The following is a 105,991-nucleotide window of genomic DNA, read 5'->3' as shown; positions in this document are numbered from 1 at the left end:
GTTACAGTCTGCTATCTTTCGAGTTTTACCGTATTCAGATCGCCAGATTTGAGTGCTAGGCCCTAAGGGAAGTTTCGCAATTGGTATAACCAAATAGCTATCAAGCAAAGGCTCTCCATGCAGCGATTGTAATGCCCTCTCTACGCTGACTTCAGTCGGGAGCAAACAGCTGCGTTCGGAAAGCTTCACCCACGAAACGACACTGAATGATTGGGTGGCGCAGGAACTCTGGAAATCGTCGATCAAAAGCGAAATGGTGATAAATTACGGCCCTTAGTCACGTGAGGGAAGCCGCGTGAATCTTGGCCCATATCCACAAAAACTTCTTTTACGTAAGAATGCCAGTCAAACCCGCCAAGGGCCTTCAAAGCGGGAGCAGCCAAAAATGATTACCTCATCAGACACCTGCGATAATAAAATCCCTAGACTCTCTGGTGCCACCAGGTTGGCTTGACTGTAAAGAATAAACCAACCCCACTCGGGCGGTTTAACTTTCATAAACAATAAAAATGGATTAACCTTTCAAAAATTAACCCTTCCGTATTGCCCCTCGAAAAGAAGCTATAGTCAAGGCTTTATTATTTCAAGAGTGCTTCTTCCTAGACCTGAAGTGCAGTCTCATAAAGGCTAGTTATCAGCGAAATAAATGGCAGCGGCACAATTAAGTAAAAGACAAATATAATCAGGCTTATTTTCAATGGAAAATACGGAGACTCAGCGGAGTTTGAGGCAAATAATGACGAACAAATGCACACGTGACATGAACAATACAGAGAGTAGGCTATAACTATCACCTATCCAGGATCACAGAAGTAAACAGTCGTTCACTGGTACAGTGAATACGAAGGAGTCATGTGTTCGATAGTTGCGAAATAACGAGCAAGCACAGGCGAAGTGGGGAGTTTGCATGCTTCCGGCACGAGCGAAAAAACACAAACGTCACAACTGTGTTACCCTGGGCGGAGCTGTTATCGAGCTCCATCACACGCTCTTGTGTTGAGTCTCTAGCAGTGGACGAACCTGTGTATTCACACGCGCGCCAAGACAGATATATGCACGTATGCATTCGTTTCACATAAGATAGCCTGTCGTGTCGCACACTTAAAGTGTCGTAAAATGATCTTACTGCGTATCATTTGGATCCTCATTGCGCGTCATAGTACATTTTTTGTCACGTCGCACAGAATAAATATTTTAAGCAAATTGTGCAGCTTTTAGTTATCGTAGTGACTACAGTGAGGGGGCGCGTCACTTTAAAATCTAGGCTACAGTGAGGGGGCCCGTCACTTTTAAATCTAGGCTACAGTGAGGGGGAAATAACAAATTGTTGTAAACATGACGTTTAAGTTTTCTTGAAGTTACACGTAATTATATATTTTTATAATTTTGTTTGCCTCCGCCGTCACCTGGAGCCGTTAGGTTAGGTTAGGTTAGGTTAGGTTAGGTTAGGTTAGGTTAGGTTAGGTTAGGTTAGGTTAGGTTAGGTTAGGTTAGGTTAGGTTAGGTTAGGTTAGGCGTTGAGCCGTTGACAACGTACAGTGCAAGCAGCGTCTCGCGTCACTACAGTCGTTGTGTCCCGTCACTGTAGCGCAGATTTTAAAGTGAAGGGCCCCCTCACTGTAGCGTAGATGTTAAAGTGACGGGCCTCATCACTGTAGCGTAGGTGCTACACTGACGGGCCCCCTCACTGTAGCCTAGATTTTAAAGTGACTGGCCCCCTCACTGTAGTCACTGCCTTTAGTTATTCATTTCAGAGAGGTGTAGTGATTTGAAAAGTTGTAGACCGCGCAGAAGCCTGACAGCTTTTGGCAGTTCGAGCTGCTTCAGATTTTTCTCCTCAAATGGGATACCGTCAAAAGGGCGAAATTCCTCATGTTGCGGTTGGTGCGCACTGCCTAGAGAGGTTTCTACTGGGCTAAAGATAAAGTCACGAGGTGTACTACTTAAACGCACGAACATTCCACCCATGGAATGTTCGCCGCGTTAGGGCCATACACTTAAAGCTCATAATTAGGCGTGACAAACGTACATGTGGTAGTTTTTTTTCCTTGATTTTCTCATCGGTACCATGCCTGTTAGGTATTGAAAAATCAGCATCCACTGTGTTTTATATAGCTCCAACATGTTCAGTCTGAGCTTGATGTGCTCGCACTGCCTTTGACTCGCATGAGGGAACACTGGGGCGAAGCTATGTTCAAGGTGATCTACCACGTCCAGCATTCACGGATAAAAAAATTTGAATTACGAAACATTGTAAGGTACTGTTATGGAAGTATTGAAGTTAATGGTCCACTCTTCCTATGCGTTGCAAAATATTTCTTTTAAGGTTTTTCCATCATTCACATCCAGCAGTTAAGACTGCGATATAAAACCATTGGGGAACGTTTTTGACATCGGCAAAAACGTTAATAGCAAAAAAATGCATGCCTGACGGCGGGAGATCTGTGGATATATCACATGTTGCAGTGAAACCTTATAATGTATTAAAAAATTGTGTTCATAAACTTTTTCCTGTTGAAAGATGCTTTTGTCCAGAGCGGTTGGGCATGCGTCAGCGCAACAAGACAGCAATGAAGTTGCCACCTAGATGTTTGGCTTAAAGGACTCGGCGGAAAAAAATAATACTGGCCGGGAATTTCGGAAGCCAATAACAAGAATAGCGCACCTTTGGATGGGACATGCTCATAGCGGGCAGAAGCGCATTGAGGAGTGACGTGTCGTTGGGTGGGAAGATGTAGACGCTGCAGTACTGTCCGCGGACCCACTCATTGCCGTTGTCGTCAAGAGCGATGGTCTCTAGGCATTCATCAAAGGCTCCAAGATCAGCTTGAGTGCCTTGCAGCAGACCAGTCGGGTATTTCGCCGTCGCATCCAGCACTACGTGAAATGAAGACAGGGGCCAGGCGATGATCAGCTTGGCATTAATGCATATTTTGGCAAATCAGTCCTCTTTGAACGCGGCGTAAAGTATTAAAAGATTCTAACTCTTTTACCATCCCGACCAGGTCTTACTTGATACAAGTTTCTCTTCGCCTTTAACCCAGCGTGGCATGCAGTGGGAACAGCGGCAGGCACTGGAACACTCGGTACATGCGATTTACTACAAACCTGGCGAGTACAGAAAGTACTGTATTATCAAAGCATGCAAATAATGTGGCTGGTTTAACAGCTATAGAGTGCGTTCTTCTCCAGAACGGCTGTGCATGACTGCAACAAGCTCGTCACTGTGTTTTGCCCACCGTACCTTGAGCACTTGCCCGCAATACGCAATTCCAACACGCAAGTCTACATTTCAAGCTGAGGGCGCAAGCAGTCAGTAGATCGCAAAAATGGATCGGTAAAACGTCCCCGCTTCGAGCAGTGGATCAATTCGGTCTCGGCTTACCGGTGTTAGCCGTCCCTGCTAGCTTAGTTGTTAATATGACTGCCCCTGACAGGCGATGGGCCGGGGTTCGGACTCCTCACACGGACTTCTTTTTCTACTCCAAAGTTGTTGGGAAAGCTGCATAGGCTTCATTGGCTGCGCTTGGGTGGATGCTAATGAATAATTACTCGCTTATTACTGTTTGAGTTTTAATAATAGAGGTGGGATACTTAACTACGTTAAAATCATGTGCTGTAGTTCCTCCGTGGTTACAACGCTCTACTACTGGGCACAATTCGACTCGAATCCGGCTAACAATTGGAGTGTGCAAAATGCGAAATGCAGTGTGCTAAATGCGGAATGCGGTCCACTAGTGGTATTTCTGTGCCAGCTGAAGAGATTTATTTGGTTGAAATTTATAAACAGCTGTTCGTTCTTGCGCGATTTTTATTTGCTCTCTCGGCCTTCACGAGGGTACTCATTAGTACTTATTAGTTCTATTTTTCCTGGCATTGTGTGTGCTGCCGTAATTTCTTTCGCAATAAATATGGCAGTGGTTGACCCTCGGGGCAGCAGAGGAGTTTAGCTAGCGACCGCGGCACTGTCTCAAAAGCAGTGGACACTGCCTTTAGTGGCATTTGTTATAGATAATAGGGATAACATCTTACAGCTCTGTCTCAGACTGCAAGTGGTCATTATGCAGCTGTGAATGAGAGCTTATGTTCCGGGATTGAGTTTGGTGTGGAAGAACAGCGCCTTTTGTCTTCGCACTTTTCCATCGCCCTGGCACCTTTGCCGCTAGCAGTACAGATTTTAAGCAAAAGTGAGATATATAACTAACTAGCCGGGTTCCCGCTCTTTCGGTTCACCTAGGCTTTTCGACACGACGCCGAAGAGGCGAGCACGCCAAAATCACCATGTCGCACGTCAACTATCTTTTGCTCGCATGATATGGCGATTATCAGCGATTTTGAACACACGACAATTCCCGCTCTCAGGACAAGGCCGGCCAGCTCGCTAGATTCTCCTGCCAGTACAAAACGGCTTGCGCTCTCGCTTGTCCAGCCATAATGCTCTTGGCGGGCGCTCTGAATGTCCTGGATGAAGCTCTTCCGTCAGCTGGTTCGCCATTAACGGTTCGTGCAGCCTCGGAATGAGTATGATCACATGCGTGCGACTCGGAGAAGATCACTGTTACTTTGTTCTTTACGCTAATTATGCGATAAGTAGAGTGAGCGTCACGTCCTCCCGCTTATAATGATGAGACGAAAGTGCTGCGGTCTGAAATCACACACGCACGAACACAGCTAGCTGCGAGGAGCAAGCGGCACCGGTGGCTTGGCATACAAGCCAGCAAAGAACCGGGTATCGCCTACTGCTCACTAGCCAGTGGGACGAGGAGGAACGAGTTTATCTTTTTTATTTTTTGTCAAGTCAGTAGAATGACTGTTATTCACAAAAGTTGCTAAATATAACTCCTGACATGTCTCCTTCGGAAAGACATAGATTTTTTTCTGCCGATTTCCACTCTTCTTGGCTACAGTCTCTTGCTCTGCTCTAGCAACCCCTGTGGCCCTCTTGCACGGTTTTCTAATTTCTGCAGTTTGACCCGCCTTCGCTGTTTTGGAAGGCCGAAGCATTACGGACCTATATGGTCTCTAGCGGCCTCATGTTCTGGGGTCTGTGAGCCTGACAGAAGAATAATCAAGCTTATGGTCTACCGTTTTCTTGTGGCAATGTTTTCGGAGTGCGATCAGCGCTGTCTAAAAGCCTTTCCCTTGAAGACTGCCACCTCATGGAAAAGACAGCCGACAGCTTATCAATACTATAAACAGCACGTCTATTGCGCTCAAAATCAGCTGCAACACAGTAGCGGTGGCTGCAGATCACTTCATGAAGCATTGACAGCTTAGCGCTGCTGGAAATTTGCGCACTCACCCCTTGATCCAAAGAACGATGTATGCTCACTGTTGCGCAACTTTGGTCCTCTATATAAGGGAATATTATTTTACTATCCAGAGGATTACTCAGCAGGTTCATTCCGAAAGTCTGAAAGTCATATTGAGCGGGATTACCTCTTGGGCACTTTTAAAGCGCAGCTCTTAGGCGCCCGTTCTTGGCTTGTTCGTCCTCGTCGTTGTCGGCGTTATCGGCAAAGCGACCGCAAAGCGAAGAGCACTGCGATCCAGCAGAGTTATAACAAAGCGAAGATCATGGTAAGAATGAAAGTAAGGGGACAAAATTGGTCTTGTGGAAATGAAAGGCGCAGTAACTGTCTCAGTGCTCTGTGGACAGCTGAACCATGCCGGTAGGGGGGGAAGGAAGAAAAAAAAGGAAGAGGTGCCGTAGGGAAGGAATGGGGAATAATTTCGACCACCTGGGGATCTTTAAGGTGCACAGACATCGCACTGCACACGGACACCTTGTGTGTTTGTGCCTCCGAACCCGCCTACTCCGGCTCAGTAGCAGAGCGCCCAAACAACTCAGCCTATGCTGAGGGTACGTAAGGCGACAAAGAAGGGAGGGTGAGAGTGAAAAGGTGGAGGAGGGGGTAGCGGTGGAAGAGAGAACTGCGGGAGGGAAAACGTGGAAAGCGGAGGAGCAGGTACGGCGGTGGCAGACGAGAGGGGTCACGCTAAGCTTGCGCCACATTTTGTGTAATGACTTCCTACACGCGTTTGCAAATGGTTTGGTTTGGTTTATGGAGTTTAACGTCACAAAGCGACTCAGGCTATGAGAGACACTGTAGTGAAGGGCTCCGGAAATTTCGACCACCTGCGGTTCTTTAGCGTGCACTGACATCGCACATTACACGGGCCTCTAGAATTTCGCCTCCATCGAAATTCGACCGCCGCGGCAGGGATCGAGCCCACGTCTTTCGGGTCAGCAGCCAAGCACCATAACCACTGAGCCACCGCGACGGCTCGTTTGCAGATGGCCGTCATACTTCAAACGTGCACCGCAACCACCACCGTATAAGGCACAGGGGTCGATGCGCGACAGCAGCCAGACACTCCCTCAAACTCTCCGTTACAGGTGGCACATGTTGGAGTATTTATGAAAAACGACGCGCTGTCCTCCCCAACAGATGCAATTCCTTGCGTAAAAATTCTGATTCACCCACTTGCGTGGTTGACTATGTTCGAATCAGTGTAAGACCTGCGACAAAACTGCAAGTCGCAACTCGAGTCGCCGTGAATCGGCAGTCGCACCGCCAATCAGAGCCTATAATGGCGTCTATTAGGGGGGGGGCGTTTCTGCCTTTTACCAGGTGACGAGCACGCGCTACTCTGAGTGTCCGGGCCAAGCGCCTAGTGGCCCACTCCAAACCAAGACGCGTCCTTTGTGGCTTCAGAGCTCCTCCTTGAAGCAGTCAGACAAACACGTTGCAACGCGTTCTCACAGGGAGCAGCAAACGCGGGAGAGGACGCCGAAACCAGCAAAGGGTTGCACGGCGCCCCTCTACACCAGTGAGGAGCGCTCGTTCAGTGCTATCGTTAGGGGGTCTTACACGTTAAAGCGGCAATGCTTCGCATTTTACTCTTAAGGGTAGATGTACCTTAAACGTCGTCCATGTTTTCGGCCTCAATACATCGCAAAATCAAGCTCCACTCAAATTTCGCATTAGGAAATGACCTAAACATAGGGCAGTTTTTATGTCTGCAGCCAAAAGAAATTGTAAATAACCTACTTGCTAATCACATACCACAGCCTGGCTAGCGCGTCTTCACTTCGAGTTTATCAACGTGGGTTTGCTGCGTGTACAGGGTCTGTTGTGAAAGTAGTAGGACTCATTTTTTTTAACAAAATTTATTCATGTGAATAGTACAAATGATTCGAATTTTTCCAAGTAGCACCCTTCCGCATCTACACACTGCTGCCAACGAGTTTTCCAGTTTTCGTACACCTCCAGGAACGCCTGGACGGACGGGAATGCTGTTTAGCTCCCTCGTCACGGCCTGTTGAACCGCCTCTACCGATCCGTGATGCTTCCCTTGAGCGTCGATTTTATTCTTGAGAATAGAAAAAGTCTGACGGGGCCAAGTCGAGGCTGTAGGGGGCTAAGGAAGCGTTGCCACCTTGTGCTGGGCAAGATACTCCAATACGCGGAACGCTGTGTGGCTCGGCGCGTTGTCATGGTGCAGCCGTCAGTTGTGCGCGATGGCTGGGCGGACGCGAACAATGCGTTTTCGCAGTCTTTTGAGGACTTTCACATAAAAAAACCGCATTAATTGTTTTTCCGGGTAGTACGAACTATTTTTGGATGACTCCATGTCGATCAAAAAAGCAAACGAGCATCGACTTTTGCTTGGATTTGCTCATTCGCGCTTTCTTAAGGCGTGGGGAAGAAGCGGTGTGCCATTCTGAGTTCTGCCGCTTGCTCTCAGGGTCGTATTCAAACACCCACGTCTCGTCACATGTCAGTACATTGTCCAAAAAATCGGGGTCCCCAGTTACATGATGAAGAAGGTCCTGGCAGATCGCTTTCCGGTTGGCCTTTTGCTCCTCCAACAACACTCCCGGCACCAACTTCGCGCACACTTTGCTCACGGCTAAGTTTTCTTTCACAATCTCAAAAACTTGAGTCTGAGGAATGCTCAAAAGTCATCCACAATCATTCTGATACTCATCCTACGATCACTGTTCAGTAAAGTTTTCACTCGCGACACATTTTCGTTGGTCTTGCTGGTCGAAGGGCGTCCGGAGCGGTCGTCGTCTTCCAGTCTTTCCCTACCTTCTCAGAGCAACTTGTGCCACTCAAAAACACCTCATTTACCCATGGAAGCATCACCGTAGGTCGGCTTGATGATGTCGTGAGTCCTTTTGCCCGTTTTACCAAGCTTTACACAAAATTTTATCGTGTATCGCTGATCCAGTAAACGCTCCATGATTCTCCGTGACGAGGCGCTTCGATAGGGCTTCACAGTACAAGCGACCTGCTCTTTTCAACGGCCGAGAGCCGACTGCCGATTTTCCCCAGCGTTCCCAGTATTCTCCTTCACCGATCCAGTGCGCGCAGACCGCCTAAGGTCCACTCGTTCGCCCAGGAAAAAACCAGTCCTACTACTTTCAGAACAGACCCTGTATGTAAGTGCGTGTGTGCGTGTCATACATACCACGCAGAGGCAGATTAATCTTCACTCACACGATGACAAACTGCGGACTCGTGGCTCGTGCGGCAGCTCGTTGTTCATTTTTCTGGTTCGCGTGGAGCTGCCGCGATGCCTCGCCAGCTTTGCGCTTCAGCTTCAGTTCCCCTTCAAGTGAGGGAACACGCTTCGCCTGAGGCATCCTGTGTACTGATTTTCTTCCACACGGGCAGCAAATTTTAATGCCATTTCTTTTCCCGTGCGCTGACGCACTGTAATTCTATTCTTGTCCTTGTTGCTGCAGCTTTATAGTTCGTACTAGCCTGTGTTCGTGCCAACGGCTGTGCCCGTGAGTGCCGTTACACATTTAAGCTGCAGTTACCTCTCATTATTTCCCCTATCCTACCGCTTTCATCCCATAGAGTGGTTGGCTGTGCTCGCAGTCGTGAAATGGCCAGCGGGCCTTAACGGAGCAAGCGCTCTCTTTCACTGTGGTTTAGTACTGGTCTTGAATAAAGTTTTTTCCTCCTCACATTCTTTGAACGACGGCCTCAGACCTTTCCGCAGCAACGGAGGTACCTACAACTGCCTGTCGCCAGAAAAAAAGACGCCAGGTATGAAAGATGTGCAAAATAATCGCAGTCGAAGCCATTTAAGGGTATGATAGTTTTGCATGCACTTTGTTAAGAGTGGACAACGTGGTCCTGGAGCCGGGTGTGACTCATCGCAAAGCAAGGGATATGACGAGGCCTGGCGCCGGCGGCAGAAGCATAGACGACGACAGCCGGGGCTGTTGCACTCCAAATCACCGAACCTCCGAACCGATCGAAGGAGGCTGTCTCCCACCGGCCTGGGAGAAATTACTGTCAGACGAGTGTCGTCGTTAGGCAAAGCTGCGGCGAGGAGCTTGCGACGGCAGCAGCACGGCAGAAGCACCGGTATATGTTGGCCGAGTCGACCTTCGGGTCACCGAACGGGATGATGCTACGCAGGGTCACGCGGAGCGAGGCTGCTAATTGAAAGACGCTGTGTCGAAGGGGTCTCGTGCTTCGGGCATCCGGCGGGGGAGTTCGAGAAGGTTCAACCACCTGCGAGGAGTCTGCGGGATTCTGCTTTCCCACGGAGGCAACGCACAGAACACTTGCGGCAGTGGTCAAGGTGACGCATCTGTGTTTGATGACTGTCTTCCCCTTCTCATCCCCCGAGCTGTGAGAGAGCGAGAGAGCTTCAGCACCGCCCCGTGCCGTGGGTGGTACCGCCAGCGTCATCAATGGCCCATCCGATTGGACAACGTTATTCGAACCAAGTTCCCCAGTCAGGGATCTAGGGAACGCGAACCGTATTTAACGGGATGTTGTTGTGTGATCGGAGGATTCGCATTACATTGCATTCGATTCTCATCTGTAAATATGTAGAATAAACCCTCTTGTACAGTTTCCTCGATAACGCAGTCCGACATCGTCATTCGGAGCCGGTACCTGCGAGGCTAAACGAGTTAGTCATCTCCAGGACCCCTCCGTCTTCAACTCTGGATCCAGCGGTGGGATAGAAGCCCCATCTTTAACACTGGTTCCAGTGGTGGGCGTGTGGCCCCGTTCCCAACACTGGTGGCAGCGGTGGGATGGACCGTGCGACATCGTGCTTTCTCCACGGGTGAGCGTTTTGGTTTTGCTATGGGATTCGCCAGGCTTTAAGATTCAGAGAATAATCTTGACTGGGAATCAGGGCTTTGTCGTTTGAGAGGGGTTATTCTCAAGGCATTGTTGTGTTAGCAGAGCCAAAGCGGAGAAAGCGTTGTCATGGACCTAATGAGGTTGTACAAGTCGGACTTGCTGTTGATATGCGAGGAACTGTCGGTTGAAGTGCCTAGCAAATTAACCAAACTTGAATTGGGCGAATTCATTCTTAAACAAGTCAAGCATAACGATCAGTTGCTGGTAGATACGTGGAATTTGGTACGAGGTGAGAAAGCTGATCAGGAGGCTAAAGAAAAAGCCGACCAGGAGGCTAAAGAGAAAGCCGACCAGGAGGCTAAAGAGAAAGCCGATCGGGAGAAAAAAGCACGTAAGGAGCAAGCTGATCGAGAGTGGGAAAAAGAGAAGGAACGGCAACGGCAACAGTGGAAGGTTGAAGATGAAATAAGGAAACTAAAGCGTATACAGCTTGAAAACGAACTGCGAAAAAAAGGCGGTATTGTGAGAGCCGGAACTCCTGAAAGAGCAAGCGATGCTTATGAAATAGGTCCGCAGATAAGACCCGAAAAGTCTGTGACCGTAGCCGCGTTGGTAAATCGCGACACCACGAGGGAAGTGGCAGAGAACGCGTTCAACCGGTGCGGTAGTCCAAGGAATGCCGCAGAATCCGAGACCCTGTCCAGTGTAGTTGGACGTAATGCTAAGAAAGAGCATTCCGAGATAGCGTCTCAACGACACGAGTGCGAGGATTCTCCTCCAGGTGAGGTAGGAGTGGCAACGGACAACTTTGTCGGGACAGTTGCGAGCGCGACACTTTCAGTAGAGTCGATACAGGCGTCAAACCGGCAGAACCGCGAAAAGGGAGATTTTCCTAGCGAGAAAGGTTTCGAAGTTGAAACAGCGGAAACCCCTTTTGAGAGTAACAACCGCAGTAAGGGCGAGTTGGGATGTCACAGTGGCTTCAGTGACAAAGGCTCCGGAGAGGCTACCTTGGTAATACTGGCACAAGAAGAGTGCGAGGCTGCCGAGGAAAAGGATAGCCATAAGAGCCAGGCGGGCTCAGTTGTAGCTGAGCACTGCAGTAGAGAGAATGGCGCGCAGAGCGACAGCCAAGCGGGCTCAGTTGTAGCTGAGCACTGCAGTAGAGAGAATGGCGCGCAGAGCGACAGCCAAGCAGCGGGCTCAGTTGTAGCTGAGCACTGCAGTACAGAGAATGGCGCGCAGAGCGACAGCCAGGCGGGCTCAGTTGTAGCTGGGCACTGCAATGTAGAGAATGGCGCGCAGAGCGACAGCCAGGCGGGCTCAGTTGTGGCTGAGCACTGCAATGCAGAGAATAGAGCGCAAAACGACAGGCACGCGGTAGAGGACAACTCCCTAAGGAATGAGCCAGGGATCTCAGGGGCAGTTTTCTGTCCGTCTGTCAGCTGCGTGGAGCTGGCACTCTGCTGCGAAGGCACAGAGGCCAGTTTGGAATTTCATGAAAATTTCCGAGGTGCGACGGAAAAACTAGAGATAGCTAGTTGTCATCAGGAGACGCACGCGACACAGTCTAGGCGCAGAAAAAGAACAAGGGCAAGAACCAAGAAAAAACGAATCAAATTCAAAGCCCTAAATTCGGTTGCGCGGACAGGTGCGAAAAAAAAGAAATGCGGTGGAAGGAAAGGCGAAGCCTTCCCGCGTTGCGCCTCGTAAACTTGCAGCTGCAGTTGATGATCTCGCGACGCGTGCAGCTCGTTCGAAGGCTGACGGCAGTAATGAAAAGGGAAGAGCGCGTCTTCCAGGCAAAACTGGCGCGAAGTGCATAAAGGGGCATCGGCCTGCAAGAAAGACTAGACCGCGCCGTCCGGACAAAAAGCCAGTTAGGAAAAAGGCAAAGCGGCCCAAGAGATCAGAAACCGCAAGGTTGCGCGGCACTCAGCGCATGCGAACGCAGGCGTCGAACAACCGAGACGACACATGCAGGCGTGTTCGGCGGGCGCACTTGAAAAGGAATCGTCCTTCACATTTGGCACCGCATTCTAGGAAGCGCGCATTGCGAATGGGTAGCCGAGCTTCCTGCTTGGGGCGAGAGAAAGAGGTACCTTCTCGCGCTGGTCACTGCTCGTCGTCCAGAGCCAGAGTCGGTTATCGACATTGTAGACAAGCGTTTGCGGGACGGCAGGCTGGAAACGCTGATTGGTCAAAAAAATATGACGTCATACGCGTGACGTCATAGGTCACGTGATATTTAATGACGTCATGTCCGGTTGGGGACAGGCATGTTTTCCCTAGATTTTTCCCCGCCACCGCTCGTCAGCGGACGGGGCTGCTCGCGAGGAGCCGAGAGGCGAGGAGGCAGCGTGCACTGCAGCGTTGCCTCCTCGGCGTGTCCCCGTCATGTCTTTCGACCCGCCGCGGTGGCTCAGTGGCTATGGCGCTCGGCCGCTGATCCGAAAGACGCGGGTTCGATCCCGGTCGGGGTGGTCGAATTTCGATGGAGGCTAAATTCTAGAGGCCCGTGTACTGTGCGATGTCAGTGCACGTTAAAGAACCCCAGGTGGTCGAAATTTCCGAACCCCTTTCACTACGGCGTCCCTCATAGCCTGACTCGTTTTGCGACGTTAAAACCCCAATAAACCATAAACACATGTTCTTCAGTGCGCGCGCGAGATTAAAAAGCGCACCTGTCGCGCTGCGCTGTCACACTGCATGCCTGCTTCCGTGCATTTCTTGCGGACTCCTTTCAGTCATACTTAGCTATACTTTGACCAAAAGGCTTCTTAAACAGTTATTTCAAGTTTTATTGCTATGTATAAAGAATATGTTTGTAGCAGGTGCGTGAGCCCGAACAAAAGAAAACTGTTTTTATTCCCCTTCAGTATTCCTGCTTATCGAGACTTAAGTATTTATATGTTGCAGTACATCTTTTTTCAGGCATCACAACTGATGTTTCGATGTGTTTGGTAATTGACTTCATTGTAGCTTCATACTTGCACCATTTAAACTCTGCACATAGCTATTTTTCACAAAAGGAAATGTGATTAGGTTTCTGAATAGAGCTGTGCACGGGCCGCAATTTCGAACCCGCGCCCGGCCCGGGACTTAACCTACCGACAGGAAGCCCGGCCCGACACTGAAGGACCCTGAGCACGCTCGTGCTCGGCCCGACCTGCAAAGCGGCGACGACACAAAAAGAGAATTTCAGGAAAATGAGTTTATTTCAATGACATTCAAATTTTGACCTCGCATTCCAGATCACAGTTTGGGATTATACACAAGACACAACGCATAAAGGTATAGATTTATCACTCTAAATATGCAAGTTGTTCATTGATGATGGCTTGATCGAAACAAGAGCGGCGCTCTTTCATTACGAATCCTGCGGCGCTGAAATTTTTCTCGCTGCTTGAATTGGTGGCCGCAACGGCTAATACTTCCATAGCAAGAGAAACGCTTGAAGTATGAAGGGGAATGACAGACGTGGTGTCGTAAGCCATGGATGGCGTGCCACAACAGGAAGACTTTTTGACTTGTTAGAGGATAAGCGAGCAAATAAGCGACAGGGCGGCGCTATACTGCGAATGCCGATGTGGCCGCGACGTCCCTGCTTGTACTATTCACGGGAAGGCACGGTGCTGTGTTCACTTTGCTGACAAGCGATTACGGCGAAACGCAGCACTGCGCCAGAATAGTACAAGCTGAGCCGTAGTGGAGGCGCCAGTGACATTCTTCTAATGCCTTTCATGTGGTGGCCCCCCCCCCCCCCCCCTCCCCCCCTCCTTCGCTCTCGCCCGCGACTATTGTCCGTCTCCCCGGCCGGAACCTGCCGGGTAGGCGGACAAGAGAGAAGGCTGCCGGCTCTGCGGTGCGCTGCGAGTGGCGAGTGGAAGAATTTAACCTTTTCCCGATGTGCTGCTGCAGCGCTACTCCGTGACCCCGCGACCTCGAGTGCGCCGTACGCAGCCCTGCCTCCGCTTCCCAGAACCATCCTTTCTTCTTACAAGGCGCCCAAAACTGGTTGCTTTGCCCCAACGTTGGTACTTGCTAGAACGAAAAATGCGTTTCTAGCCCCAGCTAGCTTTTTTTTTTTTTAGCGTTTGTACTATCCTCCCGTCCTTGTACATGCCCTCCTGGATGGTCTAGACACAAATCACTTCCTGCTGTGCATGCAAGACGCCCAGCGCACCACAGCCATATTCGCACTTCCACATATATGATACATGCTTTGCCCAACTTAGAGCCTTGGGCGTTTGGTTGTGAGTAACACCGTATGGCGCGTAATGCATTCCCATCAGGCAGAATTAAAATATGAGAAAATTCATCGCAAGATATATTTCCTTGTATTCTCCAAGTAAATTACTTCTATACTAACTCCTCCCTTCTGAAGTGACCAAAAGATAAAACAACTCAGCGTGTAAAAAAGGTGAATGCAAAAATACACTACTTTTGTGCAAAATTCACAGGAAGTGCACTTAAATTGCCACAAGTGCATGGCCAATTAAGGAAAAAAAAAAAACAAGGGCAAAGGACGGAGACGCACAACAGGAACACAGGACGACGCTGTGTTCTGTGTTCCTGTATTCTGTGTTCCGAGTTCTGTGTCCCCGTCTTTTGCGCTGGTTTTCTTTCTACAATCGTGAACCAATTAACTCGCCCAGCTCTCCACTCTACTGGACCAATAAGGCATCAAGCTTCACAGTGCATTAGTGTTATATCTTACGCTACATATTTTCGAATTGTTTTTGCTCGGCATACACGTCTTTCATTTGCTTAGGAAGAAAGCAGCGCAGTCAAGAAAGTTACTCCCTCCTGCCAGCGAAAATTAAAAAAATGCGGGTTTTTCAGCGCCAGTATAAAATCTTTGCATGCTGACGGCATGTTGAAATTTTCGTTAATGCACCGTAATAATTATCTCATGAAGCCCCAGCTCTTGTGGCCCAGGACGAAGAGTACGATGATTTATGGCAATATTTGAGGTGCATTTATGAGCCAAGTTCTTATTGCTGTAACGTTCTCCTAAGCAAATAAAACTGAAAATTGTGATAATTTTGATAATGCTTTATGGAGCTAACACTACCAGGACGTGGTAAATAAACAAAAAATAAATTCTTTGATAAAGGCCTGTACGCTGCACTTGTGCTGCTCATTTATTTCATGCTGTCCATTTTCTCAGTGCAGTGTCTTCTTTGATATGCATATTTCTGGCTCATTACATACTTTGCTTCGGTTCACAATTCTTATTTTAGCTATATTTCATCCACTTTCCTGCCATAATCTCTATTCAAACGTAATTTGTGTAATTTTGCTTTGTCCGGGCTCCTGCAATGTTCTAGCATATATGAATGATGTGAAGACCTGTTTCAAGCTGTTGCACTATAATTCAGTCTAACCTCCTCGATCACGATCACCTAAGCCTTTCCTTATCTGTTGCCATACTTTTTTATGGAAACACTTAAAAACAAAGCACCATGATCTATTTCAGTATTGTTTTATTTGCCGATCTAATTTTTTCGAAGATAACATGGGATACCAACTCCCCTTTAATGTCCCCGTTCTCGTCTCGAAGTCGCGAATTTTTAGATGTGCGCTCAGTATTCTTGTTAGTGCATTTGTGCTCACAAGGGACTATAACAGCCAACGCGGCTAATACGCTAGATTTAATCCTGACAAATCGATCTGACATAGTCTCACCTATTACATACCTGCCAGGCATCAGCGACCACTTGCTAATGCACTATGACATTAATCTAGCCACTCCGAACACTAACAAAAAGAAAAAAAATAATAATACGAGACTACAATGGAGCAAATTTTTAGGCGATAAAAAATGAACTATTTTTTTTTATCGATGCTTTCCCATAGCTTTGGTGTCCGCAGCATTCAAACCAACTGGAGCATGTTCACAGCTATAATCACCCAACTCACAGAACAATACACTCCTGAACGCACTGCTACCACCCACTCAATAGCTCCCTAGTGTAATAATCACATTAAACGTTTATCTAACAAAAAGAAAGCCTCTACCGCATCGCAAAGTTCTCGCCAACTAGTGAGCGATCGGACTTCGTATTCAGCGGCTTCCAACATGTATGTTCAGGCGCTCAAAAGCGCTAAAAGCACTTCCACTCACATGTAACCACCAATGTCAAAAATTCTGGCGGGTCATTAATCCTTCCACCGACGATAGTTTTGCGTTATCTGACCCGTTAGGCGACCTCATCCCTTCCGACGTTCGCGTCACGATTCTTAACCGCGTAATCACTGACAACTTTACACCCATATCTGATGTATACATATGCCTACAACTCACCACTTCAACTATGTTTTCATGCCACCTATAACTGTTGCTCCTACTGGTGTGAATAAGCTTATTGATGGACTCAGTGTTCATTCCGCTCCGGGTTATGACTGCGTTACTTAAAAAGCACTGCAGCTTATTCGCCCATTATACTAACCAAACTTTTCCAGCATTGACCAGTCAACGCTGCTACTGAGTGGAAGATCGGAAAGGTGGTTACAGTCTACAAATCCGGCAGCAAAGCATCCCCTATTAATTATCGTCCCATATCCCTTACCAATACTTGACCCAAAATGTTCAAACATATAATATTCACCAACCTTGTTAACTTCCTTTCATTGAACAACTTTTTATGTCAGCGCAACATTGTTTTCGAAAACTTTACTCTTGCGAAACACAGTTAATATAGTTTACACATGCATTGCACTGTATTCTAGACCTATCATCACTAACTGGCTGTATATTTCTGAATTTTTCAAAGGCTTTCGACGATGCATGTCACAACCTTTTGGCTCACAAACTAAAACATCTTAATATTGACTGTAACTTATTGAAATGGATTGAATGTCTACTTAATCGCTCACAATTAGTTATTGCTTACGGTTATAACACCTGTTTTACAGAGGTGTCTTCCGGAGTTCCACAAGGTTCAGTTCTTGGACCCTAGCTACTGTTCCTGATCTAACATTAATGATCCCCGCTCTCTTATGGATTCTCATATTCACCTATTCGCTGATGTTTGCGTCATTTTTAGAGAAATAACCAACACTAACAACCTTACATTACTTCAGTCAGTGGCGGTCACAGAGAGTGGTTTTAGGGGGAGCGGACAGACTGCTGTATATAAAAAAAGAAAAAATAGAAACAACGATTTTTCATTTTATTTGCACAAAATTTTTTTTGCGCTTTGTTATTGAAAAATAAATGGCGAAAGGTATAGACGTTATACCATTACTCAATCTTTGAATGTTAACGTTTACGCGAGCAATATTCATTTCGATACCAGGGGAAACGAGTCGACGTCTGAGATAATTGCCACGACATGTCCACTAAGGTCAAAGCACCTGCCCGGACATTTCACCAGTGGGGTTAGCGGCCTTCATTTATCAGTTCTGGGAAGTGGCTTAATTTGTTCTGCCCTCAGTCCCCAAGGCGGCTGGTCGGCGCTCCTTGTCAAGCCAGAAAGGGATGGTCCCCTCGCTTGCGTCGCTGTGTCCCTGGTGGGATAAAGACATGAATGGGTGGCTCCCCCCCCCCCCCCCCCCTCCCGCCGACGAGGTTGTTGGCCACCGCAACCGCAGGTAAATGGCACCGCCGTCGCCGCCGCGCCGGCGGCATGGCAAGACAACGGTGGCGGGAACTTGATTACTTTTGTATTTTGTAAATAGTGTACAAAGCTCTCCCCTGTCCTTTCTTGCTGTCGCTCCCCTCTATACTTCTCCTTACTATCCTCTCCCTTTCCCTGTCGTTTCCGCCGGCTGCAGCTCGGGTGCTTAAGATATTAGATAGCAATTGCCGCAGCCGGCAACACTCTTTTGCTTCCTTTTTTTTTTAAATAAACCACTACCACCAAGGCAGGAACACGATACCTATCAACGTGTAGAACATGGAATTGTGTGAAATAAGACAGCCGCTAACAAGGTGAACGTACAAAGCAGGGGACTACTTGACGAGACCGCCACTGACTTCAGTGCGAAGAATGGTGAATGCAGCTATATATGAACAAATGCAAAGTCATGCGTGTATCTAGAAAAACTTCCGTCCCACCTCACTACTACATCGATAACATTTCGTTGGAATCAGCCTCATCATATAAGTGCATCGGCGTCCACATTACTTATTATCTTAACTGGTCTCTTCATACCGAGAACATAATTGAAAATGCTAATCGCATGCTTTGCTACTTACGTCGCAACTTCTTTAACGTTCCTTCCAATTTGAAACTACTGCTTTATCAAACACTAATACGATAAAAACTCGAGCATGCAACACGTGTATGGCACCCTGCTCATGACTTCATTAATGATCTTGAGCTGGTGCAAAATAACTCTGTGCGTTTAATCCTTGTTAACTACAACCGCACAGCTATGAAGTCTAATATCTGCCTCCCATAACTGACATCGCGTAGAAAAGTGTTTCGTATCACCCTGTTCCACAAGCTGTACCATCATCCCGCTCTTCGTGATCACCTCATCCCCCGTACAATTTCTGTATCCCGCCGCATTGATCATGATCACAAAGTTGGAAGTATGTCATGCAACAGAAAATGCTGCTCGCAGTCATTCCTGCCGCGAACCTCATGCGACTGGAACCACCTTACCGCAGAAGTTGCCGGCACTGAAAATTACGAGCAGTTCCGCGTAGCACTAGCTAACATTCAGGCGCTGTTTAATGTTCATGTAATCAACTGTATTTTTCTCTCAGTTTTAGTATATTTACCATTCCCCCTGTGTAATGCCACTAGCCCGTTGTGCTCTAAGCGGTGCGGGCCGGGCTCTATTATTTTACTTTCCTTTAGACTAGCCCACCCTAACATCTGTGTAATGCCACTGGCCTTGAGGGGTAAATAAATAAATAAACAAACAGAGTAATATGCAAGCCTCTCACACAACATTCACTAATATTTCTTTCTTTCTGTAATAACAATTTGTAGACAGCCTAAAGGCTCATATTTCACTGACGTGAAGGTTCATTTTTCAGTCACAGTTCCATACTGTAGAGCGCAGGATAGCGCTTGTGCTGCATAGTTATTCTTCTGTGTGTGTCATTGTAGGCGCTATTGTTTGTTTTCTCAAGTACTATGCACCGTGTATCCCAAACTGAAGTTCTTCTAAATCTTCTTTGATATTAGCAGTTGCAAATTCAAGCCTTCTGCAGGATTTGAAGGAGGCCCAAGGAGACGAGGACTAATTTTATGCATATGCAAATGTAAACAGCTAATCTATCTGTACTATTGTAACTTGCATTCTCTTTTTTGCTTTATGTGCTGTTCTTATATTTCGTGCCATTATGCTGAATGTCGTGATTTTTGTATGTATTATAGTGTAAATTGATACTGTATGTCTGCTGTCAAAGTGTTTTCTTTTTCTTTACTGTAATGCGCGATTGTAATGTTTATCTCTTATATTGTTTGGTGTACTTTCCATGTTCTTTTAAAGTACCAACTTGTTTTTCCTACGTTCAAAACTGTCATCTAATGGTCCCCTGGGCCTTGTCAAGCTGTGTGCACAGCTTTTAGCCCAGGGTGACCAGCCAGATTTTTCTGGTAAATAAAGTGCATTGACTGATTTATTAATTCATTGATATGCAACTTACAAATGATTGGAAATGAGGGGAACATGTGCACAGGGCGGAAAGCGCGTGGTCTGCCAGGAAACACTGAGGTGGCCCCGAGAAGGGCCTTTAGTAAGGACGACATCCGTTTTGTGCCTCTTCACTAAGCAGCGACGACACGGCGTGCGCAGTCCTCGTTTTGCACGAGCTGTCGAAGCAATCCTTGGTAAAAAAAAACACGAGGGAACAAAGTCGTGCTGTGTATGCACATGCGATCGCCTCGTGGTTCCATTCACGGCGAACAACCATCCGGCAAGCCTGACTCTTTCGACGGATTCAGGAAACGACTGAAAAGAACAAAAGTAAGGAGCGAAGAAAGGTGCACTGCTTACAGGTTAGAACACAAAAACAAAGCTAGGCGCTGCACTCGGTTAACCCATTCAACGAGGCGTGGCGTGAGCTTTAAATCCGATTTCGACAAGGCGTGAGAAGTCGCTAAAGAAGCAAAGGCACACTGCACTGAATGAATGATATAGATAGACTAAGCGCAAGTCATAACTTCTCTAAAGCCACACTGCACTCGTTTAACCCTGCAACGAGGCCTAGCGCGGGTTCTGATGTCTGGCGCCGATTTCGACAGAGAGGGAACACGGCCGCGAGATTGATGCCCGCAATCTTCCAGGAAGTAATGAAGCGGCCCTGAAAAGGGCCGTTTGGAGCAGCTCTTCAACGTCAACCTACAGCGGCGTGGCGGCGAGCAGTAGGCCCAGCGTCCGCGGCGAACAATGACATCGGCTTCCGAGAAGCATATCCAGGGAACGACGCTGCAAAAAAAAAAAAAGTTTCGTTACAAGCACCGCAATTTGGTGAGTCCTCAATGCACGAGAAAACTTGCGACAATGTAGTTCAGTCCTTACCTCAGGGTTGAGAATGCGCACCCCCGACAAGCGCGTCAGCGTAGCTGTCAAACGGCGGTCCTCAAAGCGCGCCTGATGCGGATCCTTGTAGTGCCGCGGCAAAAACTTTAAATACGAGCGCGACACTAGCCACGTGCTCCTGGGGAAACGGCGAAAGCCGCAAGCAAAAACTGCACAGAAATTTCAGCTGGCTGTCGCCGCCGAGCGCACCACGCACGAACGCCATAGCTGCACACGCCTCGAAACGAGCGCGCCGAGGATCACGAAACGAATGCGGCATGCCCGCTCACCACGCACGCGCGGCGCGGCGGGTGCACCTAGCGATTCCCCAGGCGCTCTAGGGAGAGGTCGAGAAAGGCGCGCTGACGCCACGTCCGGTTGAGAACGAGGGCGAAGTCAAAAAACGTCACGGAGAAGCGCATCCCATCGACCAATCAGCGTTTCCAGCCTGCCGTCCCGCAAACGCTTCTCATTGTAGGCACGACCAAGGTTTCCGGGGAGCCTCGAGGGGGCGCGGAAACGACAGTGAGAGTCGGGGATCGTTTTTTTCTGCAGCCTTTTGTCACGAGTTGACCACAGTACAATCAGTCAAAGCGCGACCCCGGCGGGCGCGTCTGAAAGACTAATCCTTTCAACTCGGCGGCGGGGAGTCAGCTTTCCCCCCCGCGTGGCGATTTGAAGTAGCTGTTTTTTTTTTATTCCTCTTTTTTTGTGTGTGTTTGTGAAATCAGGCAGGGAAAGGCTACTCTGGAGTTTAAACGAGTTGATCGGAGGTTACTGTTTTTTTTTCCCTTACCTTAGACAAGGGCTATGGCGTCACTGAGTTAGAAAGGCTATGGTGTCACTGAGTTAGAAATCACAGGTGTCGATTTCCCATGCTACCAAGAGATAAGGGCACTCACAGGAGTGCAGCTCGAGTAGAACTACGCTTAACGTCGCGTAGACGGAGCGTGGATCCCTTGATAGACTGACACCTTACGAAAAGGGAGCCTCACTGACATACACTGAAACGACCGAAGAGAAAACTCGTCTGAAGGAAGCGCTCGTGTCCCACCCTTTGCTTCAGGCCACTTATTTCAGTAAAGAAGTTCAGTGTGACGCCAGTGATAGAGGACTGGGTGCTATTTTAGGTCAAGTTGGCGACGGCCACGAAGAGCACCATGTTCAGTACATCAGCCGCAGGCTGACATGTAGAAAAGCGTTAATCGCTTTAGACAAAGAGCGCGCGTTTGGTTTAGGCGGCACAGATGTTGTCGGGTTACCAGAGTTACTTGAACGGCGCAAAGTTCATGTTTGAGACTGACCATCGTCTCAAACATGATTATGACAGTTTTGTCCCCCCAAAAATGGTCGCTTGCTTAGACGGAGTCCTGCTCTCTAAAAACAGAATTTCTCGATGCGTTTCAGGAACGGAAAACCGCACGGAAATGCTGATGGATTCAGCCGATTGTTGTAGACAGGAGTACTTGGTAGGACCACCTACTGTGTGTGGGTTTTTGTTTTAACCTTGGTACAAGCAGTCCGTCTTTGGCGATTTCAAAGGGGATATTTTGCGCTTTCTCGGCACCAAAATTGCGCCAAAATTCTGTCATGATTTAGTAAACATTTGTTGTCATTGTGGGAAGCCTGGTGGGTCTTTGGCAAATTCCGAGCGCTTGCTTGTGGGTCAGTGCCCTGTCTCGTGGAACAGTCCACTGATGCCATTCTTTGTTGAATGTTCGAGCTTGGATGCCATTTCTGGAAACCGGCCCTTCCACCCGACTCCGGCCTCATCTCTTCCTGCCCAGCGGTCGTGAACGCTGGCCATTCGAGATTTTTCGGGCCGCGGACGAGCTGTTAAGAGTGGACAACGTGGTCCTGGAGCCGGGTGTGACTCATCGCAAAGCAAGGGATATGACGAGGCCTGGCGCCGGCGGCAGAAGCATAGACGACGACAGCCGGGGCTGTTGCACTCCAAATCACCGAACCTCCGAACCGATCGAAGGAGGCTGTCTCCCACCGGCCTGGGAGAAATTACTGTCAGACGAGTGTCGTCGTTAGGCAAAGCTGCGGCGAGGAGCTTGCGACGGCAGCAGCACGGCAGAAGCACCGGTATATGTTGGCCGAGTCGACCTTCGGGTCACCGAACGGGATGATGCTACGCAGGGTCACGCGGAGCGAGGCTGCTAATTGAAAGACGCTGTGTCGAAGGGGTCTCGTGCTTCGGGCATCCGGCGGGGGAGTTCGAGAAGGTTCAACCACCTGCGAGGAGTCTGCGGGATTCTGCTTTCCCACGGAGGCAACGCACAGAACACTTGCGGCAGTGGTCAAGGTGACGCATCTGTGTTTGATGACTGTCTTCCCCTTCTCATCCCCCGAGCTGTGAGAGAGCGAGAGAGCTTCAGCACCGCCCCGTGCCGTGGGTGGTACCGCCAGCGTCATCAATGGCCCATCCGATTGGACAACGTTATTCGAACCAAGTTCCCCAGTCAGGGATCTAGGGAACGCGAACCGTATTTAACGGGATGTTGTTGTGTGATCGGAGGATTCGCATTACATTGCATTCGATTCTCATCTGTAAATATGTAGAATAAACCCTCTTGTACAGTTTCCTCGATAACGCAGTCCGACATCGTCATTCGGAGCCGGTACCTGCGAGGCTAAACGAGTTAGTCATCTCCAGGACCCCTCCGTCTTCAACTCTGGATCCAGCGGTGGGATAGAAGCCCCATCTTTAACACTGGTTCCAGTGGTGGGCGTGTGGCCCCGTTCCCAACAACTTAGGGGGCGTTATGCAGTGGAGCTATACATTTGGCAAGCTTGCGAAAAGAAAAACTGTTGTCATCTGAACCCGGCCGATATTGGTGGTCATATTTATTCGCTCTAGTTACTTCACTGCCCTTCCTTTTTCTCAGCGTTTATTCCTGCGTATAATGAGTTCCCTTGTTGTACATATCATATTATATCTTACCGTGTCTTCTGTAGGGCATATCCCGTTAGTTTGCACTACTTAGCAACAGCCGTTAAACGTTCAAGCTTTTTTCTTTCATATTCACTATTTTCGGGCAAATATTTTGCCATTCGAAAAATTGTAAGATACCGTTATGGGAATATTGAATCTAATGGTCTATTCTTCTTACATGCAGTAAAATCTTTCTTTTAAAGTGTTTCCATCGATCACATCGAACAGTTAAGATTGCCATACGATACCAATGGGGAACGTTTTAACGACAGCAAAAACGTTAATCGAAAAAACAATGCAAGACTACCGCCGAGTGAGCTGCGCATATAATTAATGCTACAGTAAAACCGTTCACAATATGAAAAAAATGAGTTCATCAACAGTTTCCTGCTCAAAAATTGTTTTTGTCCAGAATAGTAGGGCAAGCGGAGGCACGCTACTGATACTGTAAGCCTAGAACGTGTAAGCCACGTGTGGTGCCTGGTGGAAATTTTTCCTCGTGGGTCGTGAAGGGTAAATAGCTGCGAAGAGATAAGGTGTATGCATGCTTGGAGTGCGTTTAATATTTTTCCGCCCGCTGGACGTTTCCATGTTTTGGAATAAAGCCTGGCGTTGTCTTTCTGCTTTTTTTTACTAAATAAGAACTCTGCGGGTTCGGAGGAGGCGGATTTCGCTGCCGCATGTGTTTTTATTGTGCCGTCTGTAGTTCAGATTGGCACGCGTGAACAGGTGTATTCTATATTAATTAAGAGCGATGAAGTTGGTTAGGCGAAAATATGGCGAGTGCAGTGGAAAGCTGCATGTAGCTCGAATACCCATGTCGGTAATAAGCGGCGAAAGGAAAGCTGTCACCAATGATAGGCCAGCAGGCAACGCTATTTGAATACATTGGACCTGCTGATTGAGAAGCTGAGGGCAAGACGGACCAAAGGCCTTCAAGAGAACACAGGCTAAATACAATTGAACAAAACCTGGCCAGCTAGTGTCGCTATATTGATTAAAAGCAGCGGAGGCGCCACGGGTGACGCTGCGACAAGGTCTCCCGATGTGGTAGAAGGGGAGGAAGACTGGGGCACTCCTCTGCAAGTTAAACAACAGTGTTGAACAACAACAACAAGTTAAACAACAGTAAGGCGAACCAGGTGACGATTACATGATGGAGAAGGGGGTGGGATAAAACCAAGTGATGCCTAAGGAAGCAGACGCGGAAGTTCTGATATAAGGAGGATGTCCTGCCTTTCCCGTGTTCAGAAAGCAGTGTCAGCTGCAAGCGGTGAAATCAGGAGTCTGAGGCACCAAAAGGAAGTTCGTGGTAGTGGGTGGGCACAGAAAATTGCCAGCAGCAGGGCGCCAGGACCGGTTCCACCGATGCGGCATTCATTTCAACCGTGAGATGGGAGGAGCAATAGGATAATCAGTGCTATGTTGGGAAGCACATTTTTTAAAACATTTTTTAGGGGTGTGGCAAAGTGCCCAGAAAAGCCGAGAAGTTGGCTCCCGGCAGCCGGCGGCCTCCACGGACCCAGTGAAGCTTCCCGTTCTGAGCATACAAGGTTACCGGAGGCCCTATGCAGAAGCACTGGGACAAACAGAGCAAGAAAGTTAGGCGCAAAAGACAAGGAAGAAACAGAATAAGAAGCGTAAAATCAGTAATATAGCGTATATCAGCATACATGGGCATAGAAAGTCATTAAAATGGCTTGAAATATACTAACACTAAGAAGGAAAGCTTACAGCAATATATTCTTTCACGGGAAAGCATGTCATAAAGCTTGATAATAGTAACACATATAAGAAGGCGTGGAACAGGCAAACAGATGACCACAACAGCGGAGGTGTGGCAATGGTGACTAGGAATGGGGTCAAAAGAGCGGTTAGAAAACAGGCTGAGGTGCATCTGTGGATAAGATAAAATACTATAGGCAGGAAAGATCTAATACGTGTAATGTGCCTGCGGCCCGGTCACCGGAAAAAGCGAAAAGTAATAGATGGATGCCATGCACAAATATGCGCTGTGTATGTGTGTGTGTGTGTGCGCCACCGCTACAAGAGAAGACGCCCCTCTCCCGAAAGCGGGGCGGGTCTCGAAAGAAAAACTGGGAAGGAACAGATAACGAACACAAGAATGAGTCCGGAGGAACCTCAAAAATGGCCTGGCTTAGCTTATGGTTAAGCCTAGGATGCGAAGCATACCGCCGGCGGAGGCTGTGCGTCCGCAAGCGAGCGCACGAGTTGAGCCCCAGCTTTCACAGCTGTTGTGACGTCAGCGCCCCTAGCGGAAGGAGCGGGAGTTAGGCCACCGGTGGAGGCTGCGCGTCCGCAAGCGAGCGCACGAGTTGAGCCCCAGCTTTCACAGCTGTTGTGACGTCATATCACGTGGTGCGCTGATGTAGGTCAAGTGGTAGCTACGCGGCCGCGCGCGGCGCAGCAAGGAAGAGCTCGGTTGTGCGGCTAGTATGCTTCGCATAAAAAGGGGAGATAAGGAAAGCGCCCCGGCAGAGGACCAGCGGAGGGGGCGCGGCGAAGTAGTGGATGCCTCGATGTAGCGGCATAAAGGCACCCTAGTGGCTGGTGCTTTGAGCGAGGAGAGAAGCATCCCTCGAGGTTCGGCAACGACGCGATGAAGGCCACTCCTTCAGTTATCCGCCTTTCTTTTAAATAAATAACATTAGGTTTAACCGACAAAAAACGGAGTTCGTATTTTCTTTTGATTGATCATCTCACTCACCCGATCCGGTCTTTAACAATTCGGTATAAGCCAATACTGTGTTTACAAACAAAGCGGCGATTTCGTGGAAAGCGGACATGACTGAGAGTTAAAAGTAGGCTTAACGCCCATAGGAACACACGGAGGCAAAAGTTCTAAAAGCAGTTTTCTTATTTCACAGTGCACCTATGGTGTCGTCCTTTCGTAAAGAACAACGAAATTCATCCTAGCTAGAACAGGTTCTGAAAGTATGAAGCGTCATTTTTAAGGGCATGTATTTTTAAAACACCTACGCATGGGAGTAACTTCCGGCTGAGGGTACGGGAACAAGAGTGCAGCCCATAGAAACAGATTTACGCAAAACTTTCAGAAATATATTTCTCCTTTCACAGCGTACAAATGAAGGAGGCCTTTGGCACGGTATTTCGAAGCTCTGTTTGTAAAACGCTATGATAAATGTGTGTTGTGGAGCCAGACGTAGCCTTAAAATGCGTTCTGTCTGCTGGGAAAAAATGACAATTGGTATTGAGAGAACGAAATGACGCAGTAACTGTCTCACATATCTCGGTGGACACCTGAACCGCATCGTAAGGGAAGGGATAAAGGAGAGAGTGAAAGGTGAAATGAAGTAAGAGGTGCCTTAGCAGAGGTCTCCGGGATAATTTCTACCACTTGAGGATCTTTAACCTGCTCTGACGTTGCACAGCACACGGGCGCCTTTTTGGGTTTCGCCTCCATCGAAACGCGGCCGCCGCGGTCGGGTTCGCACCCGGGTACTTCGGTTCAGTAGACGAGCACTTCAACCACTGAACCACCGCGGCGGGTCTGTCTGCTCGGTGTTCCTCGAAATCGCTCAAGCTTCTCGTGTAGTCTGACATCTCTGCCGCGCACGCTTCATTTCCTCGCAGGTAAACATTGAAGACAGCCCTCAAAAAGCGCGATAAACAAAGCGCGCACTGTACCGTGATTGCACACATAGGGGGCAGCCGGCGTGTCATCTGCAGCATCGTCTGCTGCAGATCGAGGATGTCTTTCGTGCGCTTGCCGCGGCATTTGACAACTGCCTTGTCAGGCAATGCTGTCTAGGATATCTAGTTTGAGCGACTGTATTAGCGAGCAAATGTAGCGAACGCGGCAGTATGTCGGACTACAAGAGAAGCTTGCGCAACTCGGGGAAACACCCAGCGGATGGAGAGCTTTTTGAGGGCAAGTCCGGCTTCGGAAAACACATTTATCGTGGGGTTTTACGAAGAGAGCTTCGAAATGGCGTGCCATACTTTGTCACACTTTTCTTCAAAGCACTCACCGACTGTTAACGAACAGCCGCTTTCATGGGTACTCTGTGAAACGAGAAAAATATTTGTGAACGTTTTGTTACATGCGTTTCAACGGGCCGCGCTTCCGTTCCGTACTACCATCCGGGAGTCAATCCCATACGTTGCTGGTAACGGAGTTGGTTCCAAGAGAAAGCAAGTGCAGCAGGGGGCGGCAGGAAGTTAGGTAGGCGGATGAGATTAAGGAGTTTGAGGGGATACGGTGGCCGCAACTGGCAAAGGACAGGGTTAATTGCACAGACATGGGAAAGGCCTTCGCCCTGCAGTGGGCGGAGTCAGGCTGATGATAATGATCATGATGATGTCTTCGAAATAACGCTTCGCACTTTCATAATCTGTTCTAGGATGAACGTGGTTACTCTCCACGAAGGGACGACATTGTAGTTGCGCTGTGAAATCAGAAAACTGCTTTCAAATCTTTTTCTTCCATATATTGCTATGGGTGCTAAGCCTACTTTTCACCCCTAAGCTTTACCCGTGTCGTCCCAGCCGGCGACAGCAGGGCCACCGCATCAGGCTTACGTTACAGACCGGTGTTGGCTTATAGAGAAAGCTCACGCGCAATTAGGTGATCGTATAGAGAATACGGCAGAAAGGGTGCTGGGTACAAGCGTGCGCCCCAACCTAATTATAGTAAAGAGATGATTGAAATGCCAGGCACTCACTTCTTGCAAATTTGGCAATTACCGCTCTATAATAGCATACCCTACGGGTTATTGTCGGAAACTATGCAAAAGGATGATTGTCATGAAAAGGCGCGAAGCAGGGATGAATATTACAGGACGTCCCCGTAAGACACAACTTGAAACATTCAAGTTGCACAAGAGAAATGAATTCAGAACACATGGGCCAAGCAGGAAATGCAGTATCGAAGGACACTTATATATTAGCTAAATTGTTTAAAAATCGATGAATGAAAAGCCTCAAATAAATCACAGAAATGTAAAAAAGTGTAATCGAAAACAGCGGGGTACATCGCTTACTGGCTAGAACTCAGAGATGGGCTAAAGATAATTCGCTAAACTGCCGACTCCTGAAGGCAATTAACCATTTATGTAGCCACCAAGCAGCTTTGGGAGATACTGAAAAAAAAATATTAGATACTGTTTAAAAAACAGGTGTGGTATATAATATATAACCCGTCGTGAGCTGGCAGATATCCAAAGAGATATTAAACGTGCCGCTCGGGAGCTACGAAATCATAGCAATACACATGATGCACAGTCCATTGCATGCTGTATGACGAGAATAACTTATTTAGAGAACGAAGCAGCCATGCAGTTTATTTGAGAACAATTGGAGAAGCCTTCAGTGTGTTCAGAGACGCAACTAAGAGAGAGATATTAACTTAATTTATTCGCAATATTAAGCCCTGACAAAGTCTGTTACATGTCGTATTAGCGCCATCTGGTCGTTCCGTTGTGTTGACGCCAGCCATGCACTCCAGAAGGCTGAGGAGTGAGAGAAATGGAAGGTAGGTTCTAATAGGGAGGGAGCAAGAGAGGAGATGGTGTTCTAAGTTCGCTTATATATGAGGACAGGGTATCGGTGCACGAAGGTTCTAAGCGGGGATCCGATGGTAAAAGTAGAGACGGGAACAGGTGGTCAGGCTGTTAGTTCATATTTTACGAAGGGTATGTGAGGTCACATACAGTGAGGTTAGGGTGGGGCTCAGAGAGGTTGGTGAGGCACAGCTGAAATTGCTTGTAATTGTTACGGACAGTGCGTTTGTACACTGATGCCTCCGCCCTGTAGATGGGTTGCTGATACGCGGTTCGCCGGAGGTAGTGAACAGGTGGAAAAACTGAAACGTAAACATAGATCAGATAAGTAAAAAGATTCCTGTCCAAGCCGAGGGACGTTTTGATAAAAAAAAAGCAATCAAGTTATTTACAATTCTCGAACAAGAAACCAGGAAGGCGTTGTTTGCGGTTTTTAATTATATAATTAAATCTGGGGAAATTATACTAAGGTGTAGCTAAAACAGTGGGCCTGATCCAAAACCAGAATGTAAAGATAATAGCATCAAATACTGTAGGAATCTCACTGTAACGTTAGTATAGCGTAGAATAACAAATTTGTATGTCCTTCGGCGATTACACTAATCCTTCGGCGATTACACTAATGCAAGCTGCAAAGAACCAACTACAGGGTTGAGCCGAAGAAACCGCGTTTTAAAGAAAATTTGGAAGGGATTAACATAGTGCTGTGCCCTAGAAATGTTTTCTGTAGCCCAATGTGTTGCAACTGCCAACACTCAGAAACTACCCTTATGATTATCAATGACATTTTAAAGGGGCTCTGAAACACCTGCTGAGGAGAGCACATCAACTCGCTCAATCACTACACTGTGTTGTCATAAACATCTGGCCAAATAATACACTTTTACTCGCAGCAGATAAACCACAATCGCCTGCGGAAGTTGGCGAGCCCTTTACGGCGACTTTTTCATACTCGCACCCGCCTCCGTCACACGCTCCTGAGTATGCCGTTCAAGAGATGGCTATTGCTTAGGCTCTTTCAGACGTCAAGCAGCTACCATGGCCACGGCCAGTCAGCCTCGTTGCTCCGGTGGAGCAGGAAGCTTCGGTCTCGAGGAATTTCCTTGCGCGTCGGTGGTGGGGCCGGCGGAGGAGCGCCGGAAGTTCAGCTTGCGAAAAGCGAAGAGATGTGAGGGAAGGTGACAGACGATATAATTCAAATTTTGACTGCAGATAACTTCACTTCTACAAAGCGCTTTAAAAAAACTTCTTCCTGGAGGTTATTCGTGAATTAACGTTCTCTCACATCCCAGGCGTACCGCAATTTTTGTAGCGAAAGCTACATTGGCCACGAACTTGCGATTTCGCTGTGGCGGTGCTCCGAGGAGGCGCAGAAACCGACCTTGAGCCGTTGCCTAGCAACCACAGCAGCTGGCGGACGCCGCGCGCTCGCCGCGCCATCAGGCATTATGTCATACCGCGCGCCTCGTCGCGGAGCCATAGAGTTTCTCACTATTACCTAGAGGGAAAGCTGGCGGCGCTGCACTTCAGCCACCATGGACGCTCAAAGCATCATGGGGCGGTGAGCTACTTGTTGCGGCACAGTCGTAGTTTTTCGGGAATACGGAGTGGCACTACTGACATGTGTCATTCCGAAAACGCTGTTCGTGTGTGTGCAGACGACTTTCGCGCGAATGCAGTGTGTAAAAACCATAGTAGTGAAACCGCAACGACACACAACGCCAATAAAAGGTTTCACTTTTCCAAAATGCCTTTAAAAACCTTTTGAAGTATTTAAGCAACTAAATATTTTTAAACATATTTCCTTTTAAAAGCGCGCTTGTTGAGCACGAAATATTTGTGTTTATAATGTTCAATACTTGGCCAATAGGAGAGCGAGTCGTCTCTTATTTTGGCAAACTTTGCACTTAAATGCTTTTCTGCTCGTTTGTTGCAATTTACAGACATGACATTGAATGTTAAGACATTCGTATTTATCGAAAAGCTTTAATTTTGCATTATTTTTTGGCCAAAAGTTGTAGTTCTGCAGTCGGTAGCTCACCGCCCCATGATGCTTTGAGCGCCCATGGTGGCTGAAGTGGTCTCGAGGGGCTTTCATGGAAACTCCCATAGACGGCTTGCCAGCTTTCCCTCTAGGTAATAGTAAGAAAATCTATGCGCGGAGACGCCGGCGCCGTTTGGTATGACGTCACACCGCTTGCCTCGTCGTTGCGCTCGCCTCCGCTCGCTTCGCCAGCCGAAATGCGACGTCGCTACCGAAATGTCATTAGACGAAACTGCTTTCGCTAAGTATATCCTCGTCTAGCTGAGCTAAGCCACTGCCATATTTTCAGAGCGCCTTTATGATATCAGGGTGGCGTACGACGACATAAGCCAACCAACCTGATCACAAAGTATTAAATTTTTTTTTCCTTGTTATGTCACATGTTTTTCAAATTAAATAATTTCTGACAAGAGCTTATTGCTGCCTTGCGAAGTAATTGAAGGCACGGAGATTTAGACAGAAATGTCGTGTATATTGCCGCTACTATTTTTATTGTGCATGTAAAGGCAATAGAGAAAAAAAACGAGCAGTCTCTGGGTCAGGCTTTAACCTGCCATATCAGTGCATAAGTCAACTGGGAACAAGTCATTCGTCTAGGCTATGCAGCGAAAATGTGGCTCTTCTAGGAAAAAAAGAGTTGGGGGAATGTGTAAGAAGGATTATACGGTTCTGGCATTGAAATTTTACCAAAAAAAACGTGGTATACTAGCTTACCATTACATGTTCAACGCGATTACATTGCAGAGTTTTTGATAGCTATACTTAAGGACTCTGAATAATTATGGGAATGACTACGGGCATGATCACCAGGAAGAAGGAACGAAGAAAAATAGGGTGAATGCGGCTATCTTGAACCATCGCTCACTTTCATGGCACAACTAACATAAACTAATGCGTGAAACCAAGGAATACTGAGTGGTGCCAAGCCTGATGTTTGCATATGCTTTTGTAGGCCTGTATACTGGTGACAGTTCAACTGCTAGTGCAGCATGAAACGCAAACATGACTACAGCAAAGTGAAAAGCAAGACGACAAGACCTTAACTGAGGAAGACAGAATACTAGCGCACGTGACTATCGCTGGATAACATCAGGTTATACAGTTACTGTGGTGTCATGCGAAGCACGTGTGACGTGGCATTGATAGCGTGTCGCTCAGCGCTAAAAAGCGCTGGGCTCCGCTGGCGTTCGGCATTCTCGGCTCGACATGGGCGTGCCAATAAAGCGTCTACGTTGCTCGTCACTCTGACTTTGCCTCATCGCTTCGGCCACAACAGTTACAACAAATGAAAACAATAAAAGTGCAAATAATCCTTATGTGCAAAAGCAAAAACTATTCAAGAAGAGCAAAATTACATTTTGTTCAGTAAAGAGAAAAAACATCTGCTTCTAGCGGCCGCCACAGGCGCTGGAAGCGCGTTCGATACAGTGATTGTTTTCGGTTGAAAGGACAATGTCATGTAATTAGTCTTGTACTTACATTCACGAATCTTGTTTTCGGGGTTCCTTCTGGTCGACACGTAGTGAGGGGGTTGAATATATTTATGCCTCTCGATATTTAAGAGCTTCAGCTCTTATTACTTGCGCTTGTCAAGGACGCGTCTGTCTGCAGTGAAGGTCAAATTGACCAAAACAGTAACCACGTGACCACACGTCACATCGCAGAACTATATCAATTGATCCCTACACTTGCGATCCGTTATGTACGCGTATGTGCCAGTATACCGGCCATTGAGGTGGGACACCCCCCCCCCCCCCCCCGAGACCACCATTTGCATAAAATTTGGGGGACACCCGTTTGGCACGGAATGTTCCAAGTGGCGTCAAATGACTCTACATGTTCCTAAGGATAAAATTACTAATTGAGATCAAGCCCAAAATATGTGTGGGATTCGCAGCAATGCCCCCCCCCAAACCGTGCATCCGAGAACCTTCAGAAGGCCATTACGGCCGGACCGTTAGTCGCAGGGGGTTCCGGATGGTGTCAAGCGATTCGTCCTATTGTGATGCACGTTGATTAAATTTATTGAGTGATATAACGAGGAAGTTACCGGATATAGCGAAGGTGGCTGTAAATCGCAATAGTAGTGCAAAATCCATGGGGTAGGTGGCAATGCTTGTGTCTTAGGAGAGATGTTTCTGGAAAGGAAACATCCGCGGATGTTTGTATTTGGCCTTCTGCCCGTGTGCTGAGCACATCGATGTAAACAGTTCAAGCTCCCATAGCTAACGCTCTTAAGTCGAACACTGAGGCAGTGCTGGCGGAGAATGTTTCGTCAAATTATAATATATGCAGTGCATCAGCTTCAGACAACTTTTTCAGCCACGAAACTGGACTGTCATCTTCAGATTCTTATCGTTTGTGTGGTGTTCGTGGTCACCCACTTGGCTATATTATGTGTTATCTTGAACACGACGCAAGGTAAGGTGGTATTATTCGCATCACTTAAAATGTCATTGGTGCCAGACTACTGTACAGAATTAATACTTCTTCCTGCAAAGGTAAGGAATAGTTACTGAAAAAGGCTTCCTGGCTTTTCAGATGTCCTCGCGGTGGCAAACTGGGCCACATACGGCGACAGTTCGCACCAGGGTGTAAGAATATATCCTTACACCATGGTGTGCCCTAAATACTTGCTACTCCTCGAGAAACAACAGGGAAAACTTGGTAGCTGTTTATACGACTCGTTCTGGCACGCCCCTTGGGCACATACAATTGTCACGTATTTCGACGCAATCCGTGAGCTTGTAGTCTCAACTGTAGCTCATGTGAAGAACTAATTAGCAGTCCAGAGAGGAAGGCTGGCCCTGCCGCTGGCCGACCTCAGCCTCAGCCTCCTATCAAAATGAAGGCGGCCGGCATTTCAGTCAGTCTCTTTTAGTGTTCTGCACTTTTTAAAAGTTATGGTGACATTGCAGCTATAGCCTTCACTATCTGCTTCAGTTTACAGCCAAATTCGAAAAACGTGGAGAACAAACTTTTTCTCTGTTTTTGTCAGCTTTTGCCATCTAAATACCAAACAAAAACTGCACCTCCACCGAGGGTGCCGCTTTACCTGAGTAAGGAGAATGTTCACTAGTTCATTTTCCTTCCAGTGGTCTAAAATTATATATTGCCACGTTTCCACAAGCAGCCACTAGGCGGCTGCTCTTCGCAAGTCGCGTGCACCGCCGAGTGAAAGAAGAAGAAGATCGGTTCCGGCTTCCTCTGGGTGCTCTTGGCTTGTTCTCCGGTTCCGTCCACGTCAACCATTAAAGCCTTTCGGTTACGAGCCCCAACGGCTACGTAACACTGGTGGAGGTGCATTCAAGATCCCATGTCCCGGACCTCTTCTCGCAGCGGTTCAGCGAGTCCCGACCGACTCCCGCTGGTGTCTACACCCGTTCATCGCAGCAGCCGCCGCGTTCACGGCCTCTCCCCAGAGTTCGGTCTCCTTCCCGACCGCCGACCCGTTCAGCTTCATCCCATGGCGCAGGCGAGTTCCCCTCATCTAACCCTCCAGCAGCCCCGTGTACCGGCGAGTTTCCATGGCGCTCCTACTGAAGACGTCGACGACTGGCTTGAACAGTTTGAACGTGTGGCCAACTTTAATCAGTGGAGTTCTGCCATGAAGCTGCGCAACGTATACTTCGCGCTGGAAGACGGCGCCAAAACCTGGTACGAGAACCGGGAGACCGGTCTTCAAAGCTGGGATGCCTGCCGCCAGCAGCTGCGCGATACGTTTTCCAGCCCCGACCGCCGCGACCGAGCGCGCCGCCTCCTGGAAGCCCGTATCCAAAAGCCCAACGAGAGCGTCGCCATGTTTGCCGAAGACGTGACCCGTCTTTGTCGGCGGGCTGATCCCGACATGACGGAGGCCGCGAAGTTGCGCCACCTGATGCAGGGCGTAAAAGAACATCTTTTCGCTGGTTTGGTGCGGAATCCCCCCCAGACCGTTGCCGACTTCATCAGTGAAGCAACCCTCATTGAGCGAGCCCTCCAGCAGCGTTCCCGACGAAACGAGTCTGCGTACGTTCAGCCCTTCAGCTCAGTGGCCGCTTCGTGCAGCGCCAGTGAACATTCCTCTTTGCGAGAGTTGATCCGAGACGTAGTTCGCGAGGAGCTCCGGAAACTCCACATCATCTCGCCTGATCCCACACCCGCTGCCCTCACTGAAGTCGTGCGCGAGGAGATCCGGCAAGCGTTTGCACCGCCTCAGTTGCTGCCCGAGCCACGCCCTCTGAGTTATGCAGCAGCTGTCCGTCAGCCCGCGGTGCCTCCCGCGCAGCCTATCCCGTTCGACTCGCAGCCGCCGTCCGTACTGCCGCCACCCTCCTACCAGCGGCCACCGCAGCAGGGACTCGCCATGCAACCACCGGTCCGGAAGGCCGACATCTGGCGCACTCCTCGTCAGCGGCCGCTCTGCTTCCACTGCGGGGAAGCCGGCCACCTGTATCGGCGCTGCCCCTACCGTGAACTCGGGCTTCAGGGATTTTCACGTCACGCCCCGCGCCCACGGTTCGGTGAGCGACCTCGGGAAATCGAGGAATACCTTGCTGCCTAGCAGACTTCACCGAACGGTCGCCAACGGTCACCTTCTCCCGTCCGCTACTCGTCACCTAGCCGTCGTACTTTCAGCGATACGCTGAGGGGGCGGTCGCCAAGCCCACGCCGGGGAAACTGAAGGCGGCGACCTCAGGGGGGCAGGTTGCTGAAAAACGAAACCGACGTCCCGAAGACCCCCCCGTGACGACGCAGCGTGATTCCGTGACAGCGACGCCGCCGCAGCGTGATTCCGTGACTCCGAGCTTCCCTCATACCGATGACACAGCTAGCGCCGACCTTCCCGTGCTTGTTGACGGGCACCCAGTGACTGCTTTAGTAGATACAGGAGCAGACTTCTCAATAATCAGCAAGAATTTCGCGGATCGGCTCGCAAAAGTTCGGACTCAATGGCCTGGACCCCAAATTCGTACTGCTGGTGGCCACCTTATGACACCTTTAGGGCGTTGCACTGCACGAGTCACCATTGCCGACTCCGTGTTTGTTGCGGTTTTCGTTATTCTTCCCAACTGTTGCAAGCACCTCATCCTCGGCCTTGACTTCTTACGACAGCATGGTGCCGTCATTAACGTTCCTCGCCGTTTGGTCACGTTTTCACCGCCTGCACCGACTTCCGCAGACGCCGAACGACGCCACGCACCTTTGCGCATCCTTGACGCGGATGTAACCGTGCCGCCACGCTCATGTACTCTCGTTACCGTCAGGTGCGACGACCAGTCCAGTGCTGCAGGGGTGGCCGAACAGAACACTGAGCTGCTGCTCCATCACGGCGTCTGTGTTGCCCGCGGTATCGTCCATCCGACCAACGGCCTCGCGGATGTACTCCTTACCAACTTCGGCAATGAGCGACAACGCATCGCTAAAGGGACCACGGTCGCCTACTTGGAAGATTTCGCCGAAACTTCTGATTGCATCGCGCTCCAGACCGGGACATCTGCCAGCCGACCGGCCCAATTCGCCCTCGATGTGAACCCCGCTCTATCACCTACCGAGAAGGACCGACTTGTCTGGCTGCTCTCTCAGTTTCAAGACTGTTTCTCGTCTGCCTCAGCGGTCAAGCAGACGCCCCTCACCAAGCACCGCATAATAACCGACGAACGTATCCGACCAGTCCGACAGAACCCATACCGAGTGTCACCGCGGGAACGCGAAGTCATCGCTCAGCAGGTAGACGAAATGCTGAATGACGGTGTCATACAGCCATCGAGGAGTCCCTGGGCTTCACCTGTCGTCTTGGTTAAGAAGAAAGACGGCAGTCTGAGATTCTGTGTTGACTACCGCAAACTCAACCAGGTCACAAAAAAAGACGTCTACCCGCTACCACGCATTGATGACTCCTTGGACCGGCTGCGCCATGCGCGCTACTTCTCCTCGCTCGATCTCAAAAGCGGTTATTGGCAGATCGAAGTAGACGAACGGGACCGTGAGAAGACTGCGTTTGTCACGCCGGATGGACTATACGAGTTCAAGGTCCTACCGTTTGGATTGTGCTCCGCTCCAGCGACATTCCAGCGAATGATGGACGCAGTCTTATCCGGCCTTAAATGGCAAACTTGTTTAGTATATCTGGACGACGTTATTGTGTTTTCCCCAACGTTCGAGGAACACCTCCAACGCCTTTCCACCGTGCTACGGGCTATAAGATCTGCCGGCCTCACGTTAAAACCTGAAAAGTGCCACTTCGGTTACGAAGAGCTCCTGTTCCTGGGCCACGTCGTCAGCCGTCGAGGTGTTCAGCCCGATCCCGCCAAAACTGCAGCCGTCGCCAACTTCCCTACTCCATCCGACAAGAAGACAGTCCGGCGTTTTTTGGGACTCTGCGCCTATTACCGCCGATTCATTGCAAACTTTTCACGAATTGCTGCCCCGTTGACGCGTCTCACCCGAGATGATGTCACCTTCGCCTGGACAGACGAACAGCAAAAGGCATTCGATGAATTACGGCACCGCTTGCAAACAACGCCTGTGCTTGCCCACTTCGATGCCCATGCCGAGACCCTGGTTCACACGGATGCAAGCAACGTAGGCCTCGGCGCTGTGCTCGTACAGTGGCAGGATGGCGCTGAGCGAGTCATCGCGTACGCTAGCCGGACTTTGTCTCGTGCTGAAACCAATTATTCCACCACCGAGAAAGAGTGCCTCGCTGTTGTCTGGGCAGTGATGAAATTTCGCCCGTATCTTTATGGCCGCCGCTTCCAGGTCGTCAGCGACCATCATTCTCTTTGCTGGTTGACGAACTTGCGCGATCCCTCCGGACGCCTTGCACGTTGGAGTTTACGTCTACAAGAGTTCGACATGACCATCGTGTATAAGTCCGGACGCCAGCACAACGACGCCGACTGCTTGTCCCGTTCTCCTATCCAGTCGACGAACGAAGACGAAGAGCCCGACTTCCCTCTTATCGCAACTGTCGACGCAGTCACTGTTTCGCAGCGCCAACGTGAGGACCCGGGACTCGCTCCACTCATCGACTTCCTGAAAGCGCGTACTACGGAAGTACCCCGTCCCTTCGCCAGAACGCACTCCTCGTTTTGTCTCCTAAACGACGTGCTCTACAAGATCAACTTTTCTCCCACGGGAAGGGATTATCTCCTCGTCGTGCCAGACACTCTCCGCGACGAAGTCTTGCAGGCATGTCATGATGAGCTCACCGCCGGTCATCTCGGCTATGCTCGAACTTTGGCTCGCATTCAAAAGAGTTTTTACTGGCCCAAACTTGCGGCGGCAGTGCGCCACTATGTACGAACGTGCCACGATTGCCAGCGACGGAAAATACCGTCTGTAAGGCCAGCTGGTTTACTGCAGCCTGTCCAAGTGCCCAGACTTCCATTCGAGCAGGTTGGCATGGACTTGTTGGGCCCTTTTCCAACTTCCTCCTCGGGCAACCGGTGGATAATAGTCGCTACCGATTACCTCACGCGCTATGCTGAAACAAAGGCCCTCGCACGAGGCACGGCAGCCGAAGCAGCGAAATTTTTCATCGAGCGCATCGTCCTCAGGCACGGCGCCCCGTCAGTTGTCATAACGGACCGAGGCACAGCTTTCACGGCCAAGCTGCTGGAATCCGTCATGCAGCTGAGTGGCACTACCCACCGTAAATCCACCGCCTACCATCCACAGACCAATGGCCTGACCGAACGTCTCAACAAAACTCTCGCCGACATGCTGTCTATGTACGTGGACGTTGAACATCGGTCTTGGGATGACATCCTACCGTACGTCACATTCGCGTACAATACGGCACAACAAGAGACAACGCGCATGACGCCCTTCTCTCTGTTGTATGGCCGCGAGGTGTCCACCATGCTAGAGGCCATGTTGCCCCATGACGGTCGTGACTCCGAAGCTGGTACCGAGGAGTTTACTCAGCGCGCCGAAGAAGCACGGCAGCTTGCGCGACTGCGCATCCGGAACCAGCAAGGCCGAGACGCTCGGCGTTACAATCACCGCCACCGAGTAGTGACCTTCGAACCGGACGACATGGTGTGGGTGTGGACTCCGATTCGACGCCGAGGGCTTTCCGAGAAACTGCTAAAGCAGTACTTTGGTCCGTACAGAGTGGTCCGTCAGCTCAGTGACGTCACATACGAACTTCTTCCAGACGGCTCTTCTACTTCTCATCGCCGCCAGCAGAAGCCCGAAGTCGTCCACGTCGTGCGAATGAAGCCGTACTTTTCGCGCGAGCACCGCTAGCAGCCTACCGCCACGCCATAACCACATGCTTCTTGTGACCGTTCATTTTCTCACCATCCTTGCTTACGAACTGCTTATTTTCTGCCATGTTCTTGTGAACTGCTTTTCTTACCTTCTTTTCTTGCGCATGCATCGGGCCGATGTTTTTTTTTTAGGGAGGGGGGTAATGCCACGTTTCCACAAGCAGCCACTAGGCGGCTGCTCTTCGCAAGTCGCGTGCACCGCCGAGTGAAAGAAGAAGAAGATCGGTTCCGGCTTCCTCTGGGTGCTCTTGGCTTGTTCTCCGGTGCCGTCCACGTCAACCATTAAAGCCTTTCGGTTACGAGCCCCAACGGCTACGTAACAATATCATTTTACATCACGACCGACTAAATTGTGACTCTGTCTAAACCTTCTTAAGATTTTTGTTTTCAAAAATCTATAAAAACAAACAGTATTGCGCTAAAGCTTTACTCGAGAGATGAAATAAACTAACCTTGAGGAATCATTCCTTCTCCTTCTTACGTTCGTTTTTGCTGTCCCGTGGCGGTGCGCCGCAGTTCAGTTTCTCTTGTCTCTATTTAAATGACCGAAGGTTAAATCATTACCCAGCACGTAGGCTGCTGAAGCCTAAATATTTAGCATCGAGGACAAAACAATTGCCAAACACAGCGCCTTCTCGACTGAAAACGGCTATGAGCGTAATTAGGTGGAAACATTGCTCAAGAAGAATGTCCTTACAGTAACTGTAACAGAGCTTGTGTCTCGAAGCGAACTGAATGCTATCTTGATCCCAGCTCTTATGTTTGCTTTGAGAATGACTGCACTTAACATAAGTAGTGGGCGTGATGAAACTTTGTGATCGCTACTCTCAAATCTGCCGCTTTATTTTACCTTGAAATGTGGTAAAGTCACCTCAAGACAGTTTTTGATATGCTTTGTGGAAGAAGCAACAGGGGCAACCCGGTCGTCTTTTTAAACAAAACAGCGCTCTCACAGCATAGTTACGCACCTAGGCAGCAATAGACACAGCAAGCATTTTACATTGCGCCTTTGAAACATACTGCAATGACTACTTCAGTGTGACGCCGTTGGAAGCTCCACTAAGTCGACTGGTCACTGTTTCTAGAAAAGGGCAGTCCGGATGAAATGTTTTCCGATTATTTTTTCCTCTACGAACTCAAAGAAATATTTACGACCAGCATCATAGCTGCTACGGACCTAGCTATTCCTCATTGCTTGGATTGATACGACGAAACTACAAAGTTTGGTACACGCAGGAGCGTAGAAAAGCAAAAACGAAAGAAAATGAAGCCTAGGGAAGTTTTCGAAAACACGTAACAAAGAAAATTGTTATGAATTTTAAAAGGCGAAAGCTGAAGCAACGCATACCGGTCGCGACGCTGGGAAAACAGCAAAATTAATCAAACTGCTTAATCACATAGAGAAATTGCGACACCAAGTTCGTATACATGATGGCGGCTCCTTTCACAATTCCTTTTCTGACTCACCCTGGTACAGCCGCTGTGGTAGCTCAGTGGTTATGGTGCTCTGCTGCTGACCCGAAGGACGCGGATTCGATCGCGGCCGTGAGGGTCGCTTTTCGATGGAAGCGAAATGCTAGAGACCCGTGTACTGTGCGATGTCAGTGCACGAATTTCCATCCAGGTGGTCGAAATTTTCTGAGCCCTCTACTACGGTGTCCCTCACAGCCTCAGTCGCTTTGGGACAAAAACCCCGTAAACCAAACCTACACCATCACCCTCGTACCCAAACAAGTATTGATGAACAAGAACATTTCTATAGCCTGTCTTGTTCCTTGCATTGCACACATCTATTTTTAAAGCACAAAAATACACTGGAAATACTAAGCCTTCCAAAAAGCAGAAATCCAAGCACTACGGTCCACTGGAAAAAATACTGCACCCGGCCGTGATGAAATACATCATCAAATACTAGCCCATCTCTCACAACGTGCTATAGACGCACTCTTAAGATTTCTTAACAAAAAAGGGGCATCAGGAAAAACACCTGACGGCGGAAAAAAAGCCGCGATTACACTATTCTTGAAACCTGGCCAGCTGCCAACCTCCGCTCGTAATTATAGGCCAATAGCACTGACTAGTTCCCTCGCGAAATCTTCCGAAACTGCTCTGAATATTAACTTAATGTTTATCCTAGAATCCCGTCCACTTATTCGCGTGCACCAGTTTGCATTTAAATATTTAGTAGGGCGCTTAAGCTTCGCCTTTACAGTAGGTGCGATGGCGCCTTCTACTCCTTTTTTTTTCATTTATTCCCCTTCATTCTCATTTGCCACCAACTACCGGCCACAATTCAATTACATTATCAATCACGCTCATCGATTTCAATCACAATTATCGATCACATTACCGATTGCCAATCGCCATTCACAATTACCGGTTACCAGTCACTATCTAGGTCACACTGCGCGAATACTACGCCAGAACATACTCATACACGCCATTTGTTTCAGTGAAACGAAGCACCGTAACACCGCCTTTTAATTCCGCGCAATTTTTGACGCCTAAGTAGCACATTTATACTTGTTTTTCATTCATTACTCTAATATCAGTGTACATCCCAAGCATACGTTAATAAGACATACACACCACAGCGCGTTCACTGGGTGCCCCTCTAACATGCCTTGGCTACAAAGGTCCTCGGCTACGAGAAAGGGGTGTGTTTCTGCCATGGGGGACTAATTGCCTCCTATGTAGAAACCCAGGGAGGGTCGAACATCTATTTCGCGATTGCTGGGACACTGTATTGTTTTGGAACGTCCTGCAACGTACCCTTAAAAACAGGCCTCCAGTTCACATCCATAGGTATTCGGTTTCTCGCTGTTAACAAGAAGCTGATTCTATATGATGTGCTGTTTCTGCTTGGCTTGCATGCGATATGGCGGTTTTGAATGGCAGTCAGAAACTGTAATCCTGGCAGCGTCCTGTGTGCAGTTATTTTGTTGAAATGTATGTAAGCCGCGTGACATCCTCAGGAACCAAGAGTTCTGTCATGAAGTCATTGAAGTGGTGGATGTTATCGAGAAAATTAAAATAAATTTTGACGCCATACCTAACGGCACGGTTGGGGTGCTTCTGTACCTGTCGCAACAGGCAAAAATAAAAAAAATCCTTCGTCGCCATTGCGTTTCGTGCCCGCCTGGCACGCAGAGGGCATCGCTTCGAACCCCGAAGCCGGCTAATTTCTTTTTATGTTTCCATTTAAAATTTTTGAGATTTTTCCGACTTACGCCCGCCTTGAGAACACAGTCCGAGAAGCGTTCATGCATAAACAACACTAGCAGTTTTCTTTGGCATGGAGAAGGTTTACGACACCACATGCATGTTTAGGATACTCCGCGACCTCTCAGACCTAGGTATCCGCCGTAGGATACCGAACTGCTTGAAAGATTTCCTGTTTGGCCGATCATTTCAGGTACGTATGGGTTCAACCCTGTCAAGAAAATTCGTTCCGGAGAATTGGGTAACAAAGGGCGCATTTTAAGTAATACACTGTGTATCGTAAAAACGATTTCCTAGCTAAAGTAATTCCCCAGTCCCTAATTTATTCCCTCGATGTTCTTAACTTTCAAATTTCAAGCACATTTTCCCGCCTATCAACATTTAAGAGAAACTGCACAACGCACAGATATATCTTACATTAAACCAACTAGCGAATTGGGCTGACAGAAGTTAATTTAAATTTAAATTTCTCCTTGAAAAAAAAACAGTTGCTGTTCTTTTCTCGCTCAAACAAGCTTGGAGATCGGTGCCATCCTGCACATAAATAAACCTTATTTCCAGTAAAACATGAACACAAATTTTTAGGCATAACATTTTATAAAAAAAACTCACGCTCCTGATGCACATATTCAACTTGAAAGTCTAGACTTCCCGAGCTGTGAACATCTTTAATATGTCCTTAAGGAAATGATGGGGGTCCAATAAAGTATGCCTTCTACACATTTATTGTTATCTCGTACGCCCTTTCTAGACTACGAGAGCACAGAGATCCCGTTAATTATCTAGGTCCGCGCCTATCGTGGGACCATATTGAACGTCCCCTGTAGTCAGCCTTCATGTGGTTGAAAATGAGCCGTGATTGAAAATTAGAGGAACAGCACTCACATCTAGATATATTTTTTTGAAATTGGTAGCGAACAAAAACCGTTATGTTATCCGGTCGTCGCAAGTTGTCTTCCTGGAATAATATTCCCCAACCAACACCAAGCAACGAGACCATTGCTTATGCGGTTGGAAGAGATGTGCGGTGAACTTTGTATATTGGACACCACCGGATATTGCACAGAGCCACGACCGATTGGCCGCTTGGTGCGGTTTGCTGACAGCCTGTGATCTCACTCTACGCAGTTCAACAAAACACCAACAGAGCATTGCATACAAGAAAACCCCACACTAAAAGAAAAATATGATATATCTACCCAGTTTTACACGGTGGTTCGAAAACTGCAGTTTACGTAGGAAGTACAGTAGTGGAGAGACACTGAGAAAAAACAGTTTTTCTTCCGTTCACGCAAATATATTAAGCCGAGTGTTATGCAGAGTTAGTAACTTTGAAGAAAATAATTACCGACAACATCGAGAACAGTATTATCCACACTGATTTCCTTAGTGTACTAACATTACTACACTCCATAAATGCAGACATATCTTCACAGGGGAATGCAGTGCTCAATATACCGAGAATCATAACGAAAGGATATAACTAAAAATTATCCGGGGTTACGAGCCACGCAGAAAGTGATGACAATGAGAGAGCGAACGTATGCGCTGCACAAACTCGCAACAAGGTAATCGAAAAAAATAAGCATGCCTAGTAAAATTGGATGAAGCTACTACCCAGAAAACTGAGGTATAAATGGTAGTCAACATGTAGTAATCAAGCATATGACAAGCTACACCTGATAAAACCAGTCTTAGAGGAACCAGTCTCGTGCCCTTCTATCACATAGACTCCGTTCCCGTGCTGCCAGTAGAATCATACAAATATTTAGGCGTAACTTTGTGCGCTGACCTCTCCTGGAAAACGCATATAACTAACATCATTTCTTCAGCTAACAAATCCCTTGGTTTTCTAAAACGTCATCTACACGATGCGCCCATGCATGTTAGGTTATTAGCTTACGAAACACTTGTGAAATCGAAATTAGAATACGCATCACCCATTTGGCATCCACATCAAGCTTATCTAACCAACGCATTAGAAATTTTGCAAAACCGCGCAGTCAGATTTATTCATTCTTCATATCATTACAGCACGAGTGTTACATATCTGAAATCGCTTTCAGGCATACAGCCACTCGAGCTGCGCCGCCGCACAGCCAGTCTTTTATTATTTCACAAGTTCTTTTACAGCCATCTACGAACTGCACCCTACATGGTCCCTCCGGCACGCATATCTCACCGCACTCTCCATCAACTCCAGATCAGCCGTCCACGTGCACGCACAGTCACCTTCGCAGCTTCATTTTTTTCACGCACCGCCGCGGACTGGAATGGCCTTCCCGCTGACATTGCAACAATAACCTGTCCCGCGAACTTCGCACGCAGAGCTAACACCTTTTTGTCATCATCATAACGCATGATTACTTTGTCGCACCAAACGTTGTACCCACCCCTTATGTAATGCCCCTGAAAAGGGGTCTTTAAGGAAATAAAATTGATTGATTGATTGAATGCAAGCAGTGAACACACCTAGTAACGCCTTGTTCAAGTGACTATGGCGTCGGCCTTCCGGACGCACACACTTTACACAACTTAATTGTGACAAAACAGGGCAAGCTGACTTGTGAACTATGCGGAGATATGGCGGTCGCAATCCATATCTTATGCTCGTGCAGTTAACTCGAGAGACTACATAAAAAGTGTTTTCCCACATTCTTACGATGTACATATTCTGTTTCGTCCTAGGCGATTCAAGGGAGAAAAAACTCTAGCTGAAATTTCCAGTGTTTGCGCGTTTTTAAAGCAAGCAGAGCTTCTGCAAAATTTTTAAGATCCTAAATCATTCTACTTCTGTCACTCAACGCAAATACGCTAACCTTGCGTTTGGCACATGATAACCTCGGATGCCTATGTGGCGTAAAACCCAACCTAACACAACTACTTTAGTGTGACCGCTCTGTTATCGTACGTATACATGTGAACATAGAAATAAACACAAGTAGTACAGAGCTACTAGTGACCGCCGTCAAATGGCACTGAAAGAATTTTTTTGTGTTCCCTCAATGGTTTTTCGGACACAGCCTGCTTTTCTTTGTCCTTCGTGCGTTTGAGAGGCTCCTGAACTGATGCGACTACTTTGCTCCGTTCATGGAGAAGGAGGTAAATTCTTGGTGTACGTATACAATGCTGCAGACGAGATCGGAGAAGCGTCTTCCTCACCCCCACCGCCAATAAGAGAGCGGCTGCTGATGAATCTGAGGTTCTGTGCTGTAGCTAGATTGCACAATATATTGTTGAGAACTTATACACTTTAAAGATAATATCCCCAGAGTCATATCTGACACGCGTTTACCTACGCTGGTGAACGCCACTGCAATGAAATACCTAGGTTGGTTCTCTCCGTTGGCCACCTAGGTTGGTCCTCTCGGAATTTTTTGCTCGCGCCGCCGCCACCAACGACGACGACGCTGAGTTTTGCGCTGAACGGGGTTCTTAACGCTATAGCGTTAAAAAAACATGTTTGCGCAGATGTGATGGCAAAGGCTTCCCAACGCTTCAGAAAACTGCATTTCAGAAGAAGAAATGTGGTTTAGTAGAAGTATTTACAGCGTACAGCAACGAGCATTGTTGTAAACAGCAACGGTGCATTTGATACCTTTCGATACCTTCAAGCGATTCGTACAACAGGTTAACAGCGCGAGAAGGAGCATCACTTGGATTGCAAATCGCGTGCGCTTTATCGACAAGAGAACTCATAAATCGTGTTATCGAAAAATACGGGCCATTGTAAATTCAGTTTTAAGGGTGTTTTTTTTTTTTGACAACGGAAGATGAGCAGTGCTTGAGCGCGTTTCTGCACGTAGGTTATGCGATCAGACGCACATAATTGTCGCCACTCCTTCCTTGATTAAATAGAGTTACTTAATAAGCTTCCGTCCCTGCCATTAGCAGGCAGGTTCATATTAGAGGCGGTCGTATTTTTCGACTATTACACTTGATATAAATTTTGCAACACGCCCATGTTACGAGATATTAGGTGAACAATTAAGAAATTGACACTCATAATTACGCATGAAAGATGATGATCCCTGCTAAAATACCGTACAGGCGTGACACCACTGTAGCATATTGTGTTTTTTATGGTCACGCTAGCCGCAAGAGAAAGGGGAACAGTTGTCAGCTTCGCCCAATGCTCTTTATCGCTGGCAGAAGAAACGCCGTAAGTAACAGCTGCGTCACACGGGAAGCTGTTCAACGATAATAATCTCTGCTTAGCATGCGTAATTACGCTAATCGAGTTAGAAATTTCAAGGGAATATTTCGTAAGACAGGCATGCTACAGGAATTCGAAAAAAAACGAATAATCTAGGCATTTGACGCCTTCTAAGTTTTCAATACAAACGTGCTCGCTCACAGGAATGGCTTATATTTTTCTTAACGATTTCACTTTACTGGCAGATTGATGTCGTCCGTTATCCTTTCACTTAGTGCCTGTCTGGTAGCATAACCTCGCATAGGATATCATGAATTATTTAAACGTACTCCTCATCGTGTGCTTTGAAAAGATCAGCAGTGTAGCAGCACCGGCAGCTATAAACACCACAGCTGTGAAACATATCTCAAATCACGTGGAGCAATGGCTTATTACTGCATAACGAGCAAATAAAGTAAAAAGCCAAAAGCAATGGCTTACATCCTGCGGCTTGAAAAATTGTTTTCTTTATCAGGTATTTACCGCATATCGAAGAAACACACAGACAGGAACAAGCGCAACATTTCAGGTATTGCGTTTTCTGTCTTCATGTTTGTTCTGTTTACGGTAAAACCCGTCCCGCTCCAGCCGTAAATATCAAGACGGGCAGCAGCGAGTTACTTTCAAACACCCACAGTTTGGTGCAGATACCGCCGCGACAAGGAAGGAATTCATCGCCATCAAAATATGTGTGTTTACTTACAGCGCAAGGCCCATGGGTCGAGGTTGCGTATGCCTTTCATGAGCTTGAAAAGCCCCAAGCTGCAATTGCTTGACAAATCGGCGTACAGGAGCTTCTTCATCATTTCGGGAGAGCCGTTGTCCATAGCCTTGCCCAAAGCCATTTTAATCGTGTCCAGCAAGGTTGGACCTCTGTTTGATGCCTCTGCTGTATTTGCCTGGCAGCAAGTAATGAGAGAGCAAAACGCAAAACTGACACATACTAGGCTCGATATCTCCATCTTGCCACTGGTGTGGAACTTCAGGTCAGGCGCCATTCCAACTACACAGTCCAAGATGGCAATTTCTAAAGGCAGCGACTCACACGACTTTGCATCACATATGATCTGGCCTGCGGGTAGTGGCGCTCCAGCAAATGCAGTGCTTCTTCTAAATATTCCTTTAAGCGCGAGTTTCTCTGAAGCCCTCTCACAACGCCGCTACCGCCAAGCCGGTTTCCGGTGACGTCAAGCAATGCTATGCAAGTAAGGCTTGTAGATAACTATGAAGCTCTCGGCGCTTACAGGCCCAGTTGCTCCTTAGTGTGCCATTGAACTTGTAGTCGCTGTAGATTACTATTTCTTTTATTTAGTTTTTTGGGCAGGCATTTTAGCGAACTCGCGGCTCTTATGTAGAGCCATCGCGATTACTATCTCTTTTCGCAGGCCATGTGGGGTTAAAACATCCGCATGTATTAAAAACACGTTTTACAGCACTTTCACAGCGGCCAGGGGTCACTCAAAGAAGATCGAGTACCACGCTCAAGACATCAGGTATGCAACCTGTCGGAAAGTATATCTATTTGTCTTGTTTTGAAAAACGTTGTGCATGATCCAGCTGCCGCTCGACGAGCTTCGTGCTATGCATATTTTGAAGCTAACAAGTAGGAAGTCCTACCTTCAAAAGGCAGCCCATACAAGTTTCAGTTTCGAGACCAGAGTAGAGTAGACTGCCTAGATGCATTTTTAGAGCGCCTTTGCCACTACTGATCTTGATCTTCTGGTGCTCAGTTTCAACGAATGAGCAAAACAAAAGCACTGGGGAATTTACAGATATTTTCAAGTTCGATTAAACTCGAAAGAAAATGGAGCCAAGAAGGAGAGTGGTAAGCTGCACATCGTTCACTTTTTCTTTAAGCGGCCTTGAAAAAAAATTGTCGAAGTTTGTAATGCGTACAGACTAGCAGGCAAACCAGTTATTTTATTTATTTATTTCAAAATACTGCAGGCCAATAGATTGGCCCATGCAAGAGGGGCTATACAAGGCAATGAAAATGACAAATACTAAGAAAATACATGGGGTTACAAACAATCAGCAGAATAACGAAATACAACGCTCATTCACTCGAGGAAATGCTTTGAAGCATGAAGCAATGCTTTGAAGAAAAGCTTTGAAGGAAACCGCAGCTGGCCATTTGTTTGCTAGGTTTTCGTTTAGCTGTCCCTGTGGTCAGGAAAAATAATGTTTAGGCACAACCACAACGATGTCGAGAAGCAGAAAAATTCAGGCCACAAGAAATCATAGCCTTGCCGACAAGATGTGACTGAACTTTTCGGTGGGCCCTATCATACAATGCTTACAATGCGGCCCAGAGAGAGTAACTTCTCGAAGGCAAAGGTAGCATTCGTCCGGCTTCATGCTTACCCCTGACTGCTTCATTCTTGGAGGGTGAATTGGAGAGAAATGAGAAAAGCTTTTGCCCTGCAGTGGGCGTAGTCAGGCTGATAGTTATGAGGACTTCCTTGGCTACCCACTGCCCCCCTCCACCATTCTGTTCAGGAGGTCGTCGAAGTTCGAAGCAAAGACGACAGTGTCATCTGAGTAGATTAGACAAATTCGGCTCTAGGTGCCTGCCAACACTGTGCACCTTGCGCGGTGAATGTTGCGTAGACCGAACGAAGTCTCAATGGCATTACACTGAACTATGATGAGGGCGTTTTTTTCTTTTTTTCTCCTCCTGTTTCATAGACTTCAGTTTACTAACAGTAGCTTCCGACATTAATCGACGAGAAGTACATCGCGTGGCACAGCCAGTCCAAGATGTATTTAATTCATGCTATGGGGTGTTACGTTATTCAACCTACAGTCACAGTACCAACAGAACATCGTAACATGCGGTCTTTCTTTTTTTTTACATGAACTGGCAGTTATCCCAGGCTGTATGGCGGCTGTATGATGTCGTCGGCATCTGGTCAACCTTGTCCCAGCTGGTCCCGTGTTCTTGCGTCGAGACACGGTAGTGGCTCGGAGGACAGGTCGTGCGCATTCGTTGATTATAATCCAGTGCTTGGCGATTCTTCTTTACTAGACTTCTGACGAGTAAAAAGCAACTTTAAAAAATCGCTTTAAAAAATACATTCTATACAACACCTAAAAATCTTTACAGCTCGTGTTTTCTGCGCTTTGGCAGTGATGGGCTGAAGTCGAAAGTTGATGTCTGTGCTTGGATCAGTGAAGTAGTTGATAATGTAGCTGGAGAACAGAATGCGTTGCTCACTACTGCAATTTCATTCAGGAAGGGGACGGGGTAGCTTTTGCTCAAGCGTCAGTATTTGCGGCTGAAGTTCTTCACTAAAACGTTTGCTCTTATATTCCGGAAGCACGCTAAGCCTCTAGCTATTCCGATACCATGGTGGAGTTGTAATTGCGCGTTTCCTTTGACAATACTTTCGGTGCCATCGGTAGCGTCGACGACAGCGGAGACCATGAAGTTTCATGTACGACATTCTTCGACAAAGATTTAGTATATTGGAAAGCTGCAAGGTACAGATATGGAAATATTGAAGATAATCTTCCATTCTTCCGATATGTAAAAACATCTTTCTTTTGTAGTGTTTCAATCGCTAGCATCAAGCACTTAAGAGTGCCTTAGAAAACCAATGGGGAACGCTTTTGACGATAGCAAAAACGCTAATGGCAAAAAAAATTCAAGCCTGGCGACGGTAGATATGCGGATATATTGATTGTTATATTGAAATCTAACAATATATGAGAAAAGTGCGTTCATAAACTCGTTTCCGTTCAAAAATATTTTGTGCAGAATTCCTGGGTATAAACGGAGTGGGACGCTGACGCCTTCAACAAATATTCTGAGGTCCGCATGAATTTCGAGGATCGTGTTCGAGGGCATGTCTTCGTCTGTCAACAATGTGATGGTCTTAGATTTAAGGTCAGCGGGCGCATCGTAGTGAGTGATCAATTATTTTGCTTAGAATCACGTCGTGTTAGCACTAGTCTAGTACAACGAGCGCCATGCATCAAGAAGTTTACTGTCTTCTCTTCAGTCATGTCGAGATCTGCTTGTCAGAGAAAGCGCATTATCTTTTCAGTGTCTAGAATGACTGTCTCTTCAACGTGTTGGACACGCGACTGAAGCAACAATTTTTCTCTTTTCTTACTCACGATGCTAGCAAACGACTCCAGAAATTCCTTCTTAAGTTTTGCAGGTAACTAGCGAAAGCTCATGGCTCCCAAACGACGCCTTGATTAGTCCTTCTAATGCGAACAAGTCATTCCATAGCACCATGCCGTTGCGCTATGCGTTCATGCAGACACAGTCATATTTCAGAGCCTTGAAGTTAAGCCATAGAAGGCCGGCAACTTACGGGGCTGGCAAAACGCAGCAGGGTTGGCTTTGCATCAGGCTTCACCTTCGGACGCATAGCAGATTTAAAGTCCCGCAAATTAATATGCAGGAAACCAAAGTGACGTTCAACAGTCTTGGAAGGAAACAGCAGTTTACGATTGGCAGCAACACGCTAGAAGTGGTAAGGGAAAAAGTCTACTTAAGGCAGGTAGTGACCGCAGATCGGGTTCGCGAGAATGTAATAACTAAAAGAATAAAAATGGGGTGGAGCTAATTTGGCAGATTCTCTCAGATCATGAATGGCAGTGTCTAACCGCTACTCAACTGTTGGGTAGAAACGTGGAGGCTAACAAAAATGGGTCAACTTAAATTGAGAACAACATAGTGTGCAATGGAAAGGAAAATGATAGGTGCAAGGTCAAGGGACACGAAAAGGCCAGATTGGGTTCGGGAACAAACATGGGTTAATTACATACTAGTAGAAAGCAAGAAAAAGAAATTAGTTCGGATAGGACAAGTAATCCGAAGGCAAGATAACCGATGGTAGTTAAGGGTAATGGACTGGAAACTAAGAAAAGGCAAGCGTAGCGGGGGACGGCAGAAAGTTAGGTAGGCGGATCAGATTAAGTAGTTTGCTGGGATAAGGGGGCCGCTGGACAAGGTTAATTGGAGAGATATGGAAGAGGCCTTTGTCCTGCAGTGCGCGTAGTCAGGCTAACGATGATGATAATGAGTAATTCTCCAGATAGCGCGCCTACAACTCAGTGAGCAGTACCGAAGGTCGTAGACGCTGTCGCACGTGAGCACAGCATTACCAGGGCGATCCGGTTGCGTCTATCGAGTTCATAGTATTATATAGTAAAGTATAGTATCGAGTATATAGTAGCAACAACTCGCCTTACAGAAAAAAGAAAAAAAATTGATGTGGTCGCGTACCGACGGCAGCAAGAAGGAGAGTGCAAATATAAACATGATAAATCTTCGCGGCTCTACTGTTCCAGTTTATTAGCTCCATGTTCAACTGTTCAGCAATTTCAATCTGCGCTACTGCCAAGACTTTCTTTACTGGCCGATGGAAGTAACGGGTGGTGTTTTAACGAGAGTATCAAGGTTGCCGCCTACCTCTGCCACTACTCTGCCTTCGTCATTTTCTGTTACTCTGAAAGAAACTAGCAGTTCCTCTACTTTAAAAAAAAGAGCTCGACTGCTGGGGGCCTATGCAGTTTCTCTAATATCTGAGAGCTGTTTAGCCAAGCAGCCATTCAGACTTTCACAACCTGTCGTTATTGGTCGTCCCGCAGGAGATTTGCACTGGACTGGCACGTCCTGGATCCGCGTTTAGCTGCAGCAATTTTTACGAAAGCTTCTGATCAAACCAATGAGCAACTTACATCTCGGCGATAGCTCGCATTGCACGGCGAATATAGCAGGTATTGCCTATCAAGGAGCGGGAAATCTACGTCCCAACCATCAGACATTGTAGGGCTGTCGGCGGCTAGATAATGGATACGGAAAGAGTACAACAGGCGGCAGTCGTACGCACGTGTTCATAGCTCCACAAGTATTCAATCCATGTGAGCGGTTTGTCGCGGACTACCATGGCGCTTGACAAAGGCAGTCTTTAAGTAGTTCCTCGTGAAAAGAAGTTTGCTGAAAAATTCGTTGAGAGGAGTAGGCAGTAGGCGAGTTTTAGCTTAGGACCTTTGGAAAACTTGCTCAACGGATGCGGCTCCGTTCAGCCGCCGCTCTAACCTCATATTTGAAAGGCTGTGCGCTAAAAAGACGTTCACAGGAAAAAGAATAGAGACGACAGGAAAGAAGCGCTTTCCTGTCGTCTCTGTCCTTTTTCCTGTGAAAGTCTTTTTAGGGCACAGCATTTCAAATATGAATATGTACCGACTAGCCCGTCAAAAAGCCTTACGTTAACCTCAGAGACGCGATCCCCATTTCTAGAGTGGTGACAGTAGCGCTTTAGTTTTCTCAGCGCTGGTCTCGATGGGGGCGCGCGCTCTTCTCCTCGTTGTTTTTCTCTTCGCCACTGCGCCACCCATTTGCTGGGCATGGTCACGCGGCCAATTGGGCGCATAAATGGTCTACGCTGACTCGAGAGTCGCACTGTCTGCGCCGTACCCGGCTGCTTCTAGCCGCGTGTCGCTATTGATGTTCACTGCTTGGATTTCGCCTGTGTATTGCAAAGTTCGCGTGCGCTCTACGCCTTGGGTGCGACAGGGCAGGATGCTCGGCGTTTTGAGCTTTTGAGTGTAGACCTTGAGTGAAACTGAAAGCATTTCTTTCCGTGCATCCACTCATTAAAATGGAAGAAACACGGCGTGCACCTTACCCCCTCATAATTTTGCTTGATAAAATTCTTCACGTGAGTAATATCCGGCTGTGCAAAGTATTTTGCAGGTCCGCTTCGTCAGCCGTGTGGAGACCGCATCTCAGCTGACCGTTAATGCTTATCTTCTTTGTCTTACTGGCGATATGAAGCGCAACAACTCTTACACGTCTCTTAGAACCCCTCTAAAACTGCGGCTGAAGTCGCAGCAACAGCACTCAATTTCGCGAAGTGCTGGATCATTAGTGCCCACCCTGCAGCACCGATTGCAGTAGAAAGACACCATTTAAGTGATCTTCCCTTCAGATCTTTCACCAGTTGTTTTAAGGAATAAAAGATTGACTCATTGACATTCTCAGAAGTAACAGAACCACCTACCTAATTTCGCCGCTTCGGCCTGGGTGCAAATCCCACTTACTTCGTAGAATCACCTCGTTAAATACGAAACCTCACCGGCTTCTAGGAGGCTAAAGAAAGTAACTTGCCCTGGCATGCATGCAGATACGATAAAAGAAGCCCGAACAATGAGCTTTTCAGCTTCCATGACTCAGCACAGCATTCCCTCACTATATCGGCTCACTGAAAGTTTGCCGAGCTAGGAAGCCACAACGAGATGAGCAGCCGTTTGCCAACGCGTCTTTATCGTGCCCGCCTAAAGTTATGGTTATAAATGCTACTAAGCGGTCTTGTTTCATTAATTCAAAAGAGATTCAGGCGACAACTACGTTTGTATCACTCAAATACGTTTTTCTTCGCACGCTAGCAGCCGTCTGCTGGGCCGGCGCGGTGGCTCGGTGGTTATGGCGCTCGGCTGCTGACCCGAAAGACGCGGGTTCGATCCCGGCCGCACCGGTCGAATTTCGATGGAGGCGAAATTCTAGAGGCCCGTTTACTGTGCGATGTCAGTGCACGTCAAAGAACCCCAGGAGGTCGAAATTTCCGGAGCCCTTCACTACGGCGTCCCTAATAGCCTGAGTCGCTTTGGGACGTTAAACCCCCTTAAACCGCAAACCGAAAAGCCCCTGCTGACGCTCCTCAAGCAGGGAGTAGCAGACGACGCGTCCATCCTAAAGCGACCGCAGCGCCACCACCTAGGAGGCGATCTCGTGGGTGCGCGCCGCTCCCTAGTGCTCCGGCGCTGTTTTCCAACTGCTCCTATCTAAAAACGTTGGCAGTAGGCTAAGAATGCGCCGACAGAGAAAAAAAAACACACAGGAAAGAAAAAAGGAGCACCGCGCAGCCGCCGAGGTACACGGAGCAGGGGTTCTTGTAATCTCATCCTTGCTACGTTCCTTGTGCACATACAGCCCTCATCGCCAGATGTTCTCGGCAGATTCAAGCTGCACGCTAGTGGGGAAGTTTTTGAAGCCCTTTAAGCAGGTCGAAGGACTAAACTGCCTGAGCACTGTCACCGTCGCACCTTTATCCGTACAGATGCATTAAACCACAACCTGACACTGAAAAAGCAATAGTGCTAAAGGGAGACACACGCAAGAAAGACTGACGCATAACAGCGCATATCCTGCGTCAGTATTTCTTGTATGCGTCTCCCTTTAGCGCTATTGCTTTTTGAGTCTCAAATAATATGCACCATCCAGTCCATATGACGTTCTTTTAAACACAGCCTGACAGCTACGCCTCAGAGCTCTTTTCGGCTGAACTCCTGTGTGTTAATTTCCTTGTGTTACAAAGGAAGTTATTAGTCATTTAAACCGAAAAAAGAGAGGTTCTTTATTTTTTAGCGCTGATTAGAGAAAGAAAATTGCGTTATTCCGCTCCCTTCCGTTCGCCCACGTTCCACGTGGCTCCAGTCTAAGAAGGCCGCATGCTTCATCCGGCCACAACCATATCCCTCGCTACAATCATGTGTTGCGCTGCCGGACACTCGGAAGGTTCGGCGACACACAACACGAATACATCCGAAAGCAGGAAGAGGAGTAGTAGTAGAGCCCTGCAAACGGTATGCAATGTATGGGGGTTCGGATGCGACGGATGGATTCTGGTTGTCTTTCCTGCCAAATTTCAGCAAAAATCTCATATCCGAACTGCTTATGCAATTTTTTTTTCAATTATGCAGCACTTCAAAAAAATAAACCAGTACTGTCACCTGTTGCTTATTTTGGTTTGTATCTAAACGGGCCCGTTATCTTCCTTCCTTGTGTGCGTTTTCCCGCTTTTTGGTATTGTTTCTTCAATTAGCTACCATTAGTACCCTTACGTGGGCGAAATATGTCCGTTTGGTGTTGTGCGATGCCGCGGCCACCCTTCATGAAGCGCCGCCGCGGTGGCTCAGTGGCTATGGTGCTCGGCTGCTGACCCAAAAGACGCGGGTTCGATCCCGGCCGCGGCGGCTAGAATTTCTTTGGAGGAGAAATTCTAGAGGCCCGTGTACTGTGCGATGTCAGTGCACGTTAAAGAACCCCAGGTGGTCGAAATTTCCGGAGCCCTTCACTACGGCGTCTCTCATAGCCTTAGTCGCTTTGGAACGTTAAACCCCACAAAAACAAAAAACTTCATGAAGCCACCACCCACTACCCAACCACCTTTGCTCTCCACCCATCTTTGCTCCAGGATCCTGGACCCACCACCAAACAACCTACCTTCACCCTACAGAAGCTTCACCCAAAACCCATCCAATCACTTCGACCCTCCACACGCCTCCACGCACGAAAAGTCCCCGCAGCACTGCAACAAAATGCGGCGGCGAAATACAATTCAAAGGCGAAACAGCAGACGATCATTGTAGCAGCGAAATGTACAGTCAGGCAGGAATGAAACGCGAACACGCATTGCCGCACTATTCTATTTGCAGAGAGATATTCCTTTACATCCGGTTTATCAATGCGCACTCCGGTATACCTTTTACAGGGGAACCTGGGTCTGGATGGTTGTACGTCGAGGCTGAAAGTACACAAGTAAGCTATCTTGTTCTGTTTACATGTGCTGTTGGCGTTTCCTTCCGGCCTGACTGTACAAGCAACATTGATAACGCCGATTTGTCGCATGACATCGTATAATCACCTGTGTATTCTTTCGTTTGCAACGCTTCCCTTGTTTCCTTTCTTGACTTGGTTCTGCTGTGTCGCTGCAGTTTTGGCGCATGCGCAAAAAAAAAAAACAGGACATAAAAACGGGGCCTAAAAGTTCAAGCATGATTGCGTTCATTTCTGGTGTTTTTTTTTTGTTGTTATTGTTGCTTCATTGCGGCGTTCTTATGCTTCCTCTTAGAATATATGCGCTCTTTTTCAGTTCCCTCATTTGTAAACGTCCGGTGAAAATAGTCGCGGCGCGAGGGATTAAATTACACGGCCACTGAATTGACCATCATCTAAAGTATAGCGCCCATCCTGTGTGTCTGTGTTCCGGCAGTGTTCTGTGTGCGTGATCTTATTTTAACACTCTCAAGCATTTTCACACCCAAGATGAAGGGCGCTCAATTTGCGACAATTGTTTTTTCCTTCAAAGGACGGAGTGGAGGCTAGTTGAGAACCGTCAGGTGGAACATGCCTATGCACTTAGGATGTTTGGCATACAGTGACCGGTACTGTGCGTTTTTCGTTTTGCTTTCTTCTACGCTTTTTGCGTGCGCGTAATGAGCAGAGATGTGTTTCCTTTGGAGGAAAATTTGAACGTTAAGTACGGCGATAGCATATGTCGAAGAAAAATACGCTATAGCGGCACGTGGAAGAGCGGCGGCAGTCTGAGCCTTTCCTTAGTACGGCGATAGCATATGTCGAAGAAAAATACGCTATAGCGGCACGTGGCAGAGCGGCGGCAGTCTGAGGCTTTCCTTAGAATGCAGACAAGCAGGGAGGAAAACATCGGCCGAATCCTGTAACCCTCTCCTCTGGGCGGACAGCGTTCCGCTACGCTGCGGTCTCTAATACCAACCACATTCGAAATTTAAACTTATATATAGCACCAGCCTCGGCGACAAGGCCGTTGCTAGCTAGTGCTTATGTGAGGATGAGTGGATACGAGTGTGAGTGAACGTGAGTGTTAGTGGACGTGATTGTGGAGTGGGTACAGGAGTAAAATATTTAATAGAGACAGTGAGCCACCTCTCACGGTGCCGAAGTTTCATCAGGCCATGCGAAGAGAAACTCGCAAAAGACATCTGCTTTCATCTTGTCACCCTAAAGCCGCACGCCTACACAGGTGCCAAAGACGATGATAAGGGAAAATAATTGGTCTTTTAGTTCTAAGGAATTACCTAGAGAACGTTATGTGCCCTGTCAGCGCAATATACCTGACACGGGCAGCTGACCGTGCAGGGGTCTTCGCCCTCTTCTGTTCCTCAAACTAGTCAGCGCGCATAGTTCCATGGCTGCTTTCGCTCTTTGAGCAGCCTCCGCCACCAGCAAACTTTTCTTAACTGGAGGGCCTGCCCTTCTTGCGTCGTTGCATTCGGTTCCTTGTGTGCCGCCGCGTTCAGCCACTTGTAGTAATGGGTAGCGCACTCAGAGTTCGAACTATTTTCACTGCTCACATGCCCACTCTTTATGTGCTCAGTGACACGTTGTGACGCCGTCTCACGTTGTATCCAGCTGCATAAAGCTGCCACTGACAACACAGTCCGGCCTTTTCATCTCTTGACTCTACCGGCTCAATTGCAAAAGCCACGGAGCCGCAGCTCCGAACACAGATGGGCGCTGCCCGCACTGTGGAGAGATCTGCGATATCTTTCACATGGTGTGGGCATGTACTCAGAATCCTCACCTTCCCCCTTCCCCCCCCCCCCCCCCCCCCCCCCCCCCGAGAGGCATGGGAGACTGCCCTCCTCAACTGCTCCACACTGGAGTCTCAAAGGGCTCTAGTAAAGCGGGCGCGAGACGGGGCCTCGTCGTGCCGTGTCCCGGACTAAGGATACCGACCATGCAGCAGGGTTTTTTGACCCTGAAACTCTCTTTGAATATTGAAGTTTTTCACCACCACCACAGCACTATTGGCTCCAAGTGTTTGAAAGCTAAAAAAAAAGCGGATGAAAAATAAGAAAGACGACTAACCAACACACGTAGCGCGAGACGCCGCTAGTTGTAACACACCGCGCGAAAGGCTGCGGTGATGACTCAGTGGCATGAGGAATGAGGAAACGATCATACGTTGGCGACGACGCTGACTCATTTGACTCTGCACTGAATGGTTTGCTTCGCTGGAATGTAATCGTTATCCGGCGCGGTGACTGCTTAGCGCATTCGGCCGCTCAACCAGAGGGCATGGGTCCAATCCTGGCCGCGGCGACCGCGTTCCGATGGAGGCGAAACACAAAAGACACGCATGCTGTGCCATGTCAGCAACGTTAAAGGACACCAGGTGGTTGAAATTAACTAAAAGCCCCCCCCCCCCCCCCCCTGCAGCGCCTCTTCTTTCCTTCTCAATTCTTGCACTGCTTTCTTCATCCCTTCCACCAGGGCGTGCTTCAGGTGCCCACCGGGAGTGAGACATATAGAGCGCCTTTCCTTTCTCGATAAGAAATCATATTTCCTCAAGAGAGTACAACGAACAGAGAGTTTATAAGCAAAACTATCGGTTGGGCCAATTGGTTCATGCTTGAATAATTAGTGAAAACGGCGCGACGAACGAGGAAAACGACAAGACCAGCGCCTGGTCCTGTTCCTGGTTGTTCCTGGTGCTGGTTGTTCAGTTTGTAAGATTCCTTCCGAAACAGAGTCTGGATATTTTGAGGACCTAGTCTTTGAATTTATCAGTCTTCCTGACTACAACCATTATCATGCCATAAAATATAGGGGTTCCCCTAGGTTCACTACATTCAGTGCCATAGTGTGATTGCTAGTGCATACCCTTTAACAAGCAACATGGCGTTCGTAAGCGGATACCTTGCGAAACTCGGCATCATTCACATATCGACTTCGTCGTTCTTTATCACTTCTCATTAGCTGACGGCATCCTTTCTCGATTTCTTGAAGGAATTTGAAGGAGTATGCTATAAACTCATTGTCACCTAAGCAAACCGAACCTTGATTCCAGTCTTTTTTTCTTACCTCGAATATTTTTACTGTTACCGTTCTCAGTTCGTAACTGCTAACAATGCCACTTCTCCACTACGCGTCCTACACTCTAGTGTGCCCCAGGCACCCATACAAAGCCTTCTTTTGATTCTTATTTATATTATCGACCTACCTAGTTTCGTACCTTCTAACGTACGATTATTCGCGTAGTGGAGAAGTGGCATTGTTAGCAGTTACGAACTGAGTACGGTAACAGTAAAAATATTCGAGCCAGGAAAAAAAGACTGGAATCAAGGTTCGGTTTGCTTAGGTGACAATGAGTTTACAGCATATGTGCTGTACAAAATGATCTCGCTTCTATATCTGAATGGTGTAACTTATGGCTAATGCAACATAATTTTTCTAGATACAAAACTTTTTATGTTTTCCGTAGATTACTTTTCCTAAATACATAAAGAACACTATAGTCTACGCTGTCACGTATTATCGTTACCTCACTGTTCAAATATCTTCTTTTCTCACTGGTTCTTTCCTGTCAGTAGTATTGATAAAAATGCTAACCTCTTGCAAGGCTGCCTTCGCTGCAACTACTCTACTATCTTTATTTCTCTAAAACTCATGTCACACAAAACGCTCGTACGCAGCAAGCTGTTATGCGGGCAAAAAAATATATGGTCGCAGTCACGCAAGCCAATCGCATGAAACGACTCATGCTGTAGGGGACGTCCTACATGCTCGATCCGCTGGCAATAATAACAACCTACTGGGTTGCGACGTAGAACTTCAATAAAATAATTTCTGAAAACACGCATCCCGTAATTTTTTTTGGTAATAGTACACGAAGGCAACACTCACATTAAATTATTTAAATGATGTTATGTTGAGAACTGGTTTTTTTGGGTTCTTCAATATTTTTGTTGTTATTAATCATTGTTTATGGAAGAGCGCGAAATCAATACCAACAACAAAAGAGAGCATACACAGACATCACTTATCTGTGTGCATCTTCTGGCTCTGTCGTTCGCCTTGTCTTCGCGCTGTTCCATCCACAGTGAACTGTTACCAACTTGTCTGGTTTTCTACCTTTCTCTTCCATTTTTTGAGACATAATAAGTAGCTCGTCGGCTAAAAAAAAGCGCCGTGGAATGTCACACTCGGCCGAAGTGGGAAATACCGCAAACAGAGCGAGCGGGTTTCGAAAACATGACAACGCGAGGAGGTAAGCTTCGATGGATGCTGCATTAGACCAATAATCCATTAAAGCTTTTCTTTGTTTTGTCGGACTTTCACCTATCATGACAAAACACCAAATGACAGTTTGCGCGAAAATAAAAAGTCATTTCGATAACGTAAACCGACATACACGATATTTGTCGCATATGCAAGAAAGACTCGCGAGAAATTGAAAAAAATGCAACACATTCACTGAAACCAAGGAAGACGTCAACGCAGTTCAGTAGCTCTAGGCGAGCAACTCAAAGCATGCAGCCGCTTTGACAAGTCCCCATGACGATGCTGAAGACAGGGCGCGCCGACAAAATTTGGTGTTTTTTCGGCTGACCGAAGCCGACAGTGAGACGTTGGCACAATCTGAAAATAAAGACATCGAATTTTCCTCCTCACAGTTGAAAATTACTTTCCAGCCACGTGGCATCGGAGTTGCGCACAGGCTTGGACAGTATGAAGAAGAAAAGAAAAGGCCCGTAATTGTCTTGCATATCAACATAAAACAGCTATTCCTGGAGCCGGCAATAGCTGCAAAGTGTCTGGCGTTAGCATCGCCAAAGATTTCTTCCTTCGAACTCGTTCTGCCCACACCCACCGCGGTAGCTCAGTGGTCACGGTGCTCGGCTGCTGACCCGAAAGACGCGGGTTCGATCCCAGCCGCGGCGGCCGAACTTCGATGGAGGCGAAATTCTAGAGGCTCGTGGGCTGTGCGATGTCAGTGCACGTTGAAGAACCCCCAGTGGTCGAAATTTCCGTAGCCCTTCACTACGGCGTCCCTCATAGCCTGAGTTTCTTCGGGACGTTAAACACCAATAAACCAAAATCGTTCTCCCCAAAACACCTTTACAATTTGCCAAATCTGAAAATATTACTTATAAACTTGGGCGCGATGGCCTAAATCTTGTTCGCAAAACCCGCAAGTATCATGAAGAAAACCAGAAACTGATACAGCATAAGCCATAGCAACACGAGCCGCCACCGTGGCTCAGTCGATAAAGAAAAAAAAAAGACGCGGTGACTCAGTGATGGCGCTCGGCTGCTGACGCGAATGACGTGGGTTCGACGCCTAGAGGCCCGTGTACTGCGGCACGTTAAAGAATTGCAGGTGGTCGAAATTTCCGGAGCCCTTCACTACGGCGTCACTCATAGCCTGAGTCGTTTTACAACGCTAAAACCCATAAACCAAACCAAACCATAGCAAGCAGTGTCAGTTCATCCGCAAGAGTCAAGAAATACGAGTATGTCGTTCCTTTCCACTAACATTAGAAACCTACTGCCAAGGGGTGTCGCACACTAAGCAGCTTTATCAACAAGTCCGGCGCTAACTTTATAGTAGTTACCGAAATCTAGTTGGGCTCATCCATTAGCGACTCTAAGTTCAATAATATTTTCTTCATTTTAATATTTTTGGACACGACCGCGTCACCAGGCGAGATGGTGGCGTCTTCATGGGTGCTCATCCCAATCTGCTTTTCCCTAGCGTCAGAATCAATTCCCCGCTAAAAAACCCATTTGTTAGATGTAATGCCGCTAATCAACATTTAATCATTGGAGTTTGCTACCGCCCTCCCTAGGCACTAACAATACTTTTGTTTTTGAGTTTCATGATACCCTGTAAGCTGTGTCGTTTCAATTTTCCACCGCCTCCATCCTCATGTTTGGAGACTTATTCAACGTGGTGTGACCGTGCTTCTATATCATCAAAGCAAACCATCAAAACTAAGTTTTTGACACGTTCGTAACATTCGAATTTTCACAAATGTTAAATTCGCCAACGGAACAGACCACGCATGTTTCTAACGTACTCGATCTTGTGCTACCATCCCATCCTAATAATCTGTCTCCCCAAAGCTATTCAGACGCCGTCAGCGGCCACACAATAATTCAAGGAATATTTCGGTTCGTGCGCAAAATCAAGATACCAACATTAAATTGATGTTGTTATATGAAAAAGGTGATTACACATCTATGAACGCTGTACTAAGCGATTTCTACCGTTCTTTTTTTTTTGCATGGTTTGAAGTACGCGCAGTTGAATTCAAGTGGTCCATTTTCCCAAATAAAGTGCAAAACCTAACAGGTACATCCCTGTCGAGAAGATTGGTGACCACCCTTCATCACCGTGGTCTGCACCAGCTGTTAAGCGGCTAAAAAAAAGAAAACACAGCGATGCTTCAGAACGGCGAAATTCACAAGCTCACACTCTAGGCAAAGGTATCGTCCCACATTAAAAGCTTTTCGCATGTTAGTAATAATTTCAAACCGTTTATTTTTTTTTCATCGACACTGCCATCATTATTCCGTAACAACCAGAAACAGTTCTGGGGGATTATTAAGCCGAAACGCTCAAGAGCACCAGTATCTCTAACTCACCCTTCAAGTATTCCTTAATCTGACTACGAAGTAGCTGGGGTCCTAAAGGCTGGTTCGCATGCAAGTGAATGAGCGATTGACCGGCGCGTCTCAGCGAAAACTTCCAACTTGTTGGAACCTCGCCGGTCACCGCCCCGACGAATGAAAAACAGGTTTTTCCGCCGCGGCGGCAGGATTCGCTAACGTATTCGCTTGCATATAAAACAGGCTTCAACCATATTTTGAACGCAGAGAGCTTACTTATGAAACCGATACCAGCTTCCCATATCATCTCATTTTAGATCATCCATTGTGGCTGACCCCATGTTTGTACCTCATGTCATCACAAAAATTACTGATTCATTGAAACTCACGTCACCTAAAAGAATTTACGGCATCAACTCAAAGGTTCTAAAAAATGTGAGACTTGCAACTAGTAAAATTTTAGCACACATCTTTCAGCAGTCTCTATCAATCGGCACGGTCCCTCATGACTCTAAAGTGGTCCGGATCGTTCCAGCCCCAAGAAAGGCTAAGGTAACACATATCGTCCCATCTCTCTCACCAGAGTATTATTGCTCTCAAGTCATAAACTTGCTAACACCCATAATGTTTGTTCGAACCTAATAAGCACGATTTTCAGCAAGGACTGTCCTGCGACACCCAACTGGCGTTGTTTCTGAGCGGTATTACTTCTAACGTAGACTTAATGGTTCACATTGATGCACTCTTCTTAGACTCTGAAAAACCATTTGACAAGGTTACCCACAAGCAACTTCTACTAAAACTTTCGGAAATAAACTTAAAAACTTCTTTTTTTCATTGGATCAAACATTTTCTCAGTAACCGCTCGCAGTTTGTTTATGCTCACGATCGCACTTCCAGCTTCGCCCCTGCATTCTCCATTGTGCCACAAGATACCGTACTTGGCCCACTTCTTCTTCTACCCTGACCAAATTATTGACCTGATCCAATTAATGACCTACCCAAATACGTTTCCTCTTAAGTGCGTCTTTTTGCAGACGATTACGTTATTTACCGTCGCACATATAACCTTACTGACAATTCTGCTCTTCAGAACAATCTGGCAAAAGTCGAGGAATGGTGTTGATATTGCCTAATGACTCGCAATGTTAACAAAACAGCGCAGATTACATTCTAGACACATCAGTATTGGCCTTCGCACGACAACTCACTGAACGGGTACGCGAATTTTTCAGTCTCCTGCTTGAAATATTCAAGGCATTCACATTTACTGCGATCTGAAATGGTTTTCTAACAATATAAATGTTACTAACGATGCTAACCGCACTCTTGGCTTCCTTCGAGGTACATTAGCTCACGTGGCTTCTCACATAAAGCAACTAGCATACGTAACCCTTGTGAGGACCAAACTATTGCACGCATGCGCTTTATGGTACCCGCATCACCATACGCTAACCACTACCATCGAATAAACTCAAAAACGCACCTAGATTTATCTTCTCTGCTTACTCCCGCGAAAAGTGGCACTAATTTAAAAGCTAAGCCTACGAGCGCACCGAAAAATATCTAAACTGCTTGTTTCATAAATTATGGCATGCCTTATCACCTGCACTGTAATCACTGTAGTCATGCCGATTCACCGGACCTCCAGCCGCATCCCCTATATGATGGCCATCCATCAGCCACATTCCCAAAGAACGACCCATCTCGAATCCTTTTTTGTACGGACTACCGTCGACTGGCAGGATCTTAAAGCGTCATCCTTCACCCTAGCCCCAGCTACTTCAAAAGTGCCGTCAAACGAGTTTTCTGCATACCATGTCTACCGACCCCTGCTGTAAAACCCCGCTTCCCTGGTGTCTTTGAAGTATTGGAAATCAGTAATGAATAAATAAAAATAAATAAGTGGCCAACAAGGTTGGCTTCTGGATATTAAACTTCCTTTAGCACAAACAAAGGCCCTTCAATTGAGTACCAGCCAGGGACATGATCAGCAACTTTTGTGAACTTAACAAATCAGTGCATGTTTTCCCGAAAATACATGTGAGCATCCGTGCATACGGCCCGCGCTACACTAACGAAACATTCAACGGCGCCAAATACTGCAGAGGCCCGTTATCATTATTAAGTCAAAAGGGACACCATCCCAATTTTATGCATGCGTACCGGATTCCATCGTATCTAGGGTAAGTTTTTCCTTCACTGTTCTTAGCAAAACATCCCAGAAATAATCACCTTCCCAGCAATACAAAAAAAAAACATGAGCTATCGTCTGTGGTTACTTGCAAAAACGGAGTGATATCGCCATGGTAGAAATAAGCCTTTTATTTCTAAAAAATTCTTAGCTTCTAATGCTTCAGTGTGCAATTTAAATAAGTTTTGGTTACTGGTGGAACCTTCATGATGGTGGAACTCATCACTGTTTGGATCTCCATGGTACAACGCCCTGTCCAAAGGTTCTGGGAGAACGACATGACACAAATCACTGTGTCCCGTTTTCCTTTTAGCAGTAGATAGGTATTTTTTGGAACACGTTCTCTTAAAAACCAAAGACTTGCTACAACATCTCTGAATTACATTGTAATACCTACTGGAAATGTTTCAGCTCCGACAACCCAAACTGGTAACGTATGCCCCAGCCTTACTTGGAAATAGCTAGGAACTAAGTAACTAGAGGGAAATAACTAGAACAATCAGAATGGGGTGCAGCGCATATGGCAGGTTCTCTCAGCTTACGGGACCGTTAAAGGTGCCTTGGATTACTACAACGCCATCGACGCAGCCTACCATTGCGCGTGTTAAACTGCCAGCCTCTTGCGCTGAGCTTTACATGTCATGTTCCATCCGTGCGCAAGTTAGTGCAAATCAGTACGCGGCTACTAGCACATGAAAGGTAAAATTTCAACGCGTGGATGCTTCCGTGACAAAACAGACAAGCTTGGAAGCGCCATCTCGCAGGCATGCAGCAAATCACACAACCCAACGGGAGATTTGAAAGAGTGCTTGGAAGCGCCACCTCGCAGGCAGGCAGCAAATCACACAACACGGCGGGATATTTAAAAGAGCACTTGGAAGCGCCACCTCGCAAGCTGGCTGCTAGGGCTCAACTAATAATTGTGGGAGACTTCTACGCTCAACACCCAGCATGGGGATATACCAAAGCAACTCCGAAAGGGAACCTGCTCTGGCAAATCATACAGTCACTAGGGCTCACAACGCTAAACAACCCGAGCGACCACACACGCATGGGTAACAGTGTATGTGTAGACACATCTCCAGACTTATCCCTCTCTAAAAACGTCAAGGACGCAAAGTGGGTCAACACCGGGCAAAACCTTGGTAGTGATCACTTCATCCTTAGCATCACCTTCCCCACGACAAAACTTAAAAACAAAGCAAAAGAAATACGAACCACGGATTGGGACAAGTTCAGGCAACTTCGCGACAAAACAGCTCCAAAGGAGATTTCTAACCTTAGCGACTGGGTTATCTCCCTGAATGAGGATGTCAGCTCCACTAGCGTTGTGGTGCCAGTTGAGAAGGAGGAGCAGATTGCAGACTCAAAACTGTTACACCTGTGGCAGGCACAAAAAGGCCTCCAAAAACGCTGGAAGAAGCAAAAACACAACAAGCGACTACGCAAAAAGATCGCTGAAATCGAGAGGCGAATCGAGGAACATACACTTACTCTCCAAAATCAACAATGGAACCAAATATGTGAAAGCGTCAATGGGCAGCTCGGAAATAAGAAGACATGGCATCTTCTAAGACACCTGCTCGACCCAGAACAAACACGTCCCGTGCAACAAAGTCAACTGTACAGACTCATACATAAATATGAGGGTACAACTGAAGACCTAATCAAAGAGCTAGCAGAACGTTATCTAAACACGGATGATGATACCACTCAACCAGACTACCGGGGGACTCCAAATCCAAATTTAGACGCAGACATCACAGACGCAGAGGTCTGGTACGCAATTGGAAAACTGCGGACAACATCTGCGGCGGGACCAGACAAAGTAACAAATAAGACTCTCAGGAACTTAGACGCAACGTCGATCGCGGCGGTTACAGACCTTATGAACAAATACTGGCATGCAGGCAACATACCACCAGAGTGGAAACACGCGAAAATCACTTTTATTCCTAAAGCGGGTAAGAAACTCAGCACTGAGAATCTACGCCCAATTTCATTAACATCATGCCTAGGCAAACTCATGGAGCATGTCATCCTCAATAGGCTCCAAAACTATGCGGAGGACATGAACCTCCTACCTGAAACAATGTTAGGATTCAGGGCCCAACTATCTACCCAGGACATACTCTTGCAGCTTAACAAGGACATAATTGAAGATGACGAGGGAACAGGAACGAAAGCAATATTGGGTTTAGACCTTGTTAAAGCTTTCGACAACGTCACCCACAAAGCCATTTTGACAAACTTGTCAGAAATCAACCCCGGAGAAAGGACGTACAACTACATCCGATCCTTCCTCACTAACAGAACAGCAGTGATAACGGTCGGAACAATAGAGTCGGCCCCAATCACACTAGGAAGTAAAGGAACGCCACAGGGCTCCGTCCTGTCCCCTTTCCTTTTTAACCTCTCCCTCATCAAAATTCCCCTCAAACTGGCACAAATACCAGACCTACATCACACGTTCTATGCAGATGACATCACACTTTGGGTAACCAAAGGATGCGAAGGCTACATAGAAGACACACTCCAAGCAGCAGTGGACATCATTGAGGCATGCGCATGGGAATCCGGCCTCACTTGTTCTGAGCAAAAATCTGAACTCTTCGTGATCCGTCGTAAACAAAGAGGTAGGCGTACCACGACATCCCCCCCGCAAATAAACGTCTATGTTAATGGGCGATCTGTCAAAGAGGTACAGACCATGAGAATACTGGGGTTGTATTTACAAACGAATGGAAAGAATACTGACACACTCACTAAGCTAAAACGCACGGTAGAAGCGACGGCGCGATTAATCCGCCGCATAGCTAACCGCAGACAAGGGGTGAGGGAAAGAGATTTATGCCGACTAGTGCAGGCCTTTGCGCTAAGCAGGATACTCTATGCCACCCCTTATCTCAAATTTTCGAAAGCAGAAAAGGACAAATTGGATAGTATGATACGGCAGGCCTATAAGGCTGCGTTAGGACTCCCACTAAATGCCTCAACCGAAAGGCTTATGAGGTTAGGAATACATAACACCTACAACGAACTGAAAGAAGCCCATTTAATGGCTCAAACAGCGCGATTAGCCAATTCCAGAACTGGCAGGAGTATTCTTACCAGGCTCGGAATTAACTTTCAACCTACGAATAACGATGCTAAAGTAGACTTACCCCGCGACTATAGGACGGCCCTACTAATCAAACCACTCCCCAAAAACATGCACCCCGTACACCATGAGGGTAGAAGACAAGCAAGAGCCAAAGCCTTACATAACAAATACAGACAGTGCGCTGGAACACTTTATGTAGATGCGGCAGAATACAAAAATACCAATGCCTTTGCAATTGTGGTTGTGAACGAGAATGGTGACCACATCGTCTCGGCGACAATCAAAACGAAATCCTCTGAAACGGCAGGAGAGGCGGCTATAGCCCTCGCCCTAGCGCATACCCAAGGGAGCATCATCTTCAGCGATTCCAAAATGGGTATCCATAATTTCGCTAAAGGGCGAATTACAAACACCTCCCTTAGAATCCTTAACGCAACCAAATTCTCACCAAATTATTCCCAATTGATATGGGTCCCAGCCCATTCGGGGAATCCGGGGAACGAGGCAGCCCACAATAAAGCCCGAGGTTTCGTCGACCGGGCAGTGGATGAGTCTGGCTCCCTGAATTTCACGAAGGACTCCATGATCACATATCATGATCTCACCAATCATTTTAAACTAGAGAGGAGAATTTTCCCCCCTCCAGACAAAAGACTTACTAAAGAACAAGAGGTTACGTGGCGTCGTCTACAGACGAGATCGATACGCACCCCATCACTCCTCGCGCACATTTATCCAGATCTTTACAACCCAAACTGAAACACTGTGGCCAACGTGCTACCTACGATCACATCCTGTGGGACTGCAAAATAGAGCCACCTCCGGGTGATCTAGTTACAGCTCCTTCTCTCGAGCGGTGGGAGACCGTGCTGGCTAGCTCTGACCCCAGAACGCAAGTTTTGGCGGTGGAGTGGGCTGACAAAGTCGTCGAGGGCTATGTACTCTCGACCACTTAACGCGACCTCTTACCAAGCTCTTCCCGGCGAATAAAATGTTTTACAATCAAATCGCAAGCATGCCGCAAATCAAACAAAAGAGTGGGAGATTTGAACTCACAAATGACCTCATTTTTGCGCACAAAAGTGTGACTAAGGAAAAAGAGGTTACGTACCGTCGTGTACAGATGAGATCGATAGGCACTCCATCACTCCTTGCGCACATTTATCCCGATCAATACCACCCGAATTGTGAACACTGCGGCCAACCCGCGAACTACGATCACATCCTATCGGATTGCAAAATACATAGAGCCACCCTCGGGTGACCTAGTTACCGATACTTCTCTTGAGCGGTGTGAGACCGTGCTGGCTAGCTCTGACTTCAAAACCCAAGCTCTGGCAGTGGAGCGGGCTGACAAAGTCGTCGAGGGCTATGTCACACTGAGCGTGAACACGGCTCTGCGTGGCTGCGCGCATGCGGAGCACCACTGCGACTGAGCCAGTAGCAAACTTGTGCAAAGGGGAGATGACACGAAGCGGCATCTAGAGGTCTCTCTTTTCGTGCGCGACACTGCATCGATTCATGACAGCGTTAGATGCAATGGAATTCTGCACGTGCGTGGCCATGCAGAGCCGTGTTCCCGCTGAGTGTGATTGACCCTATACTATCCACCACTCAACGCGATCTCTTAGCACCAAGCTATTTCTGAGGAATAAAATGTTTTACAATCATTCCAATGGTGTGCATTAACTTCATGCTATTGCCTAGTGTGGTGGATCAGGTGTTCAGCATCTCGGACGTTTTTATGCTTTAGCAATGCTCGTTGTTTGTTGCTTTATGTCGTGTTATTATTAGCTTTTTCTGGCACGCTTTTGTGCCTCGAGGCATCTTTATCTCAGGTCTTTTCTTCTCTTCCTTTCTATAAGAGCATAGACATCCTCTAATGGCTTTGTAAAGAACATGAATTCGCTTCGCATTCTTTTTGTCGTTGTTCTTGTTGTCGCATGTTACTTTTGAAGTCTTCCTTTCGAAATTTATTTTTCGGAAATGGATGTTTCTCACTCAGGCTTGTTGACTGGATGCCATTTTAAGTTTAGGGCTGTACTCCGCGTGTGGCGATCGGAAACAGAGTTTTTGCGCATTCATGGTGGTGCTTGTGTGCAGAGTCAATGTTATCTCTCTATCGCACCTGGCTTCCAGGTGTTTCCGTTCTTTTTTTGTCAGGTTTTTCGTCAGTTCTGCCCGATTTAAATTCTTTTGACTTGGAAGTCTTGTAATAAAGTTAGAAGTTGGTCCTTGTGTATTGTCATGCCGGGAAACCCGCCCGGATTCCAATTCTGCAGGCCGCTAACTTTCTCCTACGAGCGTCCCTTTTGACAAGCCCTGGTGCTGCGCCGCAAGGCACGCGCCCTAACGCACCCTTGACAAGCCACGATGCTGCGCCGTACGGCAGCGGAGTCCTAAGGAGAAGCATCTGCAAGCAACACTCCTGGACCTGTCGCAAGAGGCCACACGCGCCGGATTCCTTCTCCCCCGGACGCCACCGCGCGCGGCAAAATTTGAAGCGGTTGGCCCGCGCGGTCGCTGGTTGGTCCTTTCGGACTGCCGTCGAGTGCTGCCTTTGGATTGGCCAGTTCTGAGGGGCCACCGTTCCTCAGGCTATATAAGCCCCACCGCTGCAGCTTTGGAAGGGAGTGACCGAGTGACCGACCCACCGTGAGTCGAGTGCTGCTCACGAGTGGAGTCGGATGGTGTGACGTGTTGGTGTCTCGCTGATCGTCGCTGTGCGAGAACAGTCGCGTTGTGTAGCTCTCGGCCCCCGTGCCGATGTTGAACTATATTATGCCCTGTACACAATGTATAAACCATTTTCTTAGTCTCACCGACGCCTGACTCGGAGTCTTCGCTACCGCTAAGAGAGCTGGCAACGCTCAGTCACGAAACGGGTGGCGAACGCAACGGGACCAACTCTATGGCACAACAGTATGTAACCTTTTACGTGTCGTTTCCCGCAAAGTCGGTTGTCGCTGGCCCAAACGTTGAAGCAAAGACATAAAGTGCTACATACTTAAGCACATGCGGAAAAATCTAGCAACGGCAGAAGCACATTTAGGAGGGTACTTTCAGCAAGAAACAATGTGTGTCAAGCCAAATATATTTCGCTTTTTCTCAGCGCGTGCGACGAACACGTTAACATTTTTAAACCATGCACCCGCTCCGATTACTCAGTGGCTATTGTGTTCGCGTGCTGAGGACAAGGTCGCAGAATCGGAGCCAGGGCACGGCAGTCGAATTTCTATGGAGGTTAAATGCAAAACCGATTGTGAGCAGTGCGCCCAGAACTGGCGTGGCCTCGTGTCCCGCTCTGATTACTTTTACAGCGCTATATGTTAAAGCAAGAGTTCCCTTTCTTCGCGTGGTAGTATCAAGAGCAGCAGTCGTCGTCTTCACCAACCAGCGTTTGCAATCCCTGGTTAACCTTTGATATTATAGGGCTTCGCTCTAACTCCGTCGTTATCAGGTTCAGCGGCGGTGGCAACAAGACGGCGCCAGACGACTTGAAATGCCCCTCAAGACAGCATTCTGAAATGATCCCTCGCACGGCATCCTGCACGCCTGCGCGGAAGCAGCCGTACCGCATAAGATAAAGCCGCCAGTGGCGACGTCACGGATCAGTCGCGTTGCGGAAGGGCCATGGATGCAGTCAAGGAGCGCCGTGCTCTGAATACTGCTCGAATGCGGGCCTCAACCGTATAACAGTTCTCAACCATATAACGGAGCCTTTACGGCAACTGTAAAAACTAAAATCTGCCAGAAAGTGAAGAGAAGGATTCACCTTACTTTACACAGATTCAGAGCTCAAGGGCTGCCCTTGGGGCTTCGATGCACGCCTAGGACACAAACCACTGTTGCGCGGTTACCTTTGCAAAGACGGTACATTGAGACGAACCAAACATCCAGTAAGCGCCAAATAGAATCTACACAAATATCGTCCAGTTTATAAGTGCATGACACTCTCGAACAAAGCAGTCACACATCTATACTTAACAAAAGTGCTCAAGACAAAAGGTCAATTAATGCACACATCGCAGTTCCTCAGTTACACGCCAGCCCCAGCTCTCAATAAAAACATAGGCACACGCACCCCTTACCTTTTAAACCGTGGGTCCAAAGAGTGACGGCCCACAAAGGCACGGCCCAGTCCGGCACTGTGAATTTCGGCCTCTCTGCGGTCTCGGATGCTTGCAATACCAGCTGCACAGCATTCAACTGCCATTTTTGCTCCTTCTTAAAAATTCTACTTCCCAATATGCAACTCTTCCTTGCCCGAAATCATGAAGGCAGGTGCTGCAGCAATTTAAAAATGTGGAAATATTGGGGGACAGCCTTCCGCCCCGCACTTCCACTCCACGGATGCAGCGTTCCCGCTCGCTAACCGCGGAGGGGTTCGTGCTCGAGGGAACAAAGGCGGGGGGGGGGGGGGGGGGGGGGGGCGACAAAGCGTGTAAACTCATAGACTATTCATTACACTTGCAAACAACACAGAGTGGGCCGGCTAGCTGCAAAAACATCAACGAGGCATTCCTCGGAAATAGAAGGGTATGTGAGAAGGGCTTCCGACTTATCGGCTGGGGCAAGGGTGCGACTTTGGGCGTATCGGCGGCGAACGTTTGTACGCGCCGACAATGGTTGTAGGGTTTTTCCGTGCGCGCCGCATTCTTGGGGCAAAGCCATCCCCGAGCATTTGCTGGGGGAGAGCGCGCGTTTGCTGCGCTCGCTTCGCTGCCTGAAACCCGGCGGCAAGGTACGGCGGATCTCTGCCGCGGAAGGTGACCAGAGAGTGCAGCTGCAACCGCTCGTGGCGCTGGCCGGGTCCCGAAGAGACCCTCAGCTGCTCCGCGGAGCGCCGCGTAGCATTCGAGGTGGTGCTCGCGTCGCTGCTTCCGCTTACCCCATGAGAGAGACTTCCCTCCTCGCCCAGCCGGAGCTGTCTTGACGCACGATGATGAATATGGTTGGCCACGTCGAAACAAAGAGGGGAAACACGTTTTCCACAAATTTTAAAGAAGGATTATGATCGCTTCATGCATATTTAAAAAATATAAACGATGACACAAACAGGAGTCGAAGAGCAGACGCTGTAATGACGAAGCGGCAACACAGGGAATTGAGGGCCGATTTTAAGGGAGGGACTGATTTGAGCTTATGGACAGTGGCAGCTCGATGAAAGCTGGCGGATTTTACCACGACGAATTGCATTGCCCTTCAAATTATACAAAGCCTGCCGCACAATCCAGAATGTGTTTCTCCGCACAGTAGACCTCTGAATAAAGTCGTCCGCGATGTCGTCCGCGATGTCGTCCGCGATGTCGTCCGCGAAGTCGTCCGCGATGCCGGCTTAACAAGAATGTGCGGCGAATTTTGTGACACACGAGCCTCCCAGCGCGATTGAGTATTATGCGACGCTGCCTACGGGAGGGCACTACAAGTCGCTTTTTTTCGTATTTTGGAACTGTGTAGCGTCGTGACACAGAATGGCATCGAAAATTATTCCCGGTTTCAGGTACCCTAAATATGGTGTTAAAGATAGTGTGCGACGATCTGGCATAGCTGATATTGCCTATCATATCCTCCTGAGACCCGCGATGCATTTGAGTACACAAATTTTGTGTATGCTTTCAGAATAAGCTTGTAGGAATACAAAAGTAAAAAATTAGAGATATTTTTTCAACAGTTTCAGCTCAGCACGATGCCCAATATATTGGACAACGGGACTCTAGCCATATTTTTTCACCCAGTGGGCATACCACAAATTACTTGAGATATAGCTGTGAAACTTGTGCGATTAAGTGTGGAGGTCACCATTGAGTTGGCCGTACTCAAATTAGGTTGGACAGCAATTTTATCATATTCGGTTGAAGTCAAATTTTGGGGGTGGCCCACCTAAATTTGGAGGTCACCATTGAGTTGGTCATACTCAGGTTGGAAAGCAATTTTTATCAAATTCGGCCCAAGTCAAATTTCGGGGGTTCAGTGGACCCAATTTAGGGTGTAGCCCATCTAAATTTTGAGATCACCATTGAGTTCACCATACTCAAATTAGTTTGGACACCTATTTTGGTGAAATTCGCACGAAGTGATATTTTGAAGGCCCGGTGGGCCAAATTTCGGGGCTGGCCCACATAAATTTGGAGGTCACCACAGAGGGACTGTCGTCATCGCTGGTTTCGTCCGTGTATTTATCCTCAAGTGTTTTTCGAGCGTGGCTGCTCGATCAGTTAATTTCAATTTTTTCATATATTGTTGCCTGACGACTGGTAAGAAGATATCTGCAATTGGTTTTACCAATTTTTTTTAAGCACCCGAAATTAACAATGGCGAAGTGGTATAGTGCCGCCCTGGCGTGCTCTGCTCTTTTGGTCAACTTTGGACTTTTGCTTATTTATTTTCTATACCCTCAGTCGCCTAAGCATTATAGAGGGGTGTAGGGTTTAAATAAATTATAAAAAACAAACAGCGGGAATTTTAGCGAAGAAACGCAATACGATACAAAATTTACGAGCAGTGATCTAGCAGGCAATACAAAGATTAGCAAAGCTGATCATGGCATAATGGAAGTAGTACAAATTACAATAAATAATGCAAACTTTAATCGTTTCCCACGACGCTGTTTCAAATAAAGCTCGCCTGCGGTGTTGCAAAGCTTGTTGTGAATTCGCTTACGGACGTCAGGGTCGGCCGCGCCTACACCCATGGCTATCACTGCCGATCGTGATTTTACCTTCCACGAAAAATCTCACAGCTAAACATATCATGATGTCCCGAGTGAGCCACAATCAATTCGGGTACTTCTACCGCAAGATATCTGCATGTTTTGCTACGACACATGCCTGTGCCGCCACATGGGACGGGCGCACTCAGTCAGGTGGGGGACCAGGTGGGCCGGTTAGTCCGCCCGGTTTCTAACAAGTGCGGGGGGTTACGATGTAAGGACGCCTTGTGGCTGGCGCATGCATTTGTAACCAGTCAAATTCTATATTCGACTCCATACGTCCACCTACGGAAGCAAGACGAGGATTCACTCGAAGTCATCCTCCGCAAAATTATTAAGCGGGTTCTGGACCTCCCCGTGAACACCTCCAACAAGCGACTCCTGGGGCTGGGCATGGTGAATACATTTCGGGAGCTCCGAGAAGCCCACTTGACCAACCAATACACACGTCTCTTGAAGACATCGTTGGGTCGCCGCCTCCTTGCCCGACTACACATCCAACACACCACTCTCATGGAAGGGCGCGTACGTATTCCATCCCAATGGAGATGCGCCCTCCGCGTGCGCCCTCTTCCCGCGAACATGAACCGTGAGGATCATAACGGCCGGCGCCTGGCGCGGGCGGAAGCCCTGGCCCGCCACTACGGATCGAAACCCGGCGTATTCTACGTGGTTGCCTCCGGCCACCACCATGGGGGATGGTACCCGGCCGCAGTCGTCTACCAATTCGAAACAGTGAACGGCCTTACTTTCCGAGCCCGTGACATAACACACACGGAGGAGGTCGCCATTGCGTTGGGTGCATCTGATTCTAATTCAAAAACAATTATTTCCGACTCGCGAGGGGCATGTCGGAACGTCGAGCAGGGCTCGGTACCGTATCTAGCCTACCACATTCTCCAAAACAGCGTCTACACCGGGGACCCCGCTCACCGGCGTATCGTTTGGGCTCCTGCTCACATGGGCCTTGAGGGAAATGAGGCAGCTGACGCCGCCGCACGCGCGCTCTCTCATCGGACACTCCCCTCCGACCCCGACGATCAGGAACTCGAATTCACTCCCGGTTACTCCGTCAAAGACGTTGTTTTACTCTATCAATCTGGCCCCGGTCTTTATCCCCGCCCGTGTAAAGGTCTCTCAAAGGCGAAGGAGCGGCTTCTACTTTGCCTGTATACAAATACTTTGCTGTGCCCGGCAACTCTCAAACACTTCGACCCTTCTTTCTCTGGCAGCTGTCCGCACTGTGCGGAGAAGTCTTCGGACATCTACCACATGGTGTGGGCCTGCCCCTCCAACCCTGGTATCCCCCTGACCTCAACCCAACCCGGGAGGACTGGGAGGCGACCCTGCTTGGCTGCTCTGACCTGCAGGCCCAACGGGCCCTGGTCGCGCGAGCCCGGGCGGCGGCCGACGTCACTGGGGTCCCGAACTAGGGACCTCCACCTATAGTACTTGTAAGGGTTGGCCCCCTCTGGGTCAGCTCATGCATAACCTCCTGTAGTGTATATGTACATAAGTGTTTTCCACCATCTCCAGGGATGCTGCCGGTGTTCCAAACTTTGTTGTATGCTGCGAACAGGGCTGGTCGTTGCTGCCTGTCAATGTTGAGCAGCATTTGATACGTGATCCCATCGGCGCCAGGGGCACTGCGGCTGCACCTTCGGCGGCGTTCGAGGACATTGTTGAGCTCGTGCGGCGCGGGGCAATTTCGACACTGCACAAATCATCAATGATGCGTGCAAGTTGGTCAGTGATAGCCGGGACAGGTGAGCTTTGTGGCGCAACGCCGTACGACGCACCGTTCGGTGTTCAGAAGTGGTCTGCCATGGCTTCGGCCACGGCAGTCACGTCGATGCCACGAGCGATGGCGATGGCCAGGGCAAGACAACGGGAAACAGGGGGGTGTAACATAGCATGAAAAATTTTGCATGTCCGTCCTGGTCTGCGGTTGTCGTTGAGAGTTGGATACAGGTGTGCCCAGTGACAGGCGTTGCATAAAGTCCAATGCTCTGGTTTTTGAGTGCGCAAAGCTCTACGCTGCGTTACTCTTCGTGCCGCTCGCAGGTTGAGGAACTTTATGTCTGCGCCGGTGCGCCCGCTGGGACTGTGCAGCGCACGGTGGCCGCACGCGCGCATGAAGCGACGTGGGTGAAAATGTCTGTCGTGATGAGCTGCGTAACACTGCACTAACCGCGAAACACATCCCACTTCACAACATTATATGTGCGAGTTGCTGCACGGACGCTGTATACGAGGACGCTGTTCTCGTATATGAAGGGACGATAACTATAGGGATGGTGATCAGAGCCCTGAGTGTCCGGTTCCCACTTCCACTGGTAGGAACACATTCCGGAGACAAGAGTTAAGTCTGTGTTGGCCCACTCTCTGCACGCGAGTGGGGCTTCCAGTGTTTATAATGTTTAGTTTTTATTGGTAAGCGGCTGCCAGGAGTTGGCGTCCTCGTCGGTCAGTAGTCAGAGGCAAACTTTTAACGTATTCTGTAGACTACTTGGTAAACGTGCCAAAGACACGGCCCAGTCCGGCACTGTCAATTTCAACCTCTTTGCGGTCAACCTCTTTGCGGTCTTGTCTTTGAAGAAGACAAAAATGGCAGTTGAATGCTGGGCAGCTGGTATTGCAAGCATCCGAGACCGTAAAGAGGCCGAAATTGACAGTGCCGGTCTGGGCCGTGTCTTTGGCACGTTTACCAAGTAGTCTACAGAATACAATTGAATAATGGAATTGAGTGGGCGAGTTGGTTTTCCATCTTGACAGTGAAAGCGCTCAAAAAGACAAGGACGACAGAAAAGGAAAGACATACAAAACGCTTACTTTCAACTGATTTTATTTCATGCGAAAAAAACAACTTTATACTCATAGTAATCACTTGCGCATGCTTACAAGAACATTACCAACAAGTGATAGCTGGCACGTTCTTTCAGATAACCGGCATGCCCGATGTAAGATAGGACATCTCTTTATCCGACAACAAAATTGACGGAGCGCTTACGCAATCATCGCCCGCTCGTGCTATCTCAAGAGCCTCCACAATCTCTCTCGTTATTTGACATCTACTTTTAAAAAGTACCTTACACCTGTGAAAATCGGGACGGCAACCTTCCTTGCTTTTCTTGCTTTTCCATTTGCACTTTAGACAATGGATACTCAAATGCCCACCTCTTGTTTTCCACGTTGTAACTATGCTCTCCTAACCTCTCGTTTATGCATCTTCCCGTCTGTCCTATATAACATTTGCCACATGTCAAGGGCACCCTATATACGACGCCTTCAACGCATCTGACGAATGGCTTTTGGTGCCTGATTGTGCAAGCAGCCTTTCCCTGGTTTCCAGGCCCCTTTCCCTGGCCCTATGCAAGAAAAGCACTTCTGGAAACCAGGGAAAGGCTGCTTCTTCAAAAATTCTACTGCCTAATATGCAACCCTTCCTCGCCCGAAATCATGGAGGCAGGTGCTGCACAATGTAATCAGAGGCAAACCTTTAACGTATTCTGTAGACTACTTGGTAAATGTGCCCCTTGCCTCTCTTCGTTCCTAGCGACTCCTTCCGTGGAGCTGAACGTTGTCGACAAGGACTCCGGCCGAGAAGAAATGACTATAAACTCATAAGCTCAACTCTCCCCATAACACAGCAAGCATGCTTCACACAAGTCTTTTGAAAGTTTCACGTCGTTGTGTTGCCGAGGCGACGCAAGGAAAATGTTGTCATCGTTATGCGAACATTGGTAGTCCTCCTCCTCTTGTCGCAGAACCGCTGCATGTGAGAATTTCGAAGCAGTTTTAAGGTTCATCATATTGGTAATATTCCATGTCCTTTCATTTTAACAAGTCAAAGTAGAGCCGTTCACATTTGAACTAGCCACATTTATCTTATTCACACTTGCGGCACCCTAGTGCCGTGAATTTATCGTGAAGCGCAACTATATCACGAAATTAAGAACATATAATTTTAGAACATATAATTCATAAACATATATTAGGTTTCTTGGAACAGCACAAAGCACTTACCGATTTGCAGCATGGTTTCAGGCGTGGGTTTTCTACAAGTACACAGTTAGTTGGAACTGTGCATGACTTTGCTCAGTCGATTAACCAGGGAAAGCAAACAGCCGCAATATTCATGGATTTCCGCAAAGCATTCGATAAGGTGTCACATAACAAACTAATTCATAAATTAAGTTATTACATTAAAAACGACAGGATACTTGCATGGATTACAGCTTATCTCTCGAACAGATGTCAGTTCGTCACTCTAAACAATATTTCTTCTAGCAGTATCCGGGTTATGTCTGGCGTCCCCCAGAGATCCGTTTTGGGACCACTCTAATTTCTTTTGTTTATTTATGACATTGTGGCAGATCTTTCAGTCCGCGTGAAGCTGTACGCGGATAAATGTATCCTGTTTCAAATGGTGTCTTCAACTGACGACCAGGCGCGTCTAAATAATGACCTAACGAAGGTGGTTGCGTGGTGCAACAAATGGCAGATGTGCATTAATTTTGAAAAAACCGTCTTCATGAAAATTACAAACAAGAAAATGCCTCTTCATTTTGTGTACGTTACTAAGAGCATATCATTATTAGAAGTGACATAGCAGAAATATTTAGGCCTATGGATTACTAACAACCTTTCGTGGTCAAAACACATAGAGGCTGTAGTAGCAAACTCAATGCGGAAACTATATTTCTTGAGGCGCTCCCTAAAGTCATCCCCACCTAGTGTTGTCTACTGGCGTACAATTCCCTCATCCGTCCGTTACTAGAATATGCCGTAATCATTTGGGACCCTTTCACGTTAACAAACATTCAGAAATTAGAGCGAATACAGCATAAAGTAGCTAGATTTGTTTTTAATTCATATGGCCGTGCATCTGTAAGTGGGCTCGTGAGGCGAAGTGGGTTACCTCCCGTCGTTGAGCGCAATCGTGTTTGTCGATTAAAGTTTTTCTTCCAGCTTATAAAAGGACATTATAAAGTTGATACCTCTAATTATTTTTCTTACTCCTCAGGTTATAACACGAGACAAAGGCATGCACTAACAATAACCCCTTTGAACGCGCGAAATAACTGCTTTAAATATTCTTTTTTTCCTAGGACAATTACTGATTGGAACAAACTTAATAGCGAGACTCTTAATCAAAATTCTTTACTGCTGTTTGAAAAGTGCCTGCAAATGTTATGAATTTGTGTGGGTTTAATGCCTGTATTTTGTTTTGTCCCACCCTGCTATGATCTGTACAAGATCGCAGTATCTATAACTAAATAAAACAAATAATACAAAAACAGCATGCTTTCAACCATGCTGCCGCCGTGAAGCAGTCCTTCATAACACCGCCATATTGGATAAATTGAGACGTCCCCTCTAGGCCACGAAAACCGCCAAGACGCTCGTTTATTTTCGCTTGCCTTTCGTGCCGCCACTAAGCAAGACGACCACGTTATCAACGTTAACTTCAAGCGAGCATTCGTCCATCGCTTATGTTTCCTCCGCGAGTGACTTTCCAAGAGCGGCGTGAAGTCTTGGCTGGAAGACATGCCCGAGAAGCCCCTTCATGAGACGTTCGCCGCTCCCCGGCTCTCGCCCACTGCTTGTGAAGGCGACTCTGCTGTCGCTTCGATGTAGCAAAACTTATGGCGCGCTTCTTGGTGTTCGTGGCACAGTACAAAAACAATCCACGAGCTGCTTTTTGCCTCTTCTGATCCTCTCCTCTACATACTTCTTGTTAAATAGACGCCGCCAACTTCTTTCAGGGCGAAAGCGCTACTTCACGAAGACTAACCGGCTTACCAAATTCGTATGAAGCTTGACTTTGACAGCGACCTTGAGCAGACCTAGCATTGCAACAGCCCATCCAGAAATACAATGAATATGGCCTCGAATGATTTAGAACCACGGCGATGCGACCAGATCAGCTTCGCTGGCCACTGCACGAGAGCAGTATGCTATCGCCGCAGCCGATCACGCCTCGCGTTAAACTGCAACACATTTGCGCGCTGGGCATTACACATCATCGTCTGTATGAGCTAATACTGCTATCGAACTAATATCATCGCCAGTCGTGCCGACGACCCAGCAAAGCAAAACCTTGAGCCAACCAGGCTGAACAGAAGCTTTCGCACGTCGCTGTTTAAATACGTTAAAATCCTACTACATTTTATCATGGTTCCTGCCGCGTCCAATCTGCGTTTCTGTCCATTCGCTATTTGTCGCTCCTTAACGCTGATTTTCTGTCATGAAGGCACTGTTACTCTTTCCTACAGTTCGTGGAACGCGGGGAAACTACCGCCCGAACCTGATATCGCCCTTTTCCGGACCATTCCTGTTCTACGTATTCTTAACTCTGTCATCACAGCAGCAGGCTTCTTAATCATTGCTCATGTAGCGTCCACCTTGCCTTCGTTTCTCTTTGCTCCGTTTCTCGTTTCTGGTAATCGATTTTCTACCGTAAAAAATCCTATCTTCAACGCTTAACTTGAACCACTATTTTTAAAAGCCAACAGCCACAGAAACCAAGGGGCACTGTTACACAATAACAGTGTCCGTTCGATGACGTTCTACGTCACTACCTGCGGTAACTCAGGACGTTCTACGTCCGCCGCTTATGAACGTGGGTGGCGCTGATGAACACTCTCAAGGTTAGGTTACTTGTAAACATAAATACCCCCGAAAGCAGAAGATTTGACAGCCGTCGCCGTAGCTCAGAGGTAGAGCACCGGACGCGTAATTCGGAGGTCGTGGGTTCGGATCCCACCGGCGGCAGTGGTTGTTTTTTCTTCTGCTTTTCTAATCAATTAGCTTTAAGCGATAACATGTTCAGTAATATTCTAAAATTGATCAACACCACAAAATAAATAAACTAATTAAATATCCCCTGTGCCCCTTGGTTTCTGTGGCTGTTGGCTTCTTTCATATTTATAACGAGCCCCTCATCCCCTTCCCTTGTTTGCTTAATTGCTTAGCGAGGGCCTCGGTTCTGGCAGCCTTGATTCCATAGGAAGCATAAGAGGGTTCTCACGCAGCTTCCACCCTCTCCGTTCGATGACGTTCTACGTCACTACCTGCGGTAACTCAGGACGTTCTACGTCCGCCGCTTATGAACGTGGGTGGCGCTGATGAACACTCTCAAGGTTAGGTTACTTGTAAACATAAATACCCCCGAAAGCAGAAGATTTGACAGCCGTCGCCGTAGCTCAGAGGTAGAGCACCGGACGCGTAATTCGGAGGTCGTGGGTTCGGATCCCATCGGCGGCAGTGGTTGTTTTTTCTTCTGCTTTTCTAATCAATTAGCTTTAAGCGATAACATGTCCAGTAATATTATAAAATTGATCAACACCACAAAATAAATAAACTAATTAAATATCCCCTGTGCCCCTTGGTTTCTGTGGCTGTTGGCTTCTTTCATATTTATAACGAGCCCCTCATCCCCTTCCCTTGTTTGCTTAATTGCGTAGCGAGGGCCTCGGTTCTGGCAGCCTTGATTCCATAGGAAGCATAAGAGGGTTCTCACGCAGCTTCCACCCTCTCCGTTCGATGACATTCTACGTCACTACCTGCGGTAACTCAGGACGTTCTACGTCCGCCGCTTATGAACGTGGGTGGCGCTGATCAACACTCTCAAGGTTAGGTTACTTGTAAACATAAATACCCCCGAAAGCAGAAGATTTGACAGCCGTCGCCGTAGCTCAGAGGTAGAGCACCGGACGCGTAATTCGGAGGTCGTGGGTTCGGATCCCACCGGCGGCAGTGGTTGTTTTTTCTTCTGCTTTTCTAATCAATTAGCTTTAAGCGATAACATGTTCAGTAATATTCTGAAATTGATCGACACCACAAAATAAATAAACTAATTAAATATCCCCTGTGCCCCTTGGTTTCTGTGGCTGTTGGCTTCTTTCATATTTATAACGAGCCCCTCATCCCCTTCCTTTGTTTGCTTAATTGCTTAGCGAGGGCCTCGGTTCTGGCAGCCTTGATTCCATAGGAAGCATAAGAGGGTTCTCACGCAGCTTCCACCCTCTCCGTTCGATGACGTTCTACGTCACTACCTGCGGTAACTCAGGACGTTCTACGTCCGCCGCTTATGAACGTGGGTGGCGCTGATCAACACTCTCAAGGTTAGGTTACTGGTAAACATAAATACCCCCGAAAGCAGAAGATTTGACAGCCGTCGCCGTAGCTCAGAGGTAGAGCACCGGACGCGTAATTCGGAGGTCGTGGGTTCGGATCCCACCGGCGGCAGTGGTTGTTTTTTCTTCTGCTTTTCTAATCAATTAGCTTTAAGCGATAACATGTTCAGTAATATTCTAAAATTGATCAACACCACAAAATAAATAAACTAATTAAATATCCCCTGTGCCCCTTGGTTTCTGTGGCTGTTGGCTTCTTTCATATTTATAACGAGCCCCTCATCCCCTTCCCTTGTTTGCTTAATTGCTTAGCGAGGGCCTCGGTTCTGGCAGCCTTGATTCCATAGGAAGCATAAGAGGGTTCTCACGCAGCTTCCACCCTCTCCGTTCGATGACGTTCTACGTCACTACCTGCGGTAACTCAGGACGTTCTACGTCCGCCGCTTATGAACGTGGGTGGCGCTGATGAACACTCTCAAGGTTAGGTTACTTGTAAACATAAATACCCCCGAAAGCAGAAGATTTGACAGCCGTCGCCGTAGCTCAGAGGTAGAGCACCGGACGCGTAATTCGGAAGTCGTGGGCTCGGATCCCACCGGCGGCAGTGGTTGTTTTTTCTTCTGCTTTTCTAATCAATTAGCTTTAAGCGATAACATGTTCAGTAATATTCTAAAATTGATCAACACCACAAAATAAATAAACTAATTAAATATCCCCTGTGCCCCTTGGTTTCTGTGGCTGTTGGCTTCTTTCATATTTATAACGAGCCCCTCATCCCCTTCCCTTGTTTGCTTAATTGCTTAGCGAGGGCCTCGGTTCTGGCAGCCTTGATTCCATAGGAAGCATAAGAGGGTTCTCACGCAGCTTCCACCCTCTCCGTTCGATGACGTTCTACGTCACTACCTGCGGTAACTCAGGACGTTCTACGTCCGCCGCTTATGAACGTGGGTGGCGCTGATGAACACTCTCAAGGTTAGGTTACTTGTAAACATAAATACCCCCGAAAGCAGAAGATTTGACAGCCGTCGCCGTAGCTCAGAGGTAGAGCACCGGACGCGTAATTCGGAGGTCGTGGGTTCGGATCCCACCGGCGGCAGTGGTTGTTTTTTCTTCTGCTTTTCTAATCAATTAGCTTTAAGCGATAACATGTTCAGTAATATTCTAAAATTGATCAACACCACAAAATAAATAAACTAATTAAATATCCCCTGTGCCCCTTGGTTTCTGTGGCTGTTGGCTTCTTTCATATTTATAAAGAGCCCCTCATCCCCTTCCCTTGTTTGCTTATTTTTAAAAGCGTAATTCTCTCCCCGAAACATGAACAGGGGCGCTCTGTCTGTTTGCGATTAGCTGCGTTCTTAACCTGCCCAACAGTCCGCACTTCTGGGTTCATCACCTCGCCGCATAGACATTGTTTGTGCCATCAAAAACGCGAGATATTCGCATGCCCACACACGGAGTTTGATGCGCCAGATTTGTTGTGTAATCCAGAAGATTTGTTAAACGAATTCCTTCAGCTTGGCCCCGCCGCGGTGGCTCAGTGGTTACGGCGCTCGGCTGCTGGCCCGAAAGACGCGGGTTCGATCCCGGCCGCGGCGGCCGATTTTCGATGGAGGCGAAATCGCAGAGGCCCGTGTACTGTGCGATGTCAGTGCACGTTAAAAGGAAACTGCATTTGTTTTAGAAATCAACGAGCTTAAGAGGGTCGAATGTGTGAACTTGCAGGTAAAGCATGCGAAGTTTTTTTGGGCTAGCGCTTGAAATAGTGAAGTAATCGCGTACTGAAATCCGGACGCCCTTCAAACTTCTCCGCAGCGCACAACGCCAAGTGGGGGGCGCAAGATGACGTCATCGAAGGTATCGGTACATTTCCAAAGCACAAAAGCCTGCTTTGAAGGAAAAAAACAACGCCACCGAAGGCGAACCCCGCCGAGAGTTGTTTGGCAGCTTCTAACGCGTCAGGGCAGGGTGTGGCTGACGGCAGCGGTAATTTGAGATCATACCTTCCGTGACGTCACTCTGAGTTTCTCTGCACTCCTCCATTGCATTGAGGAGAAGCGCAAAATTCAATCGTCGATTACGTCCCTATTTTAAATGCTAGTGCAAAAACACTTGGCATGCTTTACCTACAGCTTATACAGATTTGAATCCTTGAATATCGCGGAATTATCCAAAAAGTGCTGCAGTTGCCCTTTAAAGAACCCCAGGGGGTAGAAATTTCCGGAGCCCTTCACCACGGCGTCCCTCATAGCCTGAGTCGCTTTGGGACGTTAAACCCCAATAAAGCAAACCAAACCATCATTCAGCTAGTCTACGCTATTTTACGCTCATTTGTCTGGTACTTCCATGTTTTCTTCTCAGTAAGCTTACGAATGACATGCATATAGGCGGGTGGTGTACTGGTTGGCGTTGGAAGTTTGCCTATTAATCTTGTCTTTCTTCAGCTTCATCCTTGTATTTTTATCTTACATCGTTCACAATAAAGACAGCCAAGTGGTTCATTTCTAATCCTACCAATATATCATACCGATACAGCGGACGCTATAAAAAAAAAAGAAAGTCACAGGCCTCTCCGGCATGATGCCTTTAGCCCGTAATCTCAGGCACAAGTTCCACATGCAAGAACACCACACAGGTGCCACCTATTTTCTCTCTTCTTTCACTCCCACTTTCTTCCCTTTCCTTACTGCGCGGTTCAGGTGTCCGCCAAAATAAGTGAGACTGATACTGCGGGTTTTCCTTTCCTCAAAAAAAAAAAGAATTTAGCTCCCTCCCGTACACCCTCCTTCTTGAACCTTCGTTGGGATTGTCGGGCTCTGCTTTATAGGGCAGAAAGGCATATTTCCGGACTAGCAATGGAGTAGTAGCGTTGGTTGTATCAATCCCTAAGCAGGGAAAGCAACTCAATGAGCTCGGAATACTGCGGCCGATATCTCTGACAAGCAGCATGTGCAAGATATTGGAACGCACGGTACTGGAGCCCCTTGTTTGGTTTCTTGAAAAGAACTCCGCCTTTCATCCTAGCCAAACAGGATTCCGCAAGGTGCTAAGCCCTCAGAACGTGCTCATCATGCTGTAGCGTTAGATTCATCATGTACAACCTTCGGTGCAGTCGAGAACTGCGATTGCCGAGGACGTTCGCAAGGCATTCAACTACTCTTCGTATAAAGTCGTCAGTGAAAGCGCGAGTGTAGCTGGAGTGTTCGGCAGCCTATTCCCGTTAATAAAACACTTTCTTGCCCACTGAGTGTAAAAAAATTAAAGTCGACAGCCACATAGCCCCACACGGCAAAATTATTTCGGCTTACCGCAGAGTACGGTTCTTTTTATTAAATTTTCTAAGTGGTCAGGCTTAGGCCGCTATTGTTGCATTCCGTCATTGCATTATTCCTCGCACAGTAACGACCTCTCCATTTGCCCAAAGACAGGTTTAGCCGACAAGCAAGAACAGGGCATGTCCACATGACCCACATATGCAGGAGGAAGGAGTCCGAAGACTAACCAGCCTATACATGCCAGGCCAACTCATTCGACGTTAACCTTTAATACGGATTCTGAGGGCGCATCTTGAACAAGATGCAGAGGACACAACATGGGTCAGCAAAGTATAAGGTCCCAGTGCAAGGCAGTGCTGCGCCTGATCACCAGAGGGATCCGACTTCAGTAATGTACAAAGGAAAAGGAGATTCGTCACGTCGTTACAGATTTTCTTGGGTCTCGGATTATGTATGGATGCAATTTATAAGCCAACAAGCGAAAGCAGTCCGACAAAGTTGAGAAGCTTAACCAAGAAGCTAACTGCTTCTTGCTTAAGCTTTTTTTTTTTGAGTGTGGACTTGCTTTCGGAGATTGCTGAACAGGCGAATTTTGCACAAAGGAAGTGGCTGAACTGCACTCCAGCTGGACTTTATAGGCTGGGGGAACTTCATATCATACCAAACACAAAAGTTCGTCCCTCAAATTATTACATCCATATGAAATTGGCCTCAAAGTTGCACTCCCAGATGACAGACCACAATAACGGAATATGGCTAAATGATGTGGCCTCTTAAAGCGAGACGCAAGCTCTTCGATAAGGCGCACAGCCGTAGCATAGCGCACGAACCACCGGTTGCTGCTCCTCTCTAATAGGCACCTATATGGCAGAGATTGTACTCCCCATAGCCGGAGGCGATAATACCAGCGCGGATGGAGTTCCCAAGCATGTCTGGACATTGGCGTGGGTCGGCACTACCTATAGAATGGCGAATACGACTACACTCTCCACCGGCGACGACGCTGACACTGCGAGAGCTTGCAGCTCTCCTAAAAGCAGCACAGTGGGCCCTACAAACGTTTCCTCAATATGATTCCAGAAGCCGACTTTAGATCTCCGTGGATTCGCCTCGCGCGTATCGTCCGTAACTTTTTAGCGACATTAAAGAACTTATCCTCAAAGTAAAGATTACTGCGACGATTTACTGAGCGACTGCGCACGCAGGCTTCCAAGGCAAGGAGCGGGCCAACAGAGAGGCGCGAGCAGCAGCATACAAGACTGCGAGCGCGCCGAAGGCCCTTACCTCCTTAACGGGTACACACACCTGCGCGTTGGACCCTTCAGCCTTCAAAGAACCCGCAACGAAACGACACTGCAAGGCCATTCAGCCTCTACGCGGCGAACGGGTAGAACGCGCAGAGGAGCAAGAGCCCCGTTCCGCCTTTGCCGGAAGAGCTATCGAGGGGCAAGCATTCTCCACTCCGCCTTCTTTTAACGAATATTACGCTAACCCTGTCATTAAGACACCAGTTTTTCAACCATGACGCCGACGACGGGTTGTGCCGTCGCTGCCTATGGCCGGCGACCTTGTCCCTCATCGTCTGGGAATGCCAGGAATATTCAGAGCTCCGTAGAAAGAAACTCCCAGAGTTTCCTATTGTTATCCGCTCGGCAACATGCAGCGACTAGAATTTTTCACTAACACAAGACAACACGGCCTTCGCTCTGCTCTGGCAAAGCTTGTAGAAGTTGTGGCACAAGGCCCGAGCACCATGCAGGCCTTACGGCAGACGGCCGCGTCCGAACCAGCACCCAACTAGGCTGCCGTGATAACGGTGGTGTCATATGTACGCTTAGATATCTCGAGCAGTGTGTGCAAGAAGGCTTTTAATAAAGTACCTGTTTCAATCAATCAATTGTCTCTGGCTACAACCACAAAAATCTATCGTTACGACTATGTCATTCATAAAGGAAAAGCAATATGTAGAGCAGGCCGCTGAGCATAAATGCATGGCTGACTACAGGTGACTTTGTGGAGATCAGTTCTGGGGCGCGCCAATACAGTTAATGAGAGACAACTGATTGCAAGCGTTGATACGCTGATGTGCCCCAAAAATTATCTTGCTTACTTATCACTACCCTATAAGTACACGACGCATTGCTCATGATAATTTCATCAATCATCATCATCATCATCATCATCAGCCTGACTACACCCACTGCAGGGCAAAGGCCTCTCCCATGTCTCTCTAATTAACCCTGTCCTTTGTCAGTTGCCGCCACTGTATCCCCGCAAACTTCTTAATCTCATCCGCCCACCTAACTTTCTGCCGTCCCCTGCTACGTTTGCTTTCTCTTGGAATCCACTCCGTTACCCTTAAGGACCAGCGGTTATCTTGCCTTCGCATTACATGCCCTGCCCAAGCCCATTTCTTCTTCTTGATTTCAACTAAGATGTCATTAACCCGCGTTTGTTCCCTCACCCACTCCGCCCTCTTCCGATCTCTTAACGTTACACCTATCATTTTCCTTTCCATAGCTCGCTGCGTTGTTCTTAACTTAAGCTGAACCCTCTTTGTTAGCCTCCACGTTTCTGCCCCATAGGTGAGTACCGGTAGGATACAGCTGTTGTATACTTTTCTCTTCAGGGATATTGGTAAGCTACCATTCATGATCTGAGAGAACCTGCCATATGCGCTCCACCCCATCACCCCATTTCATCAATACGTAGTCTAAATAGTGCACTGCCCCTGCTGCACCGAAAATTACGAAGCCTGACTGTGCCCTCCTGTAGACGTAATTTCTTTTGCTGTTTAATTACCTCAGAGTTAAAGTAGCAGGTCATTTTTAATTATTGACATTCGAGCGGCATCGTTGCGCACGCAACCGGGTATCGATTTTTCTGTCAGCGTTCACCGCTTCAGTCCAACACAAATCTTCACCTGACTTACACCCTCTTAGTCCAGTTTGACTTCCTAAGTGGCTTTCAGAGCAGCAGCAGAGTTGATGCTCATGCATCCCGCATAAGCAGGTGAGGCTACCATGAGCCAAGCAATGGGTTGATAACAATGAACTGTTTATGTATGACGTTGTGTGCAAGAAATACCCAGAGCTTCTAGTTTTATATATTTATAGACTAGTTTTTATCGCGTTGCAAAGGAGCAGCACGAAATCTCAAATTACAAATTACACCTCCTCTCGCGCCGGAATGGGAGTGTTGCGAGCTGAGGAACATGTGAACAAACTCCATTTCAAAGTGAAATCACACTCACTGCAAAATGACAGGGAGCGCACCACTGCGAATGCGGAGAACGCCGGAACAGACAGCCCTTCAATTGGCAAAATCAAGCCAAAACACAGGGACAAAGAAAATGTCTACAGATAAATAAGGTTTTATTGCCAATAGGTTTATTATCAGATACGAAGGTTTATGCAACACGAAGGTACGCATGAAAAAAGGCGCATAATTTCTCCAGTGAAAGCGTCTATGGCGATCCTGTTCGGTGACGTTTGCTCACCGGACGTGGCGCAGGGGTACGCGCCAAAAATGTCCACCATGCACGCCAAGCCCTCACCCTCCGATTCGATCCCTCACTGGTTCAGGTCACGGCTCAGATTCGCGTTGTGCTCTCATGGTTGACAACACCGACTCCTGGCCCTCCTTCCAGCTGGGCTCGGCATGGCAGCGGCGCATGTCGGCGTCCACTCGATGGCGACGGAGCCTTCCGACCGCGTACTCGAGGCAGCGGCAGGTGAGGCACAACGCCCCAACCATGCGATGCACCTGGCTCCTGGCGTGGCTGCTCATCTGCATTAAGTTGAGCAGGGGAAGTACAAGGTGCTCAGATCGACCGGCCACTTCGGAAGACACGGTCGAGGGGACGGGAATGTACGTTACTCTTCGTGATGTTATGCGCTGGAGACTGAAAACTGCCTGCACGTGAGTAAAGCACACAGCGGAGTTCCACTAGCAGAAGTGGGGAAGCTCGGCGTGGACCACGGCGTCGCACGATGACGCGTCACCGGGTTCTTGCTGACGCTCCTCCGGCGCCATGGAGCTGTTGTCCGAGGACTCGCTGCCGCTTGCGGTCTGGATGTCCAGCAGAGGACTCATGCTGGTGGCGTCAGTGGCCGAGGGAGATCACGTCACGTACCAGGCTGCTGGGACCGAGGCTTCTACGCTGCAGAGGAAAGTCTGTGTCCCTTGGAAGGAAGAACGGAGGCGTCGTAACACGTCCACAGCTGCGTTCGAACGCGGTCCTCGCGAAGACACGCTGCTCGAGGAGCCCGAGCGAGAGCCCGCCAGAGGAGAAGACAACGAAGAAAACATGGTTAAGCGAGCAGCCGGCTTTACTTGAACATCATTCTCTGCTGCCGATAATCAATCAGCCCAAAATTTCAGCGATAAAACACGGCAGCTTTGCAGATTGCTTCCGCATACACAGGGCTGCTAGGCTTAGCGAGTGCGCACCGTCTGACATGATAAAACACGCGATATTCAAACAGTTGAACGATTTTGGCATTCTGGTCTAAAAATGGGCCACAAAGAACTGGCATTCTGCTCATGCAGTTCTTTTTATTTATGCAGATAATTTTATTTATGAGGACCCAAGCAAGACAGATAATAATTACATTTGTTGGAGTTACAATAGGGCATTTCTACCAAGGCGGCGCTGCACGTGGCTAGCAACAATAAAAAAAAGGTAAAAAGCACGGGAGTTTCCAACCAATAATCTCCACTTCTAACAGCTTACCGATTTTTGTCGTGAACGGGATCACAAAGAACTGGCATTCTGTTACACATTGCTTTCTTATTTAGACAGTAATACGTGAGCAAGAGTGAAAATTAATACATTTGCGAGAGGTACAATTGCGTGCTACACCTGAGATGGCGCTGCAGATGGAAAAAATAAAAAAAAGATGTCCAAATCATTCCTTATTTGTTTCGGTTGTCTTGCGCGAATTTAGTGCTGCAGAAAAGTAACCACATTTTTTAAGCAATAACTGTTTAATTTTCTTATTTTATTTTTTATATGGCATATCTCTTCTTTGCCGCAATAGTGCTGCAATCACCGTACGGAAGTCTGATGCCGCTGCGTGAAAAGATGCTTTAATCTGAAAGTTCCCGGTTTATGGTTCCGTTTGGCTGGATACCGCTCTTTCCTTGGGGACCACAAGGCTTGGGACTCCCTTAACTAAAAATCTGTAATAAACTGCACTTAAATTCCATTTTTTTTGTAGCCTCCCTGGAGGCGACCTCGGTTCCCAGACCCCTCTGGTCTCTGTATGGAGCTGGCTAGATTGCCATGTTTTAGAAAAATTACAATGCTAAAATATCTTGTTTTGTTCACTGCCGTTCTATGCGTTTAATTCAGGTCTCAATGTATAAGGAATACTACTAACGCAGATTTGTTGCACCACAACGTGTGATCGCCTGTGAACTTTTTTTTCCTATACATTCCTTGCTTCCTTCATACATTTAGTTCCGGTGTGTCGCTGCTAGGCTTCCGCATCCGAAAAATAATCATAAGAAAGATCGGCAGAGAAGCGGTTCTTTTTTTGCTTCCTTACGGCTTTTTTTTCTTCCTCTTAACATGCCTGAGCTGTTTTCATTTTTTTTATTTCTTAGCATCAGCTCCGATGAAAACAGTATGGGTGGTATGCACTAACTCAGAGCCGCGCCGCAGCGCTGCGCCGCCGCCGGCCGCCATGACTGGGATGCACGTAGCAGATGAACCCCTGCTCCTCACAAATATGTTTTCTTGGCGTGTCGCATTCAGACACCCGTTTGGAACCCGCGTGCATCGGAGATTCGGCCGATAGTATAGCTGGGCGCGACAGCCGCACGTAAACGAACGCCGCTTCGATTGGGCAGCTGCGCTGGTTCGCACTGCTCGAGACTGCCAAGAAAACAGGCGCCACGACGAAAGTTGGTGGCGGGTTTGGTTTCCGTCTATTCTGGGACAGAAGCTCAGATGACAGCAGCGCTTTCATGAAACAAGAGAGCCGCATTTACAGGGTCTGTTCTGAAAGTAGTAGGACTGGTTTTTTCCTGGGCGAACGGGCGGACGAGAGGCTGTCTGCGCGTGCAGGATCGTTGAAGGGGGATATTGGGAATCAACATTATGTACAGCGCGAAAAACTAAGACAGGGGAAGAAACACGCAAACAAACAAGCGCTGAGAAAACTGGGCGAGTTGGTGAAGGTTCAACATTATGCGTGTTTCTTCCCCTGTCTTAGTTTTTCGCGCTGTACATAATGTTGAACCATCACCAACTCGCCCAGTTTTCTGTTCTACTTAAGTTCATATTGGGAATGCTGGGGAAAATCGGCAGTCGGCTCTTGGCCGTTGAAGAGAGGAGGTCGCTTGTACTGTGAACCCCTCTCGAAACGTCTCGTCACGCAGAATCGTCGAGCGTTTACTGGATCAGCGATACGCGATAAAATTTTCAGTAAATCTTGGTAAAACGGGCAAAGGGACTTACAACATGATTAAGGAGGCCTACGGTGACGCTTCCATGGGTATATCAGGTGTTTTTTGAGTGGCACAAGCTGTCCCGAGAAGGTAGGAAAAGAGTGGAGGAAGACGACCGCTTCAGATGCCTTCGACCAGCAAGACCAACGAAAATGTGTAGCGAGGGAAACATTTACTTAACAGTGATCGTAGAATGAGTATCAGAATGATTGCTGGTGACTTGAGCATTCCTCAAAACGAAGTTTTTGGGATCGTGACGGAAAACTTATCCATGAGGAAAGCGTGCGCGAAGCTGGTGCCGGGAGTGTTGTCAGAGGAGGAAAAGGCCAACCGGTAAGATCTTCTTCATCATCTGAATGAGGACCCCCGTTTTTTGTCCAGCACAAGGCGTCAACGCTGCCTCGGCACCCCTACAGCCTCGACTTGGCCCCGCCAGTCTTTTTTCTATTCCCGAGAATAAAATCGACGCTCGAGGGGAAACATCACGGATCGGTAGAGGTGGTTCAACAGGCCGTAACGAGGGAGCTAAACAGCATTCCGGTCCAGGCGTTCCTGGAGGCGTACGAAAACTGTAAAACTGAACCCGAACCGGAACGATTCAAAGGAACCGTTCCGAACCGGTTCGGGACCCGGTTCAGCCCCACTTTTTTGCATCCCGGCTTACGTGTTGTTTTCCAACAAAATGAGATGATCTATCGCATAAACTTACCCACCTGTAGCTGTCTGCGTTGGGAAGTGCGAAAATGATACCCAGTATATGCGACAGCAAACTTACAGGAGGTATCGTGCCTGGAAAGAAGCCTAATTGACGCTTCTGTAATGTACTGCCGCCAATTGTGTACGTCAGGTTTACGTGAAATCTTGAGTTATTACTCCTCCCTCTTAAATCTTTAACCTAAATGTTAGGACTGCTCTACCTCAGTAAAGTACTACAGACACCAATCTTTTGCTTGCGTGCTTTCTTTTTTCAAACGATGCGTTAGACGTTGGTGTACATGGAGCACCGCATGGTATTCACCAACACATAATAAATAATTTATGTCTGAATTTCTTCTTGACCCTGTTTCGGTTTCACCAACATAAGGATGGTTGTGACGTGTAGTGGAAATTAGGTCGCGTGAGGTGCTATAAAACAGCAATATAACTGCTGATATGTCGTTCGTTGTAATTATAGGTCCTGAAGTCGGCTGATTTAAGTGCTACAGTGAGTCAAAACAACGTACCAGCGTTTGTATTAGTTTTCCCTTGCCTCACGTGTTAAACTCGGTTAAACTCACGTTAAAGCTATCATTCGGTTGATGAAACCGAAACAGCGTGGAAGAAAAAATTATTTTCTAAATTGTTTAGTGGTAGTAGGCGAATACCCCACGGTGATCCATGTATTCTAATATATATGGCGTCATTTTAAAGGAGAAAACACGCAACAAAAGTGGGTGTCTATAGTCATTTTAGTGCCGATTGGGAATGCCTTCGTTTTCTTCGCGTCATTTCCCACCAATAGACGAAATATTAGCGCGATTACTCAACAATGTTGTGATGGTGGTTTTTTTGGACAGGAAATGACGCAGTCTGTCTCACTTCTTGGTGGACACCTGAACTGCGCCGTAAGAGAGGGAGGAAGGTGGAAGGGAAAGAAAAAAAATGGCTGAGGCTTAGCTAAGGTTAAGCCTAGTCAGATGCGAAGCATATTGATGGCTAGGCTTGGTAATACATGGCTTTCCTTGGTTGAATACTTGGTCATTTTAATACAACCACTAGAAGCCTTCGTCGTGGGGGAAGACAACGGCATGGCTACAGCGGAACGCCGACTAACCCCGAGACGCGCGTTGGGTGAGCGCCTGGATTGCCACGGAAGCCGCGTCCGCCTGCCCGGTGGAGCGAGCGTTTCACCTACACCGAGTGTGAACGCGCGTTCGAAATGCGCGGGAATGCCGCTCGAGGACATTCCGGCGTCTGTGCGATGGCATCGTTCTCCCTCTCCCAGCGCGTGACGGCGATCTGTCGTGGCGTCATTGTGTCGCGTGGTGTGACGTCACCATACCACGTGGTCGGCACGGTGTGCAACCGCAGCGACGGCACAAGTCGGAGCCCCGTCTCTCATCTGTCGTGACGTCATAGTGTCACGTGGTGTGACGCCACCATACCACGTCGTCTGCACGGCGTGCAACCGCAGCGACGGCACGAGTTGGAGCCCTGTCTCTCATCTGTCGTCACGTCATTGTGTCACGTGGTGTGCACGGCGTGTAACCGTCACGAAGGGCTTGGGTTACCTATTGTAATATGCTTCGCATAAAAAAAAAGATGCCCAGGCTTAGCTTGGTTAAGCCAAGAATGCGTTGCATATTTCGCGGTCTTTTTGCGCGAGGTATTGCTTGGTGGCACTCGATTTTCTCAGCAGCTTTTCCTCCGTGAGGTATGGATGGATGGATGGATGGATGGATGGATAGGAGCGCCCCCTTTGAAACGGGGCGGTGGCAACCGCCACCATGCTCAGCCTTTTTTCTGTTTTTTTTTTGTTTTTTTGTTATTTTTTTTATGTTTCTTTTTCTTGTTTTTTTTTCTTTTTTTCTTGTTTACTGTGTTCGCAATTCTCACCAAGAATCGCCATCATCTTTACCTACGGTTTTTCCTCCGGCTGTCGTGACGTCACGTCACGTGGTTTGGTGGCTGCCCGGCCGCGCCCAAGGGCTGAACTGAGTGATTGCAATATGCTACGCATAAAAGAGAAACAGGCACAGTAGGGGTGGGCTCCGGAATAATTTCTACCAGCTGGGGATCCTTAAAGGGCAACTGCATAGGTTTTAGAAATCGAAGAGCTTGAAAGGGTCGAATGTGTGAAACTTCTAGGTAAAGTATGCGAAGTCCTTTTGGCCTAGCATTTGAAACGGTGACGTAATCACCAATTAAAATTGCGACGGCCTTCAAGGTTCTCAGCTTACAACGCCAAGTGGGGGACGCATGATGACGTCATCGAAAGTATCCGTACATTTCAAACGCATAAACGCCTGCTTTGAAGGAAAAAAACCAACGCCACCGAAGTCAAAGCCCGCCGAACGTTGTTTGGAAGCGTCCAACGAGGCACGGCAGGGCGTGGCTGACGGCAGTAGTAATTTGAAATCATACATTCCGTGACATCACACTGAACTTCCCCGCACTCCTTTGTTGCTTTGAGGAGAAGGGCAAAATTTAATCGCTGATTACGTCACTATTTAAATGGTAGTGCAAAAACAAACTTAACGTGCTGTTTTATGGTTGTTTTATGGGGTTTATCGTCCCAAGGCGACTAAGGCTATGAGAGACGCCGTAGTGGAAGGCTCCGGAAATTTCGACCACCTGGGGTTCTCTAACGTGCACTGACATCGCACAGTACACGGGCCTCGAATTTCTCCTCCAAAGAAATTCCACCGCCGCGGCCGGGATCGAACCCACGTCTTTCGGGACAGCAGCCGACCACCATAGCCACTGAGCCACCGCGGCGGCAACGCTATACCTACAGCCTATGTAGATTTGAATCCTTGAGTATCGCGAAATTCTCAAAAAGTGGCGCAGTTGCCCTTTAACGTGCACTGACATCGCGCAGCACACGGTGCCTTTTGCGTTTCGCCTCCATCGAAACGTGGCCGCCGGAGCCGAGTTCGAACCCGGGTACACCGAATAAGTAACCGAGCGCCCTAACCACTGAGCAATCGCAGTTGGTAGTGCAACATTCACTTTTGTAGGCGCTCATTGCCTTAGACAGCAAGTTCTAAGTAAAAGCCCTCACGATGGGCCTGTTGGGCAATAAAGAAAAAAATGGCTCAGTGGCTGTGGAGCTTGGCTGCTGATTCCAGAGATACAAAAACCAGCGTGCTCTGTCGCACGTCGAATATCCCCAGCTGGTCTCCGTTAATCTGGAGCCCTCCACTACACCGTCTGTCATATAGCTCCAATGTCTACTCGACACGTTAAACCTGAGATTGCTACTAGTATTACCAAAAGAAGGGTGTATAAATTGGTGCAGCTTCTTTTTTTTTTAGAATCCGCATATTCTTGTTTGCGCGCGAAGGAAATAAGCAAAGAAAGGCGGGTTCTTGGCAACAGTGGAGGTGTACTAAAAAGGAGGATATTAAATACCGATTACACAAAAGGGCAATGCGAAAATAAATGTGCTCGCTGGCATGCGATAGTGATTGCGCCCAAAAAGATGCTACTGCGATACAATGTAACTACGATGGAGTGATTTCGTTATTGCCGATTCGCTGAAATCGTTCTGCTTCTAAGAAAAAATTGCTGCCAGTCGCCAGCGCGCGGCTACATCCGCTGTTCTCGCACTGCTCGATCTTGAATTCTCTGTCTGGCGACTTATATGTACTTTTCGTAGTCATATTTCCCGTTCTTAGTGTCTGACGAGACAGGCTTATGATTGTTAGTGTTTTTTTTCTTAGAACGCTTGGGCAGTTGAACACGTTGAGCCTTCACAACAATCTTCCTCAACTATGTCGGTTACAGGTGGGTTATGAGGGAGTTGTGCGATGGGTGAAAGTTTTTGAAGGCGCATTTTTGCCAGTGAATGCCCTGATGTGCGCCCACCGGAGTGTGCATGAAGGATGGAGGCTGCACGCACGCAGCGCGGTTATTTTTGGAAAAGCAGGCTATACTGCTAAGGCAGTAAAAAGAACAACTAAAAGAGTATGCATAGTCTAATCCTGACTCCGAGCGGGATTCGTACTAATGGCGGCGCAACAGAAAACTCTGTTTACAGATGCTTTAGGCTATTCGGCTATCTTGTAGGCTTGTCGAATTCAGCGATCTCGGCATAAGGCCACCATAACTCCCTGCCTCCGCCCGCACATGAAAATTCCAGATGGTACACACGGCGTGAAAGGGAGGTTGAACTTGCGCAGCATATTCTTCCTGCGTTAAAGTGCACTATTGTCTGAACAGTGACCTCGTGGAACGCGGCGGTTCTGCGTCCTATGAACACGAAGAGTTCGCACGGAATTCCAGAGTTCTTCATCGCAGATATAAATGTTATAATGAAATGTATGATGTCAATGGGTTTTTTAAGAGACTGCTTAAGTATGTCCCAAAAGAATACAGCATCATGACAAAAATATTTTATTGCTGAAATTGTTTCTCGTTGCTCGCGCAGGTAGAAATGCACTGACCACGGCACAAACGCCCCTTTGGCGGTAAGGTACGTCCTAACATGTTAGGTCCATGTCTGAAGCGTGAAAAAGTTTTTTGTGGCCGATTAAAACTAAGTCGAGCCCACTTATAGCGAACCTGACGGTCACGCAGGTTCCATTCGTTATATCTGATGTTCGTAGCAAGTGGATTCTTCTTACAACAGCCAAAAGTACTACGGCCGCTAAAAGGGGCAATTATTTCTTACAAAACTGCGTTATGCGTGCCTACTTGTGAAAAGCAGAGACTGCCGCGGCTCTTTCCAGGCTATCTAGGGCGATCATTTAATCTTCGTCGAGACCTTTCTGCCAACCATCAAGTTTAGGGACGGGGTATAACTAATCATGGATGAAGTGTGCATGGCAACTGGTGGCAGGTCGGCCACGTAAATGAGATTCCTGGCAGTAGAAAGAGCTCGCACTTGGTGTTCCACGTCTCCGTAAGAGCAGGCGCTTCTGCGATCTTGTGGTCCGCAGGAACGTAGTTATCAGAGGAAACATCCGGTCGGCTATGGATCAACGAAGCGTTGCCAGAAATCTACAATCATCTGGTCACGCGTGTTTTCGAACTTCTTCTGTCGTTACTGGGTTGATGCAGAGACAAAGTAGCGCCGCGTAATGGCGCAGAATGCATCCGTTGCACTGTCCGCTGTGTGACAATGCCTGCACATGGTAGCGGCGCAAAAGGGGGAGACAACTGGGCAGGCTATGCATACCCCGTGACTGGCATGGCCAGCAAGGATTTCAAAATTATCTAATCGATGTTTTTAGTTGATCCGCGAGATTGGTCAGTAGCTTCGCTTTTGACGATGCTTCCGTCTCACGCGCACCGCGCTTCTTCTACTGCTTTGCCGAGCCGGCGAACGCGTAGGCAATGATTGCCCTCGTTGGCCATCGACGCGGGTTTGGCCGGCGGTTACTTACTATTTCAATAGAGAATTATAGCATATCGTTACCGTGTTTACTTTAGCGTTTACAGTGTTACCGAACGCCGGGCTTTCCGGTTAGCGCTGCGCACAGCAGTACCGCCTTTTAATTCCATTTCTGGGTTGACATGTTCTTTCCGGGGCAGTGTCGTGAAGGTTGAGAGGCGCTATTTCATCTGCGTGCTTAGCGGAAGGACGACCTCTACAACCTCGGGGTAGTTCACCACGCCACCTCGTTCGCTATAACCGAGTGGTGTGGCCAGAGTTATTCGCTGTACCTGCGACGAATTTCCGTTGCCCTTATGCATATTTTCACGTTAGCACCACACCCGCTCCAAATAAACGAGCGTTCGTTATCTCTGTGGCCATTAAAGTGGGCTCCACTATACATCCGCTGACTTCGCTTTAGTACACTAGTATCAAGAAAGTTTAAGTGAGGCTGTAGATGTATGGGTAGAGGAAGTAATGACCGATCGCAACATTTGTCATCTGCCTTGTGGAGAGGCCGTACAGGTAAGTAAAAGCCAAGAGCGAGAAAACCGACTGAATCAGCACTCGCGAGCATGTCCAGAAAAGACAGGCGAGCACTTAGTCACCTGTTAAGCATAGCTGCCAGAAAGGGGTTGTTTGTAGCTTTGGAAATAAATGCCTGAAAGAAGTTGGTGGACAAATATGCACGCCAGATTAACCCCTCTTTATCACTCTATCAAGGGCGCAAGAAATTCTGTTGGCGCAAAGGTTGCCTTTGATAGCGCTCCATAAAAAGTCCCAAACTTTCTATCACAAACAAATTTCTTACTTTACTATAGTGAGAAGCCACGATTAGTTGAGTTTTTGAAGATACTGAGCTATAGGGACTCAGGATATATAACGTGAGTAACAAAGGCGATGTCGAATAGGTGATTTGAATAAAATATGTTTGGTAAGTTCTGGATGTTAGGGAGAGCCAGTGCTCCCACGAGGCTCTCGTTGGGTGGTGGATGGGCGGTGGAGGGATTCCCGAACATTTCCTTACCATGTAGTAAAGGACGGGGGAATGGCAAGTCGGTTTCGGTGTGACGGAAAGGTATCTGGCTGTATGTATACGTGCCGATACATGACAGTTTCGTTTCTCAGTAGTGCGCGGGAACGTAGAGGGCGTGGGCGGCGGCAATTCTGGGGCCCTGTAAGTACACTGCGTACGAGAAAGTCTGACTGGCCTCAGATCTGACTAAAGCTTCAAGGGAGACCTACTACTCGTGCTACGGGTTCTCCCAAACTGCTCAACCAGGAGGGTCTTGTAGATGCAAAATGTATCGGTTTTTCGTCCTACAGCTCATAAGGTGGATTATAGCGTATATACATAGCCGATTTTCATTAATTTTGAGTTCATTTCATTTTGCGGCTCTTACCGTAAATTTGTCTTTTTGCTGCGGACAATAAATAAAATGGGTAAAGTGCGAACATCTCGCATTAAACAATTTTTTCATGCTCAAGTAAAGCAGTAAACACGACAAAAGGAAGACAGGAGACAACACGAACGCTGACTAACAACTGGTTATTTTATTCTGTGAAAAGTATATAAAGGCGCCGGACAAGGAAAGAAAACAACCCCAAAAAACATAACAAAGGTTAAAACTTAAAAGCCATACTGCGCACGCACATCACAGTCGAGTCGTGAGGTCTTTTTCAACGAAATTCGAAGAGTATCTTCCATAGTAGACGGCACTCCCCCATCTCCTGGGCCTCACACAATGCCAAGAAAGCCTGACTCCTTATCTACCAAAGTGATAGATGGTGAAGCAACACACTCACCTGCTTCCCCACTTAGAAAGACAAGTCTCCTGTTTAATCACCCTGATCGAATTTTTAGGGAGATGGTGGAGGCCTTTATGATCAGGAAGGATGCAGATGAGCGTGTTGCTTCACCATACATCAATTTCGGAGAAAAGGAGCCAGGCTTTCTTGGCAACTGTGTAAGGTCCAGGAGATAGGGGAGTGCCTTCTACTATGGAATATAGTCTTCGAATTTCATTGAAAAAGATGTCATGACTCGACTGCGATGTGCATGCGTAGTATGTTTTTTTTTAGTTTTAATCTTTGCTCTTGTGTTTTTTTTTTGATTGCTCACTGTGTCCTGCGCCTTCGTATACTTTTCCGAGAATGTAATAGCCAGTTGTTAGTCAGCGTCTGAGTCGCCTCCAATCTTCTGTTTTTCCTGTTTACTGCGCTGCTTAAGCAACCGCTACCAACTAGCCCAGTTTTATGTTCTCGTAAACAAATGTTTGCATTTTTTATTTTGTATAGCGACGTGCAAGAAAAAAGAAAACGCATAGCAAGGTTGACTGAAACCCATCTGCGTTCTATTTTTTTTTGTCCTGAACCCGTTTGAACCGGTTCGAGACGGTCCGAACCGGTTCAAACCGGAACGGAATGGCTCTTTGGAGCCGAACCCGGAACTGAACCCGAAAGGCGTGAACCTGAACCCGAACCGAACCCGAAAAAATACCGGTTCGACACCCTGGCACTGATATCACTCCGCGCATGTGCACAACTGCTGAGGCGGGCGGCGTCTGCTCCGCCGGCGGCTTAGCGGCGAGGCTGCGCACGACGTGACCAACCACGTGACCAGTCACGGCGCCGCCACGCTGAAGGCTCGAAATGCTAGCGTAATGTAGGCGCGCCGCACGAACACAGCCAACGTCACAGCTGCGTCTCTGACGTCACTCCGCGCATGCGTACAGCTGACGAGGCGGGCGGCGTCTGCTCCACCGTCGGCGCGGCGCTCGGCGCGCACACCAGCTGCGGGCTATGACGTCACTCCGCTCATGCGCACAGCTGGCGGAGCGGTGGTGCCACGGCTCAGCGCGCAGCCACGCTGACTTCGCAAAGATGCTGGCGTAGTGTAGCTATCGCAACAAAAACGGCTCGGCTCAGAGATACGCAGACTACTGTTATGCAAAGAGCACCGCAGACGCGCCGCAGCCGTCGAGTGGCGCCGGCTGAGTGATCTCTTTTTGCGAATGTGCCTGAACTACAAGTGACTCTTCTGTTTCACGTAAGCACTGCTGTCATGACCACTATCCGAGCTTCTACCCCAGAATCGAGGGGAACCAAAACCCGCGACCAACTTTCGTCGCTGCGCCTGTTTCCTCGACGGGATCGAACAGCGCTAACAAGCGGAGTTATTCAATCAGAGTAGCGCTCGTTTATGACGTAGTTACTTACGGCTATGGCGCCCAGTGACTACCGGCCGAATCTCCGATGCACGCGAATTCCAAGCGGCAGTCTGAATGCGACACGCGAAGAAAACATGCTTTCGGAGCAGGAGTTGGTGTACTGCGTGCACCTCAATCATGGCGCTGGCGGTGGCGGTTTGCAGCGCCGCGGCGCGGCTGTGCGCCAGTGCATACCACCTTTACGCGTGCGAATAAACTACGCAATTCCGTTGAATATACGATTACCTCAAGTACAGCGTCCATCCTGTATATCTGTGTTCTCGCTGTGCTCCAGGCTGATGTTTTTTTTAACACTATCAAGAATTTTCGTTAATTCTAGAAATTTTCGCATTTTCCTCTTTTTTTTACAGAGAGCTACCCAAGAGGAAGGGCGTTCAATTTGCAAGTCTTGTTTTTTCGTTCAAAACGTGGGGCGAAGTCTAGTTAAAGACTTTCATGTGGAACGGACGCATTCACATGGGACATGGGGCATACAGTCCCTGGGAGCGCTTCTTTTTATTTCCTTTACGCTTGCTGCTTCCGCGTTATGACTAGTTGTCTGCTTCTTATGAGGAAAACTTGAACGTAAACAGCAGAGTAAAGTACGGCGATGGCGTATGTCCAACGAAAATACGCTGTGGCGGCACGTGGCAGAACGGCAGCTGCCTCAAGCCTTCTTAGTGATTGACTCCAAGAGGCAAACAAGAAGCGAGGAAAGGTAGTTAGTTGGTTTGCTTATTTCGTGTATTGAATTTAATGACGAAATAGCAGCTAAGGCTATGATGCGCCAAACACAGGGCTAGAATGCAAAATACAGTGTAAAATGTTGTTTTACGAAGGTAAAATGCTGTAAAATAGTTTTCTTAGCGGTTCAAGTTTTGTACATGTAATTAAAATGTGGTTTACTGTGAGCTCTCCACCACATATTTCACAGAGAGGTCTGTCTGCTTTTGTCATTAAGAAGTTTGGTATAAGGTACGTGTGTCCAGTGCGTAGTCGACATGTAATAACTTCTGTAAAACGTTCATGATGTCTACAGGATTTTCAGTCTCCTAAAATTGGCTTTATTGAATACAGTTTGTTGTTTACCTGCTCTTCCCATGCAGCCTGCCACTTATTTCTGAGCTTAGTGTACATTAACTTCAAACAATCCCTGTGGGTTCACGTCTTTTGTTTGACCAAATCGCGCTTGCGCAGCGCAGGCATGTTTTTTCATTACACACAATTCCGAGACGGCTATAGACCCAGCATAATTTAATTTTATGTTTTTGTGTTGTAACTAACTGTATTATGCATGATATAAATGGCGGAAGCCAACAGTCACCGAAACCAAGGAGCATAGGGGATGTCTTTTTTTGTAGTTTTATCAATGAGAGATTAATAAGAGCAGAAGAAAAGACATCCACATGCCACCGGTGGAATGCGTACCCACGGCTCCCGAATTTCGCGTCCTGTGGTCTACCAACGCAGGTCCAATCTTCTGCTTTCGGAGGTATTTATGTTAAGTGTAAGAGAATCTTGAGTGTTCACCAGCGCCACCCTTATCCATAGCGATGAACGTAGCAGTATGTCCTTTATTGCCGCGAGTGCCACGTAGGAACGTGGTCGAACGACGAGGGTTGAAGCTGTGCGAGAACCCTCTTATGCTACCTACGGCATCAAGACTGACAGATTCGAGGCCCTCGATGAACTATTCAGCAGAAAAGGGAATCGAAAGAGGTGCTCGTTATGACACCGTTATGGCATAAATGACGGAAACCAACAGTCACCGGAACCAAGGAGCATAGGGAATGCCTTTTTTGTAGTTTTACCAATGCGAGAGCAATAAAAGCAGAAGAAAAGGCAACCACATGCCGCCAGTGGTGCAGCAGCTTTTCTAGAGTACAGTGCTGCGATCATACTTAGGGAGTCACTGTAGATGATGCTTTTTTTTTATATTCTCTTTTAATATTTGCTCTACAGCAACAGAGATGGCATAGCACTCGGCAGTGAAAACCGATGCGCACTGCGGCAGTCGTATCAATTTTCAACTTTTGCCTTTAACTGCGGCACACCCAACATGCGTTTCTGTTTTTGAGCCAGCAATATCATATTCACTGTAGGTGTCAAATTTTTCTTGCGGTGCGAAGAACTCTTCTCGAATATGTTCTCTTGGAGTTTGCTTTTTGTGTAAATGTGCCACTTTAAATTCATATACTGAAGGAAGGCTGCATTTGAAGAACCAACAATATATTAGAAAATTGAAGGCTGTCAACAGAGAAGCTGAGTCCAGTTTTTGAATTTTCTTTATCCGCCATGCATTTTGAAATATTTAACGTCAAAAATACACATTTTTTTAGCTCGTAAATTTGGCGTCCCACGATGCGAATTTTTAAAATGGCATCGCTGGGCGTAGTATTGTCGAGGAAATCCAGTTAACTGCTTCTATGGAATAAAATAGACAAACGGCTTCCGTATTTGCTGCATTAGAGATGCGAACGACGCCTTTTTAAAAATACACATTGCAGGGAGCCTACTTTGCGAGCTACAAAATGCGCATTTTCCACGTTGAATATTTCGAACAGTTTTGCCAGTAAAGACAATTTAAAAACTAGACAACTTTTATGTTGAAAGCCTTCTATTTTATGAAATAATGTTGGCCCCAAAAACGAACAGTAAGAAATTTGATTAGTTAATTTTATCTGATTGATAGTTTAGCCACTCAGATTATTGATGTAGATAATGTCCGCATGCTGTAGAATTCATCTCCACAAACCGCACCTACGTATCTTTCGCAGGCTTGAAAATAACTATCTCTAAAAAAGTAAAAAAAAAAAACAACCGGTTTATCGAGGCCAACAACACACCGCAAGTAAGAATGCGGTTTTGGCTGAGTGGCTTAAGGCATCGGGAAACAAAGACGGCGGGTTGGTGACGACGGGTTGGTCACGGTGCTGGTTCGAATCATGCTGAAGGGAAAGTGCGGCAGTTTAAAGATAACTTCCACTTCATGTTCGGTCTCGGGTTCTCCACGGTTTCCTTATCATGTTAGCTGAAATTTTTCATGAGTGGGAGCCAAAAGCATGTACAAATTGTCGTGAGACGTACGAGTATACTGAACTTTAACGGCGTAAACTTGTGTTGATATTCAGAACGAAACAAATGATCGCCTGGAGGCATGGATAACCGAATTACAGTAAAATGAGAATTTCGCTACTGAACTGATCCTGCACATGGTTCAGACTTACATTCGTTAGCCTGGTTACTTTTCTTGCTAGTTTTGTCCAGTTATGCTTGGAGGAGTAAAACAGGTGTTCTTGCAAGAAACAGTCCTCACAACTCCGAGACCTGCTTTTGACTTTAAATCTAATATTTGCCCTGACACGAAGTATACAGGCAATGGTTTACAATCTGTGCCTTTTAGATTTTAACTGCGAAAATGAGATGAGGTGACACAGGTTCACTCGCCTGTAATAGGCATCAGAAGAAATAATGACCCGAACTGCTCCTGGTTTTCCTTCCGTCACACGTTATTCATGAAGCCGCACTACTGGATGCAATTCTGCTGCGTCCGAGTGCTCATTGGTAGTAGGAATAGTAAAAAGAAGTGTCGCTTTTTTTATTAGCCTTTTCTTTTTTAGAATGTATTCAGCTGCACCGACAGGAATGTTTTCGTTGAGCCTCCGTGACATATCGTCGCTTAAGAATGGGCACTGTGGGAATCCTGGCTTTCCGCCGTCGCCTTTGCGCGGCTAGCCGGCCTCCCGCGTTGTTTCTCCTCTTTCCCTTGCTCCCGCCTCAGGCGGTGGAGAGGCGGCTGGGTGACTAATCACTGTCATTTAGCCACA

At 47.7% G+C, this 105,991-nt stretch overlaps 1 protein-coding gene across 1 annotated transcript; it reads right to left on the bottom strand.

Moving 5' to 3' along the window:
• Positions 1-2,596: 2,596 nt before the first annotated feature.
• LOC149354371 (uncharacterized) lies at positions 2,597-47,816 on the bottom strand. The gene is made up of 2 exons (XM_089575969.1): positions 47,522-47,816; positions 2,597-2,877 (listed from the first exon to the last, which is right to left on the bottom strand). The coding sequence occupies exons 1-2, from the start codon at positions 47,814-47,816 to the stop codon at positions 2,597-2,599; spliced, it is 576 nt and encodes a 191-aa protein (XP_089432095.1).
• Between the last annotated feature and the right edge of the window lie 58,175 nt (positions 47,817-105,991).

This window comes from Amblyomma mixtum, chromosome 3, assembly GCF_055824585.1.
Source record: "Amblyomma mixtum isolate Tamu chromosome 3, ASM5582458v1, whole genome shotgun sequence".
NCBI classification, from domain to species: domain Eukaryota; kingdom Metazoa; phylum Arthropoda; class Arachnida; order Ixodida; family Ixodidae; genus Amblyomma; species Amblyomma mixtum.
This window is presented reverse-complemented; position numbering and strand designations above follow the sequence as displayed.

Coding starts and splice junctions, on each gene's coding strand:
- LOC149354371 (XM_089575969.1), bottom strand. CDS start 47,816: ATGGCGCCTGACCTGAAGTTCCACACCAGTGGCAAGATGGAGATATCG. Junction 2,878..47,521: donor CGACCCATGGGCCTTGCGCT/GTAAGTAAACAC, acceptor CATTTCACGTAG/TGCTGGATGCGACGGCGAAA.